The sequence below is a fragment of the Borostomias antarcticus genome (assembly GCF_949987555.1).
Source record: "Borostomias antarcticus genome assembly, chromosome: 4".
NCBI classification, from domain to species: domain Eukaryota; kingdom Metazoa; phylum Chordata; class Actinopteri; order Stomiiformes; family Stomiidae; genus Borostomias; species Borostomias antarcticus.
Window position 1 is genome coordinate 10,466,024 of NC_140237.1, and position 139,599 is coordinate 10,605,622.

Below are 139,599 nucleotides of genomic sequence, written 5' to 3' on the forward strand. Positions count from 1 at the left end.
TGCTCTTGAACACTCTGTCTACAGATTTAGCATCACTTGCCTCTGTCCTGGTGTCCCCTCGCAGAGAAGATTGCTGTCTTTTCACCTCTTCACTCTGCCTCGCCATGTTTATTGCCTTTTCCAAGGTCAAGTCCGGGTCCAGCTGCATGCGTTCGGACAGCCGCTTATCCATCAGTCCAACGACAAGCCTGTCACGAATCAGCTCGTCATGTAGCGCTCCATATGTACAATGCTCCGCCAGCGCATATAGTGCTGTCACAAATGAGTCTACAGTCTCGCATTCTCCTTGCTTGCGCATGTTAAATTTGGCACGCTCGTAGATAACATTTTTCTTGACTACGAAGAAACCCTGTAATCCATCACGCACCCCTTGGTAAGTACCTCTTAGAGCATCAGTCAGATTTAGTCCACGTAAAATATCATCCGCCTCATCTCCCATACAATATATTAGCGTGTTGACTTGATTCTCTTCAGTGCTAACATTCAGGTTACTTGCCAGACGAAATCTTTCAAACCTGCGTATCCATTTTGCCCACTCTTGCGGCTTTGAAAAGTCGAAGGACTCCGGAGGCTGAATGCTGAACGTAGCACTTGAAACTGGAACCGGCGCCGCTCTCTGGGCTGCCGCTGCTCCCGCGTTATCAACCATCCTTCTCTTCCTCTTTCTCTTCCTCCTCCGCATGAACTAAAATGACACTTGTCGGCCGATCTAACTCTTAACACTACTTACAGGACTTCTGACACCATGTCGTGTTATTCTTTTACACATACACGTGAGTCCTTCTGTATTTCAATGTAGTGTCTTTATTACGTCTCGTTCTCTCCTCTACCATCTCCTCTCCCGTTCTCCCGCCCGTAACCTAGCCAACCCAACCTGACGTCACTACGGTGGCCTGTAACAATAACAATAACACCACACATAACAGCCTCCATGGGTCACCAGCCCAGGGTCACCAGCCCAATGAGGTGGATTCTGTCACTCACACACAGGTGGGACAAGCCTCATTCTCTCTCACACACTCTTTCACTCACTCACTCATCCACTCACACACACACTCACTCACGCACGCACACACGCGCACACATGTACACACACACACAATTTTAGATATTTCCTTGGTACGGCATAACTACTGGCCAAACACCACCCCCTGATGGATGTGTGAGAAATTACAGTTCTCCTGGTGAATTGTAAATGGAGTGTTTTGTTTTTGCAGTCAAGTGAGACATTTCTGATTGTTGGTGTTGTCATGTATAGTATGTGTTCATGTATAATGTGTTTTCTACCCTGGTGCCTCTGAGAGAAAGAGAACATCAGGTTCTCTGTCTGATGTTGCTGGTTGTTCTCCCAGGCTGTCTGTCTGATGTAGGCTAGCTGTCTTCTCTCAGCTGATGTAGCTGCTAGATGATGTCATACCTGTCTGTCTCCCCAGTCTCCAGAGAGTCCAGCAGTGCCTGTGCTGCTCTTCCCCAAGGCCTCTGCAGGCCTGAAGAGGAGGAAAAGGGCCTGGGTCATCCCTCCCATCAATTTCCCTGAGAACAGTAGAGGACCCTTCCCCAAGCATATGGCGCAGGTAAGATGGAGCAGACTCAGGAAGTTGGGGCCCCTGCATTCTCATACGTGTAGGCCATTCTGTGACTGACGTGTGTGTGTGTGTGTCTGTGTGTGTGTGTCTGCGCGTGTGCGTGTGTGTGCGTGCATGTGTGTGCAGATTCGATCAAGCAACGATAAGGAAGTGACGGTCCACTACAGCATCGTAGGCCCAGGAGCAGACCAGCCTCCTGAGGGACTGTTCACAATTCATTGGAACTATGGCGTGCTGTACGTGACGCAGCCCCTGGACAGAGAGAAGCAGGACAAGTACAGGGTAGGAAACCTGGAGAGGAGACATCTTACTGGTTCACTTCATAGATATGGCATGTCCTGTTAGGGTCACAATTCGATTCCAAGACAATTTCGATTAGATTATGATAGAATTTTGAATTTAAATATTCAATTTCTACAATTTGACTGCAGTAACCCATTAAATACATCCCAAGCACAAAATTGTAAAAACAGGACAAAATCCTAAAAAAGAATTATGAAAGAAAAAAAAAGTGGAATTTGTGAATCGATCGGTAATCATAGAGAATAGAATCACGGTTTTTAAATGAATAGATTTTTCCCACCGCCATGTCCTGTGCTTCTCAAAAGAACTTAAAAGACAACCACTAATTACCTCTACCCTCAGGGGTTATGTTTTCAGTGCTGTGGATCCGTCTGTCTGTTACGCAAAAACTACCACCGATTTTCATGAAACTCGGTGGAGGGGTGTAGCATGGGCCAACCCATTACATCTACTATCAAAGCATGTGAGTGCGAAGGATTGATTCAGCTAGCTAGCTATTTTGCGGGTATTAGGACTAAAATAATTTTAGGGTGGCTAATATTAACTGTCTGCTTTGAACTAGCTAGCTTAGCAAGCTTGTAGCTAGCTAGCAATAGATTACTATCTTGGAAGCCAGACTCATTGCAGAAAAAATAGCATTTTCACGATAGTCAGGAGCCGCCCAGAACGATTTGAGTGAGTGGGAGTATTTGTGCATACTCTTGATCTTCTGTTGTTCTTATTGACTCTATTTCTGCAATAACTGCACTTATGGCTGTTTATTCTTCTAACGTTCATGTTACCACTTGTTGCTTTATTCTACTAGCGGACTCCTGTTGTGGTGTATTTCTCATCTACGGGAACTAATGAACTAATGAGGGACTGGGGGTGAAACAGCAGTTAAAATGCAGTCTCCTGATTGGTGCCCTATTTTCTGGGAAAGCACAAATTGTTTTGGGCGGCTGAAAGTCCAGACTTATCGTGAACACATCTTTTTTTTGTGATGAGTCTGGCTTCCAGGCTACTAGACTACTGCTGTTTGTCCTGTCATACAGGTATGTAGGTAGCTAGCTTGGTAGTTGAGATACATCAGAGAGCTGGAGAGCACCCCTTCAGCTGACCCCAGCTGTCTCAAACCTGCTCATAAATTACACTGGTGATGCACCACCACCAGTATCATTTTTGACGTCAGTACCCTAATGTCACTGTACATGCTGACGATGTACCTCATGGGACGGAGCACTGCGATCTCTGTGCCCTTCTACTTTAAAACTGGAACGCAAAAATGTTAAACTTGAATTAACCTTGCAAATGCATCCAAATCCAAAGCGCTTTACAGTAGCCTCTCATTCACCCATTCACACACATATTCACACACCAATGTCAGAAGCTGCCATGTAAGGTGCTAGCCTGCTCATTGGGAGCAATTTGGGGTTCAGGGTCTTGCCCAAGGACACTTCCACATATGGACAGGAGGAGGCGGGATTCGAACCACCGACCCTATGACCCGCCCTACCACAGCCACAGCCGCCCTGAAAATGAATTTGTAGTTAAGCTGTGTGTGTTTGTGTGTGTGTGTGTGTGTGTGTGTGTGTGTGTGTGTGTGTGTGTGTGTGTGTGTGTGTGTGTGCGTTTGCAGGTAACAGCCCATGCTGTGGCTGAGGGTCAGGGCATCTCTGAGGAACCCATGGACATCATCATCAACGTCATTGACATGAACGACAACAGACCGGTCTTCACAATGGACCCATTCCTAGGGACCGTTCCAGAGGCGTCTCCTATAGGTGAACACACACCATCTGTGTACAGTAGCTGAAGGTAGATTGCCAGGCTAGGAGACAAATGTAAATATAATCCCCCCACCACCCTACAGGTTTTGAGATTATTAAGGTGGTTGCCATGGATGCAGACGAGCCGGGCAGTGCCAACTCAGACGTCCGCTATGAAATCGTGAGCCAGGAGCCCCAGCTGCCCAGCCCCAACATGTTCACCATCAACCCTGTGAGCGGAGGCATCAGAGTCAACGCTGCCAACCTGGATAGAGAGGTGGGTGCTGGTCTGGACACTGAGCTAACGACACAAGAACAACCACAGTTACAGAAACATGGGTTAAGCCCAGAATCAGAACACAGGTGCTCAAGAGGGCCCAGAACCTGGAACTGTCCTCCCTGTAGCTTCTCCATGTATCACTGTGACCTTCTCTGACACCACACCTCTTCTGTCTTCCAGAACTTTCCCAAGTACACGCTGGAGATCCAGGCGGCCGATATGGAGGGAAGAGGGCTGACGACCCGAGGGAAGGTCATCATCACCGTCAGCGATAGCAACGACAGTGCACCGGAGTTCGTGCAGAAGGCGGCATGGGTCATTAATTCAATCAACATCCCTGAGAAGGACAGAGGGCCCTTCCCCAAGATGATAGTGCAGGTAAGAGGGAGCAGCCTGAGGTATTATAGCTACTGGACAGGCCCTTCATTATTTGAGTGTGTGTGTGTGTGTGTGTGTGTGTGTGTGTGTGTGTGTGTGTGTGTGTGTGTGTGTGTCTGTGTGTGTCTGTGTGTGTCTGTGTGTGTGTGTGTGTGTGTGTGTGTGTGTGTGTGTGTGTGTGTAGATTCGAACAGACAAGGATAAGGAAGTGACGGTCCACTACAGCATCGTAGGCCCGGGAGCAGACCAGCCTCCTGAGGGACTGTTCACAATTGATAGGAACTCTGGCGTGCTGTACGTGACGCAGCCCCTGGACAGAGAGAAGCAGGACAAGTACAAGGTAGGAAACCTGGGGAGGAGACCTAGTACAGGCTAACTTCCTAGAAGGAGGCATGATGTCTGCTGATGTCCACATGATGTTCTCTTTAGGGTTTCAGTTCTGTGAAGCATTTTGAGACTGTGCCATACTAAATAAACTTTACTTATTTACTTACTGTGCAATTCAAAGACCATTACCACTAATGTTACATCGGAACACAATTAGAATCAGAATCCGGTTATTGCCATGCAGTTTTACAAAGTAGGAATTTGCTCTCGGTCACGGTGCATAACATTGAGAAAACATGGACAAGGTGCAGAGATGAGACAGGACAGTGCAAAGACAGGATAGTGCAAAGGGTGAGCGCACAATGCTAGTGCAAAACAGGATAAGTTAAGAAAAAGAACAAAAAACAAAAAAAGTAGTGCAGTCAGTGTATGCAGTGAGTATGCAGAGTAATGTGTAAGTGAGTGTGTGTATGTGTATACTGTATGTGTGCGTGGCGTGATGTGGTGTGGTGCGTCCTATACACCTATGAATAGGTATGTACAATTTAGGGATGTAACGGTATGCACATTTCATACCACGATTATAGTGACCAAAATTACCGCAGTTCGGTATTATCACGGTATTTTTTAAAGATATGCTGAAAATGTTTAATAAGTACTGATAGACAGTCTGGAATCATTTCAACAACTTTTATTTAAAAAAAACACAAATAACATAGGGAAAGCCAGGCCTCTCAACGGTTGAAAGGGCATCATGTCCTTTGCTATGTAATATGGAAGGTAGTGAGGTATTTGGCATTTTTGGATGTGGGTGCGTAAGCGTATCATTTCCTCTGAAGTCGAAACTGGGAATGATGTCGGGCTGCATGTCTATGGTAGCCTATTTACCGTGTTTATTCAAAGCACGGTAATCGAAAACAGTTTTAATGATAATTTATTTTAAAACGGTAATACTAATCGTCAGGAATTTACGGTAACCGTTTCATCCCTAGTGCAAGTGTCTATCAACAGTGTCTCTCAAGATGGAGGAGGTGAGGATGGACTCAAAGATGCAGGTGTAGAAGAGTACCATCATTTCCTTTGATAGTCCGAATTTTTTCAGCTGCCTCAGAAAGTAAATCCTCTGTGGGCCTTCTTCACGAGAGAGCTGGTGTTTAGTTCCCATTTGAGGTCCCGGGAGATGGTGGTGCCCAGGAAGCGGGAGGAGTAGACAGTGGACCCTGGGGTGTAATTCAGTGTGAGGGGGGGTTTGTTTCTAAAGTCTATAATCATTTCCACTGTCTTGAGAGCGTTGAGCTCCAGGTTGTTTTGGCTGCACCAGGACAGCAGCTGGTCGATCTCCCACCTGCAGGCGGACTCGTCTCCCTCAGAGATGAGTCCGATGAGGGTGGTGTCGTCCACAAACTTCAGGAGCCTGACACAGTGGTGGCTGGAGGCGCAGCTGTTCGTGTACAGGGAGAAAAGTAGGGAGGACAGGACGCTGCCCTGGGGGGAGCCGGTGTCAAGCCAGAAATGTCCCATGTTGCACAGCCGTCTCAGCTAAGGACCCCTTGTCGCATTTGTAGGTAGCAAAAATTCTGCCAGTTTGAAAAACATCTATCGCGGGACTTTCGGAAACCTAGCCTAATAAATGTTGCGTCAATCGGGTTGGGATCGTCTCTTGGGAACTGATGCATGTCTACTGTATCATGTAACCCAGGGGTTCTCAACCTTTTGTAACTTAAGGCCCACTGTTGATTGTTAAAAAAATTCTGAGGACCACCTTCCCAAATACATGAGAAAAAAATATAACATGACTGAAGTTTGCATCTGAGGGAACGTTCGCTAGCTACGTTAGCTGAACACATTTGTCTCAATACCAACAGATGTGGCATGGTGATATTCAAACATAACTGGGCTGAGTTTCCCAGAGGCATTGTAGCGCTACGTTTATCGTATCGTAGAACTAGCTGCTATATATAGCTGCTACTATAAAAGTTGATTGGATGGGCTAATATGGAGCGATAGCAGTATGTTTCAGAAATAGTTTTCATATGTAAATGCTTCTAGGTATGAAAAGGGCTTTTACCTGAAAATGTATCTGTAGTTAAGCTAACTCTGTGTGTGTGTGTGTGTGTGTGTGTGTGTGTGTGTGTGTGTGTGTGTGTGTGTGTGTGTGTGTGTGTGTGTGTGTGTGTGTGTGTGTGTGTGGGTGTGTGTGTGTGTGTGTGTGTGTGTGCACGCATTTATGTATACATAGATTACGGTCCATGCTATGGATGTGGTGTTGGGTATTGCTGAGAAGCCCATTGACATCATCATCAAAGTTACCGACATAAACGACAACAAACCTGTCTTCACCTCAGACCCCCTCCTAGGGACTGTCCTTGAGGCTTCTACTATGGGTGAGAACACGCACACACACACACACACACACACACACACACACACACACACACATACACACTACTCATATACACATTCTAGCTGAGCTCAGCTGACAGTGAGGGTTGAGTTGAGCCTCTGAGCCTGCAGATCTCTGTATGTAGTTGCAATCAGATGAGAGATGGTGCATTGCCAGGATAGGATAAACCAGTCAATTTAATACATTTATCTCTTTCTCCTCTCCTCCCAGGTTTTGAGATTAAGAAGGTGGTTGCCACGGATGCAGAGGAGTTGTTAGCGTTTGTACTGTATGCATTTCAGTTTATTTTATAGGATTTTTAACAATTTCCTAACTTCTGGACAAAGGTTTATGCTGCTGGTATCGAATGGATTGAAGCATGCTGATGGAAATGGTTAAAGAAATGTCTTTGGGTTAATCTGATCCTGTTAAAGGAATATGCTCGTTTTTGACAACCTGGACCTTATTTACGACATATTATAAGAAGTTTGACTCACCCAGATCACTTTTTTGTTGTTCGGAGGCCTGTAGAAGAAATATAAAATCCAGCGCGAGCCAGTATATCCATGTAATGGCGGCGCACGGGGCATAGGGAATGCCGTTTCTCAAAATCCATTTTCGGCCGCTAAACGGTTGTTTTCATCAATCACATTGCATGAATCGACAGTTGATATTCCTCTACGCCAGCCATTGTTGTTTTGGTTCCAAATAAGGGGTCTTGATCCTCTGTAACATGATCTTTACAAGCCTCTCCCCCACTTGCTCCAGCACGCATGCGCACAGGCCAGCGCGCAGACTTGCTATTCTCCGTCTGTAGGCTACACTCGCGGCTCACATTCTCTGCGCTACGATCGGATTGTTGGTGCCTAGAATACACTCAGAGCAACAAATGCATTCCTCCTCTGTTGGCATAGGGTGACAATGTAGGCAAAAACACCACCAGTTACCATCTCTTCGGGAGCGTGCAGCGGTTTGTTCTCGAGCCAGCTGTTCCTCTCTCTGTCTCCTCACCCTCCTTTCAAGGAGCTCTTCGTCCGTATACTCTGGCTCAAAACGATATGGACGTCCGTCATATTCTAATTCATTTTCTAGATCCTCTAAATCTGACAAATATTCAGCCATATTGCACACAATATTCTAGGCACCAACAATCCGATCGTAGCGCAGAGAATGTGAGCCGCGAGTGTAGCCTACAGACGGAGAATAGCAAGTCTGCGCGCTGGCCTGTGCGCATGCGTGCTGGAGCAAGTGGGGGAGAGGCTTGTAAAGATCATGTTACAGAGGATCAAGACCCCTTATTTGGAACCAAAACAACAATGGCTGGCGTAGAGGAATATCAACTGTCGATTCATGCAATGTGATTGATGAAAACAACCGTTTAGCGGCCGAAAATGGATTTTGAGAAACGGCATTCCCTATGCCCCGTGCGCCGCCATTACATGGATATACTGGCTCGCGCTGGATTTTATATTTCTTCTACAGGCCTCCGAACAACAAAAAAGTGATCTGGGTGAGTCAAACTTCTTATAATATGTCGTAAATAAGGTCCAGGTTGTCAAAAACGAGCATATTCCTTTAAGCTGTTTCTAATTATGTGTGGCTCCTGTGTGGCTGTCAGGGTTCCTGGAAGGGAAGGTTGAGGCAGAGGACATGTCTCCCAATCGATAGATTTACATGTCCATGGGTTAAGGGTGTCATTCTCTAGGTTGTACGAAAACACCAACTGTTTGGGGCCAGGCGCCTCAACCCAATCTTGGTTGCAAGGCCGTATTTTGAGACCAGAGAGACAGTTTTTTCAGGAAGGAAAGGGGTTGTGGAACCCCCCCCCCCCTTCTCCCTTCTCTAATGGTTAAAACCACTGCTCAGTTTGCATATGCTTTGATTTTGGGTAGACAGCGGCGCAGGCAGGGAGCCAACACATTAGACTAGATGCCATCGCCTTTTGTATTCTTATCTCCTGTAATAAACCGCTTTTGATTGTCGCTCAAATCCCGTGTTGGAGAGATTCATTTTTGGGATCCATCAGAACAAAGGGACACTGGACTGTGGTATTGTGAGAGATTGGGTGCCGTCTTTTATTGAGATCAAAACACAACGCAGAGCCAAACAAGGACATCATAAAAGACAACGAAAGTCAACAATGCTGTCTTAAACCGAGAATTGTGGACTACTTACCTACCTTACTTACTTACCTACTACACCTATTTTTGGGAACTGCCAAGGTGCTATACTCTTGAGTGTTTGCCTAGAGAAGTTGCTTCCAAACACAGCTACCATCTACCTTCTGTAGTGAGGCTTGCTTTAAGCCTAGATCTACAGCAGTTGGCCACCACCATATGAACCTGCTCTTCTACCTGTTGTAGAGTGGCCCAGCGGTCTACACCAACGGTCTCCGGTCAGCCAGCCCGGCCAGCCCAGCGGCCTACACCAGCGGTCCCTAGCCAGCCAGCCAGCCAGCGCTAGCTGTGTCAAGGGGGAGGCAGCGACTAGCAAGCCTATTCCTCAGCTCATATCAAAGATCGGGAAGAAGCCCAGAAACCCGATCATGAAGAGACACCGGACTTCACATATCTTCAAAACACTCAATCACGCTAAGTTAATTTGGGATCCTAAGTTCAAAAACAAAGTGCTACTCTGCGGTCACCTTAATGTTCGCAGCTTGATGCATAATCGTAACCAAATAGAGCATATGTTATGCAACTCGAATATAGACATCATAGGTTTGTCTGAGACTTGGCTAAACAGCTCCTCCCCTGAAGCCGCTGTAACCCTACCAGGCTACAGTGTCTTCAGGCAGGACAGAGCCGAGGGAAAGGGTGGGGGTGTCTTACTGTACTTGAGAAACACATTGAAATGCTCCCAACTCAGTATACCTGATGGGGTTGAGATTGAGTACATTTGTGTTAAGGTTGCACTCTCTGAGGAAATGTCTTTCATTATCATGTGCTTGTACCGTCCACCAACCGCCAAACGTGTTCTACACACAGTTCAAAGCTCTCCTACAACACTTCTCTAATAAGAACGAAGTGCTTATAATGGGCGACTTCAATATCAACCAGGATATAAAAAGCATTAGGAAGGCCCTCAAACAGACCACTGATCACTTTGATTATTCCCAGCTGATAGAGCAGCCGACCAGAATAACAGGTAAATCCAGCACTCGGATTGACCTGTTGTTTACAAAAAGACCAGAAAGGGTGGTGAAACCCACAACCTCTTGACAGGCATATCTGACCAAAATGCCTTCTTTTTTTTTTACAAGAAAACTGTGCAGGACGCGTTTCTCCAACTCCCTCTCAAAGGACGCGTTTCTCCAACTCCCTCTCAAAACCGCCCAATCTGGCACCCTTTTATGAATCTGTACCTAAAAGTCAAGAGCAGAACTTAGCTTCACTGGGCCAAAGTCTTAGTCTGTGAAAACACAGATCTTGCCTGTGGACTTTTTAATGAGTCTATTAAGGAGGTTGTGTCATCTTTCACCACCAGACCTTAAAAAAAAGAAGAAGGGTTCATCTCTTCCTTGGGTTGATGCTGAATGTAGAGGGCTCATGTTGAGTAGGGACCTGTTGCTGAAGAAATCTCTGAAGTCTGGCCTCACAAATGATCGCCTAAGATTTACAGCAAAGAGAAACAAAACAACCCAGACCCTACGTAAGGCTAAAGCCAACTTTTTAATTAATATCATCAAAAGTGCGCAGGGAAATGGCAAACTCATATGGCAAAACATCAACAAACTTGTTGGCTGCCAAGACAGACAGGGGGAACACAAGCTGGAGCTCAGTATAAATTACATCTTGGTCAGTGATCCCATCACTCTGGCCACCGGCCTGAACTCCTTGTTCTTGGAGTCTGTGAATGATATAGCCCAGCGATTTCCTCTACCCGCTTGCTCTGATAGTCTAATTAGCAGTGATCAGTCAGCCTTCAGAATTTCTGAAATAACAGAAGTAGAGGTAGCCAGATTTATTGCTGGCCTAAAAGGGTCCAGAGCTAAGAATGTGTATGACATCAGTACTGATTTTGTAAAAACACACAGTGACTCTTTGACGAGTCCCATCACTCACCTGATTAACCTATCAATCAAGCACTCCGTTGTCCCATCAGTGTGGAAGGTGGCCGCGGTAACCCCTGTCTTCAAATCCGGAAACAAAACCGATATGACATTGGTTACTACTATCGTCCAATTAGCATCCTACAGACAGTACATAAAATTGCAGAGAAATGGGTTGCCTCACTACTCGTGGAACATCTGAACAAGGGAGACACTCCTCTGCATCCTCTGCAGTTTGGTTTCCGCAACCACCACTCCACAGAAACTGCTATGTCTGTATTCATAGAAAAAGTCAAACTCCTACATGGATGCTCTTTCTTGATCTAAAAAGGGCTTTTGATACGGTTGACCATCAAGTTCTTCTAGCTAGGCTAACTAGCTAGGCTAACTAGGAGACAACTTGCTACAGTTGATAATGTAAAATCTCCAAGTCTTGACTGCAATGTTGGTGTCCCACAGGGCTCAGTCCTCGGACCGATTTTATTTTCCATGTTTATTAAAGGAGTAGTAAAGGGAAAATGCATGTTTAGCCCTGTTTTAAGGTTACTTATGATCATATACAATGGTTCAGATCAAAACTAGCACTTTTGAGAAAGTCTGATAATTGCTCTACCACCGTTTAGGTCATACAATGGATGTGGGTGGGCACCGTGAAAAATCTTTCGAAAACATGTTAAACTCTCGATTTCAAAGACAAGAAACTTACCGAGGTGTTAGTTGTCGTTCTGATATATAATTCGCCATAAAGTAAGATTCCAGTTCATCTGGAAAGGCTTTTTTAAATATTTAGCATAGAACTATTTAGTCACAGCACATACGTGTGTAAACTTCCGCTTGAACTGATTCCGATCTCGCGCAATGCCTAGAAGTAGTTCCGCTTCCTGAACCCCCTCTGCAGATTGATCTACACATCTACAATGGTCGCTTCAATACAAGTCAATGGATTTCATAAAATGATCAATAAAACACTACAGGATTCATACTTTGCTCAGTATGCATAGTGGAACTGCATTCAGATACCAATGGTAATTCTACAATTGTACTCTGTTAGCATTTTGTTTTTGTTTTTTTATCTTGTTGAAAACTCAAACACAATATTGAAATAATGAATCACTCAGAATGTAGAAATGTCAATGAACAGGATGCGAGGATCCCTCCCAACCGTTTCCCTGAGAACAGTAGAGGACCCTTCCCTAAGGCTATCGCACTGGTAAGATGGAGCAGACTCAGGTATTATACAGGACACTGAATATTCTCCAAATGAAATCCGACTCGGGAAGTTAGGCCCTGCATTCTCATACGTGTAGGCCATTCTGGGACTGACGTGTGTGTGTGTGTGTGTGTGTGTGTGTGTGTGTGTGTGTGTGTGTGTGTGTGTGTATGCGCGCACGCTGTGGCACTCGGGTGCAAAAATGCTGGGAGACGGGAGTCAGAGGAGCAGGGGTCAAAGCCTTGGCTCGTTTATTGCCACCAAACAAGGGTGAAAATTCTCAAAGAAAACTGAAAAATCGGTCCGGCGGATGGACTCCCCCTTCAGGCTAGGGGTTGGGTTCCCTCACAGGCGTCTTCGGCGGTGGGCTCCATAGAGTCCCCCAGTCTGTGGCCTGCTGGCTCCCTTTATCCCCTGCCAGGCCATCAGGGAATGGTCTGCAGCTGGGCTTCCGTCGAAGTGAGCCGTTGATTGGAAATCTGCTGCAGGTGGGACTGGGGTTGCCTTGGCAAAGGGAATGGGCAGTAGATGCCGTTCAGCACCTGGCCTCTCTGCCTGTAGTGCTGTCCCTGGTGCTGAACTACCTGGTGTCCAGGTAGAGGTTTGGGCCGGGGTCGGCATGCTCTCGTGGCGATGGGTTCTAGGTTGGTAAGTTGGAACACTGAGTTTCATGCGAATCGGTCTAGTAGATAAATCACATCAAATCAAATCAAAGCTTTATTTGTATAGCGCATTTCATACCCAGAGGCATCACAATGCGCTTTACAGAGAACAAGGGAGGTGGGCATACGACTCACTCTCTACATATTCCAGAGGGAAGCAAAACACCAGTATCACCTGGGGGCCAGATAAGTGAGCTGTAAAAATTCTTCCCTGACCCCTCTCAACAAGGCAATCGAGCAAGCTCCTGGAGTATGTCTACCGGCTAAGAACATTTATAAAGCAATAAATTACATTAAATGTAATTTAATGTAATGGGCGGCCATGTTTGCATGTTTGGGCAGCCCGTGGACCGGCCATGTGAGTCGGATCTGCACCAAAATGTAATGGGTTCTACATTGGCCCATGCTACACACCTCCACCAAGTTTTTGTGAAAATGGGTTTAGTAGTTTTTGCGTACTCGTGGTCTAAAAAATGAATGGAGGTCAATGGGCGGCCATGTTTGCATGTTTGGGCAGCCCGTGGACCGGCTCTGTGAGTCGGATCTGCACCAAAAGTTAATGGGTTCCAATGGCCCATACTACATACCTTCACTAAGTTTTGTGAAAATTGGAAAAACAGTAGTTTTTGCGTAATCCTGGTCTAATAAATGAATGGAGGTCAATGGGCGGCTGCATGTTTGGGCGGGACTAATTTGCATAAAAATGGCATGTGGGACATTTTCAGCTTGTCAACATAGCTCATCATTTTCTACACATTTTTTCCAATCTAGAAACACTGATTAGAAGTATATCTCCGGGGGGTGCTGGGACCCCTTCCTCCTGCTAGACTAAACCGTCCACCGTCCATCCGTTACTGAAACCGATTCCCCTCCAGCAAGGTAGGTGGCACTGGCAGTAAAGAGCTGTTGGAGAGCACCTCCCGGAGAGCAAAATCAGAAGAAGCTAATGCGGAAAAATAAGCCTGATTCAGACAACAAACTAACTCGATCAGCAGTTAGGAGTTGTTTGGAAGTTTTCTCACACAGTACAACGATTGTATTCAGTTTAATAACTGGACCAATATGTCTCTCTTATCTGGAAATGAAGATCTATTCGATTCTATCCTCATGGCGGACAACAAGTAAGCTCAACCGAAGCCATCTACTAGCATCATGAACAATCCCGTTCTCATCAGTTTTAGCCAGTCTGTAGCCGGTGTTGTGCCGAAATGTGTCCCCATGCCAGAATTCGCACTGGAGATAGCTCCGCTGCTGCGGCTACATTCTCATTATTTTTGGTTCAGTCGGCCACAGTACTGTTTACAGCTAAATATATAACCACAATATATGTGTAGTGTCTCAGACTTTGCGAACAAAAGGTAGGGGACGGGGCGGATTTGGGCAGCATGGAAGTGGGCTGCCAACCACCACCCCCGCCGCCGCAAAATGCTTCCCGTTGAAACTACAAGTAGGCCTATGTGCTTCATAGGGCAGGCTACCATCCACAGTGACAACATTCTGGCAGGGGGACACATTTCGGCACAACACTTGCAAATGGCCAATCATAGCCTTTGTTAGGACTAATCATCAGACATAGATGGGGGTTAAATTGGTATTTGTTATTGGGGGGGGGGGCATGTGTTAGCGTGGTTGGCCAGGGTGCACATGGGTGCGTACCGTGGCAGCAGGGATGGTGGTGCTTAACTGCTTCATAAATAGCAAATCTATATTTGAAATTAAAGTGTTATTGATTAAATACTATTCTAACACTTTGTTTCTCAATCCTATGCTGTGCTTGTCCACTCAGTGCTGCATCATTCTAGCTGCTGCTGGGTTGGGTAATTCAGTCCTAGAATATATAAAAACACAAAAGTTTATCAAACTCAACCCATGATAGATAAAGTCATGATCAGATTACTTAAAGCTAATTAATGGGCTAAAATAACAACATCTACATACAGCACATACAGTAGGCTCGAATGTAGAAGTTATTATGTTTAGCTTATGTTACACCACTTCGGGGCGGCTGTGTCTCAGGAGGTAGAGCAGGTCGTCCGCTGATCGTAGGGTCGGCGGTTCGAATCCCGTCTCCTCCTGTCTGCATGTCGAAGTGTCCTTGAGCAAGACACTTAACCCCAAATTTCTCCCAATGAGCAGGCTAGCACCTTGCATGGCAATTGCTGCCATTGGTGTGTGAATGTGTGTGTGAATGGTGCAGTCCATTCTAATCGGACAACTGACTGACAAGCGTAGCGAAAGACTCAGGCCAGGGAATGTAATCACGCAACATCATTTTAAACGGTAACTAAAAGGAATTGTGATTTATTTTAATAGTGAAATGAAATTGCTACTTTATTTTTGCAATAAAGACTGAGAAAAAAAATGTGATAAATGCTGGGGTTGATCTCGGGCTGATGACCTTTGGGAACCTATGTGCCGGGGCTGAGCCCTGGATAGCCTAGGCCCAATTTAACCCCTGGACATAGCTAAGTGCATACATATTATTTCAGCTTCCACATGGAGGCCTACCGTGAGGGATTCGAGGAGGGGACTCGGCAGGGGTTGCAGGAGGGTCAGAGGCACGGGGCGGCGCATGGTGCTAAGATGTCCACTGAGGTAGGGGTACGGGGCTTTCTGGGGGGCGACATGCCTGGGGGGTACGTGCGGAGTTGGCCGACCAGCGAGGAGTCAAGCTGGTCTCGGGGAGGTCTGTTTTTGTACAAAAACATGGCTACAATGAAATGGCATATGAGCATTAGCAGACTTACTTTGTCTCGTATCTTATCTTGCAGATTGGTAAGCACTATTTAAAAGAAGTGTATGTAAAATATATATTTGAATAGTAACTAACTAATAATCCACTTCATTTTCATTTGGCAGATTTCATTCTATCATGGTTTTGCTGTCACTTGGATAAGCCTGATTCAGAACCAAACAGACACCAAAGCCAGGTTTGACCGCCTCTTCCTCTAGGTGTCGGTATGAGTTTCTGTGTTGCAGTTGGAAGGTTGTGTAGTCCTGGGAAAAAAAGAAACGCTGACGATTCAGGGCAAGCTGGGTTGAAACGATGTTAGATGATGTTGAGCTGAATTTTCCATGGGTCTGATTCTGTGTCTACAGTAATATTTACTGTAGGTGTAACTGTCTCTGTGCCCCTCAGGAAGAGGATGAAGGCCCTGGAAGCTCTACTGGCGCTGCTCCACAGATTTCCTCATGACGATCCGCATTACAATAACCTGCAGGAGGACATGGAGAAGCTCCGTGCCAAGTTCAGACAGGTAGACAGCTCGCCTGGCCAGACCTAAATCAACCTTATTGAATATGGTTTACAAACACACATTAGTGTTAGCAGTCATCCATGCCTTAGACTTTTGCCTTCAAATGTTTCTCAGGCAGCATCCAACTCTAACACGCCCTACCCTTGTGTCTCTAGGTGTGCTCCCTGCTGTGTGTGCCCACAGACTTCCGGGACTACGTTAAAGGTGCTGGAGGAATGTCCTTCTGAGAGCAACCAGGGACCAGGGGAGGAATAGTCAAGATGGCCACATAGAGCGGGGCTGGGAGAGCACCCTCTAGAGGCATGAAGGCCAGCCAGAGGTCGTCCTCTGCTGCTGTGCTGTGGAGCTGATTGGTCTGTTGTGATAGACGTGGAGTGTACTGGTTGGCTGTTGCTATTCGAGACAAGAAGGTCTGTGTTCTCCGAGTGAGGTGATTGGAGGATGGAGTGTTCTGTGCTCCTGGTAGGTGTTGATCTGGGGAGCGTCTGAGAATGTGTAGCCAGGGTGGAGTGTTGACCTGAGGACTGTGAAGGGTTTCCATCCCAGATGTAGAGACTAGCTGTCTGGTCTCATCCTAATTCTGGTCTAGTCCAGTCCCGGTCTTGGTTTTAGTCCTGGAGCTGGAGCTTGTTCTGGTCCTGGACCTGTTGTATGTTGGATGACATGTAATAAACATTGTGGGTTTGCTGAAAAGTGCCTGTGTTTATTTCCCTTCTGATCAAAACCTTTTACAACTCTTCAGGTGTGTGACTGTCTTGTGTGCTGCAATGTGTTTTGTGATGCTCAAACAGCATAGAGAGCAAAGGTGTCATTTTATAGGCCTTGACACTTGGTGAGATGTAACAGAACCTGTTCTGTACTGGAAATCCCACTTATTTCCCCCATAGGGAATTAGAAAAATCTGCAAAACAAGGTTTGTGGAAAAACACAGGCTTCTGAGAGCTTGTGGCTTCTGTTAGTGTCTACAATATAACAACACAACTGTGGCTTTCTATACACACTATAGTCCACTAAAGCCCAGAGGGACGGGGTACCTGTAAGAGGGAGAGAGGGCTCCACCTTGTGGTTGTCTGGAGACATGACAGGCCAGCCCAGGAGCCCTCAGCTTCAGCTCCCAGGTGGTCAACAGTCCTTCAGATCAGTCTCTTTCCAGCCCTCTGTATGTCTACAGAGAACAGGAGATGGCAGTGTTGTGTCCTCAGCCTCTTAACTGTAAAACTGACTGCATAACAAGACTACTCACTACTGTAGCCTGCTTTTTAATCCACACTCATTAAAAAATATAAGATTTAAAGTACTGAGGTATAAAGTACTGAGGTATATTATTTGCTCAAAAATGCAGAAAATTCCAAACCTACTATACTAATATAATTGTTCAGAAAAACCTTTTGTTTTATTAATAGTTTTCTTCCAGAAAACACATGGACTTATTCACACCCCTAGCTAATCTTTTAAATACAATCCAACAAAAACAAATCTTCATAAATATACAACTTATTTGAAGTTGCTTGGATAACCAGTGTAGGAGGCAACTCTTGCCCCCACATGTAGTGAGACAGATGATTCAAGAGGCAAACAGAAGGGGCATAGTTTGAGATCTCCAAAACAACCTGGCATCTTGGGGATACAAGATGTCTAAAGCTGCCAGTCGACGATGCCTTCATGACAACAACCTTTATGGCAGAGTTACAAGAAGGAAGCCTCTTTTGAAGACAATTCACTGAAAAAGCTGTCTTGAATTTGCCAAAATACATCTGAACTAAAATTGGTCTTGTGGTCAGATGGCATATAAATTGAGCTTTTTAAACATGGACAGTGTCTTGTTTGGCATCCAAAGAATGCAAGTAATATTGAAAAGCACCTCATGCCTACAGTGATGGATATGTAATGTTTTGAGGTTGTTTAACTACAAGACATTCAAACCTTATTCCCTCTGCCAGGAAGCTACACCTTGGACCTTCCAACAGGGCAATGATCCCAGCCATAGGCTATATACAAATCAACTAATAAATGGTTGGATCATGAATCCAATTCAACATTTTTGGTTTGAACACAAAAAAGCAGTCCACAAACATCAAACCAAGAATCTGAAGGAACTAGAATAATTCTGCACGGAGGAATGGTTGAGGACCCCCCCCAAGAAGATCCATATTCTTGTACGACACTACAGAACTACTTGCTGTTATAATGGCCAAGGGAAGAACCACAACTGATTCATGGGGTGTGAATATTTGTGATTCTTGAAGAAAATCTAGGTTTAATTTGTGAACCATTTGATTGTGGCTCATGTCAATGCTTTTTTTTTTCTCCGTAAAATTGAGAATTCTATGAGCATAAACTAAAGCTCATTACATACATGGTTTATTTGATGTGATCTTTGTTCATCTTGATCAATGGTGTGGATAAAGGAGTCTAGTGTGGGTGTGGTCTTGCTGTAGAGGCGGCTGGTCTTAGGAGCTTCTGAGGGAGCATCATAGCAAACTGAGAACACACAGATCTGAGTAGCAGCGTTCACACACACATCCCAGAACGTTAGTTAACTCTCAGATCGATAGGCGAACACACTGAGACCTGAATTAACCACTATTTACTGCATGATCCTCACTGAATACATCAAATCTCAACCTCAGAGTGAATCCCTATACAATTATATACACCCCAAGAAAATTATGTAGGCATTGCGTTGCAGTTAGTAGGCATTCCTACTGTATGTTTGTGTGGTTATGTGTATGTGTCCACACTACGGTACAGACCATAACATGTCACAACGGTCCAACACAGGGGCTACTCTAGGTGAAGTGGCCAGGTTACCATGGTGATGTCTCCAGGGGTCAGAGGGCGTGGATGGAGGAGGTCTGATTGGTGCTTGTGTTTGTCCACCGTTACACAGAGCTGTCACTCTCTCTTTTCACCCCCCCTTCCTCCTTCCCTATCCTCTCTTCCATAGGAGGTCCTAATAACAACTGGCTGCTCCAGAGGGTTATGTGAAAACACACTTCAGTCTTTCAGAGGAACGACCACCAGGAACACAATGACCCGTCAGGCAAGGGGAGAGAGAGCAGGCAGACATGATGTTTGAGCAGCATCATCGGGCGTCTTCTCCAGTCATACGATAATGAAATAATGTCTGCGCATTTCCAGAGTTTGTAGTTGAGTAGAGATGTTTCTTGTGTTGATGTGGTGTCTTCTCTGGTCTGTAGTCAGAGAGGTAGTGACTACATCTCAGATTCTTCAGACTGGCTGCCCTCCACCATAGCAGTCCAACACACACACGCATGCACACAGACACACAGGGGCATGGGAACTATTCACTACCATTACAGATTAGGGAAAGTGTTACTCAGGAGTGGGTGGGACACACGTAGCAATAACTACTAGCTATAGAGACTACACTAACTAGTTTAACTACCAGTCAGCTAGTCATGAATCCAGCCTTGAAGTTGCTTTGCAGTGACGGATCCTGGACCATGTAGGTGAAGCTATGTGTCAGTGTTCTGGGGGGGGGGGGGGTCAAAGGTCATGGTGTGGAAAGCGAATGTGGCAACGCAGCAGCCTCGTATCCCAACTAATGCAACCTCTCTCCTCTGATGGAAAAATAGGGAGGTGTGTGTGTGAGTGTGAGTGTGTGGATAACGGGCCTCTAAATGTTACCACGCTGCACCTGTTCTGGGCCTGCTGCTCCCCTGCTTTTCCACAACAAGTGGACAGATATAACTACCCCCAACTGCCCCTCCCCCCACCAGCTCCTACTACCCCCCCCTGCCCAGCCTGTCCAGTGCAACACAGTGGCTGTGCTCTCGGTAACAAGTGCACCACATAGCGTTCACATGCCGTGTGTCAGGAGAGTCACAGCACGGGGATATTTATACCCGGCCAACACTCACTGTGGAAAATATTCTGCAAATCTGAGTGGCTGCAAGGCAGCGCGGAGGTCGTTCGCCAAAATACCCCCCGGGGCAGATAGCATCCGCTGGAGGGGCTATCAATAGCCCCAGAGTGTCTGGGCAGGGCTAAAAGTGGCATCTGGGGTAGTATTACTGAGGCTGTCCGCCATACAGCAGGGCCTCTGCTGAGAATAAACAGGTTGTGCTGTATTAATAGATCCCAGGGTTTATATTTGTATCTTTACTGGACCGCCCGCAGCACTCGTTGATCCCCTCTAGTCCACTCTGAGGTGATGTGTGTGTGTGTGTGTTGGGTGGGGGGGTTCAAGTATGGGCTCAATAAAGTTGAATCTAATCTAATCTAATCATGCTTTGGTAACATTGCCATGACAACAGAGAGTAGGTGGGGATGCATCTTGGTACTCTCCTAAGATACCGCACAAACACACACACACACACACACACACACACTGAGAAAATGTCAACTTTGACCCACACACTGGGCACACATTTAATGTATACTGATCAGCCTCTGGGTTTCAGGTTGAGGCTCCCATGTTGACACTCAACATGTCACTGGATAGGGGTTAGTTTGTTAGAACGCACTGGACGTCCCTCTGGTCCACCGTCCTCCGGATATATGAATCAGACAAGAGAAGAAGGTGTTCTGTACCAAGTCTATTATGTACCTATTCATAAACATAATGGACTGCCAGTGAACTGAAGAAGCACTCTTTTCCCCGGGTGTCCTCCTGTCATATATCAAAGCATGTTGGGATTATTGTAATGTAGATGTTACACTTTGAGAGAGGTAGAGAATCAAACTGCAGCCTGGCAATGACTGTCTATCAACACTCCTGTGACCTCAGCTCTATTAACTACCCTGGAGCTACTGGGAGATCAGGAGAGAAGAGAGGGGATGGGAGAGAGCACAGGACAGAAGGAGGAGAGAAAAGAAGAGAGGAGAAGGGAGATGAGGATAGGAGAGGGGAGAAGGAGGAGAGGGCAGAGGAAAGGACAGGTGAGGAGAGAGAGAGAGAGAGAGAGAGAGAGAGAGACAGAGACAGATGAGTGTTCCTGGCCTAGACTCAGGGTTCCTCATGGTCCACTCTTGCAGACCTGGAAACTCTCTGGGTTCCACTGTCCTGTGCCAGGGACCCGGGTGGGGAGGGGGTGCCAGGAATAGAACCCCTGCCTCTATTTCTGACCTGTTTGCTGGTGTTCAGGGCGCGGCCCTGCCTGCCTCGCCCAGGCCTCCGCCCTGGCTACAGCCGGCCAGCAGGGTAAATAAAGACCTCAGCCTGTTTTGTGGAGTCACAGTGGCTAAAGATAGCAGAGGAGGGCGGAGCTAGCTGACGTCATGGAGAATGGAGACAGCAGGTCAAGATCATGTCTGCCACTGGGGGTGGAGCTTAACTAGTTATCGACTACTAGGGTTATTTGCTGACTACCTAAACGCCACTCAAAATCCAACTGATCTAATACGCAGAAGTGAATTGATCTAAAATACAGAGGAGAATTCTAAAGTTAGTTCGACTGATGAATGGCTACATGAAAAACGCCGTCTGATTTGCAAATGTTATTTCAGTTTATATTATTTCTTACTGGATATTTGAACATTAATATTCTCTGCACATCTGGCTGTCTTACAACATTTTCACTCACAAAACACTATTGAAATACCATTTGTTGTTGTGTGCTAGTGTTCAAAGTGGTGTCCTGCTGTTATTTGCATGGTGCGTCTCTGTAAACGTGCGTGTGTGCACATGCATGTTTGTGTGCGTGAGCGTGCGTGTCAGAGAGGTGAAGGATCGGTCGAGGCGGCTCCAGGCAGGATCTGCTGAGGAATGTGTCTACCATGTGTCCTCCATGTCAGTCCCCACTGGAATCCCCTCTGGGGCTGTACCTCAGCAGGGAGCCTGACAGTAGGGCTGCAGCCCTGGGCAGGTCTGGAGAGTAGGGCCCTCTGGTTCAGCTTGTGGAGTGTAGGTTCCTAGTTCTGGAGCTACAACCGTGAGCATTTATGAGGAGTAATGCCCCGGCCTACTGGAGCTCCAGCCCTGGCACTGGCTTTCTGTCCTGAGTAGCTGTTATCTCACTTCTTTATCTCTAGCATGTTACCAAGGACCAATCCCAGTCTTCATGAGTGCTAAATTACTAGAATTCTGTACCACACATCAGCGTCTGTGCAACACCTCTCATCAACAAACCCCTCATGGCCTTCCCCCCCCCTCGACCCCGCCCCCCCACCCCCGCTCACCCCCGGCCGTCATGCCCGTCAGACAGCCAAGTGGCTCCAACCTGCGCGCGCCAGAGATGCCGCAGGGGACTGTGGGAGATGCCAGGCATGGCCGACATTCTGCCAGAGAAAAGCAGCGTTTCTGCCGGCAGCGAACACACAGACGGGACGGCAGAGGGCTTGGGGAGCTCAGCTGCTCCACTTGTGCTGAGCTGAGCAACTGGAAAGAGTTAAACCCCCCCCCCCCCCACACACACACACACACACACTGTACAGCTCAATTCCCCTCTCCCAACGTAACCATGCGCCTCACCCTTTTACACCCTTTCTCTCACACACACTCACACATACACACACACACACACACACACACACGCTGTAGCCCCCATCTCTGGCATGGCGCCATGCAGGCATGCTGCTGGTCCTCTCCACCTGCCCATGAGCAGCTATATCCAATAAGAATTTTCCATGCACCATTACAGATGGGAAACATCACAGTTCTTATTTAGACTCTTAAACCCCCCCCCGCCCCTCCCCCATCCTGCTGTCCCCCTCATCACCTCACCGGCCGGCTGGCCTCCCTCCACGCAGACGTTTTAATCAGCTGTAGAAAAACGAGGGTGAGATTGAGCTGCCCCTGGGTCATAAGACCCCCTGGCACACCACACACACGCGCATACACACACACACACACACACACACACACACAGTGATCAGTTTTCTGTTGATGCTCCTCGTTTTCCTCCTTACCTCTTGTGTGTCCATGGTGATACTGCGCCGCCGTACCCCAGGGATACCAGGAACTCAGGGATGCAGAGAGAACATGAGTTTATATTTAGGAACAGGAGCTCCACAATACTTTTGAGCTGGTATTCTATAAGAGGTGCGGGAGCTTAAGCAGTACAAATCTGTAGGTGCCGGTACTCAGCTCTGGTGAGCTCCTGCCTCGGTCAGGCAAACAGCAACGAAGACAGGCCGTCGGGAGGGATTACCAGGACAACTACTACCCATTACTCCTTTAAAGGTGACAGCATGACTTGTCTGACTGGCCTCGAGTGGCATGTGTGTCCCTGTGATGATTTCAGAAAGGATATAGTGAGCAGCAGCACCAAAAGCTGCTCAGCCAATCACAACCCCCTCTCATCTTCCTAGCTTTACACCACAAGCTGTACATTCTCAACAATTGTACAAAAATATGCATTTATTAAATCTCCCAAAAAACAAAATAGTTCACAGCGATACAAATCTTTACAAGGCACAGACAGTAAATCAGTAGTGGATGAACAATCAGAGAGTTGATGCTATTATTACAGTATAGAGAATCATTCAAGTATTTCTGGCTGCAAGCGATGATACCAACCTCTCTCCTGTCTCACCGACCATTCCAACATCAGACTGAAGAGGTGAGGAGCCTTAACTATACAGTATATCAAAATGTTTTACTTGGCGTGTAGTAGTCCTTATATTAGTCCTGGGTTCACGGTTCAGCATCCTCTGAGTCTGATTCTCGGGTCTGGTCTGGCCAGGTGAGCTGCTGGCAGCAGCCGGCATGGAGATGCTGGAGAAGGTCTTGGAACGGGGTTGGCAGCGCTACGTAAGGGCAGGGTAGAGGGTCCGGGTAGACTGGTTCAGAGCAGACTGGTCAGGGTAGGGTAGAGGGTCCGGGTAGACTGGTTCAGAGCAGACTGGTCAGGGTAGGTCATTGTATCCCACTCAGGTGAGCGGGCAACAACCGGCTTCCTGGTGCTTGGCCAGCAGGGAGATCCTGGAGAAGGTCTTGGAGCAGCTGCTGCACTGGTACTTCTTCACATCGGAGTGTGTCTGCAGGTGGGCGCGCAGGTTGGAGCGGTCAGCGAAGGCACGGCTGCAGTGAGGACAGGAGAACGGCTTCTCACCTGCAGAACCACAGCCAGACAGCCGGTCAGCACAGAACAGGGTGTGTGTGTGTGTGCTATTATCTGTACATGTGTGTGTGTGTGTGTGTGTGTGTGTGTGCGTGCGTGTGTGGGTGCGCGTGCGTGGTGCAATTATACCTGTTTATGTGTGTGTGCGTGTGTGCGTGTGTGTGTGCAGTCTCACCTGTGTGTGTGCGTGCGTGTGTATGTGTGTGTGTGCAGTCTCACCTGTGTGTTTGCGTGCGTGTGTATGTGTGTGTGTGTGTGTGTGCAGTCTCACCTGTGTGTGTGCGTGCGTATGTGTGTGTGTGTATGTGTTTATGTGTGTGCAGTCTCACCTGTGTGTGTGTGTGCGTGCGTGTGTATGTGTGTGCGTGTGTATGTGTGTGTGTGTGTGTGTATGTGCAGTCTCACCTGTGTGTGTGCGTATGTGTCCCTGCAGCAGCCAGGGTCTGGAGAAGGCCTTTCCACAGAGCTTGCAGACGCATGGCAGTGTGTGTGTCCGGATGTGCATCTTCAGAGCCCCCAGGCTGACGTACTCCTTATCGCAGTACTTACAGCTGAAGTACTTATGGCAGTGCCAGTCACAGTGCAGCTGGCGGTGCTTGGCCAGGCCTGAGAAGGTGAAGTAGGCCTTGTGGCAGTCAAAGCACTCGAAACGCTCCTGGCCGCCCCCAGGAAGCAGGCCAAGACCAGGTGGGCTTGGGCCGGAAGGGAGGCCAGGGGGGAGGCAGGGGCCAGGTGGGAGTAGGTCCTGGGGCGGCAGGAGGAAGCTTTGGGGTTCCAGAGTTCTAAAGGGTTCTGAGGGTCCATGGGGTTCTAGAACAGAGTGTGAGTCACTGAGGGAGCCAGGGGCCGGTGACAAGGGGCTGTCTTGCTCCGGGCTGCCCAGGGAAGAGAGGCACTGGACTAGAGGCTGACTCGCCATCCTGGGGGGGTGGATGGAGCAAGGCGAGAGGAGACTAGGACCTGCAGGAGGCCAACCAGACTGGGGCTGATGAGGAGAGGTGGGGATAACGGGACAGGGTACTTCATGGTGGGACAGGCTTTCTTGGACCTCTATAATGACACAAACAAGCACGCACGCACACACGCAGTAAGTTACTATGATTACAACAAAATAAACCTCACCACATCTTTAAATGTGAGTAACAGAGGACATAACATCAAGCAAACTAAAGACCTAATTATAAAGGCCACTATTTTACATTTGCAGTTACATCCTACGTATGAGATAGTACGCTCCATATTGATTTGCATTAATAAAGACCAATAGACTTTTCAGGCTGGGTTTTAGGCCTAAAGCCATTAAAGTTGTTTTTCATTGCAAAAAAAACTCTAAAGTCTAATTTCACATCACATTGACCTAGGCCTACATTTTCTTTTCGACTTTTCTGATGGTAATCTTGACAGTGGATCAATGCAGGAGTCTCTGAGAGTCTAGCTCGCTTTAAGCGCTGAATTGGAACAAAAACACAGATTGAAGGCGGCTTTGTGGGTGCCGGGCCGGCGCTACATTAGCCTCTTGAAGGCGTTAATGGGACCCTTCAGATCGCAAGAGAAGGGGGAACAATACGCGCCTCTTTTGTGTGACAGATTTTGCACCTGCTAAATTCGAACCGCGTGCTGGTTGAGAGAAAACAAACTAGCCTATAAAAAAAATAGCCTGCATCATTTCATTTTAAGCAGTGATTAGATCTTTAACAATAGGTTATAACTTGTTAGGAATAGATCAAAGCATATGTGACCTAAATTAGCCTAGGCCTACTTTTCCCCACAACTCACGCCTTCATTAAATGTTGGCCTATCATGGTTAAAAAACCTTTTTCGTAGCCTATTGTATAATGGCAGGAAAATGTTCTGTAGTCGTTTGTAGCCGTTGTAATAGCCAAAAACCTATTCATGATTTTTATTTATTTATTAAAACACATTTTAGTGCTATTAGGCTTATAATGTCGGAAAATCAGTGAGAGCGCAGAAACATTTCCCAACCGTTATAAAAACCTGTTTGTTTATATTTTCAGTTTAAAGAGAGGGATTAAGAAGCCTACCGTCTGTTTTTGAGTCCAGTACACCATAGTTGGGCTTCTTGTTGGTTAGATGTTTTTTAACAAGGAAGGACCGTGGCATCTTATCTTATAACAACTATTTATGAAATGTTGACTCCGCTGGGCAGAACCGCAGCGACGCTCCTGTCACTGCGAGCTCGCTGAGTGGCCGACCTGTTGAATAAACCCGTTACTCGGGGGCTGTCTCCGTCTCTGGACGCACATTCTCCGGCGGGCGGAGAGAGTCAGGTGCAAGGGTTCGCCGGGAATCTGCATACACACCCTGTCCGACCAATCAGAGCGAACAGACAAGTGTAGGGGGTGGAACCTCGACGTCCACCAGCATACCCCAACAGAACAGGTGCATCGTGATACAGTATAAACTACAGTAGCGCCGTGTGGGCTACATAAGTCCCATAAAAAACGTCTGCATTAAAAACAATTTATTCACAAAATATCTGAAGGGCGTTCCTTCTGCACTACCAATCCAGATTTTTTTGGTGGTGGAAGGCATACATAAATGTTTTACTTTTAACCATATTACTAAGCCTAGGCAGCACTAACCTACAACCCAAAGCTAGTGCAAAAATAAAATGGCATGGAATCCCCCCATACTTGTCCAACTGTTAAAAGGTATGCATATCTTAAGCTGTTTTCAGGAGAGTTTACACTGCTATTATGTCCAGTTCCTTCTCCATATGTGCGCTATTCAGAGGCATTCAGGCTCTAGAGCTCTCAGGCCACTGGCAGCACAATGAGGAACAGCTCTATAGAGGCTCAGACTGGGGGGGGGGGGGCAGGAGCTTGGGGGGGGGGGCACTAGGGGAGTCAGATGGAGCAGTAAAGGGGAGGGAGCACAGGAGCTGGAGGGAGCAGGGCAGCACAAGGGATGGATGAATCAGGCCTAATTAATGAAGGCCGACTTGGGCGGTGAATCTGTGAACAGACTAAGCTCAGCCTCAGCCTCTCCCACCTAAAGGTAGAATGGTTAACTGTACTTTATAGTAAATCACCCAATGCCATCTAGTGTCCAAATAGGGAACTACGTCAGGTAGTGCCTCCCAGTATACCCAAGGCTATATTAGGGTTAGGGTGGCCAACCCTACTCCTGGAGAGCAGACCCCCCTGGTTAGTGTTGGAGTGAAAACCTGTAGGACCGTAGGAGGTTTAGGCACCACCATGTTGAGATGTGAGATACGCCCAGCCCCGTTGATCCCAATAAAAATGACAGGTTAGATTAATACATTTTAATGAAACGTCCATCATTGTACAATGTATATATATTTGTATAAAAACCTTAAATCATCAACATAACTACCTGCTTCTTCAGAAGTGCAGGGACAAACGAGGCATGTTCAGGCAGGGTTAAAAGTCTAACATCACAAAAGGTTTTTTTGTGGGTAACAAAAAAAAAAGTCCTGTTTATGGAACACGTTCATATCATTTATTGGGCTGGATGGTGCTTCCCCCAGACAGCAGAGGCCTGAGGCCGGATAATTTGGCATTGCCTCAACAACTACATCTACATCTTAATACAAAAACAACCTTTATGAAACGAAGCAAAATGAAGCAAAAAAACATACAGTACAAACCAAGCAATGAATGTAGCACTGGGTCAAGTCAAGTACAGCGTGGGGTTGTCTCGAGGAGAGCTCAGCTGGACACGGTCATCCAGCTGGTTAAATAAAAAAAAGAACATCCAGCTCTCCATGAGGGTAAAGGAACCATGCCTTATTCCATTTCTCCATCCCTCCCTCCAGATCTCTCCCTCCCCAGGCCTGTCTGAAGATCAGGCATTTCCCACATACAGCAGCAATAGAGGCATTGCCATGTCGGGCCTTGCAGTCTGAAGACTCGGACACAGGAAGTGATGTAGAGGAGAAGCAGGAAGAGAGTATGAATGTGTGTTCATAGCAGGTGGAGTCCTGTCTATGGCAGACAGAGTGTGTGTGTGTGTGTGTGTGTGTATGCGCGCGTGCACGCATTAGCAATAGTCTAGAGCATTTCCTCCTCGCCTCCCCCGTACATGTCGGCCAGCTTCTTGAAGCGAGGGCCCCAGTCCAGCAACACGTCGTAGTCCTGGTCGTCTCCCGAGGAGGAGGAGTTGAGAGAGGAGAGGGAGCCCGCCTCCGAGCCTCCACCCTCGTAGTCAAACACCAGCAGGGAGTCGTAGGGCGGAGCAGTGGGGTCGTTGTCCGCTGCCTTCAGGTTCTGGTGGACAGAGAGAGAAGTTTAGTTTGATACCATTTTGTTCAGATACAACAGCCAATATGGCTCCAAGCAGCTGGAGGACTACACAACAGCAGACACGCCCGGGGTTCAGAAGAGGGACTCACGTCATCGATGAAGCAGCCGATGTCCTCTGGGTTGGCAGGCCGGGGCCGGTACTGGGGGGCAGGCATGAAGGTGGGCACCACGTCATTCCGGAAGACGTCAGGGCGGTTATCCAAGCCACGGTGGAGGACGCTCAGATCATAGTCCTGCCAGCAGAGAGCCATGTTCAAGGTACACGTTAACGTGCGTGTGCGTGTGTGTGTACACCAGGGGGATATTCCAGAAAGTTGGTTCAATAAACACAGAGTATAACCCTGAAGTCTGATTTAATTTACGCCAACATCGGAAACTGAAGTTTTCGGTTACAGAAAAGCGGATTCCATCAACTCTGAAGCACAATCAACTCTGAAGCACAATGCTCTCTCTGAAGCACAATCAACTCTGCACCACCATGGCAACCGATGATAAACTCTTGGGCTTTACATTCCAGAAAGAGAGCTATTAAGTCAGTTACCACGGTCTCATCAAGCAAATGGCACTTGGTGCGGCAGATTACAAAGGCATGTTCATTGGAACAATATAAAAATACTAATTGTAGGCCATTTGTCTTTGAAGTAAATAAATAAGACCAAATTAAATGTGAATGATTTGTTTTATTTGACTGGAGGGGGCGGTAGCATCATAGGCTAAAAGTGATTCCGCAGAATGTTGTTCAGATAAATCCTAAAACTTCCCTGCATAGTATTTTATTTTACTTTTGTAGTCATTTAGGCTACCTTTTGTAGCCTACTTTTATTTCTATCTTAATTAACCTACAGTTAGTGTAATTTTGTCTAATTGTCTTTTTCCAATTGTCTTTTATGTAGCCAAGTACTTTGTACTGCATTATTATTATTATTATTATTACTACATTAGTAAGAGTGTGATGAAAATAATGATTAACTGGAATGATGGCACATCTAATTGGGGTCTCAAAATCCTCTCCCGAGTAGGATATGTAAATTAATTTGGCCTCAACATCGATTGGGTAAATGAGGAAATGTGCGACAGCAGCCTCAAACTCAAAGCAAGATTATATTAGAATCAAATTTATTACCATGCACAGTACAACTGTAGGCTGCCAGACACAGCCTGAGACGACAACGGGATGCAGTACTATAGCGATTTTTGTCATAACGATCCAATGACAATGCTTACTATCTACAATAGACTAAAATATTCCAACAAATTTAACAATTTTTGCATATTTATTTCCATTTCCTCATTTACCAAATAAATTTGCTTCTTTCCCATGTTTTTAATAATAATAAATAAAACCTGCTCGCGAGCAGGTTAGGTTCATAGAGCTAGTGACCATGGAAACTGACCCAGAGTTCAAGTTAACTCTTCCTGAAACCGATTCTAGTTTCCCGTCTTTCTCGAGTTGGAGTTACCTCTCTTTCTGGAAAACCCAGAGTTTCCCTCATCTCAGGGTTGGCAAACTCAGAATTTTCACAAACCCCACTTTCTGGACTACCCCCCAGATCGTCCTCTCCCCCTCCCTCCAGATGGTAGTTCTACATGTTGTACTCAGGGTAGAGAGTGTGAGCACGTACCTGGTCGTCCTCTCCACCCCCTTCTTCATCGTAGTAGTAAATGTTGTCTCTGACGTCGTCATCCTGCAGCAGAGGCTCCTTCTTCTCTCCTCGCCTCCTCCTCATGAACATGAGCAGAATCAGCCCCAGCACTGAGGACACACACGGTTAACACACAGTTAACACACAGTTAACACACAGTTAACACACAGTTAACACACAGTTAACACACAGTTAACACATAGTTAACACACAGCTCCATATTAAACTATATAATAAGCGTCTCAAAGAGGAGCAGGAATGCTCACACACAACCATCTTAACACAAGGTAACACATGCAGCACACTACTAAAAGTAGTTGACTCACGCAGCAGCAGCAATATGGCCCCCAGAATGCCCAGGACGCCGGGCAGTGCCACTAAGGCCTCCCTGATAAGCTGGCACTCGAAGTTCCCGCCGGTGCAGTCACACACGTGGGCCTGCAGCGTGCTGTCCTGCTCCATACCCTGGTTGTCCGACACCCTCAGCACCACGGTGTAGTATCCCTGCTCCAGAGCATTGTTCAGGGTCAGGATGATGCCCGTCTCTGAAAAACACACACAGTACTGTTTACATACCAGACCAGCTAAATGGATGGGGATTTGTTGTTATTCTCCCACCACATGACTAGAACAACCTCGAAGTTCCAGGCCCAGTTGTAGGCAGGCTCGCACATGCCTGTGTTGTGTGTAACCTCTCCCCAAGTACGTACTGCTTTCATTCATGCGGGCGGTCCAGTTGGTCTTGGACATCCCCTCCAGGCTGACGGTGTAGGGAGTGGTGAAGCCCGGCCCATCCTTGTCTGTGACGGTCAGATGCTGGGGCGTTGGCTCCTTGTTGCAGACGTCGATGGTGCGCTCCTGGATAATGGGGGCGTTGTCATTCACGTCCTCCAGCTGGATCAGCAGAGTGCCCGTTCCTGTGGCTGGAATCTCATCTGGGGGGTGAACGGATGAATTCATGAATAGATGGATGAATGAGTGAGAGTAAAATAATGGAAACTTGATAAGATTTCTAATCAATTAACAGGTGAAAAGTAATGACTCCATAGTAATGACTCGATCAATTTGGGACAGATCTGAAGTAGTACAGAAGCTAGGGCTGTCAACGTTAATGCGTTAACACTCACGATTAATCTGGAGACTAACGCATCAAAAAAATTTAAAAAAAAATTTAAACCCAACTTCCTCTCATAATTCCAAACATGAGTGTTCACCTGGCTGAATTACTTAAAGTCATGTGAAACACGGATAAATTATCTGCGCGTTTCAAATGCCTTTCACTTTCGATAAAAAAAATAAAAAAAACTTCCACATGTAAGTTTATATAAAACTGAAAGTTGTGTGCACACAGAGTAGTGCAGCAACATTTCCAATGCGTTTCTGGGTGTTAGATTAGACTAGAGCATTGTCTGTCTGTACGTCAGCTTAGCAGTGTCTAGACTCGTGCCCAGGACAGACAGCAGACCTACCGTTATCAATGGCGGCGATGAGAGCGATGTATTTTCCGTTGGTCACAAAGTGAGACTCTCGGTCCATGGGGCTCTTCACCGTGATCATGCCCGTCTCCTTTTTGACATTCAACCAGCCAGCCGGGTCATTCTGGATCTTGTACCTGGGAGAGTGTGTGTGTGGGGGGGGGGGGGGGGGGGAAGTTAGACCAGGGGGGAAACAGGGAATAGCCCCACATCAAACCTAACCGAGGGTATCTATAAGCTGTGACGATTGAATTTCTCTTAATAAGATTGTCACCAACGCACCCACCTACCTACGTCTATGTGTCCATCTATCCTCTTAGATTATTCTAGAACTATTAGAACCAGGATGATTCTAATGTTAGAGCTGTTTGAAAGCCAAGTCACCATGAGTCATACGTTCAGTTAGATTTGCGACTCAACAGTGCAACATTACCGCCTTGGAATACCCTTAATCTGCCATCAATTAGTCAACTTCTAACACTGCCTTTATTTATTGTCTGTTCAGAGCAGAAGCCCCTGGGGATTCCGCATCCATGGATTCATAAAAAAGGAACGAGTCCCACTTGTTGACATTCTTCTCATTTGACAGTTTGTACTGTACGTACCCAGACTTATTCTTGGTTGGGATGCACATTCTTCAACATTTCAAATGTGCCTGATTCTACACAATCACAAGGTATGTATGTTTGTCTTTCGTCTAGGGTGTTAGGTATGTGTGTGTATGTCTGTCTTAAGTCTAGAGTGTTAAGTGTGTGTGTGTGTCTTCAGTCTAGGGTGTATGTCTATATTCCGTCTAGTGTGTTAGGTGTGTGTGTGTGTGTGTGTGAGACAGTCTTCCGTCTAGCGTGTTAGGTATGTGTGTATGTCCATCTTCCGTCTAAGGTGTGTGTGTGTGTGTGTGTGTGTATCTTCAGTCTTACGTGATGGTCTGCTTGCGTGCCGTGTCGGGGTCTGTGGCGGTGTAAAGCACCAGTTCGGTGTTCACCGCCAGGTCCTCCTTCTTCACTATCAGCCTCTCCACAGGGTTGAAGACCGGCGCCTCGTTCACGTCCTGCACGGTTACTATCACGGTTGCTGTGGAGGTGGGCATCCGCGTGGCGAACGGGACCTCGTTGACCACATTCACCAACAGGGTGTATTTAGGGTTTTTCTCAAAGTCCAATGCCTGTAAGAAGAGACAAAAATCTGTTCAAACAAACCAGTCTGATGTGTGAGAGTTGTGTATGTACTGTAGTTTGTGAGAATGTACTGTAGTTTGTGTGAATGTACTGTAGTTTGTGTGGTGAGGAGTGTGTACAGTAGAGTGTGTGTGAGTTCGGGGGAGAGCCTGGTTTCTATCCACTGTTCAGTGCTTGGTTTCCTGTCTATCTCGCCAGTCTTTACTCGTTCCATTTCAGCTCAGTGTAGAAAAATGCACCGATAAACGCCTTACTGTGCGCGTCTAAAACGACACTTGACACCATGTATCCGTGACATGCCCACCCCGAGACAACAATAGTAGTTTCGGGGGCCCTCCGCCCCCCTTGAAAAGAATCCTAGGGGAAACGCAGTCTATTCCAGAAGAAGTTCTTGCCGCATCGCATTCGCATCATGGGTTTATGGGTGGGACAGTTTTCGGACAAGGGGATCCAGATCCGCTCAGACTGGAAACCACAACGGCAAAGTGAATAGGTATTTGAACAGAATAATCATCTGGCTTTACATTGCCGCTGTGGTTGACAAGTTTAATGGTATTTAGCGTTTAGATTAGGGCTGTCAATTTCATGCGTTAATTAGATTAATTAAGGAAACATTAATGCGTTCATAAAAATTAAGTCATATTTATCGCATTCATCGATTTCATCCACATTTCGTGGCACAGTTGCCGCATGATTGCCTGATTTAACATTGAAGCGACAAACTTAATTTGGACCTGAATGACCCCGTACGCTACGGCGTATGTCACACCTAAAAAACTTTGCCTTGAAATAAACTTGGAGGCGGATAATCAGACTTTGCTTGGCCCTCTAAACGGAAAGTTTACTTTAAAAAACACTCAGATCGGACAGTTAATAAGAGTTCACTGAGAATAGGCTCAGAATGAACAAGTCTACCTTGAAAAATGTACGAACTCCATCGCAAAGTGGATTGCGGTGGACTGGAGGCCAATTTCAACTGTAGAAGACAAGGGCTTAATGGAGGCGTTTCAAATTGCTTCATCTGATGCAGCTTACAAGCCGCCTTCAAGAGGCACCGTAGTTACAAAAATCCACCAGCTGTATGACACGGAAAAGACGACAAGAATGGAAGTAGCCTACTGGCGCAGGGCATTGCTCTGCACAATCACAAAGCCACAATAATGTAATTGGATTGAAATATCTTCATTTGGGGGCTTTTGCCAGCAGCAAATGGATATGCGATCAATTTGCGATTAATTAACTAATTACAGATCTTGTAATTATTAATTATTTTTTTAATTGTTTGACAGCCCTAGCTAGTTTAGATGTTAAGTTTTGATTTTTTTCCGTAATGATTATATCTATGTATACATATATCTATGTATTTTACTCCATCCAACTTCCATTCTGCAGTGGTAGCGCAAGTTAGCTAACGTTAGCCAACTACCCTAGCGTAATGCTAGACCATCTGCTAGCTACTGTAGGTCTAAGTCACCTTTCCTAAAATAATGTGCCTGTCATTTTGGCTATTCAGTGTATGATTGTGCTCAGAAATGCAGCTTCTTGAATTGGGTACATGCTAGCTACATCAGTATAGTAGCCTAGCAGTTGCCTTCTAGCTGGGAGAAACTGTCGTTACATACCCATCTTAGCTGATTAATATTAAGTGATAAGCTAGTTAGCCAATGCTAGAGAATTACTTTTTTGTGAGCTGTGTGGAGTGGAGTGTAGAGAGTGTGCGAGCTGAATCAAGTGTAGGCTACCTTGGCTGTGGTGATGATCCCCTCCTGCTTGTTGGCTCCGGTGGTGACGCTGAATAGTCCGTCAGGGTCTCCCGCCACGATGCTGAACACCGCCGCCCATGCAGAGGAGTGGGGCTCGTCACCGTCAGTTACCTGCATTTTCGCCACCAGAGCATCCACCTGGTTCTCTGGCACCGTCGCAGTGTACTGGGGGGAGGAGAGAGGGGAGAGGAGCAGGGGGAAGAGGAGAGGGAGAAAGGATAGAGGAGAGGAGAGAAGGAGAAAGAAGAGAGGAGGGGAGGGAGAAGAGGGGGTTTATATAGGAACCATTTAACTGGACAGTAAAACTTCAACATCCAAGTTTGTTGACCAATATCATCCCTCTCTGGTCACCCAAGCCCACAGCTCAATCTCTCCGGTACACTTACAGACTTCTGCACGAACTCCGGTGCATTGTCGTTGCTATCGCTGACCGTGATGATGACCTTCCCTCGGGTCGTCAGCCCTGTTCCCTCCATATCGGCCGCCTGGATCTCCAGCGTGTACTTGGGAAAGTTCTGGAAGACAGAAGAGGTGTGGTGTCAGAGAAGGTCACTGTGATACATGGAGAAGCTACAGGGAGGACAGTTCCAGGTTCTGGGCCCTCTTGAGCACCTGTGTTCTGATTCTGGGCTTAACCCATGTTTCTGTAACTGTGGTTGTTCTTGTGTCGTTAGCTCAGTGTCCAGACCAGCACCCACCTCTCTATCCAGGTTGGCAGCGTTGACTCTGATGCCTCCGTTCACAGGGTTGATGGTGAACATGTTGGGGCTGGGCAGTTTGGGCTCCTGGCTCGTGATTTCATAGCGGACGTCTGAGTTGGCACTGCCCGGCTCGTCTGCATCCATGGCAACCACCTTCATAATCTCAAAACCTGTAGGGTGGTGGGGGGATTATATTTACATTTGTCTCCTAGCCTGGCAATCTACCTTCAGCTACTGTACACAGATGGTGTGTGTTCACCTATAGGAGACGCCTCTGGAACGGTCCCTAGGAATGGGTCCATTGTGAAGACCGGTCTGTTGTCGTTCATGTCAATGACGTTGATGATGATGTCCATGGGTTCCTCAGAGACGCCCTGACCCTCAGCCACAGCATGGGCTGTTACCTGCAAATGCGCGCGCACACACACACGCGCACGCACACACACACACACTTAGCTAAACTACAAATTCATTTTCAGGTTAACTCAAGTTTTAAAAAATTACAGTCCAGTGTTAAACTAGAAGGGCACAGAGAGCGCAGAGCTCCGCCCCCTGATGCACATCGTCAGCATGTAGAGACATTAACGTACCGACGTCAAAAAATGATACTGGTGACATTATCACCATCACCAGATACCTGTCTGACAGGACGAACGGCAGTAATCAGTAGCCTGGAAGCCAGGCTCATCGCAGTAAAATAAAAAAGTGTTTACGATAAGAAAAAAAGTACAACAGGAGTCCGCTAGAATGAAGCAATGAGTGGTAACGAATAAACAGCCGTAAGTGCAGTTCTTTCAGAAATAGACTCAATAATAACAATTAAAGAACAAGAGTATGCACTAGCAGTTTCTCAACTAGTTTCTCAGCAGAAAAGACGTTTTCGCCATCCTTCTGACTGGATTTGGCAAAAGTTTGTGAAAACGCCTTTTTTCACATTGAGTCTGGCTTCCAGGCTAGTAATCTAGTGCTAGCTAACTCAAAGCAGACAGCTGACATTAGCCATCCTAAAATTATTTTGGTCCTACTACCCGCAAAATAGCCATCTAGCTGAATCAATCCTTCCCACAGAATGCCATCAGTAGCTAATGTTAACTAGCTAACAGTGTATCCTAGCCATGGATGTATTAAACATTGCGTACTCTTATGTGCAGTTCTGTTCTGTCAACGTTAACAAAAGTGAAAAAGAATTAGTAGAACTGTCCCCTTCTTCGGATCCACTCCAAAATGTAATGGGTTCTAAGTTGGCCCATGCTACACCCCTCCATCGAGTTTCATGAAAATCTGTGGTAGTTTTTGCCTAACAGACAGGCAGAACCACGGCAGCGAAAACATAACCCCTGAGGGTGGAGATAATTAGTGGTTGCTTTTAAGCTCTTTTGAGTTGTACAGGACATAGAGGCGGTGGGAAAAATCTATTCATATAAAAATCTTAAATCTATTCTGTGCGATTATCAATAGATTCACAAATTCCGCTTGTTTTCTTTCATAAATGTATTTTCGGATTTTGTCGTGTTTTCACAATTTTGTGCTTGGGATGTATTTAATGTGTTACTGCAGTCAAATTGTATAAATTGAAAATTTAAATTGAAAATCCTATCATAATCTAATCAAAATCGTCTTGTAATCGAATTGTGACCCTAACAGGACATGCCATATCTATGAAGTGAACCAGTAAGATGTCTCCTCTCCAGGTTTCCTACCTTGTACTTGTCCTGCTTCTCTCTGTCCAGGGGCTGCGTCACGTACAGCACGCCAGAGTTCCTATCAATTGTGAACAGTCCCTCAGGAGGCTGGTCTGCTCCTGGGCCTACGATGCTGTAGTGGACCGTCACTTCCTTATCGTTGCTTGATCGAATCTGCACACACATGCACGCACACACACGCGCAGACACACACACACACACGTCAGTCACAGAATGGCCTACACGTATGAGAATGCAGGGGCCCCAACTTCCTGAGTCTGCTCCATCTTACCTGCACCATAAGCTTGGGGAAGGGTCCTCTACTGTTCTCAGCGACATTGATGGGAGGGATGACCCAGGCCCTTTTCCTCCTCTTAAGGCCTGCAGAGGCCTTGGGGAAGAGCAGCACAGGCACTGCTGGACTCTCTGGAGACTGGGGAGACAGACAGGTATGACATCATCTACCAGCTACATCAGCTGAGAGAAAATAGCTAGCCTACATCAGACAGACAACCTCAAAAGCCAACAAGGCTTTCTTCTGTTGTTCTGCGTTGTGTATTTTTTTTGTAAGCCTTGTTAAGAGTTGCAGCACCGTCTAATTATGAACCACGATGTTAATAGCCTTCTTGTTGTGATAGTCATTGATGAAATCACCCAACACAGGATTGGAAGCGGCGACAGATGACAGATTTATTGGACAAGGATACAATCACATGGAACACTGGGATGTTTCCTTAGTCTCTCTCTCTCCCTGCTTCTCTGCTGGCTGCGGCTGTGGCGCCAAGTCAAGGCCTTAGATTCCCCGCATGATGTTATCAGCGTGCCTGCCTGCGAATCTGTCCGGCCGAGTGCCTACCGTTTCCAAATCAAAGTCTCAAGGTTTGGTTGAGACGTTAAATAGTGCTCTCTGGCCACCCCCCACGCCTAGGCCTGCCTGCGTTTAGGGCCTAGTGAAGCTAGATTGGTGGAGGAGTGACCATACAGATGTGTCGCCTGTCACCCTAACATGATATCTTAATCACCATTGGTTGTCAGTCTGGGTTGTGTCTGTTTATAGTGTCCCATAGAGATGTGTCATTAATACCCCAGAGGAGAGGCCCCCTCCTGTGGCCTAAGTGTGACCTCTTGACACCCACTACCCCAAACGGCCACAGCAGCATCAGCCGTCTCCCTCACTCTATCGACTACAAAGTGTCCACGTGAAAACAAACACATTAAATCAAATACATAGCAGTAAGACTCCGTAGATGTTATAGACATTTCTTCCTAGATTCTTCAGCCTGGGAGAACAACCAGCAACATCAGACAGAGAAGCTGATCTCTTTCTCTCAGAGGCACCAAGGTAGAAAACACATTATACATGAACACATACTATACATGACAACGCCATCAGAAATGTCTCACTTCACTGCAAAAACAAAACACTCCCATTACAATTCACCAGGAGAAGTCATTTCTCACACATCCATCAGGGGGTGGTGTTTGGCCAGTAGAGAGAGAGAGAGAGAGAGAGAGAGTGAGTGTGTGTTAGAATGAGCCTTGTCCTACCTGTGTGTGAGTGACCACCTCACTGGGCTGGTGCTCCTGGTGCTGTCCATGGTGACTGTGGCTGTGGTTCTGGTGACCATGGTGATGTCCATGGTGGCTGTGGTTCTGGTGACCATGGTGATGTCCATGGTGGCTGTGGTTCTGGTGACCATGGTGCTTCTGGTGACCATGGTGATTGTGGTTCTGGTGGTCATGGCGGTCTTGGTCCTGGTGACCATGGTGGTGTTGGTTCTGGTGACCATGGTGGTGTTGGTTCTGGTGACCAAGGTGGTGTTGGTTCTGGTGACCAAGGTGGTGTTGGTTCTGGTGAGGGTGTTGTTTCCTGCTATTCATCTGCACCCTCACAAGGACAGTCCTCTTCCTCCCCTGGGAGTCCCAGGCGTGGACAGAGAAGTCCTTGTGTCCAGAGTGGAGCGTCACCACCCTCTTCAGCTTCAGGGTGCCGTCTGGCTCCACCCTGAAGCGTGTGTCATCCGTGTCAAACAGGAACCTGGTCCGGCCCGAGCAGTCAAACCCCACTGGAACACAGACAACGGGTTGGAGATAAACAAGACTTCACACCAAGGAAATACTTCAATAGAAACATCTTTTTAAGATAAATATTTTAGCCTGGTCAACCAGTTAGATCTCACTAGTTCACATTCTGTTTTACTTCAAGGATCAGTTTGGTATCCCTTTATTCACCAGTGTGTGGCCCTATAGTTTTTTTTAATTAACAGATCAATCAGCATCTTCTTACAAACTATGGGGTCCAGGGCAAACATGATTGACAAACCACGGCGAGCAGACATATGGATGTTTGTTTTGACTGATCCAATCATCTGATTAAAAGTTTAATAAAGTCCCTAGGCTCAAATAGTTGCAATCAATGAGAGGCCAGGAATAAGTTAAACGAAATGTGAGCACAGTGGTCAGTCTGGTTTATTAGGCTGCAAATCATTGTCATGTATAAGTAAAACAAGAGTAGTCATTCCAAAACTAGGTAAAAAAATAAATAAAAATAGGTTAGCTACTTCCATAGAGACAGAACAGAGCACATGGCTGCCTCCCCTGTAGGAATAGAGGATAAATGTGTCTAACAGTCTCTGATACAAAAGCCAAAAGGACATGCACATCCAAGTCTTTTTTTTTTTTTAAACACATTTTAGTGTTCATTAAAAAGAAAATTGAAAACTCTGCATAGTGTCTACTAGTCTCAGAGCCAGGGCCCTACAGAGCCTCCGCCATTTAACAGGGCAGGTAAACAGGAAGTATAAGGTGTAGTATGCAGTGATTTCCTGTTAGACTTTTTTGATATGTTGGTAGATATTTTGAAAAAAATCTACCAACAAAATTCCTGCCACTCCCTTCAGGCCTCCCTCCAAAACCACTCCTCGAAACTGGAGGAAAACAAGTGACGCTAGGCAGGTACAGTAGTTAGGTTCACACGTCAGTAAGCCATCCAATCGTTTCAAGTTGGCAACTCAAAATGATTGGATGCACTTATTACAGTGCTGCGACTTCCAAATTATAGGCTTGTTTCATTTTAGTGTCAGAGCACTTCATTTATTGATTGCTGTTGGGATGGAATGTTAATGAGAATTGCAAAAAATATAACAAAAAGCCAAATCGCATACTGTGCCTTAAAATAATGTATGGATATATGGACTAGAGAGCTTTTCTACACAACTGGCAACATCAAATCTCTCTGTTTATCCCAACAGGACTGGTCTGACAGAGCATCCCAGTCTGCAGTCCTGAGGTTGTAGACTACAAGCATGCTAGGGACAGGCCAGACAGACTGCAGGCCAGGTAGAGACAGGCTAGCTAGACTGCAGGCCAGGTAGAGACAGGCTAGCTAGACTGCAGGCCAGGTAGAGACAGGCTAGCTAGACTGCAGGCCAGGTAGAGACAGGCTAGCTAGACTGCAGGCCAGGTAGAGACAGGCTAGCTAGTAGCTAGACTGCAGACCAGGCAGAGACGAGATGTAGAGGCCTATGATAGCCTCCTTGGTAGAGACAGGCCAGGGAGACTACAGACCAGGAAGAGGCAGGCTCGGGTGTCAGGTTACACCCACCCCCTCCTCCCAGGCAGCCAGCAGAGCAGAGCTACCTGCCTCTATACACAGACTCGAAGTCTCAGGCACCCAGGTGTGACACATGGTTTTGCTGCCTCCCTTGTGCCTCAGACCACAGGCTCACAAAATACCCCAGTGCTTTCCTTTCAGAGGGGTATTCCAGGAAGCGGGTTTAAATAAACCTAGCTTAAACCTTGAAGCCTGAGTTCATTTAACCAGAAAATTGATCTCAAGCTTTTCCGGTTCCACATCAGCTGATACAGGTTTCCGTTATCAAGTTACCGAAAGTCCGATTCATCATGTCGCTAGCCATGCGCCTCCACGTTCCTTTTAAAAAGACTGATATCGAACCTTGAACACGTGAATCAACAGCCAATTATGAAGTGAGAAAGAGAAAAAAAAAAGTATAATATGGAGCATAAAGCCATTTTAGAATCAAATGTAGACAAAAAACACATTTTAACCCTAAAATTAAACCCTTGGTTTGTTACGTTGCTGAGATACGGTTCTAGTAGATTAGTAGCCTAGGAAATGATAGACACTGCAGAAATTGTTGCAATAGAAATGGATGCGCCTTCCTCAAAAAATAGACTTTATTGTGGTGCTAAACCAAAATTGTGAACATCAAAAAGGACATCAAAGATGCATGGTAGCACTCACCAATAAAAGATACATGGACAGATCCTCTATTTCACCGGTTTATTTTTGGCGTCAATGGAACATGCTAACGTTTCAGCCAGAGGCCTTCCTCAGAGCATGAATGAGCTTGGAATCAGATGGCACAAGTAATGATCCACAATGATTTAATTCACCTGAGGCTCGTAGATGGGGCAAGTCACATGACACATATCAGCAGGATCAAGTAGACCAATACAAAACAAAGTTAAATGGTTACATTCCTTTGTTACATTTCTAATCTACATTTCAGCACTTCATTTAAATCATGATGAATACTGTTGAGAAGAACATTAAGGTATGTTGAGATGGAAATTACTACTACTACTGATACAGACAACCTGTAGTAACTAAGAGCAACCCTAGAGGGCCAAATGAAATCCAGGATTACAGTCCCAATGGTAACCTAATTAGAGTGGCCAGCAACAAGCCCTATTGCTGAACCTGCATACAGTATGGTAACATCAGAGATTAAGCAACATAAGGTTTTGTGCATTTAGAGGAAACATTTCAAGCTATAGTCATCATTTAAACCAGCTGGAGCCATTGTATTCAATGTATAGATCCAAAACATTTCTCTCAGAGAGAGCAGTTTTGTAATGTTTCCACCTCTGGATGGGGTGGTCACATGCTCTAGTCCGACGAAGCGTAAAGATGCTGGAGAACCATGGTTGCCTTCATGATAATGTTTGGCCATTGCATAGTCCATGTTTCCTGTGCGTATTGCAGTTTTGTGTTCAGAGATCCGTTGTTTTAGACAGCGTTTTGTTTGGCCCACATACGCTTTTCCGCACGGGCAGGTTAGTTTATACACCACAGAGGTTACAGTTAATGATCTGTTTTATGAAAAACTTTTTTCCAGTATGTGGGTGTGTGAAAAACTTTACATTAGTTGTATTGTTGCATTGATTGCATCTGCCACATCTGTAGTTGCCCCTTATTGCAGGCCAAGGACTTTGTGTTGAGGGCTTTGGTTGAAATGTGTGAACAACATGATCCTTGATGGTAGGTGCTCTCCGAAAAGTTTTGGCCAGTTCCCCAAGTGTAGCTTCAGCTTGCAAAACGTGGCAGTGTTTAGTGATGATATTGCGCAACTGTTGGTGACAATGGTTGAACTCTGTAATTCAATGTATAGATCCAAATCAGTTTTGCAATGTTTCCACCTCTGGATGGGGTGGTCACATGCTCTGGTCCGACAAAGCGTAAAGATGCTGGAGAACCATGGTTGCCTTCATGATAATGTTTTGCCATTGCATGTCCTTTATGACACTGCAGAAATTGTTTGTGTAGATATTCATTGAATTGCAGTAACGGGTTATTTTGTGAATGGATTACATCATTCTTTCAGTGCGTGCTGTAATTCTTTCTCCAAGATCTACCAGGTTTGGAAGGGGCAGGCCATGATTGACAAGAATCTGACTGGTTGTAATTCTGACCTTATCCTTAGGTCTGGTTGAGCTGAAACTAACGTGGTACGGAGCAGGTTAGTCGTGCAAGCTCTGTTGCTGGTTTGGTTTCTGAGCTGGCTCAGATATCAAGCAGAGAGGGAGAGATTAGTGTTATTATGACTAGATGTCTGTACAGGGTGAACTGCAAGATTAACAGTCCTCAAGGCTGCCTGAAGACAAGACAAACTTGAAAACGAAAATTCTGACTTGACAAGTTCCCCCTCAACAATGACACCTGCTCCAGGGAGAAGTGAAACCAAACTAGAATAGCCGCCACGCAGCCCGTCAGGCAGACAGGCCTCAACCCCACCAGCGGGCCGAATGGGAAAGCACCAAACTCCCTGCATCATGAGACACAGCTGCATGAAGGAGTGGTTGATCAGATGGTTCAACTTCTGGGAAGCATAAGGAGGGTTGGGCTGCCATGTTTGATGAGCAACAATACCTGATCTGGTGCAGTCATGCTGTGTCAGCTTGAAACACACTCTTGATCAACACTAGGCCTACTGTACGCAGCATTTTCCTATGAACTTCACCAGAAAACCTCACCTTCACCATCAGAAAACACAGCTGCGGTTTCAAAACAACCAGCAGCAGATCAAGGGTGTATTCCAGAAAGCGGGTTCCACAAAATCTGAGTCTAACCCTGAAGTCTGACTTAATTTACCCTGAGATTGGAAACTCTTGAGTTTTCAGTTCAAGAAAAGTGGATCCCGGCTGATTCAAGTCAGCTCAATCAACTCTCAACAGGTACAGCTTGAGTGAAGCGCATGCATGAGGACTATAACAAACCATCATCAGTAGAGCTCCGGCTATTTTGTTTTACTTATTGTAGGCATATTCATTCATAGGCTACCTTTTGGAGCCTCCTTAGGTGTAGCCCAATTTTGGTAAAATTGTATAGCCTAATCTTGTCTATTTGTCTTTATATGTATCACATTGTTTGAAAGTTGCTAGCCTACATCCTAAATTACAAAAAAGGTAGGCCTAATGTTCGATTAGATGAACTGGGAATGATGGCACATCTAATTGAGGTCTCAAAATCATCTCCCGAGTAGCCTAATCTAAGCAAATTAATTCAGCCTGAACTTTGATCAGGTAGGCTAAATGAGGAAATGTGCGACTCAGCACGATATTAGATTGGAATCACATGTATTGCCATTGCAGAGTCTGAGTAGGACTAGCCTGGGAAAACTAATGCAGTTATGAGATGTGGTAGTATAGAGATTTTGGGGAAATGCGTGTCATAACGATCCAATGACAAACCTTTGCATCTGCATTAATCTAAGATATTCCAACAGATTGACCAATTTTTACATGCTTATATTCTTTCCCATGTTTTTTCCCTGCTTTTTCCCATGTTGCATATCACCACTGGTTTGTTACATAAAACCTGTCAGCAAACAGGTTAGGTTCACAGAGTGAGTTAACATGGTAACCGACCCACACTTTGTTAACCATTTCTGGAACTGGTTTGAGTTGCCTTTCTTTCTGGAACAGAAAATGGCAAATGGACTGCACTTATATAGCGCTTTTATCCAAAGCACTTTACAATGGCCTCTCATTCACCCATTCACACACACATTCACACACCAATGGTGGCAGCTGCCATGCAAGGCGCTAGCCTGCTCATTGGGAGCAATTTGGGGTTCAGTGTCTTCCCCAAGGACACTTCGACATATGGACAGGAGGAGAAGGGATTCGAACCACCAACCCTACGATCATCGGACGACCCACTCTACCACTGAGCCACAGCCACCCAGAGTTTCCCTCATTTTAGGGCTAGCAAACTCAGAATTTTCACTAAACCCGCTTTTTGGAATACCCCACAGGAATATTAGTGAGAAAGAAAAAAAACAGTATTACTGCTTAACAAGTCAAGTGGTTTTAGTTGTGATTCTACAGGTTCAAAGGGTGACCATAAGTCATTCCAGCAGTGCTTCCAAGAGGCAGATCAGTCCCTATCCTGGTCAGATCGCAGGGCCTGCACCAACACGCCCTGTAGACTCACTCAGCCCGTCTGTCTCACTGCTGATGATCACAAAAACTAGTGAATGTCACAATATTCAACCATACTGTTGCAAAATACTTTATCAGGTCAGATCCAATACTTTTATCTGAGGTAGGGTCATTACTGATGATTCAGAACTAGCCACATAAGGAAGGGTCATAATGATAATTAATATAAAAATTAATATAAAAACTATTCTGAGTACATAATCCTGAGGCCATCCATAGTGCAGAGTCCTGGGATTAGCCATCCTACCTAGCTCCTGGACAGATCCAGATCAAGGCTCCTCTTATGTTGGTGTCTAATGGGGCATTCTACATGGTCTCCTGGCCAGCTGCACTGCTACAAAGAGTCTCCAGCCTTATCAGAGGGAGGTTAGTTACAGGAGGGCTCTGGGACAGGAGGCACCCATTCACCAGAGGATGATGGAACACTTTGCACAGTTACCAAACACACAGGACTGGTTGTGCTTCATAAAGCGTAGTGGAACATCTCACAGGTTCACAGTACCGGTTTACTCATACATTTTACTGTAAAATCTCTCCAGAAGACATGTTTGCTATACATTGTAAGGAAATGTGGAAGGACGATGGTCCTTTTTCACAGCATTTTAGAATTAAAGAGATAACGATCAGGTGTTAGACATTGTTAATAACAGACAGCAGGCCCTTACCTTTGCCCAGCACCTGTCCCATGTGGAGCCGCATTCTCTCTACTTTGAAAATCAACAGGTCTGCCTCGAAACCAGGACATGTTGGCTCCTCCAATGACCCTGGAGCGAGAGTCTAACAGACAAGAACATACAAAAAGTTAAGACAAAAATGATTAAATATTCTGTTATTTATGATTAGGTAACACTATTGCGGAAAAAACAAAAGGGCAATTACTGTAATGAAATCAAAAAGACCCCAAAAAGTCGATTGAGATTCAACTTTATCACCAGCAGGAAATACCCTTTTAACAAATAGATTACCGATACTGACCTAAAGGGTTTAAAGTCGCATTACCAAATTCATTGAGTAGCTATACCACCTAAAAACGGATCGGGTTGGTCAATCAGTGATATCAATCCTCCATTATCTCTTGTTCCCCAACACTTACTGTGAGCTTGATGACTAGCCTACACACCCAGTGTCCTTCCTGTTCTGAGGTATGTGGGTTTTTTCATAAAATCCATCAATGTGTTTGATAACCAATCAAACTGAACACCAACATATAAGCAATTCTTTGACTTAAATGAACCTAGAGTATAGGACCCAAATTAATCACTTCGACAAAAACAGTTCACATAGGCTATTATTTGACCTGAAACTAAGCAGCTCGAACGGGGAGGGAAATGAAAATCGCAGGTAACAGAGCGTTTGCTCTCACGAAAGTCATACAAGTCTTACCTGGAGAAAAATGATTAATACTCCTAACTTCATGAACCCAACGGTCCCCATCTGATATATTCCTCGCGGTAAGTCAGTCGTAGCAAAGGTTTTACGCGAATAAAAGTATCCCTCAATAGTCGTTCGTTTCGGTCGGATCCAATGTCTCCAAAAGCGGTCTTTCGGTAACTGCAACTAAATTAACGAAATAGGCTTCAGCAGGCAGGTAGCCCGTGACGTGTGCGCGCTGTGAGGTGGCCTCGCCCATCCGCTGCCTCCAAGTATGGGCATGCAGCTCCGCACCTAGACAGGCAGGTAACACACGAGGGCTAGTCATCATCGATACAGTTCACAAATTGACAGAAACCAACGGGCTCCAATCGAGAGTAAAGTTTTGATGAACATAACAGGCGAGAGTTCAGGATCCAAACAGTTCATAGATTATATTCAAATGGCTTACCAATAAGTTAAACATAATAGATACAGATATTACTTTCTTGTGATAAAACCTAGACATACCATGAACCAAAGTGACGTGGTATTCCTCAGGATCACATTTCCTCGGTGTGTCTGAAAGACAAAGCACTCCTGCTAATACAGAGTAGGCTACAAGCCATCAACTACCACTCCACTGGCCTCAAAGGACCCATTCAGATGACTTTGCTGCATGATCATAGAACTCTGCTCTACATAGCCACAGCCTGGTGACCAAGTCAGCGGTTCACTGGAAATAGGAATTTGCATCACTTCTCTTTGGCTGAACTCTAGCCTAATCATTTCTGTATTTACAGTTGTTTTTATGTTCAGCCTAAGTGATAGGTGTTGATAATAAGAATTGAGTTGAAATGCAGGCTATCCACCTTAAGTTTTATTGATCAGAGTCAGGAGTCCCATTCATTTCATTTGAATGTAGCTTGAACCATGTGACAGAAGTTGGACAAAGATCGGGCCTGTTATTGGCTTTGAATGGTTGTAATGAAGCCTTTTTTTCTTTTTTTTCTTTTTTACAACAGAAAACACATCACAGAAATATACAAAAACAAACAACACGCCTACAACACAAAACACACCACACAGAAATAACACACACACTGTACGTAAGTAGACCATTATGAATAACGATAGAGATAGGTTTCATTTGCGGTGGTAATGCCTATCAATAAATAATGTATCAGGAAGAGAGAAACACAGGAACAGAAAGACCAACAAAACAGAGAGAGGACGATGAGGGTGGTGAGACAGAGAGGCACAGACTGGGGCCATAGAAAGAGGGAGTGTCTCAATCCCCCAGGCCTCACATGCACACCATGCATGAACAAGCTGTATGACTGAACTGAACCACTACCAGAGGGCTTGGCTTGATTTAGGCTAGTTAGGGATAAAGTGCATAGAGGGTTACAAAAGTAAGGCCAGGACAAGTATAGCAAGTTAACTAGTTATTCTGTCATCTCCATCCGGTCTCAATGTCGGTGACTTAATTTTACAGGGAGTAACATATTGTGGATTATGAGTTTAAAAGGTCACAGATTGCATAGTGCTTGAATGCTGACTCAAGAAGATTGAGTCATTCTGAGAAAGCATTAGCATCTGCCAGCTATAGGGGAAACTGTATGTTAGACCTGCAAACAGAAGTAGATGCCTTGTAAATTCATTAGATCCAACCACGTTGTTTGTAGACGTTACGTTACACAACGAGAATGGAAACAATGATAAATGCACAACTAATAAGTTTGGTTGGCAGGATAGCTAGCCAGCTATAACTAGCCCTCGCGGTTAGTGGTTGATAGCTACTGCTAACCGTTAGTTGACCCATCTCTGCTGTGGTAACGTTAGTTGGCTGACTGGCTGTTAGCTAGTTGAGTGGGACAATAAAACACAACAAATATGCAATATTTACGGCTCACCATCAACTCTTGGAGAACTTTAGAGTCTGCTAAAGTCGTTATTTTGGGAAACTTGCGGAACTGAGCGGACGGCAATGAAGAGCGCGCGCTAACTGGGACAGTGACGAGCAACTGGGCTCCAGGCTGTCTACAGCTGAGCAAATGTCCACTCTATTATCTCCTCACACTAAAGTGATGTTAGAAAAAGAGGAAATGGGAAATGTGATTTAATTGTCCTCACTTGCAAGCCTTTGATGGAGGAGTTATAAGATTTCCATGGTCACTTGAAGTGGGAAATTTTTAGGGCAATGTAATGTTATCAGATCTTCCTCTCCAGAGAAGGGTCTCTCTGAGTCTGAATTGACTAGTTGACAATGGTCACATTTGTGTGTGAATGGATATGTGACAAAGATGAACCGTGAAAGACAAATTATAATGGGTATGGCCAAATCAGAGAACTGACTAATCACATGCTTGACTTCGTGACCCGGCAGATAGATAGGATATTGTTTCATGTGTATGTGGAGTAGCCTAGCCTGTAGGCTATTTTAAAACTTAGGCCTAGCCTATACTTTTTCATAATTATACTCCTCTGTATTGTGCTTTAGCCTATAGCCTACAGAATTTGGAGGCCTACAAATGTGTTAATAACAGATCTCACCCTAGTTTACCCTAGCTGTATCAGTTCTGTCCTATGCCTATCCATCTGTGATAAGGCTGCATTATATCCAGTGTGTGAAACTTCTGTCTCCCAGTGGCCATGTCCTTGTGTTAGACTACTATATCTCAGCCTCCACAGTAGGACAGTGTTTACCCTGATGGTCTTATCCAGCCTGGAATGTATAACAGTCTCCCCAGCCCTGGTCTGCTCCATCTGCCCTGCCTACTGAACTGCTTTAGCCTGCTAGGCTGAACTTGACTCTGCAAACTCTGTTGCATGTTCTCCCCGTGCTCACATTGCTTTCCTCCACAAAACCCAATATAAAAACATGCAGAACAGATGGCTCTGCTGTCCTGTTCCTGACCAGGACACGGACACAAGCACTTGGACTTGGTCCCTGTGGCGCTTCTGATAAAGCCTGCCCACAGCCCCTGGCTGAAGGACGGCTTGGATGGGAGAAATGCTCTGCATGCGTTGGTTGTGTGTGTGTTATTGGTGTCGGTGCTCACTGCACATGTATGTCGTTGCTGTAAGACGATTAATAAGCAACTTCACTAATAAGGAGAGAAGGACTCCCACAAGCCAGGCCAGGAGGGATGGAGGAGGAGGACGGAAGGGAGGCCAGTAGCTAAGGAGGGATGGAAAGAGAGAGGAGAGAGGCCTGAGAGTGGGAGGCCTGTCTGATAAGTCTGGAGAGAGAGGGAGGTGAAGGCGGAGGATCTCGTTAATCATTCTGTGGTTATCTGCACTTGCAGATTAACCCTAGAGCAGAGGACACATTCACCAAAGAACTATGATGAGGAAGTGGAGCCACATTCCCAACAATAGCCAATGACTGGCCTGCATACCGCTGTAAGCTACTGGTGATGACACTGTGCGAGTCAGAGAGCTCATCATAACCATCAGTCACTTAAGAGTTTAATGTTTACTCAAGCACGGATATATAGGCCATATAAAGTTAATGTTTCATATCTCATGACCATTAGACAACAGCACATTGATGATTATTAAAGTCTGGTCTATGTTAGAAGCCAGTGAGGATGAGTACTGGCACCAGGCGTTGTTCTCCTAGTTTTAATCAGTATTGTAGTCAAATGTCAAACGAGGAGCAGTGTGAGGTTCAGAGTCTATTAGTGCTTTCGTTATGAGGCAGAGAGATCTGATGAACAGATCTGTCCTGACTTGTTCAGGTGACCACATTGCTGACAGGAAATCTCGCTAGGAATTTTAGCGAATACAAGAATCAAATAGTCTCAATCACGTGCTGGTGCACAAATGTAGACTGTAATTCCTTGTAATAAAATATAGGTCAAAGGGCGTGTTTGGCCCACAGTGATAACATTGAATGATTTATTCACATATTTGAGGGTCATCATATGAATTGTATTCATTCATTTCAGATTAAGTGAACCAAATAGTCTGATTGAACTGAAGCTTTATTTCCACAGGTACATCATTGTTTCAACAGGTAGGATGTCTGTCAAAGCAACTGACTCTGGCGTTTCAAGTCTGTCATTCATTAACCCCTCTGTCAATGTTTAAAGCATCTCTGGTCTCCGGTTTCAGCTTCTCTGTCCCTGCTGTAAAGGCAGGCGCTTGAACAAAAGAGAGATTTTATTTAAACAAGTGTGAGATAAACTGTTGTCTTGACTTGATACAAATACCAAACACGGAACATAAAAAGCAAACTGTTATTCATGGTGGGTTTTGTTTTGAGTTTTTTTTTAGAGTGGTCTGAAAGAGCTTGTTGGGTAAACACCATTTAACAAGGTGAGGCCAGGAGTGGGGGAGGGGGAATGACCGGCTCTGTGTAACACCATGACAGCATATCTTCCTGTATCCAGTCTGCACAGTAGCTATTCACCCCCGCCTCCCCCCTTAACACATCAAAGATACTGGAATCCTTCGCCCTATACTCAGCCCTCCCACTTAATGCAGATCCAGATCGTTTACATCCGCCTGACTGTAATGCTGAACAGACCAGTCTTAGTTCTATAGTGGTCTGGTACAGTACGTCTAATGAGCTCATCCATGTAGCTGAAGTGCTGAGATCAGCCAATCTCATCCATTGTCCTCCCACTTCGCCTCCTCAGTCCTAAAAGCACATCAGGCCATGCGGAGATGGGCTTTTAGACGCCATAAAATGTTTATGTATGCATAGCCTTCAGTGCCTTATTAGGTTATGGCATCATGTTTCTGACCAGCCATCCTTTTCCTTTCCCAGACTTACCAGCCACAGCTCTGCAGGACATGCTCTGATCTGTCATGAGCTTAGCCTGGGTTACACAGAGTCCCGTTGAGACACGTCCCGTCTTGTGTTGGTGCTGTTGGGGTGTTTGTTTTCCTGGAATGAGAGGAGGCTCCTCCCGTCTTCTGGAGAGGCACTAAGCCCCCAGCCTCCAGGCATCTAGGAAGCTGAAGCTGAGATCCTCAGCCATCCACTCCTTCATCTGCTGCTTTTTGTACACTCTAAAAAAGAAGGGTGCTATATAGGACTCGTGATAATACAAGAACTCTATGAAAAATGTCAGAGAGAACCCTTTAGGGTTCCAAACAGCACCTTTATCTGGAATCTCCTTTTTAGAGGGTTCTCTTATTGTTACAAATGGTTCTTAATCTTCCTCTTTTATTTAGGATGTAGTGCTGGTATAGTTCTGCCTCTGTGATATCAGGTACAGTGCTGTAGTCCTGGTGTAGTTCTGCCTCTGTGATATCAGGTACAGTGCTGTAGTCCTGGTGTAGTTCTGCCTCTGTGATATCAGGTACAGTGCTGTAGTTCTGGTGAAGTTCTGTCTCTGTGATTTCAGGTACAGTGCTGTAGTTCTGGTGTAGTTCTGTCTGTGTAGTGTCAGGTACAGGCCCCAGGCTGACGGGTGGTTTCAGCCAACCGTGTGACTCCCTGTGGCTCTCTCATCGCTGTTGTGATGTCACTACTGTCGGGCTGAAAGTCTGTTTACCATGGAGAGGGGAGGTGTTTCACCCAGATAAAACTTACATTTCAGTCATGCCACCTGGGTCCACATTCCTGGGGTGAGATGCATGTGGCAGGCGCTGAAAAAGACATTCTGTGTGTGTGTGTGTGTGTTGGTGCTTTCCTGGGTGTCGTCATCATGTATAGAGGTCCATTTGAACTCCTTTAGCCAGGCTGCAGACTTACCTGGGCAGGGGACAAGCCTGGGTCGACTACACACAGAGCAGAGTGGATTAGTAAGCAAGCCCTGAGGGAAGGCCCAGAACTCAGCCGAGAGCAAACCAACCACACCCAACGCTGCTATGTGCCTTTATACCTTAACTATCATTGTTAACACACGGTGTGGGTGTGCCTGTCATTTTAAAATTGCAGTCCTTAAACTGCCCCACTGAACTAATCCTAGTGACAGAGTTGAGAGAGAGAGGGAGAGAGACTCTGAGAATGAGAGGATAGTCTTACCTAGTAGCTGGATTTGGATAACTAGAAAATCCAGTATGTTCACTTCTGCCTTTTGACTTCCCATGTGTCAATGTGCTATGACATGCCAGCTAAATATTCAAACAGGTATACAAGTATGTGTTAATTCAGAAGAATAGAATGACAGTATGTGATTGTCAAGTGGGCAATTAGGACTTCACTATAATTGTCAGTTTCTATAAACTTCAATTAACACACAACCCCATCTACTCTCCCGGCATCCCATCCTTTCATGTATATATACTTTGTGTCTTATATCTAGATACTCAATGCATTATATGCCTTTATGCTTTCTTTTTCTGTTTATTTTTTTTTTTACCCCGCTATATGTGCACAGTCTAGGAACTAAGGGAAGAACATATCACTACTCGTACCTGTATGATGTAGTAGCCTATATGACAAATAAAGCTGACTTTGACTTTGAGTATATACTGTAGGTGAACTAAGACCCCATAGCTGTCTTTCTGCTAGGCCTCATTCTAATGTGTTTAGGAAGGTGTGTTATCAGCAGCCATCTTAACAGGTATTTCAGGCTGAGACAGGCTGAGGCTGTAGGGACAATGGAGCCTCATTGTGTAGCAGGCCGGGAGGAAGAACCAACAGCTGCTGACAGCTTACAAAACACACACACACACACGCCTGGCTTCACGCACGCGCACACACACACAGGGCTGCTTCTCAGTCAGGGAAGTCCTAGTACAGTAATAAATAACCAGTTTAGAACTGTGATGTGGATCTTTTGACCCTAAAATCTGAACATGAATCTGAAACAGTCTAAAGTCTACAGTAACAGAAGTTTGTGTCATGAATAATCAATGCATATAATATTCTTTGTATTGAAACATGACTGTGTATCACTCAATTTTTTGGGGGAAATTATCTGCAGTACTTCCTGGACACAGTGTAAACCAGAGGCTTGTCCATGGAGGACAGGGAGGATGGTTCTCCCCAATAATTTGAAGAAAGAAAAAGATTCAGTAAAAATGTTATAAAACATAAAAAATGCTTACTGTATCTCTTTTAAATCGCCTTCAAATCAATTTCTAAGCATCTAGGATACACAAACCCATATTGCCAATGTTAAAGTCTCAACAGCTCCCTGGAAAATGAATGGTTATGCAGAAAGGTGTGGATCAAGCCTGCTGGATGAACTCCACAGATAACCATGATCAAAATGCTACTGAAGTTCACAACAAATGAAAGCTGAGTAAGGTAAGGGAACAGATAGCCTAACTTGAACACTGTTTTTTTTTTTCAATGATTCTGTAAGGAATATGCATGACAAGAGTTTTTGCAGAGAGCCAACTACAATGTTAAAGATACAAAACAGAGCAATCTTTTAGAGGGCATGAGTCTGCTATTAACAAGGGCTACATAATATTCATATTTTTTTGGAAAATCCATAATTTATTTTCCAATAGAACCAATCAAGAGAATAGGAGTTAGAATGCAGTCCCTGTCTCCCTGACTGTCCCAAAATGCAATCTCTGGAAATTGTTCTAGATACGAGGAAGGCCAGACTGATCTGCAGATAGAAACAAACTGTGTGCCAGGGACAAGCAGAGAGTCTGCAACATTTGATCAATTCGCAGAATTACTGTGCTACAGAGACTCCAACAGCAGGAGCAAATGAGACACCTGAAAAAAGATAAGGGAGAACTAGCCCTTCTCAGGAACAGGAAGAGTGCGCTGAGCACACTCACAGTTCCTGAGAAGGGCTAAGGGAGAACATGCCCCCGGATGTGGGTCGCACCTTCCCCTCTTGTCCTCCCCAATATCTTGAGTCACCCGCCTCCACTGGTGTAAGCACAGTTACAGACTTTCAAACCCAACTGCTGTCCAACTCTCAAAGGGCTAGGGGTGGTGTCGTGGAATAACTGCAAGAAAGACCTTAACATTCTAAAACCTTTAGGAAAAACAGTTTTATTTGTGCATGGAAATTACAGACAAACGAGTGTCACTGCTACTCTGAAAATACAATCCTCTCAGTTTCTTTTATACAACACTCTTGCCCGCGGGTTGAGAAACCGACAGGTCTCTCAGATTTGTTCTTCAGAACTCTTACCCCGAAACACTGAGAAATTATGTCTAGGCACATGTTGCATTTGCTAGGGCAGAATAGCGCACAGTTTCCTTTTGATCCTTTTCTTACACACAAACAATTCATCTTAACCCTTCAGCGAAGCAGGATGTCAAGTTAGGGGAGACGTCAGCAGTTGTGGATGGTTTGACATTTCACAGTCAATGTCCCCTATTATGACCTTTCTGACTTTCCCTTTTCATAGCAATGTTGTCATATAGCCCTTAGGCCTAAAGTCTGGTGAGAAGGTCAGAGGACAAGCAGACATTGATTTTCTTTTTCCCCCCTCACTTCCCCTCACAGTGGACATTTATGTAATCTGATCATCTTATCATAGCCATAGGCAATGTTGCTCATTATCTGTTTCTACAGATGTCTTATTCAGTAATCACTCTGCATAACCATTGGCTATCTTTGCACAACTAGGAGTTTTCTGCCTCCTGCTGGACAATCATTGAAAAACAACTTGATGTCACTGCTGACCATGGATGTATTGCTGCTGACTGAGAACCCTTCTGGCTTTCGGCAATGTTTCAGGAAGTAGGCTATCCTAGCTTAGGATAATTATTTCCATCAATCGTGGTTTAGACTTAAATTAAATTAAGTAAGTAGTGTAGTATATTTTTATACTGTACCATACTATATTATATCAATACATTTGTATTACTCTCATGTAGTAATCAATGTATTAAGAATAATGAATAAACTTTACTTTAGGTAGAACTGTGTTATTATAAGTAGTTTAACAGGTTAGTGACAACATGTTCTGTCCTAAAGTAAACATTCCTTTGTCCCTGAGTCAATAAAGATAACACCTCTGAAGAAGAAGTCAGTTAGCCTACAGTTGTAACATGATCCTAGGAAGGACCAGGCAGCCCCATTGTCTGAGGAAGGGGGGCAAGAGCTCAGCTGATGCAAAGACCAGTTGACACCTTGACCAGTCAGAACATCAGTTGACCGTTTGTGATCATGTTTATATCCCTTGTATGCAAATTTGTTTGTCATGTGATATTTGGCCTGAAGCCAGGACATATAAGCTGGCCACCTCGTGAAAGAACCTTAGTATTGCCGAAGATTTGACCCCGTGTAAAGGCTTGCTCAATAAATTGATGATTCGACGATTTTGGCCTCCTTGAAGTTCTGTTTCACAAGAAGAAGATGCATCCAAAATACACTACAGTAGGCTAATAATAGCCTAACTCGTTGTGGGACGAACTGCTATTCAACATAGGTTACAGCAATCTTGCTAACTAAAACTGACAGATGCAGGACATGTGACTTTTTCCTACTCCCAGACAGAATCCTAGGCTACACCCTTTCGCGTGAACGCGCATTCGCTTTCATTTTCAGTTCGATCTGACTCTTCCTATAAAATGAGTGTTAGCCTACAGTTTCCACCACTCCGCAAAGACCAAAACTTTCTCAAAAACGATCGTATATTGCCGGTTTTAGATTAACACATCGCAATGCGAACCTCAGAAAACAACCTCAAAATTCAACCTTTGAAAAATAGCATAGACCTATGTGGTAACAAAAGTATGGTCAGTCACCGAGTAGCCTAAGCCTAGGAGTGGATGTAGGCTATTCAGAAAGTAGAAACACTGGGCATCTTAACGCTGCTGTTGCTCTCTAGAAAGTGCCGCCTCATTATTATTACACATAAGCTAACGTTATTCAACTGTTAGCTAACATGTGGCGCAGTAGGCTAATAGTGAAAATAGAATTGTAGGATCACGAATATACAACAGCTCTTAACCAATCAGATAGCGACTACTCGTTGTATAAAGTTGAGTTAAAGCATTAATAGGCTATTCTGCAATTTGAAAGCTGAATTGTGTCCAGCTCATTTAAAATGTCGGCGGAGATCCAAGAACACAACGAAAATCCATTGATTTTCCAACGTTCTGAAGAGAGACCTGTGTCCGCGAATGAGGAGGAGGAAGATGTCGTGGATCCCATTGATGACAGGGAGATCTTCGATATCCTTTTTCTACTGCTTGATTAACGTTATGGGGCATACAATGTCAGCTAGTCTACTTTTCTTCCACAGACACCAGTGGAATCTCAGAATATGTATGGATGTGGTTAGCTTCACTACCTAGTAGGCTACGCTAGGTGTTTATCCAACAGATTGTTTATTGAACAGATTGAACCTTAACCCGAGTATATTGTACATCTCATCAAGGATCTGAATGACCCCGAGCACCCTCTATCCCTCGAGGAGCTCAGTGTCGTGGAACAAGTGCGTGTGCACGTGAGTAACCCCCTCCACTAGGCCTACCGCAGGTGTCAGCCGGAATTGCCCCCATCGACATTATATTGTCAGCCGACACAGATAACTCTACAGTAAGGTAACAAAGTGTGAGTAGTTACAAGGAACGACTGAGGAACGAATCGTTAATGAGTAGGCTTTCCTGATTAACTCTGAATCCATTATGGTTACTAGAGAACAGACTGGGGAATACTATAGTAGTTATCAAGGAACGAGGAACGAATTATTCTTTAATGAGTAGGCTAGTTCCAGATTAACTCTGAATCCATGAAGTAGATAATTATGGGTTAGAGAACAGACTGAGGCTATATATGAAGTTCATAGAATAGTTCATCAGTTAAGTCACTTTATTTCATGAGTCATTCTTGCGATTAACTATGAATCATCTACTGAGCGGAACAAAATAGTAACGAATAATGACTTAATAATTAGTTACTCTTTTGTGTATCGTATTGTAAAGTGATATATCATACTGAGTTGTTGCTAGTTACTTATAAACTAATAATTACCTAATGATTCATTAATATAGTATTCTCTAGTAACTCAGCATTATTTACTATATAGTCATGGTCAGAGTTAAAGTCAGACTACAAACTACTCATTGACAAATCATTCGTTCCTCACTCGTTAGCAACTACTCACATTTTTGTGTACCTTATTGCAAAGTGTTACCAAAAATCCTGCTGTCACTGTTATATAACCCCCAAAACCACTGCTCAATGGAACACATTGTGCAATCAGCGGCAAAAATGTATCAATGGACAGCTAGCCTGCCCTGCAACTTTCTAAAACAGAAAATACACCAAGCTCATCTTAGTATTTTATTTTACAAACTAGAAACAAATAAACAAAGTTGCTTCTAAGACAACTCAATTTTACAAGCTTTGGTTATGGGCATGGCTACTTCAAGACATGTAACAATTGAATGTTTGCATTTTACAAACCCTTTATTGGAGAATACTTTACAATGCTTGACCAGACTTCATGCTGCATGCATGTTGGTCTTCAAACTCGAGTATGACCTCCTTTGGAAACGGCCGTTATATGAAACGTGTTTGTATGAACAGGTGAATGATGAAGAGAGCACTGTGGGAGTGGACTTCACCCCCACCATCCCGCATTGCAGCATGGCCACTCTCATTGGCCTGTCAATCAAAGTCAAACTGCTGTGCTCACTGCCTGATAGGTTCAAGGTGGGTTCCCTTTGTTACAGCTATATTATCCATAATACTATAGTAGCCTACCTCATTGGTTACAGCAACAAGTACCTCATCAAACCTAACCCCTCACTGGTGGTGAAGGCTGAAAGTGTCAAAGCTATCGTCGGTGAATAAACACTCCATCTGATCTCTAATCCCTCCTCTCATTAGATCGATGTCAACATCACTCCTGGGACCCACACCGCGGAAGAACAAAGTAGGATTATTCACTCCTCTGAACGGCAGCCAAACACACTGTTAAACATTATAGTTCCAGCTCCAGTCAGAACGTTTTTAACGCAATTCTGTATGCAATGTCTCTATTCCAGTCAACAAGCAGCTGGCAGACAAAGAGAGAGTGGCTGCAGCACTGGAGAATACTCAGCTCCTGGGGGAGGTCAACCAATGCCTCTCCACCAGAGCCGTCTGAGAAACAATCACCTCTAATGTTGTCTAAGATGGTCCTGGAGGTGATCAACTAATGCCTGTCTAATCTAAAATAAGATAAGCTAATGCAAATGCTAATATAGCTCTGTGACTAGCAGCTTTATAGATCGCTTTAATAGATTGGTTATCGGTTGGTTGGTCCACAGAAATTGGGCCTGGCTGCACATGTGCACTGCGCTGCACATGTACGTAGCCTATGTGGTCGCAGCTATTGCGAATTTGCGCTTGCTATTTATTTATCCACCTGAGATATAGGCTAGGCCTATAGTAGGCCACTACTGAAGCCAGAGTGATAAGAAAGCATAATGATAAGATCATTAAGAAAAAGAAAATAAACTTAATAAATGGATGAGCAATTACTTCTTAAAGCTTAATTAGGACAAAATTGAAATCCTATTGATCGGCCAGAAAACAAAAAGAGAAATGCTGTTTAAAAATCTGGGGAAACATCCTGGATTAAACCTGAGGTTACAAGTCTTGATATCCTAGATTCAGATCTAAACTTCAAGTGTATTAACAAGGTGACGAAAACCTCATTGTTTCACCTTAGAAACATAGCTAAAGTAAACCTACTGCCATTTATAAATCAAACGGATGAGGAGAGAGCACATTGGCCCAGTCTTATCTGCTCTGCATTGACTTCCAGTAACATTTAGAGTTGGTTTTTGCTAACTCCCTTGTCAACTATGTTCCTTCAAGAACTGTGATCATCCACTGCTGGTTCACTATAAGTATCTCTTCACTTAAGCTTTTAACTACAGCAGCTCCTTTTAAAGGTAGCTCCTTCTGCACTTGCGGGCTACTGTACCTTTCTTTTTTAATGTATATCTCCAGTACATTATTTTATTAAATTGTATTTTTTACAATGTATTTTACTTGATTTTTTATCTTTATCTTTTATTGTGTTTTATCTTTCATCTTATTTTCCTGCTTTTTGTTTATTTTGTCTAATTTTAGCCTATGTGAAGCTCTCTGTGCATGCACATTCTCTGTTGTAAAGCACTTTGAGCTGCATTTGTTTGTATGAAAGGGGCTATACAAATAGTAAATTATTATTATTATTATTATTAACCTGTTCCAAAGTCTTGGGGGGTTCCCATTTGGGTGTCTTATTACAGGAGTACAGTTTATTTAAAACAATTCCAATGTACTTCAATGTTGTTTTTGATATAGCTAAAGCTTCATTCTTCATCTACACAACTACATGATAAGCAGGTGTGATAGATTTCAATCACTGGCCAAATTGATCTGCTGACACGGCATTCATACTAAATAATCAAACCGTAGGCCTACTATATTCTTACTGTGAGTCAGCCCAGTTAAGGAGCGTTCCTTGCCAAACACTCAAACTTCCCCCCTGAAATTACAGCAAAAAATGGACTTCATACATTTGGAAATCAGCCATAGCCAACATCATCAGACAACAGTATAAATTAATGTTTTATTTTATGCAATAATTCATAAAATAAAAGCAGCATAACTAGGAGTTTTCTGCCTCCTGCTGGACAATATGGAAAATGACCTGATGCTATTGCCTAAACCAATGGGTGAACCCTTTCTGATAGCTACGGCTTTCCGTAGTATTCCAGGAAGTATTTTACTATTTAGTAGTAAGTAGTGTTGCACATTAATAATCGGCATTTTGAAAACTGAATTATCTCCAGCAGCAACAACATTTAAAATGTCTGGGGGGACCCGTTTAGAGAATGCAAATCCTTTGATTTTCCAACGTTCTGGAGAAAGGCTTCTAACAGTGAATGATGAGGACGAAGATGTCGTGGATCCCATCGATGACAGAGAGATCTTCGATATCCTTGAAGCTTGACAGAATAACATATACTTTGGCTTAGCTATGTGCCTATTAGGTAGGCTATTTATTCAACAGATTGAACCTTGACTTGAGGTAACATCTCATTAGGTCCATCAACGACCCCGAGCACCCCCTGTCCCTCGAGGAGCTCAATGTCGTGGAACAAGTGCGTGTGCGCGTGAGTAACCCCCTCTACTACAGGTGTCAGCCTGGCTAGTAACCAAACCTGACTTAAGCAGACTTCATGTTGCATGTATGAGATCCTTTTCTAGCTTTGTAAACAGGCTTCATGAGAAGTTGGTTTGTATGAACAGGTAGTTGTCTTCTTCAGGTGAATGATCAAGAGAGCACTGTGGGAGTGGAGTTCACCCCCACCATCCCGCATTGCAGCATGGCGACTCTCATCGGCCTGTCAATCAAAGTCAAGCTGCTACGCGCTTTGCCTGATAGGTTCAAGGTGGGTTCCCTCTGTTACAACTATCATACACATAATACTGCATTTCATTGGTTACAGCAACAACTAGTACCTCACTAGCTCCTTACTAACCCCTAATGACGAATGCTGAAAGTGTCCAAGCTATCATCAATATGGTGAGACAGTCTGTGAATAAACAGTTGTCTGATTCCCCCTCTCCTCAGATTGATGTCAATATCACTCCTGGTACCCATGCCTCAGAGGAAGCAGGTAACACAGGAGGATCACTTGTATGAATGGCAGCCAAACACAGTGTTGAACAGTATAGTTGTGTGTGCGTGCGTGCGTGCGTGCGTGCGTGCGTGCGTGCGTGTGTGTGTGTGTGTGTGTGTGTGTGTGTGTGTGTGTGTGTATGTATGTGTGTGTGTGTGTGTGTGTGTATGTATGTGTGTGTGTGTTGTGTATTTTACAGCTCACCTATTTCGGCCCCTTGGTGAACTGTTTTTCTTGCTTCCCTCTGGAAAATGTAGGTGTAGGATCTATGTCCATCTCCCTTGTGTTTGCTCTGTGTATGAAATGCGCTATATAAATAAAGTTAGATTTGTGTGTGTGTGTGTGTGTTTGTGCGCTTGTTTCCAATCAGAGCATTTTTAACACAATATACATCTCTGTTCCAGTCAACAAGCAGCTGGCAGATAAGGAGAGAGTAGCTGCAGCTCTGGAGAATACTCAGCTCCTGGAGGTAGTCAACCAATGCCTGTCCGCCAGGACCATCTAAGAACCAATCACCTCTGACCTTTGAGATGGTCCTGGAGGTGGTCAACCCATGTCTGTCCACCAGGGCTGTGTAAACCAATGCACTTTAAAGTAGACAGCAACTAGCCCTGAATATGGCATACAAACTATTAAAACAGTCAAATAGTATTATGTTCTTATTGTGAATCAGTCCAGTTAAAGCATCTCCTTGCCAAACACTGTCAAATTTAACCTCAGAAATTACAGCTCATAATTAACTTTATTCAATATTCAAGATCTGTTTATTCGCCATGTACAGATGGTTTACACATTTTAGGAATTTGACTAGGGTAATGGTAACATTTCAATATCTGCAGTTACATTAAATAATTTTGCTTAGGTCTATATTTCATTGTGGAATTGAATAAAAATGTATTTTGAAATACTGAAGAATTTGTGATTATCTGCTGGCTCTATTTCGACAGTGAGAATCGTTCTTTAAACATGCTCCTCTCCTCCCTTCCTCCCTCCCAATGGGCTAAATGCACAACTCAAGTACTTCCTGAAATTAGACATGCTTCTCTATTTCCTGTCTTACACTATTGGATGAAATGATTATTCAGGTGTGCCTGATCATTGTGAGGCAGTCAGGCACACCTGAATAATCATTTCATCCAATAGTGTAGGACAGGAAATAGAGAAGCATGTCTAATTTCAGGAAGTACTGGAGTTGTGCATAGTCCATAGGCCACACTCATGTCATGAACTGCTTCTTTTTTTTATTCAGATTTTTATTTGTCACATGCACTCTAAAAATATGTTGTTGTTTTTTTATTATAAAAAATGTAATAACTATAAGTACATTTAATAATATAAATAAATGATGTGCACATTCCGCCGTCACGGTTAAATACCTATTCTCTCACAGCTGGCTTTTGTCCAGCAGAGTGGCGCAGCGGAAGCGTGCTGGGCCCATAACCCAGAGGTCGATGGATCGAAACCATCCTCTGCTAAGACTTTTCTCCTATAGAAGGGGGAAACGTACACTTATGTTTTAGGACAATTGTTTGTACAACACCAATATTAAACAGTCAATTAAAACTGGTCCGTTAACAGACCTTATTATACAAGATTGAATGTGCCCATTGCATCAGCTTCTCTCATTTAATCCATGTATTCTACCCCCTCTCCTGGACAGAGAAGGAAATACAGCTTCACATGGTTGGCCTCGTGAGAACATCATGATCTTGCCAGCTGGCATTCTGTTCACTCCCTGTGGAGAGAAACAGATGGATGGTCTCGCGATAATAACATGGCGGCCTGCCAATTTCAGTTCTTGGGATGGTGGGTTATTGTGTTGTTATATAGCCTGATTTATAAATCCTTATTGTTCCTACTACTACTATACTGTATAATATAATATTGTATATATATATATATATATATATATATTAACCTTGCTCTGCACCCCTCTACTCTGAAGTCAGCATGTCCTCTCCCGACATGGATATACAGTACAAGCTTGCCGTGTTGTAATCGAGCTGTCTGTTGATACTGGTAAACTATAGTTTACCAGGGGATAGTCAGATAAAAGGTCAGCACTCTTGCAGCAGATGGTGTGTCAGGTCAGCACTGGTGCAGTCAGGGGTGTGGTCAGGATGCTTTGTCTTTGGTGTCGTGGTGATCTGATAGTCGGCATACTACGATAGTTTTTACACGAGTGAGTATTAAAGTGAGTAATTCTCTGCAGCCTATCCATGAAAAAATAGGCTATTCCATACACATTTGAATATAGGCTACTATATGAAACGTCTAGTCTGTATGGGGCGTGGCTTGCTTTGTCATGATACCCAAAGACTATCATGATAAGCAGGGGTAAATATAACTAGTCTGGTGGTTCAACCCTATTAATTCTAATGAATACATCCATGGTTCAACCATAACCAGGCTTTGGAGGACCCCCCTCTCTCCACTTAGCCCCTGCACTCTTTGGTTAGCATTATAAACGGACTGTTTTCTCCCACACTGTAGGCTAACATAGTGCTTTTCCAATACTGTTCCCCTTTAAAACACTGTTTCGTAAGGTCTGAGTATCTTTTCAGTCCCTCTAGACTCACGAGTCATCTGTTGTTATATTGACATGCCTGTTACGTCCCTTAAGTCCCTTGTGGACCAAAGATGGTTCTGGATCTAGAGATTTCCTGTAAAAGATCGCTCTAACATGGACAATATATCAACCTTCAGGCCTTTAGACGGGTTTCGTAACGTTAGGTCTCAGCCTGTGTAGGCTACATCCAGTGTGGTAGTTTAATCCCATTGAGATTAAAGTGTATATTTATCCATGGTTAATCCAATGTCATTCAATCCTCATTACTGCTGTATCTATGTGTTAATGGCAGCATGTTCTCCACGATTAGATTGAGAAAATGGCGATTTTAACTCCAAGTAGGTACCGTTAAATATGAAAGATAGACCGTGTTATCTCTTAAAATGATTGTGGAGCAGCTGCAAGGTTGCAGTGATATTCGTCTGTTTCCATCACAGTTACCATCACAGTTACCATTGACGACCGTTAATTGTATCGTACTATCCAATCAAAACTAAGGATTACGGAATATTGCCCAATGAAATGTCTTCATTTTATGATTGACGTGTTTTGAAACCAATAGCGGCCATCCTCTTCGTCGTCACTGCTGCCTTACACCCGGGATCCGCATTTCTGTCTATTCACTGTGGTTTGAAGTCCGTCTTTCCAGTTTTGTTCGTCGCTACTCGTTTAATTCTGTCAATATGAGGGAAATTGTGCATCTGCAGGCTGGGCAGTGTGGAAATCAAATTGGAGCTAAGGTTTGACCGAGATTTCGATCTATTTTCAAACAACTAACCTCGGTGACTAACGTTAGCTAGCTACGTTACTAAGCTAACATTAGCTACACTAGCTAGCTATGGTTACAGAGCTTGCTGCATTTCACCTTATTAGCCTGATTAACGTTTATGTAGTTTGTATGGTAGATTTATCCTCAGATGTTTAGTTAAACGCTAGGTAGATAGCTAGCTAGCTAATTACCACGATGATACGTATTTTAATGCCAATACGCGTGTTGAATGTCGACATGTTTTTCTCCCGCCCTAGTTTTGGGAAGTGATAAGCGACGAGCATGGCATCGACCCCACAGGGACATACCATGGGGACAGCGACCTGCAGTTGGAGAGAATCAACGTATATTACAACGAAGCCACTGGTGGGTTGACTTGATATATCTGGCTAACGTCACGTGATTTATTTAACGTGTTTCTAAGATGCATAGTTTAACGTTTAATTGAGACTGCGTACTTGCTCACTGCTGCAGGCAGACGATTGCGATTCGTCTCCACATGTAAGTTACCTAGGTGACTAGGCATTTGCAAGAAGTGACCTAAGGATGGTCAGACCTCAGCAGGCTCTTATGGAGAACTGGGATCCTGCAGGGGAACTGCTTCAATTTGGCCACATCAGCAATTATGAAATCACTTTTCTTCCTAGGAGGCAAGTATGTCCCCCGTGCTGTGTTGGTGGACTTGGAGCCTGGCACCATGGACTCTGTGAGGTCTGGTCCGTTTGGGCAGATCTTCCGACCCGACAATTTTGTCTTTGGTGAGCACCATTAAAATGTAATCTGCCAATCTAAGGTTGGAAATAAATAAAATAGTTTATCCAGATAATTTACATCAGGTCTTAGTCCAAGCCACTGGTCATTCAACTGTCTTTTCCTGTCCCCAGGCCAGAGTGGAGCAGGTAACAACTGGGCCAAGGGCCACTACACGGAGGGGGCTGAGCTGGTGGACTCAGTCCTGGATGTGGTGAGGAAGGAAGCTGAAAGCTGCGACTGCCTCCAGGGCTTTCAGCTCACACACTCCCTGGGCGGAGGCACGGGCTCGGGCATGGGCACCCTGATGATCAGCAAGATCCGCGAGGAGTACCCCGACCGCATCATGAACACCTTCAGCGTGGTGCCGTCCCCCAAGGTGTCGGACACGGTGGTGGAGCCCTACAACGCCACCCTCTCAGTCCACCAGCTGGTTGAGAACACGGACGAGACCTTCTGCATTGACAACGAGGCTCTCTATGACATCTGCTTCCGCACGCTCAAACTCACCACACCCTCCTATGGCGACCTCAACCACCTTGTCTCTGCTACCATGAGCGGCATCACCACCTGTCTGCGTTTCCCTGGCCAGCTCAACGCTGACCTCCGTAAGCTGGCCGTCAACATGGTGCCTTTCCCTCGTCTGCACTTCTTCATGCCGGGCTTCGCCCCGCTCACCAGCAGGGGCAGCCAGCAGTACCGTTCCCTCACAGTGCCCGAGCTCACTCAGCAGATGTTCGATGCCAAGAATATGATGGCGGCCTGCGACCCTCGCCATGGGCGCTACCTCACTGTGGCGGCCATCTTCCGCGGCCGCATGTCCATGAAGGAGGTGGACGAGCAGATGCTGAATGTGCAGAACAAGAACAGCAGCTACTTCGTTGAATGGATCCCAAACAATGTGAAGACCGCCGTCTGCGACATCCCGCCCCGTGGCCTCAAGATGTCCGCCACCTTCATCGGCAACAGCACGGCCATCCAGGAGCTGTTCAAGCGCATCTCTGAGCAGTTCACCGCCATGTTCCGCCGCAAGGCCTTCCTCCACTGGTACACGGGCGAGGGCATGGATGAGATGGAGTTCACGGAGGCCGAGAGCAACATGAACGACCTGGTGTCTGAGTACCAGCAGTACCAGGACGCCACCGCTGAGGAGGAGGGCGAGTTCGAGGAGGAGGGAGAAGAAGAGGCGGCGTAAAATGGCTGCCCCAGAGACTCGGTACCATCATGTCCCTTCACTTACTGTATGCAAGTTAATAGCATTTTGAAGGTATCCATTAAAGTATAACTGGAAGCAATGTGTCATGGTGGGTTTTTTTCCTCATTAAATACACTTACCCTTTGGCTCCAGTATGGAATGGAGGGGAACTTGTACAGTATTCCAATTTTAGCCAGCCTTGATCTGTACATATCACTTGTTTCAGTTCAAAATGAGATGCTGCCTTAATTTCCTAGCCTAGATGTTCTCTTACTGTAATGCTGGACATATTATCAATAGAAGTAAAACAGTATCCAGTCCAGAGAAAGATTTGTATCAGTAGTATAGTTACTGGTGAAGTACTACCTGTTTATAGAATAGACTACAAAACTAGAGGGTACATAATGGGCTTGCAGAAACCAGTACAAATATTTGATTTGGAATAGTTAAATTTGGCTGGAGGTCAACCTATTTGTCAGATCAATAAAACATTGAAATTTAGAAAAATAATGTAGGCTATGTATAGTTCAAAGTGCCCTATACGGTGAACAGCTTTAGAGCCATGTGCATTGGCTGGATGAAAGGATAAATGAGATTGTACATGTACATTGGGAGGATGGATGGAGGGGGAAAAGGGTGAGTGAATTTTGATTTGATTTGATTCACTTTATTTATCCCGAAGGAAATTAAAATGCCACGTAGCTCATAAAACAGCCATAAAAACAACACAACAATACACATATAGAAACATACAAGATAAGGACAGACCAAAAACATCAGACATGTACGTTGTTAAAAACAATGGATGTGTTGTACACCAAGTGATCTCCAGTTAAAAGCCAGTGTCATAATGGTGCATTATTAATAAGTGCAATCCCTGTGGCCACGCCCAGATTGTGTGGAGTTGAATAGTCTAATGGCTGTTGGGAGGAAGGACTTCCTCAAGCGTTCTGTTCTGCAGTGCATGGTGGTGAGTCTGTTACTGAAAGTGAGAGTGCTCCTGTGTGCCATCAGTGACTGGTGTAGTGGGTTGTCCATGATTGATAGAACCTTCTTCAGGGTCCTCCTCTCAGCCACCTCCACCAGTGAGTCCAACTGCAGACCGAGGATCGAGCCGGCTTTTTTGATCACCTTAGTGAGCCGGCCCGCCTCCTTGTCCTTGATGGCTCCTCCCCAGCAAACAACGCCGTACAAGAGGGCGCCGGCCACCACGGAGCTGTAAAACATCTGCAGCATTTTGCTGCAGACATTAAAGGACCGCAGTCTCCTCAGGAAGAACAGGCGGCTCTGGCTCTGGCTTTCTTGTAGAGAGGGTAGAGAATTAACGGGTATAGAAACTATTAGCAGGCTAGATTCTTAATGTGGGGCCAGAGGTGATCTGAGGGCACCTGGACTCATCTCAGCTTCAGATCTTTGGAATGTTGAGCTGCAAAATTCTGGTCAACAACTACATCTGAGATGTGGCTGAACAGCACTTGTCAGTGCTAGTCTTTGATATAGCTGTGTGACATACTGTATTATCAATTATTTTGGTTCAGGCAGTTGGCAGAGAGCCTGTTACCAGTGTAGGGTGCACGGTTTGTATCTCTGGGCCTATAATCGTAACTGACCAAGATATAAGTAGATTTAACGGAGGTTAAACTATCAAATCATTCCTACCAAAACATTTGTGGACATACTTGAGATGGATGTGGAAGTGGAGAACACCAATGAAATCGCCAGGTGTATGGAGGACAGGGATAACGAGACAAAAATGGGAGGCCTGTCTGGACGACCTGATGACTTCGCATAATAGTGTAGTATCCTATATGATGTTGGCCCTATAAAGGATAGTAGCCTGTTTCTCACGTTGGCATGCCTAGTTACACGGTCAACACTACCCTTAGCTTATGAGTTCCAAAAATTCCTTTAGTAAAAGTAGCTGAGCAGCTTTCTGAATTGCTTCTTAGGGGACACACTAGTAAACTGGCATGCCAGATAGTGAGATCAGGATGGCCTCATTCACTCCCACTTCAGGGGACTCCAAGTCATTGTTTCTTTGTGAATACAGTCTCATAACTATATAGGCCGTTTCAGACGGGGAGCGATATTCCGCCTGCGGGGAAAGATGACTACAATTCAGCTGTTGTCGCGGGCGGGTGTGTGCACGAAACGAGCACGCGCGCGACCATTTCACGGGGTCGCGCCCGCTTGTCGCTCCGCCCCAGATTGTCCGCTCGCCTCTCTCATTGAAAATGAATTACAATGCGCGGATATCGCTCCTCGTCTGAAACGGCCTTATATCTGTTCCACAACTGATAATTCCTTAACATTCCATACTGCTGCTATTGTATTTTATGCCTTCACTTACCGACCTTCAACCGTAGGACCCTAGTATTCTAGTGATATGCCTTCAACACAACTTGAACTCTCACCTTCCACACTGAACTCAGTACAGTAGCTAGTGCACAGAGCAGCAGACGGCACTGGAACTAGTGGAAAAAAAAAATCGATTTATTCTTACATGGGCAAGAAGAGATTTGGTACAGTTATAGACTACAAGTGTCTCTAGTCCCTACCTCTCCCTCTCTCTCACACACACGCACGCACGCACACACGTACACACACACACACACACACACACACACACACACACTCACGCCCCACTTCCCAGTACACTGATGTCACATTGAGCCAGATGTTAAGATATTATGGACGACAGTTGTCCTACACTTAGTAGCTGCACACACTGGTTCATGTGTAGCTAGAGGGTCTCTCTCTCTCATACACACACGCTCACACACACATCCCCCCAGTCCCGGCCCATCCTAGGCGTAGTACTGCAAGTTGGCCTTCTTCTTGGCCTGCACCTCCAGGATGCCCTCCATGTAGTCCTCATGGTTGAGCTCTGTGGCTCCCCGACGCAGCGCGATCATACCCTGGAGGAGAGGGGGGGGGGTTGCAGTGTGTAAAGTAGTGTGTAATGTGTATTGCTCAGGTTGTAGTGTGTATTATTCAGTTGTATACTTACTGCCTCCACACACACAGCTTTGCACTGGGCTCCGTTGAAGTCGTCAGTGCACCTAGCCAGCTCCTCATAGTTCACATCAGGACTGCAGAGGGAGACAGAGAGCAGGGGACAGGCTAGCAGCTAACTCAGGACTGGACTGGTCTGGTCTGGCAGAGTTGTATAGCATGGTACAGCACGGTTTAGGGGGGCATGAACTCTCACGCAGCCACTGCGTCGCTCTTGACCACCTTCCGTAAAGGCCTCTTCAACCAGCGATGCCCCCGAAAAGCTAGCCAATCTGATGGTGCGAGCGCGCGGTGGGCTGCCCGGTTTAAGCAGGTGAACTCGGTTACGTCTGCGTACCTGACGTTCATCTTGCGCGAGTGGATCTGCATGATGCGAGCGCGCGCCTCCTCGTTGGGCATGGGGAACTCGATCTTCCTGTCCAGACGGCCCGAACGCAGCAGAGCAGGGTCCAGGATGTCCACCCTATTGGTGGCCGCAATCACCTGGGGAGAGGGAGGGGGAGAGGGAAGGGGGGAATGGGGAGGCATGTTAGGCAGTGTGCCTGTGAACTGAGTGTTCAGCTCCAGACGTGAGATGTGTAGAGGGGTCCGGAGGTATGCAGGGCAGCCGTACCTTGACCTGCATGTTGGGCTGGAAGCCGTCCAGCTGGTTGAGAAGCTCCAACATGGTCCTCTGGACCTCCCTGTCTCCTGCCTTTTCACTGTCAAACCTGCATGACACACACACACACACACAGGTTAGGCATGCACTCGGCTCGGACCGCACTAAATCTAGGGAAAACACTTGAAATAAATTCCCAAATGTTCCCACGGAAATTTTCCCACCGTCACAATTAACAGACTTCCTAAAACACCAACCATAGCCGAGGCAGGAATATGTACAGACGCACACTCGAGGCTGAAAGACCACACGTTAATGGGAGTGACCACATACAGCTACTTGGTTCCCAAATTGGTCTGGTAGTGGGTTCCAGTACATCTGGTCGGCCAGCTCACCTCTTGGTGCCAATGGCGTCCAGCTCGTCGATGAAGATGATGGAGGGAGCCTTTTCCTTGGCCAGGGCAAAGGCATCTCTCACCAGCTTGGCTCCATCTCCGATGAACATCTGGACCAGCTGGGGGCCCGCCAGCTTCAGGAAGGTGGCCTAGAGTTGGGCGGGGTAGAGAGACATGCGAAGTCACCACTCTGCACATCTTTACCTAGTCCTAGAATAACCTTACCTGCTTTTGAATGATCAAGCCATGTCATCAACCACACACATCAACCACTTTTGGTACTAACCTTGGTCTGTGCAGCGCAGGCCCTAGCCAGCAGGGTCTTGCCTGTGCCAGGAGGTCCGTACATCAGGACCCCCTTGGGGGGCTGTATCCCCAAGTTCTCAAACTTCTCTTTGTGATTCATAGGCAGGACGATGGCCTCCACCAACTGCAGGGAGATATGGATGTATCTGTATCATGCAGTATGGTACCATCAACGGCTACAGTGGCTGTTTTAGTCACTCTGGGCTGCGTTCAGCAGAGAGCAATGTTGTGAAACGTTCAGACAAAGCTTGTGTAGCGCACAGGCCTAGCGTAGCGTGTAGGCATCATGACAGTTCTAGAGAGGTTGTTTCTATGCGCTTTCGAAGTTAGTTAAAATGTGTGTGTGTGTGTGTGCTCGCATAAGTATGTGTGTGTGAAGTCTGACCTCCTGGATCTGCTTGTCCAGGCCTCCGATGTCACTGTACTGCTCTGTGGGCCTCTCGTCCACCTCCATGGCCTTCACTCTGGAGTCGTACTCCGTAGGCAGAGTCTCCAGGATCAGGTACGAGTCCTTGTTCACTCCCTGGACACACACACACGCACACACACACAACGCGGGGGAAGGAAGGGGACGGAGGGAGAAGAGGGAACTTGATGCTTGGACAGTCAAAATAACCAACTAATAGGACAATCGGCCAGTTTTTAGTCAGGCTGGGTGTGCTGTACAGTTGTACAGGGAAAGTGCTGTGGGGTGCTGTAGAGGACAGAGAGCCGTCTCACCACCAGGTCTCCAGGCTTCAGTTTCTCTGCATCCACCAGGCCGATCACAGGCAGAAAGTAGGTCTGCAGAAACACAGTATCACACAAAACCATAAGCAGTGGTGTTTAAGCCCCGATCTGCGATGCATGAAGCCCCAGTTGGCTAGTTCTGCATTCTGTCTGTTTACGGACAGATTTGATGCAGAGGCAGTAGCAGACTTAATTCTCAAAGCTATGTTAGTGGACAGAACTAACTAGCTAGCTGGGGCTGCCTGACGCCGTTTCACAAACCGCAGATTAGGGACCTGTAATGATGTGGTACGTGATGAATAAATGTTGACTTGACTTGAGGTGGTGTGTGTGTGCGTGGTGTGTGTGTGTGAGTGTGTGTGAGTCTTGCCTGCCGTGTGGAGGTCTTGATGACAGCACACTTTCCCTTCCTCTGGGAGTCCAGGTCTATGTTAGCTCCATCCTCCTCCTGGTCATTAGGGTCTACGTCCAGTAGCTGGGACACACACACACACACACACACACACACACACACACACACACGCGACAGAGCGACACACAAGAGAAAGGTTAACATTGGTGATGAAATAGTGAGGTAAAAAACAAGTTGAAGCATTGCTCTGCAGCTCTAAGCTCTAAACCATAAAGGCCAGGGTAGGTATGACGTCATACCTCGATGACATTGGAGACCAGATAGGGAAGAGTCTTGTTGACCTTGATCTTCTCTGTGTTCTCCTTGATCTTATCCTTCATAGCCTGCAGCTCGTGAGTCACCCTCAGCACCTCACTCTTCATGATCTAGGACAAGAGACAGAGCGAAATATTCAACATATTCAGCTACAACGGTCAATGCTGAACAGCCAAGTACATGTCTGAAAGAAAATCATAATCCCACTCATCTTAGAATGCAAGATCAAATTTTCAGTGGACTAAATAGCAGTTAAGTCAACGGAGTGTTTGTAAAGCCAAGAATGATATAGATTGATCAATACGGTTTACATCTTGTTGGAATACGGGTTTCTATGCTTTATTTAATCTCAGAATGAACAACAACATTGGCACTGTTGCATGTCATCAATAATAGACAACATGGCTAGCCAAGCACGCTAGCTAGCCAAGCACCTTTATCTCGCTGTCCAGAAGACGTGTCCGTTGAACGATCTCGTCGGTGGACATCTTAAGGACTTCTTCGCCGATGCCATCCTGTTGTTGACACACAAAATGTTAACACTGGACAAGATATACGTTTCTTTTGAATGAAAAACCTGAATGGTAACTTCAGAGCTAACTTAGCCTAGCCTAGCTAGCAGCATGAAATTTCCCTGTGTCACTCCCCCGCTGCTGAACGGGCTTGTTAGCAAGACAACCTGAGCAAGTGTGGGCTTGCTAACTTTACATTTTCACTAAATAATAGCAAACATTTGCGTTCTTTAAAAGTATGTTTTTTCGATTGGTAACTATACATTTTTAAATTCTGTGTATTTATTGAAACAAACCTCCACCTCATCCCAAACCGACTTGTCATTCAGCGAAGCCATTTTTCCTCTCTTCTTCTTCGGCGGTTGGTTGGATTCTTGTTGATTCCGGGTTCGATGGGTGTGGGCTGCACAGCGCCCTCCGCAGGAACTGCAAAGATGACTATTACACAAACACTCCTACAAAAATAGTGCACGACTCATAGCCGTTTCAGAAAACATACTAAACATAACAACATTTCTGCATAAAAATAGAACATGGAAGCGCAGTGCAGATTTAAATTGCATTACCCCCTATGTAAGCCTAACGACAGTAGATAAAAGCACTTACACTTATGTGACAACAGACATTTGCTGTAACCTATATGCAACATGCACATATTTATTGAGAGCCTATGAAAACAGTGTGTGTGTGTGTGTGTGTGTGTGTGTGTGTGTGTGTGTGTGTGTGTGTGTGTGTGTGTGTGTGTGTGTGTGTGTGTGAGTGAGTGTGCAGGGGAGCCATAAGGGGGGCGGGATTTACAACGATTCCAGGGGCCCTTGGAATTGTCGTAAATCAGGGGCTGACAGGGGCCCCATTAACCACTATTATTATTTTAATTATGATAAGGTCTAGGCTTGTGGGGGGGGGGGGGGGGGCAATATTATATTCTTTCATAGAGCTCATAATTTCTAATGGCGCCCCTGTATGCGTGTGTGTGTGTGTGTGTGTGTGTGTGTGTGTGTGTGTCATGCAGGTTTGACAGTGAGAAGGCAGGAGACAGGAACCATGCTGGAGCTTCTCAACCATCTGGATGGCTTCCAGACCAACATGCAGGTCAAGGTCCTTCTACACCTCCATCACTGAGTCCATCTTCACCTCCTCCATCACCATCTGGTACTCCGTCGCTATAGCTAAGGACAGGGAGAAACTGCAGCGCGTCATCCGATCCGCAGAGAAGGTGATTGGCTGCAACCTGTCCTCCCTCCTGGTCCTGCACAACTCCAGGACCCTGAAGTGGGCCAGGAAGATTGCGGCCGACCCTTCTCACCGCGGCCATAATCTCTCCGTGCCCCTCCCCTCAGGCAGGAGGCTGCGGTCCATCAGGACCACGTCTAGACGCCACAGAGGCAGCTTCTTCCCCACGGACATCAGCCTCTTCAAAAAGGCTTGTGTCCCCCTCTGACAACCCCCCCACCCACCCGCTCACCACCGTTGAGAGACACTGTCGATAGACACTTGCACATGACCACCGCGCACACATATACACATACACATACACACACTCACACACATTACACTCTCACATATTCATACTCACTGTATATACACTGACTGCACTACTTTTTGTATATTGTTCTTTTTCTTAGCTTATCCTTTTTTGCACTAGCATTTTGTATTCGCCCTTTGCACTGTCCCATCTTTGCACTGTCCTGTCTCGTCCCTGCACCCTGTCCATGTTGTCTCAATGTTATGCGCTGCAGCATGTGTCAGAGAACTACTCTTCTTGGAATGAGAAACCTTCTCAATAAACCTCAATGGGATGCCAGATTCTGAAAGTCAAGACAAGATTGTGTCTGCTAGATTTACTCTACCTCTATTCTAAAACAAAAGTACAGACTACTGACAGGAACTTGCTATGCCAGTCCTAACAGGTTGTTATATAGTGAAGACAATCCCACCAAAACTTCAAGTGTGTTTTTTGTGCATGGCTGTAAGCCAGCACTATAGATAACGTTTGTCAGGTTATCACTCCCTCCCTCCCTTCCTCCGGTCAATGTTGACCTGCATTTCGCCGTTGGCACCACAAGAGGCAGTAGTCCCAGCACACCAAAATAAAGAAGGACACCAAAATCAACCCTCCGAGTACAGTAGCAGTGAAAGTGATCTCCACTGTACAAGTAGAGTAGCGGTGAAACTATTGGACTCCCACCCGGGAGATTGGGGTTGGGGATGATTTTATGGGACTATACCCCAAACCTCCACACGTTCATCCTTTCACTCTAACCTTTTCCCAGATAACACACAGATATTGGTCCTCCATCAGAATCAGAGCGACAATCCGCTGGAGTGTTTCTACTGTGGGGTGTCTAGAGGGGCACCGTTGTCAAACAGCCAGAGAATGTCTGTTTTGCACATGATTCGCATATGATTCGTACATGCTGACGCCATGCCCTGTCGCCCTGCCCTGTCGCTTTTCTGATGGTAAAACTCATGTGGACTTCTGGGATACCGTCGGAATTCCGCTTGCATGGCACACCCTCCCCTGTCCCTTTTCCCATGGTGGAACTCGGTTGGGATACCGTCAAAATTCCGCTTGCAACCGTCACTGGAGGGTAGTCTTGAACAACCTAGTCACTGATGACCAGCTCAACATGACGCCCTGGACAGGTCAGGGAAATTCTGGTTCAAAATGTAAAGCTGTATACAAACATGGTGTAACGTTAGACTAGCTGCCAGCTACTGTGTTGTAGCTCTTTAGTTGTCTTTTATTAGTATAGAGATGGATTACAGTGTGAGGTATAAATTATATTTGAACAAGGTGATGAAAGTGTACTGGTTCAATCCCTTAATGGTGAGATTCTACCACAATGTTTTATCATTGCTTAGAAATGAGAACTGAGTCTACTCCTGACCAATTACTTGGTAGTGAACTATTTGGTGTCATTTTAACATGGACTCTAACACTTTTAACATCCCAGGTAAAGGCCTGTTGATAGCTCACTTAAACATCTGTAGCTTAAGATATAAGATCCATGAATTAATTTATGTGATGCAGTCAAGTAATGTCCATATAATGGCAATATCGCAAACACACCTGGACCCGTCATTTGAGAATACAGAACTAGAGGTTGATGGATATACCCTGTTTAGGAAAGATAGAGATACATTTGGAGGAGGTGTAGCTTTATATGTACAAAGTCACATTCCAGTAAAAATTCGAAGGGATTTAATGTTGTGTGATGTAAAGGCGCTGTGGGTACAAGTTCACCTACCACATGCTAAACCAATACTTGGTAAGTTGTTGCTACAGATCGCCCAGTGCGGATATGAGAAACTTTAATTTGATTTGTGAAATGCTGGATAAAGCTAGTGATGAAAAGCGTGAATTATATTTTGTAGGTGACTTAAACATTGATTGGTTAGCTGTGTGTCCTCTAAAGAAAAAACTTCTAGCAGTTGCAAGTGCTTGTAACCTAACACAAACAATTATATTTTTACAAACATCCCTGAACAGTGTTCTAAGGCAGTGTCCATAGCTGTGTGTTGGGTTCAGTGATCATAACCTAATAGCACTTAAAAGGAAAATGAAGGTCCCTAAAGCAGCTGGTAGAACTATACACAAAAGGTCCTATAAGCACTTCAACCAGGAACTTTTTATGGAAGATGTTAGAAACAGTAACTGGTCAATAGTGTGTAGGAGGAGGATCCGGATCTGTCACTGAGTATATTCATGAGATTATTCATGCAAATTGCTGACAAACATGCACCTATGAAAAAAACACCACAAAAGCAAAATGTGCACCATGGATAAGTAGTGATTTAAAGACACTAATGGTGAAACGAAATGAAGCAAAAAAAAAAAAGTGTCTGACTCATCTGGATTACCTTCCGATAGAATCACTACTGTCTTTTTTAATTATTATATTGTACTTAAATGTGTCTTTTTATGTTTGTATTGTGTTGTATTACTGTATATTGTATTGTATTGTATTAACTTTGTGGGACCCCAGGACGATTAGAGGCTCATTCATGTGTCTAATGGGGATCATTCAATAAAACATAATGCACCACAACCGAAAGCAAATTCCAAGTACGTTGAAAAACTGCACGGCAATAAGCAGATTCAAGGTACGGCTGCTCTGCCCACCTGTAGACCCCTCTACACATCTCATCTCTGGAGACGCTCTCCTCTCTACAACACGCAGTTCACGAACACAAACACACACATGCCTCCCTGTCTCCCCATTCCCTCTCCGCTTGGTGGAAGTGGAGTGTTTACAGAGCCACTGGCTCCGTGGGAAACCGGGATCTGTACTGGTTCCATGAATAAAGGATTTTACTGGCGAGAGAACAGATCACTGCGTATCATCTTCATTCTCATGGACTGAAGGGTTCTTCACTTTTCCATAAACATCACTGTCTCACACAAGCATGAAGTCAGTCCCTAATGGATCTTTAGACATAACAGGCCTTTCAATAAAAGTGAAGGGTTATGGTAGACATACTTTTGAAATGCAGAGAAATTTTGATAAAGTCATGTCACTTGCATGATTATTCTGAATATATATATCTATTCTGATATTTTTCTATCTCATTTATATACCGTATTTCCCTCATGGTGGTAATTAAAGTCTATCTAATCCTAATATTATTTTAACACACGCACAAACACACAGAAAATGTGGATTGGTCAATAATTTTATATTGAAAAAATACAGTATATTGCAAAAGTACAGACTAAAGCACATTTCATTCAGGCCTTCTGTCAGGAATGACATTATGACATCATCATCTATTACAGTCTCTGTTTCTCCTGGAGATCACATGGGCACTGGAGGTCACATACTTCCCAGGATTCTCTCTTGACACAAACACACACACATACTGTACACACATACCATACATACTGTACACACATACACACACAGATCATGTACACACACACACACACACACACACACACACACACACACACACACACACACACACACACACACACACACACCCGTCAGCTATCCCTCCTGTCCTCCTCCTTACCCTCTTCCATACCATCCCCTGTCTCCTCCCGTGTTATTGAAGGAATAGTAGAGGTCTTGCTGGGTTGCTCCCTGCCCTCCTCCTCTTCCTCCTTGTCTGCTACCGCTGGAGACCCACACCTGCCACGGCACATTCCCGAGCCCCCCGGTCCCCCGCCTCCCCCTCCTCCTCGACACCAGAGCCAGCACAGCAGGGCGTGGCAGCGCTGGCGGAAGGCGGGGTCGCAGCAGGCGTAGAGCAGGGGGTTGAGGCAGCTGTTGAGGTAGCCCAGGCAGGTGACGTAGGGGTGGGCGGCCAGCAGGGTACGGTCCAGCGGGCAGGAGTAGGGCAGCAGCCCCAGATCCACCAGCATGGACAGGGACTTGTTGGTGTGGAAGGGCAGCCAGCACAGGAAGAAGGCCATCACTAGGGTGACGATGACCCGGAGCAGGCGGCGCTGGCGTTGAGGGTCTGGCCGCGGGCCCTGGCTGAAGTGGCGGCTGAGGAGGCGGCCCAGCGAGCAATAGCAGACCAATAGGATAGCCAGTGGCAGCAGGAAGCCAATCAGAGTGGATTTGAGTCCCAGCGCCGCCGTCCACAGAAGCTCGGCCCTCTCTCGCTCGTCCTGCCCCAGCTCTGCCGAGATCAGACCAGAGTAATCCATCTCACATCTCACAAATCCGCCTTGGTAATCGTCCGCCTCCGAGCGATGCTCCTCCTCCTCCTCCTGCCAATGATAATCAGACTCCGCCCCTAGTTCAATCTCCCTGGTGGTCCTCAACACTAGAGCGGGCAGAGCTAGCAACCCCGCCGTCACCCACACACTCCCCACTACCCACAATGCCCTGCAGGCCCCAGGCACCTTGGCGCGGCTGGAGCGCTGGCGGCCGGCGATGAGCCAATAGCGCTCTATGCTGAGTGCGGTGAGCGAGAAGACGCTGGCGTACATGTTGAGGGCCACCAGGTAGCTGCTGACCTGGCAGAGCGGCCGGCCGAAGGGCCAGTGGTAGTCCAGGGCCGTGTAGGCCGCCCACAGGGGCAGGGTCACCAAGAAAGCCAGGTCCGCCACCGCCAGGCTGGCGATCAGAGAATCCGTCAGGGAGCGGGAGGAGCCGGGCAGCTTGGGGGCGGAGCGCAGGCCTCGGGGCCGGAGGGGTTTCCCGGCGCAGGCGCAGGGGGTCGTCCAGCGGGACTGGCGGGGGTGAGGTCGGTCCAGGTAGGCCCAGAGCACCAGGCTGTTGCCCAGGGAGCCCAGCAGGAAGGCCAGCAGGTAGACGGAGGGGATCAGCACCCAGGTGGGGCTCCACTCGCTGTAGTCACACTGGAGGAAGGGGGGAGGAGACGAGGAGGGGGAGGGGGACGGGGAGGGTGGCTCATGGTCTGACATCAAAAGGGCTGGGGACGGTCAGGACCAGGATGAAGGTAGGCAGGCAGTAGACTGTGGTGTTCAGAAGGGTCGCAGTCTCCTGTGGGCGTGTGTCTCTGCTACTCAACATCCAGCTGTTCACAAGCTCCAGCCGGTGAAACGACCATGAACACTCTCTCTCTCTCTCTCTCTCTCTCTCTCTCTCGCCACGCCAGACCACCAGCTGCTGCAGTAGTGAAAGGTCTCGTCTCTGTCCGCTTCCTCTGGCTTCCCCTCGGACTTATGACAACCTCTGAACGTTGAATAAACCGTCTGAGAAGAAAGAGAGAAGGTACATAGGGAAATGTACTTACATAAACCAGAACAGGGACATGTAGTGAAAGGGGATCACATATTATACCGTGAGAATCCAGAAGCTGACATCAGTATACGAGCTAGGTGAGAACTTAAGAGCTGAAGAGTGAGTGAAGAGTGAAGAACTAAGAATGAATAACAACTAGGACAAAACAATAATCATTCATCATTTGAATTATCCACTCTCATTTTTCATAATTTTTCATTTCTTCAAAGAATCATTGTCTAAGAAACAGTGAGAAAGTGATCTATGACTGAGATCATTCCACCAACTAGCATTCAATCACACAGATACTGTACAAGAGAGACAGGGAAGCCTAGGAAGATAAGCGACGATTGCTAAGGTGGCATCTGATAGATAAAGCTTTGATTGATTGATTGATTGATAAATAAATAGTCCAACATTCCAGGGCTGAGTTTCCCAGAGGCATCGTAGCGCTAAGTTCATCGTAGCGCTATGATGAACGCCATAGCTTAAGATGAACCTAGTGCTACGATGCCTCTGGGAAACTCAGCCCAGGTTTACTATGTTACTTCCTCACCTCAGTACCTGGGACCAGACCTCAGTGTGAAGCGAAGACTCTGCTGGAGACTCTGCTGGAGACTCTGCTGGAGACTCGGCTTTCCCACGTTCCACTGTCTGTCTGAGATCTTCTTCTCTGCTGCTTCTTGTCCAGTCCTGGAGCTGTGCCTTCTAGAGGAGTCTGGGTTTCCTCCTGCTCCTGATATAGCCTCCTCCCTCCCCCCTCCCAACTCCCCCAGACCACCCCTCTCCCACAGACCACCTCAGAAGACGATATGCGAGACCCGCAAACGCTTACCTATATGGCAAACACTCACACACACACTCACTCATACACACACACACACACGTCCCAAACACTGCACAAAAGTAACAAAACACTCAGACAACACACAGCCAACATGTGTACACACACACACACACACACACACACACACACACACACACACACACTCTGACACTTTCATTTGCACATTCCCTGGAGAAAGCCAGCCACACAGAGACTGTAAACGATGAGACACAATGAGAGCGAATAAGAGGCAGAGTGGGCAAACAGATGCTCCTCAATAGGACAAACGTCCAGGGGAGTGGTGAAGCTTGAAGAATTCTGGGAAGACGGGGATTAGTCACTGTCCCAGGCCAGGACATGACTGTATCCTGCAAAACATTCTCTGCTCAGTCTAAAATAAGCTACAATACTATTCCAGGTCAAACTTATGTAAACAGACCATATGACTGAGTGTTGTACTGCATGTCATACACAAGCTTTCCATTTGAGACCAGGGAGACAAATGTTGAATCTGAAGTCAGCCAGCCAAGTTATCACACAGCTCAGTGAAACACCTGGCATTTCTAAACAGACTCATTTGTAGAGACTTGTTTGTAGCCGATAATCAGAAAAGTGTCATTCCTCTCATTCTGTAAAATGAATGCAGGAATTACATTTGCTCACTGGTTGATATGGACAAGAACACTGTTTTTGATTGGCTGGCTCCTTATTATACAGGTTATTCCCTGAGGTCGCGACCCAGGGTAGGACTGACAGTGTGTTCCCATCATGCACCTCTGCAGTGCTGCTCAGAACAGTCTGGACCTCCGGGTCCTCAGGACTATAGGTCTGCTGGGATTACTGTGTACTCCGCCTGTGTCAAAGGAACACATCTTTCTTCAGTCTCATAGACATTCCAGCTTCTATTGATCCACTTGTATACAGTGCCAGCCTGGAAACAAACAACAACAACAACAACGACGACAGGGCTGCATGTTTATGAGCGCTGCAGAGTCAAAGGACCAGATAAATAGAGGAACACCACAGAGATGGCGGCGTTTAGCTTTACAAGCGCTTTACAACACGTTGCAGTGACACCATGTCAATATTGAAACCTGCACTTTCACTCCTCCAGCGTTGAGAAGGAGTGGACAGCGGAGGGTCTCTGGTCTGGTCTCCTCATGGCTGGTCCTCACAGCCTCTATCTGTTCTCCTGCACAAAACTCTCTGGAAACACTGGGTGTACACCGAAGCACACTCACATTTCCCAAAGATGTCCCACAGACATTGAACCCACACACGTGCTGTTGCAAGCACAATCCTCAACCACCCTAAACTAAATCACATTTCAGTGAAGAAAGCACTCAAAAGGCCAGGACATGGCTCTGCCTGTGTCCGGGAAATCTTCGCCGCTCCTTGTAATCAGCGAGCAATACAGCCCCCCAGTCCAAAACGGCCTGCTACTGTGTGTCCTGTTTACAGTGTTTGCCCGCTTTCCCTCTCACTTCCTGACCATGGCTGCTGTTTGGATAATGCAGCTGTTTAAACAGGAAGTTGATCATGAAGGGTTGTGGGATCAAACTACCGAGCAACCCTGCACCTGAGAGTTGGTCTGGGGTGAGTTCACCCTGTCCAGGCCCCCAGACAGGCCCCCTGCCATCCTCGTGGTTTCTTGGCACTCTGCTTTTTGTTTCCCCACTTCTGCTTAGCAACTTTACCTTGTTTATTGTATATTCTTTTAGGAGCCTGTCTGCTAAATGCTAAACACTTACAGTACATATTCTACTATAGACTACAGGGATAGCTAGTACATAATGGCCTACCATGTACGTAAAATGTATATTTATCTACTTTACTGATAAGTCATGTCTCTCTTATGGAGTATTTAGCCCATGTTTAGTGCTCTGTAAATGTTCCTAGCCAATAGACGGACATTTTACATTGACCTCATTGAGAGGTCATGGAAGAATTTTTACAGCTCACCTTATTTTTCTTCCCTCTGGAAAATGCCTGATCTATGTCCATCCCAACATTGCTCTCTGTAAAGCGCATTGTGTTGCCTCTGTGTATGAAATGTGCTATGCAAAAAAAGTTTGATTTGATTGCTTCGTGTCGCCCATTAAATGTGTGCTGGTGTGTACTGCTGTGTGACAAATAAAGACTTCTTCTTCTTCTAGATGTTAGTTGAGCATCTAAAGACTATCAAACTGTCCACTTACCCAAACTCTTATTAGTGGTTGCATATACACGTACGCACGCACGCACGCACGCACGCACACCTCATACGGTACATATCTGTTTACATGCCTGACTGGATGATAATACATCATGATATTCCATCATCAGGTCTGTATTGGGTCACGTTCAGGACACCTCGGTGACTCTGATGGGGTGAATATATTATTTATTGTACAATGAGGAAAAGAAAAACGTAATCATTAGCGCAGCTAATCCAGTACAACAGAGTAACTACCAGTATAAAACAACACAAGAGGCATTCTAAGGTGCATTTAGAGTAGATCTCTGCATAATCTCGCAAAATACATCCTCAATTTATTTCAAACCCTAATCCTAAATCATTACATGATTCAAAGTCGTTTGAACTCAATATTTTCCATCTGAAAGCATTCCCTTTATTCCATAGCGTATGTAACATGTCTAAAAAACATCATGAGACGAACAACATAAAACAGTAGATCAATATCAGCTCTTATTCTAATAATCTTATTCTAGCTTTCCTCTTCTGATGGAAAGTCTTCAGTGCAAAAATCCATTATTGCACCAAGTCATAAAGGAGGCTTGTGAGAACAACTCCCTTTCCTTCATTAGTACAGGAACAAAAAGACTGTTACCATAACAACACATGGACAACTAATCTCCGGCCCAAATCAACTTCCACATACGGAGCCCTGGTGCTGCGGAAGCACTTGAAATTGGCCTCATTGACGCTCATATACATTTCAATTATTAATACTATTTATGTCTATTTAGTACAATTCAGGCTATCCAATAAAATATGTCATTGCTTTTAGCAAGCACACAAACCTTTCTAGTTTTGGTTAAGACAACATAAATGGGGGTAAAAGGCGTTGGTGTAGTTTCATGCTGAAAATCACACATTACAACAGTGCTGCAGCAAGAAGTCAGGATGCTTCCGGATGGTGGCGACACTGGCAGCAGTGAGACCGCATCACTTCCTGCTATTCACTCCATTGGTGGGTTCTGCAGTCTGAAGGTAGCGTCAGAGTTGGCGGGGGGGGCTGTGGAGGGGTTGTACCGGCATGATAACCCCAACATCATCATCAGGGCGTGTGTGTGTGTGTGTGTGTGTGTGTGTGTGTGTGTGTAAGGCTGGGTTAGTGAATACACCACCACATGGCGCCCAGGGAGAGCATGAGGCCCAGCAGCGCTCTGCTGCCGGCGGGGGACACGGCTCCGTTGCACAGCTCATGATTACAGCAGTTAAAGGAGAAGCTGGCGACAGCCGGGAACATGTGGCTCAGAGTGTTGTAGTCACACTGAGAGTATTTAATACACTGACGGACAGTCTCACCACCTGAGGATGAGAGAGAGACGGGGAGGGAGGGAGGGAGGGGGAGAGAGAGAGAGAGAGAGAGAGAGAGTGGAGTCAGTTCAGGACTGTTGTTCTAGGGAGAGGCAGAGAGAGAGAGAGAGAGAGAGAGAGAGTGTGGAATCATTTCAGGACTGTTGTTCTAGGGAGAGGCAGAGAGAGAGGGAGAGAGAGAGAGAGAGAGAGAGAGAGAGAGTGGAATCATTTCAGGACTGTTGTTCTAGGGAGAGGCAGAGAGAGAGGGAGAGAGAGAGAGAGAGAGAGAGAGAGAGAGAGAGAGAGGAATCAGTTCAGGACTGTTGTTCTAGGGAGAGGCAGAGAGAGAGGGAGAGAGAGAGAGAGAGAGAGAGAGAGAGAGAGAGAGAGAGAGAGAGAGAAAGAGAGAGAGTGGAATCAGTTCAGGACTGTTGTTCTAGGGAGAGGCAGAAAGAGAGAGACAAAGACACAGTGGGTGTGAGAGAAAAAGACAGAAATGGAAAGAGAGCGGAAAGAGAGCAGAAAGAGAGCGGAAAGAGCATGGACAAAAAAGGCGGACAGCATGGAGAGAGTAGCAGGAAACAAGCTGTTTCAATGATAATAGGATATCCTATCAAAATGTTGTATAAAATTGTTGGCTCAATTTTGTCTGTTCTGGCCACTGTCACACATTAACCATGAGGATGAACCTGCTGAGTGTGTCGGTGAAAAAGCGTTCTGATGATGGCTTAAGGCCGAAATATAAAGACTACTATTCCTCCTATTCCTCCTATTCCTCCTATTCCTCCAATTCCTCGGTTCTGTCGGTTCCCTGTTTCTTCAACTATCTCTTCTACCGGGCACCTGTTATAACACACTGAGAGAGAGGGAGAGAGATAGAGAGAGAGAGAGAGAGTCCTCTCAGGGGGAGGGGGAGGGGGGGGTAGTGAACTGTCTTGGAAAGAAAGACGTGCATGCATAGTGCATGAAGGCCTTGCAATGCCTATTTCGCACAGGGCCTCACATATCTCCCAGACGGGCCTAAGTGTGCCCTTACTCACACTCTTCCCTCAGATGTACAAGTAGAGATTTCCAAAGGTTTTAGAATAATTCATTTTTCTATAATTTGTTGTAATCCAGCCATTACAACTGGAAGAACTAAAATTGTTCTGTTCTGTTCTCAACCACTCCCCTGGTGTAGCACCCTGGGTGGAAGACCTAGTTGCTAAGTTTAGGTGCCTTGCTCAATGGCACAATGTCAGGCTCAAGTTTGCAGAAACTCAGCCTGCATTCTGGTCCAGTTTCTGGTCCGGTTTTCACCTTTTATATTTATTGGGGTACCCTGGCTTTAGCCTCTGAATCATACGCCCACTTTAATTTTCAAAATTTGATTCAGGGTCTGGAAGTGCTCTTGTTCAGAGTGATTTCTTGGTTGGAATTCCAACCAGACCAATCAGCGTCCTTTAAATGCAATGGCAGAATTAAACTGCAGGACATGATTGGTTAGGGGATGAACTAATCTGAGGACCCCTTCAGCAACGCCCATCTCAGAAAACGGCTGCAATGGGAACACTTTCACACTGAATATGAAGTGAAACGAAATGACAATTCAGTCTGAATGTCAGGCTAACATTGGGGAGGATAGGAATGAGAACATTTTAAAAAGAATCCCTGTTGCAGCAGCTAAAACAGTTAAGCTGGATGTATTGTGTAGAGCTCATCTAGAGAGAGAGTAAGCTGGATGTATTGTGTAGAGCTCATCTAGAGAGAGAGTAAGCTGGATGTATTGTGTAGAGCTCATCTAGAGAGAGAGTAAGCTGGATGTATTGTGTAGAGCTCATCTAGAGAGAGTAAGCTGGATGTATTGGGTAAAGCTCACCTCTCTCCTTCAAGGTCAGACAGGCATCCTCCTGGCTGCAGTCCTCGGTGCTGGTACAGCTGCCTGCATAGTGCTTACACTTGTAACAGCGGATAGTCGAACCTGCAGGAACAACGCCCATCATTAACATGTAGGGAGTTCAGCCACGCCCCTGCATCAACATCAACGGGAGCTCCAAAGCTCAACAAAAGGGAAAAAAAATGTTTTTTTAACATACTTAATTTTAACATACGAGTGACATAGTGAGATAATTGTATACAACGAGATGTTCAGCGATGCTATCATAACATTTACTATGACAAGGAGTCGTTACATCACTCTTTCACTGTAGACTGGTGCCTCGGAAAACAACGCAGACGAGTTGAAATTGGTTACAATGGTGCCGTGACCTGGATACCTAGTTGAGCTCAGCTTGACCACTTGGGGTCACTATCGTACAGTATATGGAGTACGTTTCTAGGGGTGAGTGTAACCCAGTTGAGTTGGATAAACTTACTCCACTAGCAGTTTTACAACGTGCTAGGAATTTGCTTTCCTGCGAGGTGCATAACATTCTGGCAAGGTGCCCAACATTGGACAGGGTGCAGGAACGAGACAGGACAGTGCAAAGACAGGACAGTGCAAATGGCGAGTACTAAAGCTAGTGTAAACAATGAGGATAAGTTAAGAAAAGAACAATGTAGAAAAGTAGTGCAGTCAGGGTATATACAGTGAGTATGCAGAGTGTGTGATGGCCGTGGGGAAGAAGCTGCTTCTGTGTCGTGCAGACATGGTCCTGATGGGCCACAGCCTCCTGCCTGAGGGGAGTGGCACCATATTTCCTACCTCATAAGTCGTTCGCAAAGTGTACGTTTTTTTAATTTTATATTTTGAATGTTAGTTTACATACGCTGCTTCCGTTCCAGCACAGATGGTATAAAGGTCATGAACGGGCGGTTCCTAGATCAGCGTCTTGCACGGAGCGATGACAGCGCTTTGCGCGTCCTTTTCAAAATGGCAGACTTGTTCAGAACTCAACCTTTTCCTTCTACCATGGGTGACCTATCTAGATCATGACAGCTCACCTAACATGGCTGACTATCTTCCATTACCCAAACACCAATACTGCTCTCCCGTCTGGATTCAAGGCTTCTGTACACGTGGGAGGAACGTGTCTGCTGTTCCCTGACTGGAGTAGAAACGGTGGTTTTCACTGATGTGGAGAGAGGGGGAGGGAAAGCAAATGCCGTGCAGCAAAGGCTACGACCCTAGTTTAATGAGCTGCTAGAGTTGTTTAATGAGCTGCTAGTTGTTTAATGAGCTGTCATATTCCAGATCACTCATAGAAAAGGGAAAGAGTAGGTGTGCAAAACAGTGGTTTTAAATGAGGTGGAGCGAGGAACAGGGAGAGCAACAGTAGTCTATGTGTGAGAAACGTCACCGATGCTTGTGGATGCTCGACAAACACTGTGGTCCTGATCTCCTATATCGCTTCTTAAACTCCACTGAAACCCTTAAAATTGTTTATAGAATAATAACCCCCAGGTGGTGAAGGAAGTGGTGCAGGTTTATGAGCAATCTGGACAGCCATCTAGTGCTGGTGTGCAACGGTATTGGTTACTCCTGACTGGTTCAAATATCATGTGACGAACGGACACAGAGACACGCATGTCATGTTTAGAAGCAACTGCACTGCTTAAAAACCATTCCACATGCATAGCTGTCAGTTTGAGGATTTATTGTGACAATAAATTACAACGAAATGATCTGTCGGTGAATTTGTCATGATATAATACCTGTAGTTTTCACTCACTGTAGCTCGACAGCATGCCGTAAGCATTGTCAGACAGTGTTGTAGTACTCGAGTCCAGGACTCGGACTCGACTTGGGCACTGATGACTCGGACTCGACTTGGGCACTGATGACTCGGACTCGACTTGGGCACTGATGACTCGGACTCGACTTGGGCACTGATGACTCGGACTCGACTTGGGCACTGATGACTCGGACTCGAGCATCTCATCAGTCTCCCCCCTCTTTTCACAGCACTCCTCTTAGTCCACAGAGAGCAGAGCTTGAGGTGTTTAGTAGCCCTACATATGTCTGTATTTCAACATTCAGTCCCCCCCCGAAGTACCAGTCCACCACAAAAGGGCAATTGACAAATGACAATTCATTTTTCCATTGACAAGTACATTTAGATTTTTACATAAAAAAAACTGCTTGGTGTCTCAGTAGCCTGTAGTTTAGTACAACTCGGGAAACCATGTACTTTCTACAGTATATCCTCAGCAGAGCTTGAGGTGTTTAGTGTCACTAGATGTTATTTCAACATTCATGTATTTATTTATTTTATTAATTAACTAATTAATAAAAAAATAATGTTGAAATATCACATCCTCCGAGAGCAGAGCTTGAGGTGTTTAGTAGCACTAGATATGTTATTTCAACATTCATATAGGCTAGGAGATCCATCCTCCTCCATGTCCGGACTCTACACACGTCTCCGCCAGGACTCTGAGCAAATTATATATTTCATAGTAGTATTTCCGAGACATCGGCGCGACAAGTCAAAATTATTCGTTTTCTCCTCTGCCAGCAGCACTTCGAATGTCCTCTGCTTTGGGGGGTTGGCGTTGGCAGTGTTGCCAGACTGGGAGGTTTTCCGCTCATGTGGGATACCTACCGATGTGCTTAATATGCCAAGAAACAACAGTAGCTCTTGTGAAGTGAGAATTTGAAATGGTCATTTTGAAGCGACCTTTCCTCAGAATTCAAGCTATGAACTAGAAAAATCAACGGGATGAAATCAGACAGGAGGAGAGGATACAGGAGGTTAGGAGAGGAGACAGGAGGAGAGGACGAAGATTTGAGGAGAGGAGACAGGACTTGAAATGGTTTGATTCACCTTTGTTGGGTGGGTGTGAGAGCCAGTTTTGGGGGGTGGGGATGGGGAAGTGATTATAATTGTATATTATAATTGTGTAATAATTATAACAGTTTTCTTAAAAAACTGACCTTTGGATTGTTGGGTGAAAAAAATGTGGACCTTTAGGATTTGCATTTGAGTACCCCTAGGCTAGGACTTTAGACCATACTGGTGCATGGACTTGTTTGCCCACTAGATGGAGAGACTGAACTTGAGCCCAGAGTCAGGGGGCTTGTTACCACAAGGGAACATGCATAATGGGTGGGGGGCAATTAACCCTGGTCCAGGCTGGTATACTATTCAGGGCTATACCCCAGTATACCGCCCTGCCAGGGACCATTCATTGTGCCATAGACTTTTATCACTCAGTCTTCATTACCGCATCTACAGACAATATTATTTTGTTACTCACCGAAGTGAAGACATTTCTTGAAACACCTTGAAACACCTTTTTTGCACTTAAAAAAGCACATATAGCCCCGATCAATATACCACCCTAGACCAGGGCTAGGGGATATCATGTTAACTGCGCACTTGTTTCAAACAAGTGTTATCATAACATCTCATGATCTTATGCCATCACCAATGCCAGCTCTTTGACCTTGACAAAAGAGTGACCTCAAACTTTAGAGCAGTACTGCATGTGGTTTATTATAGTTAAAACGTTATAAAATGACTTACTATGTAAACAGTAGCCCCCTATTATTAAGATACAGTTTAAGGCCCTTTCACACCGCCCCAACTATGACCAACAAACACCAACATTCAAAACATCTTATTGGGAAAGTGAGTTTTAACGGCCTGTCATCGGTCGGCCATGTTGGAGGTTATAGGCTACTGAATGTAGATATCTAGCTAGATAGACCTGTCTATTGGTCTACAGATCCTTTAAAAAAAATAATAATATCATGGAAAAGTTAGTTTTTTTTGCCATAATTCTTTTCAGAAAGTGAAACTTTCATAGATTATAGATTCATTACACACAAAGTATTGCTATTGCAAGTATTTGTTTCACTTTCCATAAGTTTGGCTTCCAGTTCATAAAACCCCCAAAAACAGTATTTCAAGAAATTAAGGGGAGACACTACAGTTAAAATGGTGTTTTTTCTTCCGAACTTAAATTTTCAGATTTTTCAATATTCTTCTACAATAACATGTATACCATCACTACATTAACAGAGAAATGGCAAGACTTGATTAAAAACGGCTATTTTTCAAATTGTTGTACCTGTGAAATCAGCACATGAATGCATAATTCTTATTTTTATCAGCCATTTTCTTAAAATTACGTTTTTTCAGTACCTGACGTCACTCGGTACCTGCTATCTCAACTTCTAGGGCAGACGCATTGTCTTTTCATTTTAGGTTGCATTTTGTGTCTAAAAATACGGCAAAAAATATTTTTAATGGATGTATGCAGCAGATTTTTTTCAATATCTCTTGAAAATAAGCTTGTATTCACAAACCCAGCTGTAAATATTTACGTTTTTAGTGTATTGTCAAAACAAAAGTAAAACTGTAAGCCTGACTTTATCCATTGTTTAGTTAGTAGGTACCAAAATATATGCAAATTTACACATATTTAATGAGTTATTGCCTAATTTGCATACCTAAACTTTTTTTAGAGAAAGTGTAATACAAAAAATATTTATCTTGATGAGAAGATTAAACTGGTAAAAATTCATGAGGATATCTTTAAAGTCCAGGTTAACCCAGTTCAATTTTTTGTTATGAGCTTCACACACCACAGGAAAACATGTCATTAACCACCCAGCCAAATCTGAGTGATTAAAAATGTCGCTAAGTATATAAAATAAGGCTTCAAAATCGGTTAAAAATCAGCAGCATTCTCTGGTCTGAGACTGTGGGGGCGTGTCTGCTGAAGGCACCGAAGCCACACCCAATTGCGTGGGGAGGGGGTGTGGAGGGAAGAACCTGTCAAATAGTACCGTTCTCTGGTCTGCATAGTCACACTGGCACGCCGTCTCTTTTGTGGTAGGAAGGCACAGCTTTGTGAAAACAGGAGAGAGGAGTTGAAATTACACTTGTCTAATGAATCAAACGCACAGATGCTTCCTCCTAACCTACCTCCTGACAAACACAGGTAAAACTGTAGCTACTCTATACCAACGCGCCAGTGTTACTGCCCTTAGATGCAAAATACAAAAACAGGCAACGAGGAATGTATGAGTCTGTCCCTATTTTCTCCCTGCCACCTCCGGACCCATTCCTATCCCTCCCAGGCGATCCTGTCGTCCCTTGGGATCAATGGAAAAAGTTGTTTAAAATGTACCTTTTAGTCACTGGCTTGAACAGCGCTGATAGCGCGAAGAAGCGTACACTACCGAGTTGATAATCGGGACAGACTCATCCACTCTCGTTGGCAATGTTATGTGTGAGAATAACGAGCACTCGGCTTCAACTTTCCCGCAACATATAATAAATATATAAATAATATAATATCCAACAGAACTGGAATGTTCAGCCAGTAGCCTCCGAGCACCGCTTCACTGGGAGAGGGTGCGTCTTTCTCCAGCTGCAGCTGGTCTACCTGGTCTACCTAACCATCCCCCTCGCTCCCGCCTCCCGGTCTCCCGCTGGAGAAATATACTGTAACCATTACCGGTGAACCCATACGCACATCAGGTGCCACAAATATGGCAGGCAGTTTCTGTATAGTTAACGCTTATAGTCATAATATATCATCCGTAACGTTATTTGGTGGGTGGTCGCCTGGTCGGTGCTGCTAGCTGTTAGCTAGACTAAGGTTATATACACACTCCCATCTGCAACAAGCTACATAGCTAATGTTAGCTATAATTCCTCATAAGATTACATAATTCATCATAGCTGACATTACCACATGCATGGTTTTGAGACATGTTTTGTATATTAACGTAGCAGTGTATTTTCCTATTGCTTACGTTACCTAGCTAACGTTATAACGTTAATAAGCTATAAGCACACAAGGCAGCGCTGTCGGCACCAAAGGTTGATGCGACAGGAGGAGAATGGAGGCCGGGGAGGGAGATGGTTGGCTCCGCCGAATTCACCAGGACCAGTCGTGAGTCCGTGAAACCCAAAAGCCTCATATTATAATTGCAGAAGCTTTCGGGAGTGAAATGTTTGCTGCAGAGGCGGGCGCTAGCGGTGACAGACTCCTCTGTAACACCATGGCTCTTCAAAAATGCTAACCATTTGCTTCTCATTTCAGCTTTACTCGGGAGTGAAAGAAGCAGACCTTATCATCCCATTCCTGCTGGCATCCAGGAAGGATGCATTTTCGTTTAGTTTTATGCATAGGCATTGCTAACTAAGAAAAACTAGCTAATTCTAGACTGTTGGATAAAACTAGCTAATTCTAGACTCAAGATTGAGCAGGAGAACCGAAGATTCAAATCCGTTCTAGCTTTATATAGTGTTAGGGCGGGGATATGCTAAGAACACCGCTCTACGTCATCCGGTACCGTTTTTAAGCCCGCCCAGAAAATCCAGAAATCAAAACTGGTAAAAAACACAAAACTGGTCTAACTTCACAATTCAGTACTACACATGGTTCATCCCATTTTTACATGTTATCAGCAATGCATCACTAACACATAGAATGTGTTTTCAAGCAAATCTCGGATTTTGGTTAACTGGGACTTTAAAGAAAAAAAAATCCTATTCACCTGTAGTGTCTCCCCTTAAATAGTCACATAAAACCAATCAAAAAACGGTATTTTCAAAACAGAAATGGCTATCTGAAAAGTTATGTTCATGCCTGCACTCAATACTTGGTCGGGAATCCTTTTGCACGAATTACTGCCTGGATGCACTGTGGCATGGGGGCAATCAGCCTGTAGCATTGCTCTGAAGTTAGGGAAGCCCAGGTTGCCTTGCTCTGGAGTCAGGGAAGCCCAGGTTGCCTTGATGCCAGCCTTCAGCTCCTGTGTTGTTGGGTCTGGTGTCTCTCATGTTCCTCTTGACAATACCCCATAGATTCTCTATGGGATTCAGGTCAGGTGAGTTTGCTGGCCAATCAAGCACTGTTATAACGTGGTTCTTGGTTGTTTGGGCAGTATGGGCAGGTGCCAAGTCCTGCTGGAAAATAAAATCAGCATCTCCATAAAGGTTCTCAGCAGAAGGAATCATGAAGTGCTCTAACATCTCCTGCAGTGACCTTGGACTTGAGAAAGTACAGTGGACCAACATCAGCACTTCACATGGCACCACAACTCATCACTGACTGTGGAAACTTCACACTGGATCTCAAGCAGCTTGGATTCTGTCTCTCCAGTCTTCCTCCAGACTCTGGGACCTTGATTTCCAAATGAAATACAGACTTTACTCTCATCTGAGAGGAGGACATTGAACCACTGAGCAACAGTCCAGTCCTTCTTCTCCTTAGCCCAGGTGAGACGCTTCCAATGTTGTCTCAGGTTCAGGAGTGGCTTGACTTGAGGAATCTGACAGTTGGAGCCCATGTCCCGGATGCGTCTGTATGTGGTGGTTTTTGAAGCACTGAATCCAAGCTCAGTCCACTCCCTGTGAATCCCCTCCAAATGTTTGAATAGTCTTTGCTTGACAATCCGCTGAAGTCTACGGTCATACCTTTTGCTTGTGCACCTTCTCCTGCCACATTTTTCCCGTCCACTAAATTTCTTTTGATATGCTTGGACACTGTGAACAGCCAGCCTCCTTAGCGATGAGCCGTTGTGGCTTACCCATCTCCTGGAGGGTGTCAATGATGGTCTTCTGGACAATTGTCAAGTCTGCAGTCTTCCCCATACTGAACTAAACTGAGATACAATTTAACTTTGCAGGTGTTTTGAGTAAATTAGATGATTAGAGTGTGACAGTCTAAAACGTTCATTCTTTGAAATAACTGAGAAGTAAATGCTGATTTTCTTCACACTATTCTGATTTCTTGAATTTCTGATTTCTGTTTTGGGGGTTTTCTGAAGCTGTAAGCCAAAATTATAAAAAATGAAAAATATTTCGAAATACTTCACTTTGTGTGTAATGAATCTATGAAAGTTTCACTTTTTGAAAGGAATTATGGCAAAAAAAACAACGAACTTTTCCATGATATAATTTTTTGGGGAGGGGGGGGGTCTTTATATAGATGGTAAACAACTGCCGTGAAAATCCTCTATTTGTTATGAAAACAGCTAGGGGATGCTATACAACTTATCATGGAAAACGCCAACTGATTGAGCAAGATGAATCGGGGAATATCCAAACGCCAAACAAACACCAAAGAGCATAGCACACCAACCCAACTGTTGGGCTAACAAGATCATGTTAACACACTTACCAAGCCCAAATATGGCAAAACAGAACACCAGGCATATTCCGAGTGAGCTTTTCATCGTGATGACTGCTCCCTGTCACGTCGAAAATGAAGGAACAGGTTAGTTGGCAAGCTGCCCAGCTAATAGCCCATACCATTTACATGCATCGAAATCAAACGTCTTTGACGCATTGAGCTTAAAAAATAACAAATATTCTGTCAAATGACAAAGTAGATGAACTCACACAGCTGACTGAAACAAGGCAGTGGCGCGGGTCGAGTGTGTAAACTGGACTGCAGAGGCAGTCATGCGTCCCAGAGGACCACACTCCCACAAGACCACAGAGGATATGCCCATGCGCACTGTGACCCAAAGACGCACTGTGATCCAAAGACGCACTGGTAGGGGCCCTAGTCCTAGTCCCTCAGATCCAGCCCTAGCCCTAGTCCTAGTCCCTAGTCCCTCAGATCCAGCCCTAGTCCCAGTCCTAGTCCCTCAGATCCAGCCCTAGTCCCAGTCCTAGTCCCTCAGCTCCAGCACTAGTCCCAGTCCTAATCCCTCAGCTCCAGCCCTAGTCCCAGTCCTAGTCCCAGTCCTAGTCCCTCAGCTCCAGCCCTAGTCCCAGTCCCTCAGATCCTGCCCTAGTCCCAGTCCTAGTCCCTCAGCTCCAGCCCTAGTCCCAGTCCCTCAGATCCAGTCCTAGTCCCTCAGCTCCAGCCCTAGTCCCTCAGATCCAGCCCTAGTCCCTCAGCTCCAGCCCTAGTCCCAGTCCTAGTCCCTCAGATCCAGCCCTAGTCCCAGTCCTAGTCCCTCAGCTCCAGCCCTAGCTCAGTCCTACATTTAGTGTATTCAACCTCTAATCAAACGACCCCTTGTACGAGTTGTTTAAGATCCTATATCGTAAAATATAATTGGGGTCTTGTGAGAAAACAATTCAGACAATTCAGCAGCTTGTGTAGGCTATATTCGCCTGGAAGCCAGTCATTCTCACAAATGACAATGCCAGGCAAGATTTCCGGCCTTTATCATGATCATGATGCCCGAATGTGTTTCATTTATATGGAAAAATGCTTCTTTGAAACAGACATACAGGCATTTTTCCTTATAAATCTATGTTGAAGCACTGTTTGCACCTCCAACCCACGTTTGTTTGCACATCCAAGCCACTGGCATAATTGGCGAGTAGCCCGTGACGTCACTGTGGGCAAATCTGGCAAATGAGTACCTTCCTCCACCCATTGTCATGACAGAGGTCACCGATCACAACCACCACCTAGCAGCCCACATACAATTCAGATGCAGACTCATTCAAGTGTGATTCCGCGGGCAAAGGACTGTGAACATATGAAACATAACACAACACACATGAAGTGAGGATCCAAACCATGGTGAAATACTTTATAAGTCCACGCCTTATCTCTCATTGAATCTGGACGTTCTTATGTTGACTTTTCCCACCTGTGTTTGACTTGGACTGTGGTTGCACACACTGGGATGGGTAGGTGTGGTAAGCTGTAGCAGCATCAAAGTGCGGTAAACGTTAGAGCCTCCCATACAGCAGCCCCACAAAGAAACAAAGGCCCATTGCTTGGTCTATAACAAAGGCTACTTGAGGCCTATCTGGTAACATCGACACGAAACCCTGGAGATCAACAACGGCCGATTGTCTGCTCACACTGGGAGCGTTGTGCTCGGAGAACAAATGACATTTCAATCAAAATATTTATTTCATTGTGGATTGTCCTCAGACCGGCTGGCCAGGCTGACAGAAGCTGAAATCAGAGCATGCATCATCACACTGGGAGGTCTGATCTGCCCAAGCCAGGGCACATAGTCTAACCTCCACTGTTCCAGACCAGTGTTTAGGAATGATTCTGATCTCAGTCTTCCTCCAATCAGCTGACCTCTTCCCTCCTGCATTATTTGGGCTCATAAATGTTCCATAGAATGCATCAGTGACAACAAGCTGAGAAATATGACTAAAATAATCCATAAGGTAACTGGACCAGGGTGAAGCAAAGCTACAGTTAATAATCAGTTTCCCCATTCAGCATTAAGTGTTTATTTACCCCAAACATACAAAAACAAGACACGCAGTCAGTAAAAAACAGTGATACTAAACAAATGCCTACATAATAATATGCAAATCAAGTGAGGTTTGAAATCAGCATAGAGCAGAGCCAGACGCTCGATTGCACAGCTTCCTTAAGGGGAGGGGGGGGGGGGATTAAATGCATCACTTATAACCCAAATAAAACATCCCTGCCATCACTCCAGACAAGAGAACTGAGGATTAATGCCTCAAACCCCGCCCTGAAGACACCACCACTTGTAACAATAATAAACATGGGTAACATACTGTCACTACACTGTCCCCAAGGTTAATAGACAGCAGAAAAGGAAATCCCCCTCTGAGAACATAATGGTCTGGTCCAGGGTGTCCAGTTGTGCTTGTTGTGCTGAGATGGGATAAACCACTGTGGTCTGAGCTGAGAGGAGGCGGGGGAGGGGTCCTTCTTCACACTCTTCTACTGAGGACTGGAGGGCCTCCATGACACCCCCAAGCGCTCGCTGGTCTCACATGGTCTTGTGTGTCTGAGGGACTTCTCATGAGATTTGCTGGTTATTAAACTAACTAATCAAATTGCTCATGGGCACGTGTCTGATGGACTCCTGACAGGACTGGGGGCTGGTTATTGATTAATCAATCAAATCACTCAGCCTCTAGAAAACTCTTAGATAATCACAATGTATTTAATGTGACACTGATGTTTGACATACATGACTGACAGAGAGAATCCACATTCATATCAGCATAGATCACTATATATCACAGATCTATATTCTAGAATATACATCAGTTTGGATGTGCAGGACAGGTAGGTTGAGTGTTGATGGTGTCTGTTCAGGCACTCTCCAGTGGGTTGGTCTGTCCGGCGACTGTCCAATGGGCTGGTCTGTCTAGGCACTGGCCAGTGGTCTAGTGTGCTTCTCTCTGTCTGGTCAGGGGCAGGCTGTCTACCTCCAGCAGGGTTCCTCCACGAGCCTCTATGAGTGACCGGGACAGCTCCTTCTACCAGGGGTACTACGCCAGGGCCTGGGGCTATGTTGGGTCTGGGTCAGGGGGGCATGAGGGCAGCCATTCCTGACTCCTGGTGTTCTCATGCCAAGTAGGGACACAGGGGGCATTGGGTGATCCTACCGGGCACCACTCAGCACTGGTCAGCCGGGTGGAGCTTAGACAATGGAGCTATAGAGAAAGACCTGACCACCATGCTCCGTCTGGCCCAGGGCCAGGGGCTCTGTGAGGGCCAGCTCTCCAGATCACTCCCTGGCTCAAACAAGAGAAGGTAAACAACAGAGAGCTACCAAGCCAGCCAATCACAAAGCTCAGAGTATCCCAGGGGTGGCCAATCGCATGGCTCCAATTACACCGCAGCACCCAATCACACAGCTCCTAGTGTTTCATTGGACTGGAGTTGAAATGTTCCCACGGGAGCATGCCTCCCTCTCTCTCCCTCTCTCCTGACCTCTGACCTTTCTCCCTCTCTCTCAGCTGCCTGACACACAGCTTTACAAATAATAAAACCCACACTTTTACTCTTCAGCAAATCTCTTCCCTCTCCCGGCCTGGCCCCCTCTCCTAGCGGAGTCCAGTGGCGAGGGGGCATGTCCAGATAGCGGTGGTGTGGCGTGGTCAGATGTGCCGTCGGCAGCGGCCTGCCTGGTCAGCCATGTTGATGCCTCTCAGCTCGCCGTCGTCGTAGTCGTCTGTGTCTGAGGAGTTGTCTTCCTGGAAGGAGGAGCGAGCCACATCATTGGCCGAGCCCTGCTGGGTGAGGGTTCAGAAGGGGGGGAGACAGAGGAGAGAGGAGGGGGGAAGGGGAGATGGGACGGAGGTGGCTTAATTCCTGGCTGCCTCTGCCAGTGCTGGCATTCCTCACCAATGATCATACCAACCTGCAGCTGAAGCAGTTGATCTTCATCTAACAGGACAGGAAAAACATTTGATGTGACTTCCCTCCCCCCTGACTTACCGAGCGTACCATGGACTCACGGAAGGGGGGGCAGACCATGTGGAAGCGTGGGATGGAGACGTGGAAGACCTCCTCCTTGTTCTTGAGGCGGTGGAAGGTGTAGTGGCCCTCCATGAACTCTGAGGTGGTGGAGAAGGTGGTGCAGCTGGCGTACTCATGCACCTTGCCAGGGGTCATCACCGGGAACTCTCCTGGAGGGACGAGTGACCACAGCGGTCAGATCACCTGCTAGATCAGCTGTAGCTCTGATGAGGTCCATAGCATGATTAGCATTGAGCATAGTGTTATAGCACCTACTCCACACGCACTCACTCACTCACTCTAGACATCGGCCAACATCATGGTGCGGCCATGTTGAAGAAATGGATGAATGCTAGTGCAAGACTTAAACATACTTTGAACAGGGGATGTATCCCCTCTGCCCCTAGCTCCGTCCATCCCAACCATCCTGGGACTCACCGACCACACCGGGCCCGCGAACCTCTTCCACATTGCCGTTGGCGTTGGTGATCTTCCAGTAGCGGCTGTCCAGCTGACACGCGCTCTCTGGCAATGCATCCTGGGACATCTCAATCCTGGGAGGGGGGGGAGGGATTGACGTTTAAGGTGGAGTAACCAGGAAAAGCTATTCAGCATTCACATCAGCAGGACAGAAGATATGGCTGTAATATACTGCTTCAAAAAGCCCTAAACTTCATCACATACATTTGTCATTAGACACTTTGTTTAACTCTGTTTATGGCAACTTTGTGGTCATTTGTTTGTTTAAATATTATTTGATGTTTTATTATGGTCATTTATTTTTCTAAAGTAAAGATGTTTATTTTAGAAAAGAGGATATTATTAGTTTAAATATTAGATATCATGTTTGTTTTTTAAATAGCGGCTATTAGTTTAACTTGCAGATATTAACTGCATCTCAATTAATATTTTTTATAACCAGCTTATAGCCTGATAACTACAAGCCCCTGCTGTACATTCTTTAGCACTTTGTTAAGATATTATTAACGGATTTTCAATGAATATTTAAAGTAGCCTTATCTCAAAGCATGCTAGTACTGTAGATGTACATGTCACCGGTGTAAATGTCACCTTGACAACGGAGACGGGCGATCCACGGCGTGAAAGCCCAGCAAACACGGCTGGTTATCATTTATGGACCCTAGCCGTTGATGCACAGTCGTCACCGTCACCCCCTCCCCCAGATCATGGTACTGTATCTGATCTAGGGTTAGGTTTAGGGCTAGGTTTAACGTGTGTTGCTGGTATGTTTTCTGATCTGGTAGGGTTAGGGTGTGTTTCTGGTATGGTATCTGATCTGGTAGGGTTAGGGTTCGGGTTAGGGTGCGTTTCTGGTATGGTATCTGATCTGGTAGGGGTAGGGTTAGGGTTAGGGTGTTTCTGGTATGGTATCTGATCTGGTAGGGTTAGGTTTAGGGTGTGTTTCTGGTATGGTATCTGATCTGGTAAGGGTAGGGTTAGGGTGTTTCTGGTATGGTATCTGATCTGGTAGGGTTAGGGTGTGTTTCTGGTATAGTATCTGATCTGGTAGGGTTATGGTTCGGGTTAGGGTGCGTTTCTGGTATGGTATCTGATCTGGTAGGTTTAGGGTGCGTTTCTGGTATAGTATCTGATCTGGTAGGGTTATGGTTCGGGTTAGGGTGTGTTTCTGGTATGGTATCTGATCTGGTAGGGGTAGGGTTGGGTGTGTTTCTGGTATGGTATCTGATCTGGTAGGGTTGGGTGTGTTTCTGGTATAGTATCTGATCTGGTAGGGGTAGGGTTGGGTGTGTTTCTGGTATGGTATCTGATCTGGTAGGGGTAGGGTGTGTTTCTGGTATAGTATCTGATCTGGTAGGGGTAGGGTTGGGTGTGTTTCTGGTATGGTATCTGATCTGGTAGGGTTAGGGTGTGTTTCTGGTATGGTATCTGATCTGGTAGGTTTAGGGTGTGTTTCTGGTATGGTATCTGATCTGGTAGGGGTAGGGTTAGGGTGTGTTTCTGGTATAGTATCTGATCTGGTAGGGGTAGGGTTAGGGTGTGTTTCTGGTATGGTATCTGATCTGGTAGGGTTAGGGTGTGTTTCTGGTATGGTATCTGATCTGGTAGGGTGTGTTTCTGGTATAGTATCTGATCTGGTAGGGGTAGGGTTGGGTGTGTTTCTGGTATGGTATCTGATCTGGTAGGGTTAGGGTGTGTTTCTGGTATGGTATCTGATCTGGTAGGGGTAGGGTTAGGGTGTGTTTCTGGTATGGTATCTGATCTGGTAGGGGTAGGGTTAGGGTGTGTTTCTGGTATGGTATCTGATCTGGTAGGGGTAGGGTTAGGGTGTGTTTCTGGTACCTGATCCGGTAGGTGAAGAAGAAGTGAGGCGGGTGAACGGAGCTGAGCTCCGGGAGGAAGGAGGTTGACACCGACACTGTGATGTCACCCGTGGTGGCCACACACTGCTTGTCATGGACATACCTATGGAAAGGACAGAGAGACATGGTTGTCATGGACATCCATTCGATTCCTATGACAGAGAGGTTTGGACGGAGCAGAACAGGAGGTACGAGGAGCAGCATTCTCAGGGGGAGGTGTGTGTTTGGTACCTGAAGATCTGGTCACGTATGATGGGATATTCGCCTGTCACCACATTGTGGACGTATGAGGTAAACCACTCTGTGAAGCTAGACCCTGGAGTGGGAGAGAGGGGGAGGGAGAGGGAGAGAGGAAGGGAAAAGGAGAGAGACAGCAAGAGAGAGAGAGAGAGAACGAGAGAGGGAACCAGAAATTAGTGAGGGAGAGAACAAAAAGATTTGTGACGGACCGTATTGCTGCATTATTGAGGATATTAATTATTAGAATAACAACAACTATATACCTGTGATGAACATGTCAATAGCTGATGGGTCTTGTGCCATTTGATCCTGTATGAGAGAGGCAGTAGAACATTTAGTTCAGTGAGTCAGTTCTTCTCTTCAGATAGAACCCTGACTGCTGTGGTTGGTCAGATGGCTGAGGGACTCTAGTGGTGCATAGCTGTACAACACCAAACCCCAAAATACATGTGGGGGGTTCTAACCACCGGGGCCAGACTCACTTTTGGGCTGACTTCTCAGAGAAATCGCCTCCTGACATTAGGCCCAAAATGAACCAATCTGCACAGTCAGACACAGCTCTAATCTAATCTAATTTAATCTAGTCTCTAGACGAGCCTTGATGTGTCTTGGAAAACCACCTGTTGAAGTTTTCTACGGTCAAATTCATCACTTGCATCACATATTTTAGATATTTTTGTTACAGAAAGTTCTTAACCACCAAATATTGCTATTTTCACACAGTTTACATGGTGAATGATATAAAACATAGATGTAGAGTGAAGTGCCCCTGTAAGTAAATTGTAAATCAAATGGGTCATGGTGGGCGGAGCCTGACCGGGCAGTGGTAGAAGATCTCGCTGCGGCCCCGCCCCTCGGTGGCCTCCAGGGCCATGTATTGGCTGAGGCCGGTGTGGAAGCAGAAGGTGAGCGGCAGACACTGCCTCATGCCCTTCCTCTGCTGGAAGCCCCCAGCAGCCGTCTCTATGTCCAGGAGGTCCTCTGACCGGTAGTGGTTAGACAGGGCCATGCTGCCCATCAGCCTGGAGAAGAGAGACAAAAAGATAGTCAAGTCACACAATTCTCACCTGTGCGCATACATGACATAAGTCTTCAAACTGTCCATTCTCAAGAGAGAGAGCGGGAGGGAGAGAAGGGGGGGGGGGACAGGGGGAGGGACAGAGAAGTAGGCATGAGAGGGAGGGAGAAAGGGAAGGAGAGAGGGAGGGAGGGGCGAGGGGGGAATGATATTTTCAGGGACATGCCCCCAGACCTGACCTGACCATGATCTCGCGATACCAGACATTTGGGGACTCCGCCTTACAAACGTCTTGGGTTTTCTACATTGGAATAGTCACTAGAATGCCGGCGAGAATGGCTGGTAACAAGACTACGCCTACTGCTTTGGATTGGTTCAAACCTGAACAAAGCTACGCCCTAAAGACTGTGGATTGGCTCTGCAATGCATGTTTTTTTGTTTTTTTTACTCTCTTGGATTGGTTCTGCAATGCAGGTTTTTGTTAACTCTGTTCTCTAACTGTTTCCACCCACTTTAAGTGACAAAATCTGAATGCAAGTCCTCTAGTTGAGCGAAGTGTTTAGAGACTGACTTGTGAGTCTAGCCTGACCACACCAGTCTGGTCCTGCTACTCACCCGGGCACCACCAGCTTCTGGCCGTTGTGTATCCGGTAAGAGCAGCGGTAGTCAGTGGGCAGCTTGCAGCCAATCTGGGCCTCGATAACATCCAGCTCCTCCTCCTTCGCTCCCTCTGCTCAGGAGACAGAGAGAGAAAGACTTTCACTGCTTTGTTTGTACTGGTTGTTTTGCATGATCCCACAAACCAAAACACCCAACAGTGAGACAGATCACCTAGAATGTACGATCCTGAATCTTTAATGATGCAACAGTCCACCAGAATCAGATTTATCGGTCAAGTATGTTGACACACACACTTGGTTCCGTCCGTTGGTGACTCTCACAGAAAATATACAATGTACAGAGTATGTACAGACAATACACAATATTCAATATACAAGCAATATACAAATTATATGAAAGACAAACAATATATATAGAGAGAGTACAAGGGTGAGTGGTAGTGCAAACAACAATGATGTGCATCACGTAGGGAAATTATGATGTATGAGTACAGTATGTGTCCCGAATACCATTTTACAGGCTTCAAATACTCGTTGGTGTGAACAAACGAATACTGAATACTATTAGTTTGCAACCCCTAGGTGGCAGCATTGCATAGTCTGTTTTATTAATACATCAATGGTCTATATCTACCGGTGACAGGCTGAGCAATGCCCCAGACAGTCAACTTTTGCCTCCTGCTACTTGTAGATTGTAAGCTTGTGTCGCGTTTACGCAAAGGAAAAATAATATACGCTAGCTAAATAGCAAGCAAGCTAGGTTATTCTCTTTTAGCATTAATTCTCTCCTCTGCTCCGGTGCTGCCACACACACACGTGCACACACATGAGAGACAGAGGCTAAAATGCTTAAATTGACAGCCCTAACCAGAGATCCGCAGTGTTTTGAGGGAGAAAACACAAGCATGAAGTCTGCTTTTGTTCAGTTGCACTTTTGCGAGTCACTCAGTATAACGTTGACGATGTTGGTATAGGTTTGAAGTATCGGGACAAAAAACGAATACTCCGAATACTGAATTGAGCTCCGAATACCAACGCACCGAACAAATAGTGAAATACTCGGGACAGCCTAGTAACCCTAACCCTAGTACAATACATTATTTGTAGATGCAAAGCAGGTTTTCATAACTATCTGAAGAAACAGGAGTAGCATAACAGATTAAACTGGATGTTTATGAGGGTCATGGCATGAGTAAAGAAACTTATTTCTGTGTCTGACAATTTGGTATAGGGGGTTCTGCAGCACCTGTAAGAGGAGTTGAAAAAGGTTATGTCCAGGGTGTGTCAGTATCAGTAATGATTTTTCCCTGCCCATTTCCTTGTTCTTGAAGAGTACAACAGATTGTGATGAAGTACACAGGACGGATCCAATGACTACAGTGTAGAACTGGCTCAACAGCTCCTGTGGCAGACCATACTTCCTTAATTGCCACAGCACGTAATCCTCTGCTGGGTCTTTCTGAGGATGGTCTCTTCCCCATCCCGTCTTGGGAAATGGTAGTTCACAGAAACGTGAAGGTCTGCACAGTCTCCTCTAAACCAGCAGTGAAACTCTGACCCTGTGTGTGTGTGTCTCTGTGTGTGCGTGTGTCTCTGTGCCAGGCCGACGGGAGTCTAACCCTTGAGCGAGGCGATCATTCTGGGACACCTCTGGTCCAGGTAGCTCTTCAGGTCCTCCCAGGCTCTCTTCAGGATGGTGTAGTGGTCGATGTACCGACCCAGGTCGGAAAAGAACTCCCTGAACAGATCCCTCCACGACACGGACCGCTGGCTCCTGTCGGACCTGCTCAATGCGCACACACACGTTAGACTTTACAGATGGTATAGATCATGTGTATGGTGCAGGTTAGGTACTACTAAACACTGTAGAGATCAACGCCCGAACAATAGCCTGGAGGGTGAAGTGTTTTTTCAGATCTACTTACTCGGTTAGGAGCCAGTGTTTCATACATAGACCCTTCCATAGCGGGTTGTGACTTGACAGCTCGTTGAGACGGCGGCTCACAAAACTGCAGCTGATGAGAAGAAAATATAACATCTTGGTTAGATAGATAACGATCATATTGAGCCGTTCAAAAAGTTATTTGAGTACACAGTGATCTTTTAGTTAGGATTATATTTCACCTGGCCATGAATATAACTTTTAAAGTTCTGTTTACGTAAGCACTTACATCACTAACTAAATGTGCTTATGTATTTTACCGTTGTTAGATGTTGTAACATCCAACTATGGGCCATGTTCATGGTTAGATTTCACGTAGGAAAGTTGAAAATATTGTACATTTAAGAAATCTGATAGCCAACATACAAACGTGGGGAACGAAAAGGATCATTTTTCAGATTTAGTTGACAAAACATAGGAATGATGTTTGCTAACTATCTTAGCTAACACGTTAGCTCCAAGCTAGCTGGATAGCTAGCAATGTTTTGACAGCTAGCGTGATGGCTAACTGCTAAATTAACTTACAATTATTTGATCGCCAATTAAATTCAAACAAGCAAAATGTAAAGTGAAGTAGCATCCACCAGAACACAATTGTGAAAGACTATATCTCATGTATTATCATGTATTATCATCAAGCGTGCGTGTGTAAACAAAGTATAATCATTCCTCTGCCGCTAGCATGTAGGCTTGCGCTGCTGTAGCTCTAGCCAAGTTGCATGCACTAAACAACACACATTCTCTCAGCTAACATTATCATTATCGCGAAGACTTTTGGGTCTACATCAAGCGAAAGTGACACACATACCTTATCAAATCTCTGAAGTCAAGAAATGACAGAATTAACAATAAAGGATCGGAGGGTAAAGTGTTCAAGCTTAGCTCCATGGACGCTGCCATTTTCGAACCTGGAGTTTTGGCCCCAAGTCCCGCCCCCATCGATTGTGTAAAAGGGGCGTTCCCGCATGCTTTCTTGTTATCAAATAGTCCACACATGGGAGAGCGAGTCTGAAGGTAAGGTAGATTGCAGAATGTGAGGTCCCTGTATGTAATTACTTACCGACACATGTAAACAGCTACATCGAAATGGATTGACTGTCATGTGTTTTGCATGTATTTTGCACTGTCCTGTTCTGCACCCTGTCATGTCGTCTGCAACAGCGTATGCCTTAACCCTAGTCAATTCTGTGTGAACCATATACATGGCAACAAAGAGATCAGAACAGGCTGGTTAGGCTGCTTGACCATACACCATGACATGAGAGAATATTGCTCTTTTATTGGTTTACATGAGTGTTTTATGCTCAATCTCCTTTTCATTACATATTATATCACGGTGCTGGTGGTTGTGTCCTCTCCCTGTGCTTCTGCAGAGACCCAGAGCTCTGTGGTAATGTAGGTCCAGATGTGGGGTCACAATGTGGGGTCACTCACCTCATACAGCTTGTTTGTTTCAATGCTCATCTCTCACACACTGGCTTAGACTGCAGGCGTCTAGACATGGCACTCTGATATGAAGATGCTTCTATGGAAAGATCCTGAACCTTAAGTGTGTGCTTGGAAAACCCACCATGTGGAGTAGAAACCACAAAGCCTCCATTTACATCCATCCTGTGACTTTGAATGCACACGGAGAAAAGAGGTGAGTTGCAGTGTGGTTTTCCTTCCATCACAGCAGTGGAGTGTTTACTTTCTCTATCATCCTCAAGAGGGCATCAGAGAGGAAGCTCTTTTCAGCCAACCACCCCAATGCCACACAGACATATAATATGAATGTGTATTCAACTCTACCATAGACCACACGTCTACAGTGAGAGGAGAATACTCTTTTACAAGATGAATGAAAGGCAAAGCTCTCGATCTACCGGTCTATCTTTTTCCCCACCCTCACCTATGGTCATGAAGGATGGGTCATGACCGAAAGAACGAGATCACGGATACAAGCGGCCGAAATGAGTTTTCTCCGGAGGGTGGCTGGGGTCTCCCTGAGAGATCGGGTGAGAAGTTCAGTCATCCGGGAGAGACTCGGAGTAGAGCCGCTGCTCCTTTGCGTCGAAAGGAGCCAGTTGAGGTGGTTCGGGCAACTAGTGAGGATGCCTCCTGGGCGCCTCCCTAGGGAGGTGTTCCAGGCGTGTCCGGCTGGGAGGAGGCCTCGGGGTAGACCCAGGACTAGGTGGCGGGACTACATCTCCGCACTGGCCTGTGAGCGGCTAAAGATTCCCCAGGCAGAGCTGGTTGATGCTGCTAGGGAAAGGGATGTCTGGGGCCCCCTGCTGGAGCTGCTTCCTCCGCGACCCGACCCTGGATAAGCGGATGAAGATGATGATGATGATGATGATGAAGATGAATTCACCTGGTGAGAAGCAGGGCCGTATTAAAACTGCATGCTGCCCCCGGGCACCAGTGACTCAAGTGCCCACCCACCACCACACAAACCATACATTACATTACATTACAGTCATTTAGTTGACACTTTTATCCAAAGCGACTAACAATAATTACATTTAATGAAAAGCCAATGTACTACTACTTGCCAGAACTCTGCATCTCCTTTCCAAAACAAGTGATTAAGAGAATAAGACATAATCTAGTGCTGAAGGTAAAGTGCAAGAATAGCAATCTAAAATACAATAGGTGCTTACCGATCCGCAGGGGATTTTTTGTGTCCATACATTCTAACTGTACTCAAGTAATATTTCTCAGTATCTGTACTTGATTGTTTTTTTATGCATGTTTTGCTTACTACAGTACTACTCTGCTACATATCCCATACATGAGGATGTAGCCTATTGTAAAGTGTCGAAGGAATGTGGCCTCCTGAGCCTCGTCAAATGTGGTCCCCTGTGCCTCGTTCTGGACCCCGTGAGGACGGGAGAGTGCCATCTCCTGTGGCCCAAGAGATCAGGAGGGTCAAACCAGAGGCCAGTGAGGGAAGAAGAAAGTCTTCACCTGATCCTAAAAGAATGAAATCTCCTGAAACTGATTGGGGCACCTGTCGGGTCCCCAGTTCCTCTGCATGATGCACCCCGCGAACCCCATGAAGTCCATCTTGCACAACCTGGACAGAATCATGTTGAAGACGGCGGTAGAGCTAAGGGGGTCGTGGCGGGACGGCAGAAATCACAACTTGGCACTTGTGCGAGTGCTGGAAGCACCAGTTCTTCAGAAAATACAGAGGGTGAAATGGTTGCACCAAGAAGACATACTGTAAGATTTTGTTGTATGAGGATTTGCAGGTCCTGGATGAGACTCCACTTGAGGGGGCTTGTGGGTCAAACTATGAGGATTATCAGGGGAATGACTGAGCGGAAAAGGAACAGAGTAATGTCTCGATTCATTGAAATGAAATAACATGCCATGCTAGCTAACAAACTAACCAAAGCATTTTATTATTAAAGTAAACATATATGTTGTACTAATCACATTAATAAAAGTGAGAATTTTAAGAGTAGAATGTACAGTAAGAGTAGAATGTACAGTAAGAGTAGAATGTACAGTAACCAACATTTCTGACTGTATTCTGAACTCTGTAACTGAATCAAAAGATAGGGACAATGCCTGTTGGCCACTTCTTTTTTCACAGTTTGTGGAAAGCACCAGAATGGAGGATTCAAGACTGTCCAACATACCGGACACGGAATGCATGGCCTGATGGTTTTGGATGACGAAACGGTGACATGGCTCCTGGAGGTGACCCCTCACCCAGGCTCGGGGTGGTAAAAGCAAAGCCCCTCGGCCCCGAGCCTGGGGAGGAGAAGAGAATACAACACCTAACCCGCACGAAGAAGAAAAAGACCGGAATGGAACAAGTCAAATAATCATTAGGTCATGTGATTATTTTTAGACAACTGTATTTATGTAGTGTTCATTGGTACTAGAGAGATTTTGTTTGAGCATGCGGTGACCATGAGGTGATCACTCTGTATGAGGTTATAATGTGTACCTATGATTGGTTGAAATTGATGTGATGTTTTAAGAAGGGGAGGAGAGAGGGCTTTGAATAGGATAAAAGCAGGTGTGAATTGATGGCAAATTGGACTCCTTCACTGGATGCTTCCAGAGCATAGCCTCTGATCAAAGCCCTCCACAAGAAGAATTGGACCTGAGTCCCCCAGCTCATTGACTGAAGAAACTAAGATGTTCTCAAGATTCTGTGCTCTCAAACTGAAGAAGAAACTTAGTTAATCTCAAGATTCTGTGCTCTCTCAAACTGAAGAAGAAATGTAGTTATTCCCAAGATTCTTTGCTCCCTCAGACTAAAGAACTGAAGAATCGTTCTCTCCTCAGTCTCTCCGGTGAGACTGGGGACACAGTTTCCTCTGGGGGTTGATGATTCACTCTCTTCTCAAGAAGAAGCAAGGTCATTACTGGGATCAAGGTCATTACTAGGATCAAGGTCATTACTGGGATCAAGGTCATTACTGGGATCAAGGTCATTACTGGGATCAAGCAGAACTGTCGAAGTTGTCGGTCAGGAGCTGACAGGATAGGGTGACGAGGCTGGCCAACTCAGTTGCCCTCTCTCTAACTAGAATATTTACTCTGATGCTATGGTTTTAATGTTTGATTATCTATTACGTTTTGCTATTGCTTACAGCCCAGATAATTGATTTCTTAATAAAGTAATTTTGCATTTAAAGTTGTAATAATCTATTGTCACTTTGCTCTCCCCCTGGGAGGCTGAGCCTCCTCAGGGATCAGGGTTATTGCTCCTGTGTAATTGTAAAAGGTCAGGTTTATGCATGCAGGATAGGTTAGGATAGGGTGGGGGGGGGGGGGGGTTAGAGGCTAAACGAGTCCACTCGATCCCAGCTTTATAAACTTCATTAGAATCCCAGTGAGGGTGAGACCCTGTGGGTGAGTGAACACCCCTTAGAGGAGAGCTGGTGCTGAGCCCTTGTTCTGGGGCTCCAGGAGACGAAGGATATGCGGTTATAACCGCACAACAGCCACCAGTAACCTTAACTCACATGAATATTGATAATTAACAGAAGTTTACAATGCGGGATTCACTGAACCACCTCCGTTACACTCTATTGTGCTGTACCAGCCATGGTGCTGAACCAGCAGACCAAGAGAGACAGACAGGTATGGCTAGTGTTCTGTTTCTACTCATGTCTGCCTCACACACTTTTTGGGGTTCTAGGAGGGTAGGGTGTTGGCATAGAAACGCTGCACATCTATGATTCAAAAGTTGTGGCAGACCCAAATATAGGATACAGAGCGAGGACCATCTTTCCCACCTGACCTGGGGAGGGGGGATGGAGAGAGATAGGTGGGTGATAAAGAGAGGTGTAGGTAGGGAAGGAGAGAGAGAAGTGTTAGAGGTGTAGGTAGGGAAGGAGAGAGAGGTGTAGGTAGGGAAGGAGAGAGAGATGTAGGTAGGGAAGGAGAGAGGGGTGTAGGTAGGGAAGGAGAGAGAGATGTAGGTAGGGAAGGAGAGAGAGGTGTAGGTAGGGAAGGAGAGAGAGGTGTAGTTAGGGAAGGAGAGAGAGGTGTAGGTAGGGAAGGAGAGAGAGGTGTAGGTAGGGAAGGAGAGAGAGGTGTAGTTAGGGAAGGAGAGAGAGGTGTAGGTAGGGAAGGAGAGAGAGGTGTAGGTAGGGAAGGAGAGAGAGGTGTAGGTAGGGAAGGAGAGAGAGGTGTAGGTAGGGAAGGAGAGAGAGATGTAGGTAGGGAAGGAGAGAGAGGTGTAGGTAGGGAAGGAGAGAGAGGTGTAGGTAGGGAAGGAGAGAGAGCTGTAGGTAGGGAAGGAGAGAGAGGTGTAGGTAGGGAAGGAGAGAGAGCTGTAGGTAGGGAAGGAGAGAGAGAGAGGGGTGGAGAACGTGCGAGAGCTGCAGTTAAAAGGCTGTTTTCTATCCTCTGACGTCATACCGAAGTCTCTGTGGGAGGGGGGGGGAAGGGAGGGAGGGAGGGAGGGAGGGAGGGAGGGGGGGACTGAGAGACACGGATCTGAAGTGGCTGGAGAGAGATAGAGAAGGGAGAAAGAGGGAGAGGGTGGGAGGGAGGCTTCAGTGGACCGTACTCATTCTGTCTGACACTCCCCTCCTCTCTTCCCTCCTCTCCTCCCTCCTCTCCTCCCTCCTCGGCCCCTCCCACCCTCTCCTGAGTTGGTGTGAGTTGTCGAGCGAGTCTGCCTCCCTCACACACAGCTCTCGCTGGCAGACAGAACACATACTCTCCCTCTCTGTATGAGAGATAAATAATCTCTCTCTCTCTCTCTCTCTCTCTCTCTCTGGTACGGGAATGAGAAGCTCTCCTCCTCAATCTGGGACGTTCTACCTTCCTGCTGCCGGACCATCTAACCAGCATCCCCAGATCCATGCAGCCTGAAGAGGACTAACCTGCTCGCTCTTCACCTCCTCCTTCACACCCTCCTTCCTATTCTCTCCTCCTCCTCTCCCTCTCTTCCTCCTCCTCGTGTCGGTAGCCCAGGAGGATGATCTTCTCCACGGCCGCCTTGCTGGGCGGCGCCCTGGGCACGGCGTCGGGCGCGCTCACCCTCTGCGGCCTCTCCATCCTCTGCCGCTGCTGCCGGAGGAAGGGGGCGGAGGACGGAGACGAGGCCGACCCAGAGAAGGCCGGGACCGGCGTGCTCGCCTCCCTCCAGCAGGTAGGGGGTCCACAGCAGGTACACACTGAACTGAAGAGGGTGGGCTTTTTTAGCGTGTAGGACAGAAGACCCCAAGACCTACGCTCTACTGCGGAACATGTGATGCGGCAGGCGTCCTCAGCTATGAGAGACGCAGACTCAGGAAATAAATATCCTTACCGTGCAGTTGTAGATATTAGTAGAGATATATCACTTATAGGGTTTCTAAAGGACTTAGATACAACGTGTGGTGTGTGATTGTATGTGCCAGAGCTTGGTCTTGCGGGTCTGTCTGGTTGGAGTTGTGTGGGTGTTGATGTGTGTGTGTGTATGTGTGTGTGTGTGTGTATGTGTGTGTGTGTGTGTGTGTGGGTGTGTGTGTGTGTGTGTGTGTGTGTGTGTGTGTGTGTGTGTGTGTGTGTGGGAGCATGGAGAACCGTGTGTGGATATTCTCTTGTTCTTTCTGCGTGCGTCTTGACCATCAGATGCATCGTGAATTATAAGCCTGTAGATGGTCTAAAAATGATGAGTCAGTAGGATTGTGTTTCATCTCTCTGCTCCCTATTGGTTCCGCTCAGCTGATACATGCAGAGGACGCTGAGGAGGAGAAGGACATGTGATCCGACAGACACAGGAGCAGCGGCGTCAGGGAGGGTGCGAAATCCAAGGAGGAACGAGAATAGAGAATAGATGAATCTATAATATACGCAGAGAGAGTCGCATTCAGAACGATACGATGTCGATGATAAGACATGGTGCGTGCGGCTGCGGCGTCTCATACTTGTTTAGGGGGGAAAGAATGGTAATTGGGGAACCCTCGCAACCTCTACCCCCCCCCCCCCCCCCTCCTCCGCTCACACGTAAGCTCAGAGGTGCGCTCAGGGGGAAAACACTTGGCAGAGTGTGACTGTGAGGAGGCACTGTTGTGGATATTTATAGGGTTTCATCGTACCGTGTGTGATTAACCCCCCCCCCCCCCCCCCCCCCCTACCCAGTTCCAGGTGGTGAAGTCCACAGAATCCATCCAGCCCCAGACGCTGCTGAAGTTCCCCCAGGTTTACCAGCCCAAACCCTCCGTCACGTCCCCTAAGGTCATCAGCAGCTACCCTGACCCTGATCCCGCCCCGGAGAGGGTGGAGCCGCCTTCGCCCCCAGAACCCTCCGCCCGGCCCAACGATGTTAACCAAGTCAGCCCCGTCCTCAGGCAAGGTAAGCTCAGACCAGATGGCACTACTGACTGCTCTGTTTGTTATATAACTCACCTCCACGACTGCCCCCCCCCTCCCCCCCTTCTCCCTACACACACACGCACATGCACACACGCACGCATGCACACACACACGCACACAAACACACGTACACACACACACACACACACACACAAACACACACACACATACTCACACACTTATTGAAGTGACAGGGTTCAGGATGTAATGAATGATGGATGAAGCTGTCCCCCCCCCACTCTCTCTCTCTCTCTCTCTCTCTCTCTCTCTCACTCTCTCTCTCTCTCTCTCTCTCTCTCTCACTCTCTCTCTCTCTCTCTCTCTCTCTCTCTCTCTCTCAGACTCCAGTGAGGAACCCCAGTGCCCTGGGGAACGGACCAATGTGGCGACAGCTCCCTCCCTCCCTCCAAAACTGCACTTCTCTTTGACCTATCACAGCCAGACTCAGGAGCTGCATATCACCATCATCGAAGGTGAGCCAATGACAGCAGAGACAGCAGGGAGGATGTGGTCTACTGCCAATCACCTGTTAAACAGTTAACTTCTAAAGACAAGATATGTGGGTAACTACAGACTAGAGTCATGTAAAAGACAAGGTGCTGCTTGTTAATAGAGACACTGCCCAAGCACACACACACACACACATCCTAATAAATTCTACCGGGATTAAGAAGCAATCTATTCACCCTAATAGAGTTGCAAATTGATGACACATACACAGCGCTCCCTCAGTCTGGATCTCATCTGTCTCAACACCGCGCCTCGCTGTCCCTCTGTCCATTATGTTCAGCTTTGAAACATAATTGGACTCCCTGTGTTGACAAAGCTTTGATGCCCCCATCCTCATCCCTCCCAGACAGCTGTGGTCGATGCGATGTGATAGGGCTATGAGCGCTGTGTGTGTGTCTGTGTGTGTGTGTGTGTGTGTGTGTAAGGCATGCTCTGGCGCCCCGGTTGGTGAGTTGCACTTGGAAACCTGGTTGTGCTGTAGGCTCTGATGCATCGTCCAATGAAAAGGTCACAGATGCATCTGTTTAGACCTGTGACAGGTGGGCTGGGGATGCGAGGGGAATGCGGGAGACGGGGGTGGGGGTGGGGTGTTATGACAGGCCCATCACCAGTGATGTAAAATGCTCATTATGGGGTATGCTAATGGTATGCTAATGAGATACATACAAATGGAGCTCACAGGTCCTGTGCTGGCCAGTCAGCTGTAAGGTTACCTGAAGATGACTCAATTGTAACACACACACACACACACACACACACACACACACACACACACACACACACACCCACCAATGGCTTCTCTATTATTTCTATCCCAGGAACACGGTGTTTTAGTAGAGAAAGCAGAGAGAGCGCTGTGACTGTGCTCAACCTCTGTGATCATCAGCTGGAACAGAAACAGCAACAGTAATCAGGCGCTACGCCCTCCTCTGTTCTTCCTATGTACTGTTGTTTACAAGCAATTATAGTAAATCACTATAATCCAACGGTGTACAAAAAGCAGAACAACTGTGGATGAGTAATGGCACTCAGGATCTCAATAGGAGTGTAGAGTACATGTCATCGGCATACAAACACTACAGGCATATAAACAGTATAGCTCTCATAGAGTCTAGTATTGGAGCATTATTAGAAAAGTACAGTAGCGGCATAGTGGGTCTTCTTAAAGTCGCACTGAAATGAAAAAAGCATTCTTTCCCATTTTGGTTCACATAATTGGTCATAGTGTTCACCTATTCAACGATGTATGCCAAAGAATTTACAAAATTCTACTTTTGTTGTAATCTTGTATATAATCTCTTACTTCCTGGAAAATGGTAGGTCACGTGCAATGACCTTCAACGGCCGCCTCTCCCTCTCCCCGGTCTTTCTCTCTTTCACGCTGTGTTTCTTCTCGCCTTGTTTCGTCTCTCCTCTCCTGCCCACAGTGGAACGTGTGAGCGTCTCCCCGGGTTCTGAGGGCTATGTCTCGGGGGTGTTGACCTGCGGCTCGTTCCGGAAGGAGGTCCAGACGTCTGGGCGACGTCTGAGTGGGCACGTGCGCTGGCAGGAGGGCCTGGTGCTCTCGGTGCCCGGGCCGGGGGGGGTGAGCCGGGCGGAGGGCGAGGTGGCGCTCACCCTGCACTGCTGCGACCGCTTCTCTCACCACGCCAGCCTGGGCACCATGAGGTTCAAGCTGGCAGACGTGGGCATGATGTGTGGCGCGGACTGCTGGGTGGACCTGCAGCCGCCCAAACAGGTGAGGAGGAGGCCTTGTATCAGAATCACAATCCTACCCTAACCCCTAACCCCTAATCCCTAACCCCTAAACCCTAATCCCTAACCCCTAACCCCTAATCCCTAATCCGAGTCATAAATCAGTTTCTAAGGAGCACCACTGGTGTCCAGGACTAATCATTGAGTCCTTGAGTAAACAGCCTGACAAAAACAGCTATTCTGAGAGGTTTTGTTTGCAGAGATGCATTGCTTCATGTCACCATGGCACCCAGGGATCTCCCCTAGTAACCTCTAGACTCGCCTAATAGGCTGCTGCTATGCGCTGTCAGGAAGTGTTGCCATGGCGTCCTTCAGAAGTAGCGCATAAGTGGAGTTTTGAGGTGTTTTGAGCCATCTGAGTCATTCGGATAATGATGTCATCCTCTGAAGGCACCTGAGGCCACTGGATTGGTTGACAGTCCACACCAGAGGTGACGGCGTTTATATGTCCATATATGGTGATGTGATGTCATCACAAGAGAACAGAAGAGGATGAATATCCCCTCTCTGGATGGAGCAAACTCCATCTTGTTTTAAAGGCGGACTGTAGCCTGCAGGGCTGCCCTGCGGCATGCTGCAGATGTGGGTCGGACTGCAGGGGAGTGAATGCAAACAGAACCTGAAAGATTACCTCCTCTTCTCCTCTTCCCCTGCTCCCACTCTCTGCCGCTCCTCCTGCTCGACTGCACTACACAGATCTCTGTCCTGGTCAGGGACATTCGGCCAGAAGCTGCTCCTCTCTATCCTTATCTCTCTCCACTCCTCACCTCTCCTCTTCTCTCCTTTCCTCCCATCTCACCTCCCTCTCCTCTCTTTTCTCCTCTCCTCTCTTCCCCTTTTCCTCACTAATCCTCTCATCTCCCCCTCTCTCCTGTCCCCTCCTGTACTCCTCTTCTCAGTCTTAACCCTCCTCTCCTCTTTCCTCCTCTCCTCTTCTCTCTCCCCTTTCCTCTCATCTGTCATCTTCTCATTTCCTCTCTCATCCTCCCCTTCCCCTTATCGTCTCCTCTCCTCCCCTCCCCCTTTCCTCTCCCCTCTCTCCTCCTCTCTCCTCCTATCTCCTCCTCTCTCCTCCTCTCTCTCTACGTCATCATGGCCTCTGGAGGGTTGGTGTGTCTGTTCCAGGGAAGAACAGGGAGGCCTGCCAGGAATCACTTAACATGGAGGGAGAGGAGGCGATGAAAGGAGAGAAGGATGGAGGGAGAGAGCGATGAAGGGAAAGGATAGAGAAAAGGAGGATGGGGATGAGAGGGAGGATGGAGGGAGAGAGAGAAGGGAAGGATGAAATGAGATAAATAAAGTAAGCTGGAGATTAAAAAAGGAGAGATGAGATGAAGAGAAGGTGGGAGGAGAGGGATGAGTGTGCCTGGAAGTGTGTGTGTGTGTGTGTGTGTGTGTGTGTGTGTGTGTGTGTGTGTGTACGTGTGTGTGTGATGCTGGTGTGACGCAGGAGATGCAGCTCTGCAGAAAGATGGCCATAAATAATGTATCACTATCAGTCCACACTGCTCTCGATCACAGAAGCACACAGACCTCGGCCTCATAGAGAATACAGAGAGGACTGACACAGAGAAGCTATGGATCTCACACATGCATAGACTCACACACACACACACACACACACACACACACAGTTTTTTTTTTCTCTCTCTCTCACATACACACACACACACACAAACACACACACCACACACCACACACACACGCACACACACACACACGCACACACACACAGTGTTTACAGCATTGGCGGGCGATAAGACAGGTGTTCCTGTGCAGCTGTTAACCATGACAACAGCTCTCATCTCCAGGAAAATGATAATCAGATATCACATTGTACATATTACCACTATTATTATACCAAGAAGAATAGAAACATTACATTACAATCATTTTAGCTCTTTAGCTTTTGTTTTAAAATGTTCATCAATGTCCACTGTCCCTACTTGAGCAAATAAATGAATTGAATTGAATTGAAAAGCTAATGCTTTCATCCAAACGTAGGAAAAGCCAATGTACAACAACTTGCTCCTTTCTAAAACAAGTGACTAAGAGCATAATCTAGAGCTGAAGGCAAAGTGCAAGAATAGCAAACTAACCAGGCCAGGTCCAGCCTGGCTTATGTGCGTGGCTGGCTTCAGGACTGGTAGGACGAAAGCTGGTCATGCCACTGAAATAGCTGTGAATTAAAATGACATGAACTAATGTCTGATAAATTAAGATAGGTCTTGTTGCCTGGACACATCAGTTCCAATGCTTCCAATGCTAATCCAGCACAATAAGAGCAGGATAGCCAGTTAGCTCATGAGCTCACAACAACTAGCAGCAGCTTCCATATCATGTTCCTTTCACCAGGGTTTTAAACTGGATGCGAGCTGCAACAGGGAGCCAGTGTAGAGAACGGAGAAGGGAAGTTGTGTGGGAGAACTTGGGGTGGTTGAACACCAGGCGAGCAGCAGCTTTCTGGATAAGCTCCAGGGGTTTGATGGTCGACGCTGACGCTCCAGAAAGGAGGGAATTGCAGTAGTCCAGGTGGGAGATGACAAGGGCCTGGATGTGCGCCTGTATAATTTTGTTCGTGAAGAAAGGGCGAATCCTCCTGATGTTCTAGAGCAGGAATCTGCAAGAGCATGTCGTCCAGGGTCACACCCAGATTCCTCGCAGTCCGAGTTGGCGTTACTTCTTTGTCTTCAATAGTGATGGCCAGGTCCCGGTGCGGGCAACTCTTCCCCGGGAGGAACAGCAGCTCAGTCTTGTCCAGGTTGAGCTTGAGGTGATGTGTTGCCATCCTCCCCGAGATGTCAGCCAAGCACCCAGCTATGCGTGCCTCCACTTGTGTGTCAGAAGGGGGAAATGACAGGACCAGCGTCATCGCCATAGCAGATAGGAGAAGCCATGCGAGCGAATGACAGAGCCCAGAGATGTAGTGTAGAGGGAAAAAATTAGAGGACCCAGGACAGACCCTTGTGGAACTCCTGTAGTCAGACTATGTGGTTCCGACATCGACCCTCTCCATGTCACCTGGTAGGAGCGGCCCGTCAGGTAGGATGCAAACAGGGAGCATGTAGAGCCAGTGACGCCTTTCTCCTCGAGGGTGGAGAGGAGGATCTGGTGGTCCACCGTATCAAATGCTGCTGACAGGTCTAGGAGTATCAGGATGGAAGAGAGTTTGCTCTCGCAGCATGGAGTGACATGGCGGTGTCGAGTGGCCAGCCTTGATCCTGGACTGGTGGGGGTCCAGGAGGTTGCATACGAAGATAGTTGGTTAAACATCCTCTCCCCAGGCTACTCACAGCCTCCCTGGATCCAACCCCATCAGCCAGAGGTACAGTATTAGAATAGCTCAGAGGCTCCAGAGGTATTGATGAGCTGCGGTGTGTATTGATCTGCTGCCGAGTGTGGTGTGTTAATGCCCTGTGTTAATCACAGCGTTAATGTACCAGACTGCCATTTCATTTGGAGTGTTTATAAGCTGCTGTATAAACGGACATAAAAAACAGTGGCTGAGACAGCCTGCACACATACCTCTCTTCTTCTTATTGCTTAAGTGACAAACGTGTGGAAACGCACAGGCACACACATACACACACACACACACACACACACACACACACACACACACACACACACACACACACACACACACACACACACACACACGGTAAGCTTTGGTACAGCTGAGTCTTCAACAGTAGACTAGTTTAAATGCACTCTCTCCCTGCATCAGGGCATCTCTACACCACTCACTCAAGATTTCAAGATTTTTCAAAATCTGTTTAGTAGGCTGTGAGTAGTTTCAGGGCCGTTTTGATGACAGCGATGACGACGTCACTGAACTGAGTCACACAGACAGACAGGTCCTATCATCTCCAGAGTCAGGATGGTGTAATGATGACGTACAGCATACTGTAATTTATATGAGCACACAGTGGAATCTTTGTTGATTTCGAAGATTGTTGACACCTGTAGTATCTGTATTGTGTGTGTATATAAGGGCTGTATTGCATGTCCTGTGTTTGATGACAGAGTGCAGTATGAGTTGTCTTATGTGCTGTTACTGCAGTATCAGCAGTAGTGTAGTCGAGGGTAGTATACCCACTTCTTTATCCACCAAGTATACCCACTTATTCACAACTGATGTAAAAACTGGACAATCCGAATATTTTGAATATTTTGAGTCACCACTAAACTGCTGAGTATCAGTATTGTATTAGCAACATAATGACAAAAATGTTGTGTCTCTGTGTTCGCTTGGTATCACAAGGAACATTACCTTGAAGATTTCTAGATTGTTCCTCTTTATCTTTGGAAGGAATCCTAGATTAATGTGAAAAGTATTATTGTTCAGATAGTCACTTCCGGGCCTGAAAACTGTATCAGAAGGAGTTTGACTTGGCTAATCTACCTGTATGTGCTGTAACTGCAGTAACAGTTGTGGGGTGTCACCACTAGGAGGCGCTTTCTGTGGGGGAGATCCTGCTGTCCGTCAGCTACCTGCCTGCAGCCAACAGACTGGGCGTGGTCGTAATGAAGGCCAGAGGACTGCAGTCTGACAAGTTAAAAGACTCCATAGGTAACTATGCAACCACTAGTACTGCTACTAACATTACTAGTACTGGTACTGTTGCTAACCGTACCACTACTAGTAGTACTAGTACTGCGACTAACATTAATGCTTACACTAGAACTAGTACTGCTACTACTAGTAATAGTACTACTACTAACTGTACTTTACTACCCATTGTAGCAGTAGGGCCCAGGATTTGGATAGAATGTTGATTCACGGTGTCAACTTCTTTTTGCATTCCTATATTTTGTCTACCCCCCTCCTCCCCCTCCTCTCCAGACCTGTCGGTCAAGCTGACCCTGAAGCACCAGAACACCAAGCTGAAGAAGAAGCAGACACGGAGGGTGAAGCACAAGATCAACCCGGTCTGGAACGAGATGATGATGCTGGAGGTTCCCCGGGAGCTGCTGCCGTGTTCCAGCCTGGAGATGGAGGTTCTGAACCAGCAGGCCCGGCCGGCCCAGAACCAGGCCCTGTGCCTGGGCAGGTGTCATCTGGGCCTCGAGGCCTCCAGCACCGGCCTGCAGCACTGGCAGCAGATGCTAGACAACCCCCGCAAGCAGATCGCCATGTGGCACCCCCTCTACGCCTGACAACACACCCCCTCAGCTGCACCCCCCCTTCAGCTAAAAACACACACCCCCAGCTACCAGCTACACCCCCTACAGCTAAAAACACACCCCCTCAGCTACCAGCTACACCCCCTTTCAGCTAAAAACACCCCCCCTCAGCTACCAGCTACACCCCCTTTCAGCTAAGAACACACCCCCTCAGCTGCACCTCCCCTTCAGCTAAAAACACACCCCCTCAGCTACCAACTACACCCCCCCTTCAGCTAAAAACACACCCCCCCAGCTACACCTCCCCTTCAGCTAAAAACACATCCCCTAAGCTGCCAGCTACACCCCCTTTCAGCTAAGAGCACATCCCCTCAACTACACCCCCCCTTCAGCTAAGAGCACACCCCCTCAGCTACACCCCTCTACAGCTGAAACATACACCCCTAACACATTATTTGCACCTCCTCTACACCTGAGATCCCACAAGCGGTCTCCTGTCTGAATCAGCTAGGAACCTGCTGAGTCCCCCCCGCATCTGCCTGGATCAGCTACACTATACCTTCTCTATACCAGACCTGGATCAGATACAGTACCTTCTCTATACCAGACCTGGATCAGATACAGTATACCTTCTCTATACCAGACCTGGATCAGATACAGTATACCTTATACCAGACCTGGATCAGATACAGTACCAGACCTGGATCAGATACAGTACCTTCTCTATACCAGACCTGGATCAGATACAGTACCAGACCTGAATCAGATACAGTACCTTCTCTATACCAGACCTGGATCAGATACAGTATACCTTCTCTATACCAGACCTGGATCAGATACAGTACCAGACCTGGATCAGATACAGTACCTTCTCTATACCAGACCTGGATCAGATACAGTATACCTTCTCTACACCAGAGAACGACTAGGACAAGCTGCCACCCATCCAGACTACAACACCGCGTATGGATCAGACCACACCACATTCCTCAACTTGGACAGGAATCAGTTGCCTGTACCAAAACTGCAATCATAATATTGATCCAAGCTGAATATTTCTCTGTTCACCTGTCTCCCGAGCCTTGAACTTTCTGCGGTGGATTCGCGCGGCGACCCATTGATCCCGCGGCGAGATTGGGCGCCCGGTCACCTCACGCTTGGTAACGGTGAAATGAGACAAACCAATATTCAGTTTGGTTCCAGGCTAGAACATCAGCTCCTAGTGTCAGCCAGTTCAATGTAAGCCCAATCCAGGACAGGGAGTATTGATCTGTACTTTATTGATCGACACTCAGTCTATAAACAGGCTCAACGGTTCTAAGGGGTTCTGGATATATCATATGAGGCAGCAGTCAAGGCATTCACAGCTGGTCTGGGCAGAACTACTATACAGGCTGAGTACAGCAGTATTTTTATACTTCAATCCAAAATATAAAAAAGAGAAAAGTTAATTAATTCTGAATTGGAACTGAATTCATCACAACCTTTCTACTGCTTCTCCTACCAACTGTACGGTATAACAATCAAAATCAATCAATCAAGTCAATCAAAATGTACTGTATTTATACTGTATAGCACATCTCATATACATAGGCAACATGCATCACAGAAAAAGAGTGGGGAAAATAGAGAAATATGCTAATGCTAACAGTAATTATCCAGTACCTGTTCTGTTGTCCTAGCAGTAACCTGTGAGCTCCTGAAGCACAGATGCAGTAGTGTTGGTGAGCCCTGGTGAAGCCACTGTCAACCGTCTGTCGATGGTGGTTGTATAACACTGTCTGTTGAACGTTATGGTGATAACACAGGGTCTGTATATGGCAACTCAGGTTAGGTAAGGTTATAAACATGCCGTCCAGTGGCCCTGTTAGTACATGTATGTGATGTTGTTTCTGTATTTGTTTGGGGTCATCAATAATCCCTTTATATGGCTCTAATCAATATGTGCTGATCATATGTATTGATAAGCGATTAGGATAGAAGTTTATGGCTATCTAAAGGACTTTTACAACTCTTTGTGTCCCATCCCTGATGTATCATAGCCTACCATCCATGCTTCTAGCTCGTTCTACTGTGACTCGCACCATCTCTGCTTCGTTGTTCCTTTAACCTGCTTTCGGTCTGTCTTGAGAACTGCTGTACTTTGCATCAGACTAGAGATTCAAAACCAGAGTGCTGTGACAGGCCATACTGACAGTTCAATATAAAATCACTAAGCGTGAAATGAGAAAACTCAGCCTGCATGCTTTTCAGAGAGACATGCCAACCCCCTGCTGCTAATCGCCCTATTCTTGCCGGAGTCAGACCTCGACTTTACACCTCGGAAAAACACCCGAGAGCAATCTGCATAATAAAGAGATTAGGATTAATAAGAGATTAGGATTAATAAAACAAACAGCAATGGATGCGAGACACATGAGAAGGTTCCCATATGGCTTCTCACATGCACGGCCTACAGCACAGGTGATGTTACTGTAATAGTTGTCTGATGTACCAGCAGTATAATCTACCAGATTAGGCTAATCTGAGTCAGTAATAATCTCAGTCTCTGTTAGACTGGCACACCAGTACAGCTGCTATCCTCAGCTATCATAGTAAATGCTGCAGTTTCTCTGTTAATGTTTTTCTAGAACGAATCACAATCTGTGTGTTTCCTTCTAAACAATAGACTGAACATGGTTTTCTTATTAAAAAGCCTATTGACTGGTGAGCCGGAGGCCAGTCATCATATTGTCTGTGTTGTAAAAGCCTCAGTGGTCCACATTTCAGCAGGACATTAATCCTCCAGCCCCAGATAGTGTCTGATGCTGCATTAGTGAGGAGACCTGAGGCAAGAGGCCAGGCAGGGTGGATCTGACCATCTCTCTCTCTCTCTCCCTATCTGGGTATAGCTGCTGTCCTCTTCTCTCACTTCCTCATTCTCTTTCTTTCTTCACCTTTTCTCTGGGTATAGCTGCTGTCCTATTCCTTGGTTTCTCTTTCTTCCTATTTTTTCCTTTTTAAAGATATTTTGGGGCATTTCTGCTTTATTATACACTCCTGTAGTGACAGGAAAGGTGGGAGAGAGAGAGGGGAGGACATGCAGCTCAGGGCCCGGGCCGGATTCGAACCCCGGCTGCAGCGATAAGGACTAGCCTTAACGTGGTACGCGCCTTAACCCACGAGCCACCGGAACGCCCCTCTCTTCCTTCCTCCACGGGTCCAGATGATGTCTGTCTCCATCTTTCTTTTCTCTCTCTCTGGGTCTGGAAGCTGTTCTCGTCTTTCCCTCTCGCTTTCTAGCTGCTGTTCTACATTGTCTCTCTCTCACCATCTCTCTCTACCTACATCCCTGTGGTTGCAGACATGGTGTTATGATCCTCTGTTCCCGGCCTGGACTTTTGCCCCTGGACTCTCGGACCCCCCCCCCCCCCACCCTCGCGCCCCTAACTCTACTCCCAGCGCATCTGGATGCGCGCCCTGCGCCAGAGGAGTAGGCTATAGTGAACGAGCTAATAGCACGACTCCACGCCTGCTGCAGCCCTCCTACACTGATCACCCGTCACTCCACTGAGACTTGTGCATCTTGTAATGTTTTGCCTGCACTTTGTCACTATGATATGTTGGTGTTCCTAGTGTGTATCGTCTTGTGTTTGAAGTTGTCTTCCATGTGCTCTGTTGGTGCCCCCAGCTCTAGCCACTGGTTCCCCTCTAGTCCCAGTCCAGTCCCAGTCCCAGGTCTCCCAGCTAGCCCCTAATCCCCCTAGTTCTAGACCGTCTAGTCCCTCCTCGTGTTCCCAGTCCTCTCTCCTGTTCCCTAGTCTGTTCCTCTCCGGTTTCCAGCCCAGTCCCAGTTCCCTTCCTAGTTTCCTCTGCCCTTGTGTTGGCGGCTCGTTTGGAATCCCTCCACGTCCTTGTCTGTTGATTACATGCACCTGTGTCTCATTTTGTCTTGTCACTCACCTGCACCTCATTCCTTGATTGTCTCCCTGTGTATATATGCCCTCATGTTCCTTTGTTCTTTGTCAGTCCATTGTCTGTTCATTAGATGCGTTTGCACCAGTGGTCCTTTGTGTTTTCAGTTTTTGAAGTAAAACCCTTGAACCTACATTGCCTGCCTCTGTCCTGCATTTTGGGTCCTACTTCCACCCTCAAACATGGTCTGAATTAACGAATAGTGTTTCTGAATTTCTACTTGGCTACTTTAGGCTATGCATGCAGACAGAGACACAGCACCTCAATGTCATTCAGCTCCAACCACAAGGTTTATTTTTTACAAATTAAGCTACACACTTCTTAGGGACAGGCTTACTCAGATATACAGGTGCATCTCAGAAAGTTAGAATATTGTGAAAAGTTAATTACTTTCCATAATTTAATTCAAAAAGAAACTTTCATATATTATAGATTCATTACACATGTAGAGAAATATTTCAAGGCTGATTGCCTCTATGCCACGCTCCACGTTGATGCAGTAATTTAAAAGGAGCCCCCACCAAGTATTGAGTGTATAAATGAACATACTGAACATACTGTACAATCATAAACATTAAAACAAAAAAGGCTTTAAATATTTCACTTTGTGTAATGGATCTAGAAATGACGTCTCCGACGTAACTTCAGGCGAGGCACGATGTCAACGCCGGGCTAATCGGCAGAGGCTAATCAGTCACACCCCGTATGACGCAACCCACCAGCTGACTGTCAGCTGTCATAGCATTGGTTCAGCTCGCTAGAGCGCATGTATTTAAGCTGTCAAAACATGTCATCGTTCGCTCTTGCCATTACTGCTGATCGCTCATATCTGCGCGCTCGCCCCACCTCCTCCCCTGCTCCGCCTGTGTTCTGTCAATGTCTTCTGTTGTCGTCGTTGCTCTCTGTTCCGGGGGTATTGCTGCATTCTTCTGGTATTCCACTATGCGTCGGCTAGCGGAAGCAGGGGAATTACACTAACTTAGTCTCTGTGTCGCTCCGTGGTGATCGTGGGCCGAAACATCTCCGGATGGCCATCCACGGTCCCTCCGGTCACCGTGGAGGCAGAGACACTAGGCTGTATCTCCTTCGGACTCCACGAAGCGCTGGCCCGTGGAGGCCAGGGACTATAATGTACAGCAGTCCCCCTGTGGCGCTCTTTGACGGTCTTAGTGGGCTGAGTTACCTCCGAGCGTCTTCCCGATCGCGGCCCACTCTGATCGTCATAGAGGCAGGGGGCTAGATGCCGTTCCCTCTTCCGGCACTCTGGGCCAAGCAGCCCAGAGGGGGGGAACATCTAGATTGCCGCAGGGGGCCCCCCGAACAGATCACACCGCCAAAATTCATATGCGAAAAAATGTATATGCCGTATATATTGTTGCATGCTAATAAATGGATCAATTTTGACTAAAGTGATCTCGACTGAATACATGAAAGTTTCCCTGTTTGAATTAAATTACGGAATATAATGGATTTTTTTCACAATATTCAAATTTTCTTAGATGCACCTGTACTGTACCTGTGGCCAATCTGTGTAACAGCTCGAATATTATAGCCTAACATGTAATGAGCATGTGAATACACACGAGGAACAGTCCACATTCCTCAAATGCTTCTTCACCCATAAACATCTACGTCAATGTCTTATATCTTTGATCATGATATTATTAAAAAAACTACAGTAATCAAACTAACGAGGCGGAATCGGGTCCCATCCTTACTTCTCAGCCTTCATGGTGTTGATGAGTTCTCTCATCAGAGACATGCTCTCAGAGTGCTGCTGCCGGAGGAGGTTCCTCAGCTGCTCGAACCTCTCCTCCTCCCTCCTGTCTCTCTCCTCCTCCCTCCTCTCCCTCTCCTCCGTCCTCCTCCGTCTCTCCTCATCCCTCCTCCTGTCCTCCTCCCTGTACCCCTGCAGCACCTGGAGAATGTCGGCCATCCTCCTCCTCTTCTGGCCCAGGGGGACGTGTGGGTCTCTGGGGGGAGAGGGCAGGGGGGGCAGGGTGGAGGTGGAGGGGGGCAGGAGTTGGTCGTTGGGGCTGGCCGGTACCTCCACGATGTGTAACAGACTCTGGCTGACCCCCTCCTCCACCTCAGTGTCTACGTCCGCCTCTCCATCCATCTCTCCCTCTCTATTGACCTCAGTCTCTATCTGTTCATCCATCTGTCCTTCCATCTCTACCTCTGCCACTCCATCACCCTCCCCCTCAGTCCCGCCCCCGTCAGGCCCTGGCGAATCACCCGACAGCGGCAGGCTGAGGCGATGGCCGATCAGGTCGTGGAGCTGTTTGAAGCAGGGCGGGGGGCGTGGCCTCCTGCGCGTGGAGGAGGCGGCGTTAGGGGCGGTCCTTTGAGGGTCCAGGTTGAGGACGTAGTCCCGGTAGGCTCTGGACAGGTTCCGCCACTTCTGGAAGCACCTCTGGCCCGCCTGCTCCGGTGCCGTGCTCAGCGGGAAGCCGCGCTCGCGCAGGCGGCCCGCGATGATCTCGAAGATGCGCTTGGTTCTGGTCTTGTTGTCCCGGATCAGGCCTTGGATCTCGGCGGAGCCGTACAGCTCCACCAGGGCCTCTGTGGCTTCCAGGTCCTGGCTGGTCACCTTTCCGTCCGACCAGACCGACACCACCCCTCCCCCCCCTCCCTCCGCTGCTGGGGGGGGGGACAGGCGGGGGCGGTGGTGAGGGACGAGGGGAGAGGGGGGGGGGGGGGGGAACGTGGGGAGAGACGGAGAGGAGAGGGAGGAAGTTAGCATCGGTTTATGACACAGGAGACGAGAGGATCTTCTTACGGTCAATGATGCCGAACGTGAGATGTTTGACCTACCTCTGTCCTCGCCCAGCCACGACCTCCTCTTCCTCTTCTGCTGCTGCCTGTCCGTCCTCCCCCTCCCCCGCCCTCTCCCCCTCCCCAGCCCCGCCTGCTCCTGGAGGCCTCTGGGACGTGGAGTCCTCTCCCTGCCTAGCTTACTGGTTCCGGCCTCAGGGTGGGGCGAGCCGGCTTGGATCCTGAGTTCGGCCTCTGAGGAAGAGGAGGACGACGAAGAGGAGGGGATGCTGAGGTTGACCGTCTGATTGGACGGGACCACGATGGCGTAGACGGGGAGGGGCGATGGGGGCGGGGCTGCGGCTTTGGCCTTCAGCTTGGCCCCGCCCCAGGCGGAGCAGTCCGCGGCGGCGGCGGCCATCTTGGAGCTGAGCCTCTGGCCCATGAGGGCGTGGAACTGCTGGAAGAACTCGGGCTGCTTCCTGCGGCTGCCGTCCGACTTCCTGTTGGCCAGCAGGTAGTCTCTGTACGTGCGCTCCATGTTCCTCCATTTCTGGAAGCAGCGCTTCCCGCCCTGCCAGTCCCCCTGGCTCACCACGAAGCCCTGCGCCTCCATGCGGCTGGCGATCACCTCGAACACCTGCTTGGTCCTGGTGGTGCGCTCCATCAGCAGGCTCTGGATGTCGGCGGCGCCGTAGAGCTGGATCAGAGCCAGCGTGGCCTCGCGGTCCCGGGCTGTCACGTTCCACGGGCTGGACCACACCGGCCGGTCCTTCTCTACGGAGATGTGAGAGGGACAGAGAGAGAGAGTGGGGGGGGGGGGGGGTGATGGGGTAGAAACAGGAAGGATGTGGTCAGCAGACTTCCTCTTGTCCTTCAATTATAGGACTGTGCAGGTGTGGGCGTTAGAATATACGCGTGTGGCCGCATTGATGTTGTGAAACTGCAACTTGGTGGAATACCTCAAAGCCACAGCGCTTCATGGTAACATTTACAACACTGCCCCCTGGTGTCTAAACAGTGCATTACATTACTGAACCGTTTCTATTCACCGGTAAACAACGCATTACATTACTGAACCGTTTCCTATTCATTTGTAAAGTGCTGTTCTCAGACATTTCAATTCTTTGCAACCACAGTGTGTGTGTGTGTGAGTGTGTGTGTGTGTGTGAGTGTGTGTGTTACCTGTGTTCAGGTTGTTGACCGTGTCGAGGGCCATGCTGTGCAGTCTGTCCATGTAGTCTTGGCTGTAGCCGACCCTCAGCCTCTCTCCCACCGCCAGCTCCCGGCTCACCTGGAAGTAGATGTGCTCTCCGTGCTGGAACGCCGTCAGGTTCCTCTCGCCCTCCTCCGACGAGGTCCGCACGTACCTGCACACACACACACACACACGCGCGCACACACACACACACACACACACACACACACGCACACACACGCACGCACACACGCATACAGCTTACAGCATAAAGTCACACCGGCATCTTCTGTTGCTATTAGTCATCCAAACCAGTCTACCGGTCAACCCTACCTCATCCAGTTGGCCTTGGTCTCATCACTGCCGTCGATGGACCGGTAACAGTTATTCTCATCCACCAGCTACAGAGATGAGGGGATGAACAGGGGTATGAGAAAGAGATGAGGGGATGAGCAAGGGTATGAGAAAGGGGTGCATCTGTGGTTGGTTCTGTCAGATTAGCACCAACGTTAGAGGTGTAGGGCTTAGTACACGGGGGCTAGGTAGGGGTTCGGGGTGATGTGAAGAACCTCACCATCCAGGAGAAGAAGCCGGAGGACTGGTCCTGAGCCACTACCTCCCCCTGGTAAGGCCCGAACAGCACCCCCCGGGGGAGGTCCTGGGACACGCAGCACACGTCCACCTCCCCGCCCTCCTGGAGGACCTCCACGCCGCTGGGCGCCGTCAGGGCGGCGCGGTTGGGCACGCCCACGGGCACGGGGGTGTCCGGCACGAAGACCGGGGGGCCGTGAGAGGGGCACTCATCCACGAAGTACTCTGTACACTCCTCGCAAACTGGGGAGGGAAACAGACAGGTTACAGAGGGAAACAGACCGGTTACAGAGGGAAACAGACAGGTTACAGAGGGAAACAGACAGGTTACAGAGGGAAACAGACAGGTTACAGAGGGAAACAGACAGGTTACAGAGGGAAACAGACAGGTTACAGAGGGAAACAGACAGGTTACAGTGGGAAACAGACAGGTTACAGAGGGAAACAGACAGGTTACAGTGGGAAACAGACAGGTTACAGAGGGAAACAGACAGGTTACAGAGGGAAACAGACAGGTTACAGAGGGAAACAGACAGGTTACAGAGGGAAACAGACAGGTTACAGAGGGAAACAGACAGGTTAAAGAGGGAAACAGACAGGTTACAGAGGGAAACAGACAGGTTAAAGAGGGAAACAGACAGGTTAGAGGGAAACAGACAGGTTACAGAGAGAAACAGACAGGTTACAGAGGGAAACAGACAGGTTACAGAGAGAAACAGACAGGTTGCAGAGGGAAAGGTGTGGGCGCTTCAGGGCTCTAAGGTGCGACCATTTTACTTGCATTTGCGACTAAAAATAGTTTTGTGTGATCAGAAAAAATCATTTAGGAGCACACTGTGCGAGTACTGTTTTCAACTATTTCACTCGCATTTTTTGCCTACAATAAATCCATGCAAATTGGATCAAACTAGTCAAAGTTTCGCGCACCCGTATACAAAACTACAAGTCCCACAACTTTTTTTTAATTTTATTTTTTATTACAAGTCCCATGACTGCAACGCGCAGAACTCTCGTGATGACAGCTCAGCTGCCCTCACTCTGTGTGCCGAATGCCCCTGCCAGTAACGTTAACAAAATGAAGCCCATTCAATCGTATTTTGCCAGGCAAAGTGGAACCAAGGAGAGAGAGGAATTCGGTTAGGCCCGGGGGAGTCGAATCAACTGTCACTCAAAAATCTATTGATTCGATTAGATTCAACATTGCACCGTAGCCTACCAGTAACTTACTCGATCCACATCAAAACGCAATGAAATGCCGACATCGTAAAAAGCGTTTTCCTGAAATGCGTGTCATAACGATCCAATGACATGTTCCTTTGCATCTACATTAAACTAAGCTTTTCCACGGATTTTACAATTTGTGCAGATATTGTGCTTTCTTCCCACGTTTTTTCACAGCACCAGCAGCTATGTTTCATATCCCTGCCTAAGTTCGCAAAGCATTGTGTGAATTATTATATACCCCTTGGTTTCAAGTCAGCATCTGAAAACCCTCGTTTTGGAGGGCTGTTTGAACGTCCACTAGCCCTCGATATGCTCCCTAGCCCTAGAAGCTCAAAGGAATGGGACACACTACCCTACGCGTGAACGCGCTAAATGTAGGGGTAGGACCAAGGGCTAGGGCTAAGGGGGAGTTTTGGGATTGGGCCATAGTCTTCATTAGAACCAATGAACATGAAGTGTGTGGGAATAGTAGGCTATAGTCTTCATTAGGACCAATGCACATGATGAAGTGTGTGGGAATAGTAGGCTAAAGTCTTCATTAGGACCAATGCACATGATGAAGTGTGTGGGAATAGTATAGTAGGAGAGGATGAGAGCTCCTATGGTGAGCAGGTTATTGTTGTTGGCAGTAGACCTAATGTGTGTGTGGCTAATAAAAATCTGTTGCGCTCCTAAATTTCTTTCTGTGCTCCTACATTTTTTCATTTAGGAGCACATGTGCTCCTAGTGAAAAATCTTAGCTTAGAGCCCTGCGCTTGTGTGTGTGTGTTTGTGTATGTGCCAGAAAAGGATACAAATGTGACTTCTCTTCACAGATAAACCGAGGGGAATGTGATCTGAGGCTAAATGTATATACAGGGCCTGGTCTCTCCGGCAGTAGTACATGCCGGAGAGACGCCGACAGGTTAGAGAGGTACAGGAGGGTATGGGTGTGTGTGGGAGTGAGACTGGTCTCTCTGCCTCCAACAGCACATGCCAGAGAGGCCACACTCACACCAAAGGTCCTGTCTTTGATGTCTCTCGATGGTGAGGAGCAGCTGGTCCACCTTCAACCCCTGGTTCTGGTCTTCTCCCTCCGTTTGGAACGACTCCAGCGCCTCCATTTGGCTGATGGAACAAGAGAAACAGGAGAGAGAGAGAGAGAGAGAGAGAGAGAGAGAGAGAGAGAGAGAGAGAGAGAGAGAGAGAGAATGGGAGGAGTAGCAAGGGCTTTCTGTTCAAAACCACCTAGCCTAGACAGCCAGCAGAGGTCGTCTTTTCATAGTCTTCAGACAACAAAAGACAGGTATGAAAAGAGAGCCTACACCAGCTCTCTGGGCTACACCTGGCCTTATGGATTATGCTATGTAAATGCAATTAATTATTACTATTATTATTATTACAATGGAGGTTCTTACTCGGTGCAGCAGAGTTGTGCCTCTGTGGAGGCCTGGTCCTGGAGGACTAAGGAATCTGCCATCCTGCAGCCGTGACCTCGTTCCCAGGCTTCCTCACCTCCCGAGGAGAAAGCCTGCTAAAGAACTCCTGCTATCCAGGTCCTGGGGGAGGTACATCCGGTGCTGTGTTTTTAAGAAAACTTTAAAATCCGGAGCAATCCAAGAACAGACGTGAATCTACAGTATACTAGGATTGTAAAACGCCAGTAGAAGCTTCAATTTCCCTCCTGTCATGCCGGAATCAACCTATCCCGAACCTGGAGGAAGTGAGTTCTAGCCAGTCTAGATAAGTGGTGACTGGTTGCTCCTCTGCAGGTATGGTCCCCTCAGGCCACTGACCTCAGCCTCAGCATGGCAGGTTAGCAGGGAGATGTAAACAAAACAACATTGTAGGTCAGGACCTGTATGCTGCTGATTGACTTTATAACTAGAGGTGTTTCAAATATACCTGGGAGTAAACTGGAAGTGGAAAACAATATCCTTCCATGGTCACACAGTAGTGGTGCACACCTGGCGGTCGACAATCCAGTACACGGCGTACATGCTGCTCATACTTGTTAGCCTAAACCTAGCGTCCCATTATCTTAAATACATATAGTCTCAAAGTAAAGCTTAAGGCTTTTTCACATCATATTTCGTTTTTACATGTACAAAACTGCTTAGCAGACAAGACGAAGATGTCCTGTTGTGACGCGATAACTAAACAGTCCGATGTTTCCTATCGGACTGTTTAGACTGAAACTATCTGAACTTCCGGAAGATGTCCTTTATGGCTGGCGAACGATAATATTCCCGGAGTTTTCGATGGAAAAAAAAACGGTTGCTACCGATTGGCCAAGACCCTGAATATACCCTTGGTTAGTTGAAATGGGAGACCTGGGGTTCTGTCACATATCAAGCAGCGTATTTGAATTATACGACGAATATCCTAACCTTTGAGCCATGTAAACATGACATGCTAACGCTAGCTCGCTAACGCCGCTAGCCTGATTTGAATAGTAAGCCAGCGTTCTAGCCAGCTAACGTGAGCTAACTACGGATATAATGGTCATTTTGACAGCGTAAGTTAACGTACAAGCGACCATTCATAACATTATTTCTTGCGTCATAGCTAGACTACATTTCTAACTTGTCATGACCCAAATATCACCCGACTCGTGGCTAACACGTTAGCTGAAGCCAGAGGCTGCAATCACGTCTTCCTATGCATTTTTGCACAGTGTGGAAATGTTGGCTGACCAGCTGGCTGCAACTTGTGTTACTTGTTGTGTTGTGTGTGTATCGCGTACCATGCACTTACTTTCTGCACAAGCTTACCCGACGTTACACTCACGTCTTCCTCATGGATTGCTAACCTTAGGAAACATGCTAGTACCATGGATGTATGGCTCCTAGCACTCACTCACTCACCTAGCCCATCTCAAGGACGCGCATGCTCATGCATTCAGACCCCAGGACACCAGCGGGTCGGGGCCAACTGGACGGGTTTTAAAGGACTGGGTTAACTGACAGTAATCACACTAAATGACCAGTAACATGTTTGTCAAAGACATGGTTGTCAAAGACATGTTGATGGTAAATTATAGAAAAGTGTTTAGATAGCTACAGTCCCCTCAGGAATAGCTATAGTGTTCAAAGTTATTATTATTATTATTATTTTTTTTTTTTACAGCTGCCAAAGTTTTTGAATAGCTACACTTTGAGACTGTTTTGGCCTAGACTCTTTTTGGGGTAAAAGGGTAGGGTAAAACCTGCAATTATTTGTTATGTCATAATCCCTGTGTGTGTCTGTTGGCTGTATAACAGAGGGTGTGATGGAGCCTCCTGGCATCACGGCCGGCCCCCCTGACCACTGGGCCTCCTTCCTCAGCGTGATGCAGCTGGTCCCCCGGGGCCTGGCGGTGGGTCCCTCACTGGCCAACAACGGCCAACTGGGACTATGGTGTGTGGGTGACGGTGTGCATAGTGGAACCCTGCTGGGCCGGGAGGACCAGGGCAAGGCCCCCGGTTACAGGCAGGACCAGGGGGTGAACGAGGTGAGTGTTTGGGGAAGGGATGGAGATTGTGATCATGATGGAAAAACACCTCCACTTACAAAAAAAGAAGATTCAATATAAGCCTTTTGGGGTCAGAGCTGACCTTTAGGCTTATCATAGGTTCTCTCATGAGATCAGGAAGAGTATCTTAAGCAACCAGCATTGTCAGCACTGATTGCACTTAGATGGCAGGACCTGTGTGTATATATAAGGATGGGACATGTCTTGAATACTGGTTATTTTTTATTGTTAGATAGGTATTCATACACTTTGAACAGTCTGATCCCTATATCTAGATAGGTAATTTTGCACTCCATACGGATCTGTATGAGGGACTGCATGCACTTTGTACTGATCAGATTGATTTTTATGTGTATCTGGGTATGGAACTATGCACTTTATATTTGCACTTTATACGGTATCTGGGTATGGAACTATGCACTTTATACAAATCAGATTGTTTCTAATACTGTATGTCTCTAGATAGGTCAGGCACAAGCAAATATTGATTATGATTACTTGATTTCTTGTTCCATGTATTGCCATGTATTACCATGCACTTTGTACTGTCGTTGTATGAAAGGTGTTTACTGTCCTCTACTTTTAAGATTGTGTTTTTTATTGTGTTTATGTTTATTGTATGAGGAGTACAGATGGAAATTAGCATTTTGCTAAATCTGGTGCAACCATCTTTGTGTTTCTTGTAAACAACTAATGTCTGTGCACATTGTCCTTTTTATAAAAGAAATAAAAAAATAAACTAAACTTCCACAAGGAGCCTTACAGAGCTGAAAATGCTCTATCTGGTATCTTCGGGCTCAGTGTAGAACTTTCATTGTGTGATTGTCTCACAACGAAAAGTACTTAGCATAGAATAGAACGTTTATTTTCCATATGTGTAACAAGTACAGGTACATTGGAATTCTTGTCATTGCTTGTCCTTACAGTATCTTATCAGTACTAATCAGTTCCTCATTCCAATCCTAGGTACGCAGCTAGACATTTAAAGGTTCCCAAACTGGCAATTTACTATCCATAGTCTAGCAGTCTATCAGTATCATCCTCATCTACATTACCCCATCCGATCATGGATGACTGTGTCTGTGTCCCTGATGTAGGCAGTGCAATTAAATAACATTCAAATAAAGTTCAGAGTCAGTTGTTGTTAAAAAATATTGATTTTATTTAATTATAAATAAAATGATGTATTATTATAACCTTTTTCCAGAGGCTTTTTCTGTTAGTTCTAATCTCTCTAGGTCATCCTCAAATAGTTCCTTGATTAGAGTGTACTCTAATACAGTACGTCAATGGGGAATTGTTATTGTCTTCATAGATGGAGGACAAGTGCCAGATAATTGTTAACGGGCCTCTCTGGGACAAGGTGCACTGGATGAGGTGGGTCTACATTACACAAAATACTTCAAGCCCAAAACTGAACACACTAGTTATTCTGCTTGAATATGAGACACCTGCTCCGTTCCCCACACAGGTTTGCCTGCAACGCCCGGAGGAAGGAGGAGAGCAATGTCACAGTGCACCAGCTGGGAAGAGCTCTCTGTCTGAGGGCCTCCGAGGACATCAGCCCAGGGATGGAGCTCCTTCTCTGGGTGGGGGATGACCAGCCACCCCCCGAAACCCTGGACAAGACGGGATTAGCTCCAGCAGGGTCAGTCACCATGCTAGGAAAAGCACACAAGCAGGGAGCTCCCCGGAGATCCAGCGAGGAGACAGCAGCGACACCAACCCCCATGGAACTGGAGCTGCAGCCTAAAGGTAGCTGGTCGCAATAGAGGCACATCTATATAAGATCAATGATCGATGTTTATTTGCAAGATACTTTAAGGTTCGTACTGTATATTGATGTCACAGACTTCTGAAGACCGGAGAGTTGCTTCTAAATGTACAGTATGTTCATGTGTTTCAGACCATGAAGACAGCGCGTCGGAGCCCAGTGAGGAGACAGCACCTCCCTGTCTGGAGGACCCTGAGAAGGAGGAGGTGAAAGGGCGGGGCCACATCAGGAGGAGCAAACCTCTCATCTACAGGATGAAGCAGAAGCCCAGGAGACGACCTCCCCCCAAAGCTGTGAGGTCAGAGGAGCAGAACGGAGACAAGAGGAAGCAGAACGGAGAGAATGAGGAGAAGAGAGGGGGCACAGAGGAACACGGTGCCCAGGAGCAGAACGGAGTGTTGGGCAGCTTTGGAATCATCAAGGTGGAGAGTCTTCCTCCAGACACATGCACTAGACCTCCTCTATCTGGCCATCCACAGACTCAGGCTGGGCCTTCATTAAGCAATGCAGGGGATGTGGTCAGGGAAGCCCAGAACCAGGGTCCTCCAGCCCCCAGAGCCAGCTCTCGCTTGGCTGCCAAACCCAGGAAGGTGCACTCCCTGGTCAGCCGCATCCAGGGACAGCTCCAGGAGTGCGAGAGCGGGTCTCTGGAGGATCAGGTTCCATCCAGAGCCAAGGCAGAAAACGGAGCAGGTATCTCAGACGGCGCTGAGGCTGACAGGAACAGACCAGAGGCTAGTGAGACCGACAGAGAGAGACCCAGCTCAGAGGATACCTCCCAGGACAGCTCTGCAGAGAAGACAGAGCCAGAGGCTGCAGACCTGTTTGAGTTTGACGCCAGAGAGAGGAGGTACAGATGTGACCTGTGCCCCAAGAGATTCTTCCAGCTGTGTCACCTGAAGAAGCACCAGTTCACCCACTCCGGCCTCAAGCCCTTCTCCTGCTCCGAGTGCGACAAGACCTACAGCTCCCAGGAGAACTACAAAGCCCACCTCCTGATGCATCGCGGGGAGCGGCCCTTCAAGTGCCAGCAGTGCGAGAAGACCTACGGGCTGAAGAGGGACCTCCGGGAGCACGAGGTCCTCCACACCGGCCTGCGGCCGTTTGTCTGCGACGTCTGTGGCAAGGCCTTCGCCCGCCGGCCTTCGCTCCGCATCCACCGCCAGGCCCACAGAGACAAGGAGCGCAACCAGCCGCCCGCCAAGACCCGCTGCCCGGTCTGCTCCAAAGAGCTGGCCAACTCGGGCTCCCTCCGGAACCACATGCGCCTGCACACGGGCGAGCGGCCGTACCCCTGCCCCCACTGCGGCAAGACCTTCCGCCAGCGCGGCAACCTGCTTGGACACCTGCGCATCCACACCGGGGAGAAGCCCTACAGCTGCGGCCACTGCGAGCAGAGCTTCTCCCAGGCGCCCGAGCTGCGCAGGCACCTCATCTCCCACACGGGGGAGGTGTTCCTCTGCCCCGTCTGCGGCAAGGCCCTGAGGGACCCGCACACCCTGAGGGCCCACGAGCGCCTGCACACCGGGGACAGGCCCCACCGCTGCGAGGAGTGCGGCAAGGCCTACACCATGGCCACCAAGCTGCGACGCCACATGAAGTCCCACCTGGAAGAGCGGCCGTACCGCTGCCAGACCTGCGGGGCCGCCTACACCCTGATGCAGAGCCTGGTGCGCCACCAGCTCTCCCACCGCAGGAGGGAGGATCGGACCGCGGACGGCGCCGAACCCGGGACCGGGGAGCTGGAGGATGCGGTGGCCGCTCTGGAGGCCAGCCACCCTCGGCCCACCAGGGGCCGTCCCAGGAAGACCCCCCGCAGAGCGGAGGCCAAGGCCTGGGAGCAGCCGGCCGAGGAGGGCCTGGCGGAGGGGATGGAAGGCCAGACGGTGCTGTACGTCCAGGCCCTAGATGACCTCAGCGTGTCCAGCACGGGCGAGGTGATCCTCGGCACCTCAGACTCCGCCCACGCCTCCGTCAACGAGGTGGTCCTAGAGGAAGGAGTGGGGCAGCTCAACCAGGAAGTGATCGAGATCATCGTCTCAGACTCTAACGAGAAGTGTATTGTGGTCCGCGAGCACAAGACCCACGGCAACCTGGTGATTCTGCAGGGGGACGACGGACTCAGCTCTGTGGCAGAGACGGTTGAGATAGAGACGGGCGTGTAGGACTCTTCTGCACTGTTTCCTGTTTAGATCTGTTTCCTGTTTAGATCTGTCTGCTACTATGTCTCAGTATCAGGCCTGTCTGATGTTTCTGCTGTTGAAGAATGTAAATAAATCATTTGAGTTGAGTTATTATGGATATTTTATTGATGCTATATCCTGGAGTTATGAAGGAGTTAAAGATGTCAGCAAATATTGACTTTGGAGAGGTGGACCTTGTCACCTGGTCACTGTTGCACCAGATGTTCATGCTCAGAAAACGATATATTCTGAAAAGCGTTTGTGAGCGTCAGTGTTACGTTTCTGAAGCACATCATTGAGAATAACAGGTTTTAGTCTGTTTTAAAGTATACATGTTACTACAGTACCTCTTCAGAAGAAAGATGAAGGTTGAAAGTGAAAAAACTGTAGGCTATATGAACTCTCAACCCAACATTCGCCAACCAAAACTTTGTAACATTTTGTCCACCAAAATACTTATCCTTGACGCAGATTCCACTAAACTAAAAAGGCATATAAAACTTGAAATGATATGTTCTGGAAGTGCTATCCATGCGTCATCCAGTATTTGGGGGTCAATATTGGGAGAGTTGGACAGGAGTCAGTGACTGACTGAATCAATAAGGGTTTGTTTGGTGGCACTTCTGTTTGTGTGTGCGTGCCTGTGGGTGAGTGGGTGATAGTCCAAATAGTTGTGGAAATGTATAGATTTTTATGTGTCATCGATGTTAATATGCAAAGATGAATGAAGGTGTTCAACATATGATCTGAGATTGAAATGTTGTACAGAACCCGAGGCCTACCTCAGAAGGCTGGGTGTGAAGTCACTCAGTAAGGAGGCCCTGACCAACCACAGACGCTTACACCTGTGATGTGGCCTAGCTCACCCATGATAAGAGTTATCACAGAGACTGAAGTTGGTCAAACCCTGCCATTTAGCCAAAACTGGATGTGCAGCTTCACAGTTGAGTCAGTCCATGAACTTCTGTGGTTCAATATTAACCTGCTGAGAGAGAGAGAGAGAGAGAGAGAGAGAGGAGGGGTGCAGGAGAGAGAGGAGAGCGAGCCGGAGCGAGGGGTAGGAGCAGTTGCCAGAGTGCTGAGTAGATGTGATGTCCTAAGGTCTGCTCAGAGCTCTGCCACAACCTTCACACACAATGGCTAGAATGCCCCCATCTCTGTTCTTCACTCTTCTCCTCTCTGTTCTTCACATCACCCTGGGCGATGATGGTAAGCTTCATGTTAGTTTGGGACTGTTACATCTGGTATGGCAGCCTGAGTTGCATTTCGACTTAGAACTTGGTGTGGCCTTCAACGAGGTTCCGTTTCAACGCCATAACTGGTCAGTCTAGTCTGGCTGTAGGGGATGGGGTGTGAGTTACATCTCCAGGTGTGTGGACAGTGTTTCTGGACAGCGAGAAGGCATCGCAGGTGTTCGTGCGAGCGAGGAGGGCCAACTCTCTGTTCGAGGAGATGAAACCGGGGAACCTGGAGAGAGAGTGCATCGAGGAGATCTGCGACCACGAGGAGGCCAGGGAGGTGTTCGAAGTCACCGACAAGACGGTGAGAAAAAGTCTACATCCATTCCTGCTCAGTGGCAGAATTGCAGTTTGAACATAACCCAGGCTGATTTTATAGCTCGAAGTGGATCTCTGTCGTTAGCGTCTGATCGTGTGTATCTGTGTATTTCAGGAACTGTTCTGGGCCAGATATCTGGGTACGTATTTGTGTCCCCCTCTTTGCTCCCGCTAGAACGTTCTCCTAGCAGTGTTCAGGCGCTCAGTCACAGCAGGCAGAGCAAACAGCAGGTATTGAACCAGGACCAAAGTGCAGCTGGGCTGGGAGTCAGGGGGCTGGAGCTGGCCCCCTGAGGGGAGGAGGGGAGGAGGGGGGGGGGGAGGCTGATGACCCCACATGCTCTCTACACTCAAAAAAGGTTCCCATATAGAACCATTAAGAACAGACGAAACCTCTGAAAAAAAGGTTCCAAAGAGAAAAAGTTTTCAGGCCTGTAAGGTTCCAGAAGGGAACCCTTTTCAGGTCAGAAAGAGCGATTTAGGTTCCTGGAAAGGATTCTCTCTGGAACCTTAGGGTTCTACATCAAACACCTTTCTAGCGTTCTAGTATTGTTCTTCTATTGTCACAAATGGTTCTTTTTTTGCTTTTTATTTGAGAGTGTAGCCTATGAAGAAAAGACCAATCTCAGGCCACTAGCGAGTCAAGGAGTTGAAGGAGAATGAGTTGTGCAAGACAGCACTTGCATAGAGTCTTGTTTCTGTGTAGCAATGTAAATATGCAATTCTGTCTGTGCTGTGCAATAATGAACGTTTGCCTAAGCCTATGGTGCCCATGAACTGTGATGTAATGGCAGTTTGTCGGTGGTGTTTCAGACTGTAAAGGCACCTCCCTACTAAGGACCACAGCCAACATAGCCACGGTGAACGAATGCTTACAAGGTAACATCACCATCACCTGGTACTGTGAACGTACTGGACAGCAACGCTCACAGGAAGAAGCAGCTTTTCATTTCATCCTGAAAATAAGCTTTGGAACTTATTCATATCATGTACCTTAGCTTCAAGGCAAACATTCAATTGCGGGTTGTTTGTGTGTGTGCGTGTGTGTGTGTGTGTGTGTGTGTGTGTGTGTGTGTGTGTGTGTGTGTGTGCGTGTGTGTGCATGAGTATGAGTATGTGTGCATGTCTGCATGAGTGTGTGTATCTGTGTGTGTACGTGTGTGAGTGTTTGTTTGTATGTGCATATTCTCCAGGACAATGTTCTGCTGGTCATGGAGGGAACTACAACGGTAGCATGTACTTCACCTCGTCAGGGAGGCTTTGCCAGTACTGGAGCAGCAACTTCCCCCACCTGGTGTATGTAACAAGGCTTCATAACCTGTCATCCATAACCTGGGATCCATACCCTGTCATCCATAACCTGGGATCCATACCCTGTCATCCATAACCTGGGATCCATACCCTGTCATCCATAACCTGGGATCCATACCCTGTCATCCATAACCTGGGATCCATACCCTGTCATCCATAACCTGGGATCCATACCCTGTCATCCATAACACCGGATGTGAGGCTGTTCTGATTAGAGTCTGTTCTGATGTGAGGTTGTTCTGATTAGAGTCTGTTCTGATGTGAGGTTGTTCTGATTAGAGTCTGTTCTGATGTGAGGCTGTTCTGCTTAGAGGTTGTTCTGATGGGAGGTTGTTCTGGTGTTTCCATCCAGGGAGTTTAACTCATCTCTGGATGACAGACTGGTGAATAACTACTGCAGGAACCCAGACAACAGCCCAAAGGGGCCGTGGTGCTACACAAGAGACCCCACGGTCCAGAGAGAGACCTGCATCGTCCCCAAGTGTGGTATGTACGTCTGACCTCTCTACATGACCTCCCAGCTGGACACACACGGACAGGATCACACCTCACACACACACACACACACACACACACACACACACACACACTGCATGACCTAAAACCTTTTGACATCAGAAACTACTGAGGGGGATGGGTATTGTGTGGTAGTGGTGGTGTGTGTGCGCGCATGTTTGTGTGTGTGTGCGTGCGTGCGTGCGTGCGTGCGTGTGTGTGTGTGTGTGTGTGCGTGACAGCCGTCTCTGTTGCATGTGTTCAGTCTGACCATCTCCTCCATGCAGGTGAGCCCTTCGTCCCCCCAACACCCCCCCAGGAGCCGGATATGAAGACCATGTACATGCAGAAGGACTGCCTGTCCAGCCTGGGCGTGGACTACACCGGCACACAGTCCGTCACCGTGCTGGGGGACACGTGCCTTCCCTGGGACCACCCCACCGCCGTGGCGGGGATCAAGAAGCTCACCGACATCATCCCCGAGGTGAAGCTGG

At 46.6% G+C, this 139,599-nt stretch overlaps 15 protein-coding genes across 18 annotated transcripts in view; 8 read left to right on the plus strand and 7 right to left on the minus strand.

Moving 5' to 3' along the window:
• LOC311308349 (EP-cadherin-like) overlaps window positions 1–6,165 on the plus strand; it is a gene marked incomplete at both ends in the record, with an annotated part of 12,608 nt that extends 6,443 nt beyond the window's left edge. Inside the window, 8 exons of the mRNA XM_084437310.1 lie at window positions 865–990; window positions 1,434–1,574; window positions 1,713–1,868; window positions 3,508–3,652; window positions 3,742–3,914; window positions 4,098–4,295; window positions 4,480–4,635; window positions 5,974–6,165. Of these exons, the coding sequence (XP_084293436.1) occupies window positions 865–990; window positions 1,434–1,574; window positions 1,713–1,868; window positions 3,508–3,652; window positions 3,742–3,914; window positions 4,098–4,295; window positions 4,480–4,635; window positions 5,974–6,165 (1,287 nt within the window). The remainder of the gene's footprint in view (window positions 1–864; window positions 991–1,433; window positions 1,575–1,712; window positions 1,869–3,507; window positions 3,653–3,741; window positions 3,915–4,097; window positions 4,296–4,479; window positions 4,636–5,973) is intronic.
• A 7,782-nt stretch (window positions 6,166–13,947) lies between these two features.
• On the plus strand, window positions 13,948–16,776 carry lto1 (LTO1 maturation factor of ABCE1). Its single transcript, XM_084436599.1, has 5 exons — window positions 13,948–14,049; window positions 15,418–15,523; window positions 15,788–15,858; window positions 16,068–16,185; window positions 16,341–16,776. The coding sequence occupies exons 1-5, from the start codon at window positions 13,991–13,993 to the stop codon at window positions 16,410–16,412; spliced, it is 426 nt and encodes a 141-aa protein (XP_084292725.1). The 5' UTR covers window positions 13,948–13,990; the 3' UTR covers window positions 16,413–16,776.
• A 7,245-nt stretch (window positions 16,777–24,021) lies between these two features.
• Window positions 24,022–26,333, minus strand: LOC311308350 (zinc finger protein SNAI3-like; the record flags this gene model as incomplete). Its single annotated transcript, XM_084437311.1, has 3 exons — window positions 24,022–24,203; window positions 24,618–25,004; window positions 26,255–26,333. 3 exons carry the CDS (start codon window positions 26,331–26,333, stop codon window positions 24,022–24,024), a joined length of 648 nt encoding a protein of 215 aa, XP_084293437.1.
• Window positions 26,334–27,591: 1,258 nt separating this feature from the next.
• On the minus strand, window positions 27,592–46,251 carry LOC311308256 (B-cadherin-like). The gene is made up of 16 exons (XM_084437202.1): window positions 46,070–46,251; window positions 45,352–45,463; window positions 38,489–39,006; window positions 37,233–37,373; window positions 36,959–37,114; window positions 35,518–35,662; window positions 35,256–35,428; window positions 34,944–35,072; window positions 34,537–34,722; window positions 32,537–32,781; window positions 31,611–31,753; window positions 30,852–31,076; window positions 30,468–30,686; window positions 30,121–30,251; window positions 28,588–28,731; window positions 27,592–28,462 (listed from the first exon to the last, which is right to left on the minus strand). Exons 1-16 carry the CDS (start codon window positions 46,118–46,120, stop codon window positions 28,247–28,249), a joined length of 2,934 nt encoding a protein of 977 aa, XP_084293328.1. The 5' UTR covers window positions 46,121–46,251; the 3' UTR covers window positions 27,592–28,246.
• Window positions 46,252–55,939: 9,688 nt separating this feature from the next.
• On the plus strand, window positions 55,940–59,066 carry LOC311307890 (cytosolic iron-sulfur assembly component 2B-like). The gene is made up of 5 exons (XM_084436781.1): window positions 55,940–56,099; window positions 56,295–56,374; window positions 57,460–57,585; window positions 57,763–57,808; window positions 57,921–59,066. Exons 1-5 carry the CDS (start codon window positions 55,973–55,975, stop codon window positions 58,019–58,021), a joined length of 480 nt encoding a protein of 159 aa, XP_084292907.1. The 5' UTR covers window positions 55,940–55,972; the 3' UTR covers window positions 58,022–59,066.
• Window positions 59,067–59,663: 597 nt separating this feature from the next.
• On the plus strand, window positions 59,664–61,394 carry ciao2b (cytosolic iron-sulfur assembly component 2B). Its single transcript, XM_084437175.1, has 5 exons — window positions 59,664–59,846; window positions 59,947–60,026; window positions 60,180–60,305; window positions 60,488–60,533; window positions 60,941–61,394. Exons 1-5 carry the CDS (start codon window positions 59,720–59,722, stop codon window positions 61,039–61,041), a joined length of 480 nt encoding a protein of 159 aa, XP_084293301.1. The 5' UTR covers window positions 59,664–59,719; the 3' UTR covers window positions 61,042–61,394.
• A 2,335-nt stretch (window positions 61,395–63,729) lies between these two features.
• LOC311307933 (tubulin beta-4B chain-like) lies at window positions 63,730–65,907 on the plus strand. Its single transcript, XM_084436826.1, has 4 exons — window positions 63,730–63,845; window positions 64,132–64,240; window positions 64,522–64,632; window positions 64,759–65,907. Exons 1-4 carry the CDS (start codon window positions 63,789–63,791, stop codon window positions 65,817–65,819), a joined length of 1,338 nt encoding a protein of 445 aa, XP_084292952.1. The 5' UTR covers window positions 63,730–63,788; the 3' UTR covers window positions 65,820–65,907.
• A 2,384-nt stretch (window positions 65,908–68,291) lies between these two features.
• On the minus strand, window positions 68,292–72,382 carry psmc3 (proteasome 26S subunit, ATPase 3; the record flags this gene model as incomplete). The annotated part of the gene is made up of 12 exons (XM_084436590.1): window positions 68,292–68,737; window positions 68,830–68,911; window positions 69,172–69,317; window positions 69,448–69,544; window positions 69,831–69,979; window positions 70,117–70,260; window positions 70,522–70,659; window positions 70,857–70,919; window positions 71,236–71,340; window positions 71,517–71,642; window positions 71,967–72,047; window positions 72,341–72,382. The coding sequence occupies 12 exons, from the start codon at window positions 72,380–72,382 to the stop codon at window positions 68,627–68,629; spliced, it is 1,284 nt and encodes a 427-aa protein (XP_084292716.1). The 3' UTR covers window positions 68,292–68,626.
• Window positions 72,383–76,191: 3,809 nt separating this feature from the next.
• aplnr2 (apelin receptor 2) lies at window positions 76,192–79,417 on the minus strand (the record flags this gene model as incomplete). The annotated part of the gene is made up of 4 exons (XM_084437313.1): window positions 79,302–79,417; window positions 77,061–78,717; window positions 76,823–76,836; window positions 76,192–76,215 (listed from the first exon to the last, which is right to left on the minus strand). Exons 2-4 carry the CDS (start codon window positions 78,424–78,426, stop codon window positions 76,192–76,194), a joined length of 1,404 nt encoding a protein of 467 aa, XP_084293439.1. The 5' UTR covers window positions 78,427–78,717; window positions 79,302–79,417.
• A 3,489-nt stretch (window positions 79,418–82,906) lies between these two features.
• cd59a (CD59 molecule (CD59 blood group) a) lies at window positions 82,907–92,633 on the minus strand (the record flags this gene model as incomplete). Its single annotated transcript, XM_084437314.1, has 3 exons — window positions 82,907–83,106; window positions 84,956–85,057; window positions 92,570–92,633. 3 exons carry the CDS (start codon window positions 92,631–92,633, stop codon window positions 82,907–82,909), a joined length of 366 nt encoding a protein of 121 aa, XP_084293440.1.
• A 2,643-nt stretch (window positions 92,634–95,276) lies between these two features.
• On the minus strand, window positions 95,277–104,262 carry fbxo3 (F-box protein 3). Of its 3 annotated transcripts, none has more exons than XM_084436832.1 (11): window positions 104,168–104,262; window positions 103,343–103,432; window positions 103,037–103,200; window positions 101,413–101,527; window positions 100,597–100,801; window positions 100,043–100,088; window positions 99,771–99,855; window positions 99,520–99,642; window positions 97,636–97,751; window positions 97,186–97,367; window positions 95,277–96,971 (listed from the first exon to the last, which is right to left on the minus strand). In XM_084436832.1, the coding sequence occupies exons 1-11, from the start codon at window positions 104,257–104,259 to the stop codon at window positions 96,837–96,839; spliced, it is 1,353 nt and encodes a 450-aa protein (XP_084292958.1). In that variant the 5' UTR covers window positions 104,260–104,262; the 3' UTR covers window positions 95,277–96,836. The 3 variants fall into 3 exon arrangements, with proteins under 3 accessions (XP_084292958.1, XP_084292957.1, XP_084292956.1); XM_084436831.1 differs by having other exon boundaries at window positions 95,277–96,968; window positions 97,177–97,367; XM_084436830.1 differs by having other exon boundaries at window positions 97,177–97,367.
• A 5,533-nt stretch (window positions 104,263–109,795) lies between these two features.
• On the plus strand, window positions 109,796–118,602 carry syt13 (synaptotagmin XIII; the record flags this gene model as incomplete). Its single annotated transcript, XM_084437315.1, has 6 exons — window positions 109,796–109,987; window positions 110,944–111,157; window positions 111,519–111,650; window positions 113,115–113,425; window positions 117,895–118,015; window positions 118,289–118,602. The coding sequence occupies 6 exons, from the start codon at window positions 109,796–109,798 to the stop codon at window positions 118,600–118,602; spliced, it is 1,284 nt and encodes a 427-aa protein (XP_084293441.1).
• Window positions 118,603–122,000: 3,398 nt separating this feature from the next.
• Window positions 122,001–129,948, minus strand: LOC311308356 (uncharacterized protein; the record flags this gene model as incomplete). The annotated part of the gene is made up of 9 exons (XM_084437316.1): window positions 129,691–129,948; window positions 129,288–129,400; window positions 127,053–127,312; window positions 126,812–126,879; window positions 126,466–126,650; window positions 125,341–126,057; window positions 124,767–125,088; window positions 124,431–124,496; window positions 122,001–122,028 (listed from the first exon to the last, which is right to left on the minus strand). The coding sequence occupies exons 1-9, from the start codon at window positions 129,750–129,752 to the stop codon at window positions 122,001–122,003; spliced, it is 1,821 nt and encodes a 606-aa protein (XP_084293442.1). The 5' UTR covers window positions 129,753–129,948.
• A 546-nt stretch (window positions 129,949–130,494) lies between these two features.
• On the plus strand, window positions 130,495–135,826 carry znf408 (zinc finger protein 408). 2 transcript variants are annotated; one of them, XM_084436936.1, is made up of 5 exons: window positions 130,495–130,586; window positions 131,536–131,765; window positions 133,102–133,163; window positions 133,258–133,541; window positions 133,693–135,826. In XM_084436936.1, exons 2-5 carry the CDS (start codon window positions 131,544–131,546, stop codon window positions 135,723–135,725), a joined length of 2,601 nt encoding a protein of 866 aa, XP_084293062.1. In that variant the 5' UTR covers window positions 130,495–130,586; window positions 131,536–131,543; the 3' UTR covers window positions 135,726–135,826. The 2 variants fall into 2 exon arrangements, with proteins under 2 accessions (XP_084293062.1, XP_084293061.1); XM_084436935.1 differs by having other exon boundaries at window positions 130,522–130,790.
• Window positions 135,827–136,762: 936 nt separating this feature from the next.
• The window catches only part of f2 (coagulation factor II (thrombin)), a 7,010-nt gene continuing 4,173 nt past the window's right edge, over window positions 136,763–139,599 (plus strand). The window contains exons 1-7 of the mRNA XM_084436937.1: window positions 136,763–136,952; window positions 137,125–137,285; window positions 137,415–137,439; window positions 138,113–138,178; window positions 138,493–138,595; window positions 138,963–139,096; window positions 139,393–139,599. The exon at window positions 139,393–139,599 is cut by the window's right edge and continues 99 nt beyond it. Of these exons, the coding sequence (XP_084293063.1) occupies window positions 136,880–136,952; window positions 137,125–137,285; window positions 137,415–137,439; window positions 138,113–138,178; window positions 138,493–138,595; window positions 138,963–139,096; window positions 139,393–139,599 (769 nt within the window). The 5' untranslated portion in view covers window positions 136,763–136,879. The remainder of the gene's footprint in view (window positions 136,953–137,124; window positions 137,286–137,414; window positions 137,440–138,112; window positions 138,179–138,492; window positions 138,596–138,962; window positions 139,097–139,392) is intronic.

Coding starts and splice junctions, on each gene's coding strand:
- lto1 (XM_084436599.1), top strand. CDS start 13,991: ATGTCTCTCTTATCTGGAAATGAAGATCTATTCGATTCTATCCTCATG. Junction 14,050..15,417: donor ATCCTCATGGCGGACAACAA/GTAAGCTCAACC, acceptor ATATTATTTCAG/CTTCCACATGGAGGCCTACC. Junction 15,524..15,787: donor GTGCTAAGATGTCCACTGAG/GTAGGGGTACGG, acceptor TTCATTTGGCAG/ATTTCATTCTATCATGGTTT.
- LOC311308256 (XM_084437202.1), bottom strand. CDS start 46,120: ATGGGGACCGTTGGGTTCATGAAGTTAGGAGTATTAATCATTTTTCTC. Junction 31,754..32,536: donor GCACGCAAGCAGACCATCAC/GTAAGACTGAAG, acceptor ACACTCTCCCAG/GTACAAGATCCAGAATGACC. Junction 30,687..30,851: donor CGCCCGCATGAATGAAAGCA/GTACGTACTTGG, acceptor TGTGTTTTTCAG/AGACGGGCATCATCCTGACC.
- LOC311307890 (XM_084436781.1), top strand. CDS start 55,973: ATGTCGGCGGAGATCCAAGAACACAACGAAAATCCATTGATTTTCCAA. Junction 56,375..57,459: donor TGGAACAAGTGCGTGTGCAC/GTGAGTAACCCC, acceptor TTGTATGAACAG/GTGAATGATGAAGAGAGCAC. Junction 57,809..57,920: donor CCACACCGCGGAAGAACAAA/GTAGGATTATTC, acceptor TCTCTATTCCAG/TCAACAAGCAGCTGGCAGAC.
- ciao2b (XM_084437175.1), top strand. CDS start 59,720: ATGTCTGGGGGGACCCGTTTAGAGAATGCAAATCCTTTGATTTTCCAA. Junction 60,027..60,179: donor TGGAACAAGTGCGTGTGCGC/GTGAGTAACCCC, acceptor TGTCTTCTTCAG/GTGAATGATCAAGAGAGCAC. Junction 60,306..60,487: donor CTTTGCCTGATAGGTTCAAG/GTGGGTTCCCTC, acceptor CCCTCTCCTCAG/ATTGATGTCAATATCACTCC.
- LOC311307933 (XM_084436826.1), top strand. CDS start 63,789: ATGAGGGAAATTGTGCATCTGCAGGCTGGGCAGTGTGGAAATCAAATT. Junction 63,846..64,131: donor GAAATCAAATTGGAGCTAAG/GTTTGACCGAGA, acceptor CTCCCGCCCTAG/TTTTGGGAAGTGATAAGCGA. Junction 64,241..64,521: donor ATATTACAACGAAGCCACTG/GTGGGTTGACTT, acceptor TTTTCTTCCTAG/GAGGCAAGTATGTCCCCCGT.
- fbxo3 (XM_084436830.1), bottom strand. CDS start 104,259: ATGGCAGCGTCCATGGAGCTAAGCTTGAACACTTTACCCTCCGATCCT. Junction 103,201..103,342: donor AAACACTGGCTCCTAACCGA/GTAAGTAGATCT, acceptor CGCATTGAGCAG/GTCCGACAGGAGCCAGCGGT. Junction 101,528..103,036: donor AATGATCGCCTCGCTCAAGG/GTTAGACTCCCG, acceptor TCTCCTGAGCAG/AGGGAGCGAAGGAGGAGGAG.
- znf408 (XM_084436936.1), top strand. CDS start 131,544: ATGGAGCCTCCTGGCATCACGGCCGGCCCCCCTGACCACTGGGCCTCC. Junction 131,766..133,101: donor AGGACCAGGGGGTGAACGAG/GTGAGTGTTTGG, acceptor TTGTCTTCATAG/ATGGAGGACAAGTGCCAGAT. Junction 133,164..133,257: donor GACAAGGTGCACTGGATGAG/GTGGGTCTACAT, acceptor TTCCCCACACAG/GTTTGCCTGCAACGCCCGGA.